The sequence below is a fragment of the Papio anubis genome, chromosome 4, assembly GCF_008728515.1.
Source record: "Papio anubis isolate 15944 chromosome 4, Panubis1.0, whole genome shotgun sequence".
NCBI classification, from domain to species: domain Eukaryota; kingdom Metazoa; phylum Chordata; class Mammalia; order Primates; family Cercopithecidae; genus Papio; species Papio anubis.
Window position 1 is genome coordinate 76784198 of NC_044979.1, and position 144179 is coordinate 76928376.

General features: G+C 40.4%; 2 protein-coding genes and 1 pseudogene across 6 annotated transcripts; 1 reads left to right on the forward strand and 2 right to left on the reverse strand.

Annotated features, from left to right (window-relative positions):
* Positions 1-7091: 7091 nt before the first annotated feature.
* On the reverse strand, positions 7092-27296 carry ASNS (asparagine synthetase (glutamine-hydrolyzing)). Of its 5 annotated transcripts, none has more exons than XM_021936006.2 (13): positions 27113-27296; positions 24677-24712; positions 23801-24072; positions 19177-19414; positions 14156-14341; positions 13795-13896; positions 13223-13350; positions 11646-11772; positions 10294-10400; positions 9523-9623; positions 8212-8293; positions 7960-8115; positions 7092-7433 (listed from the first exon to the last, which is right to left on the reverse strand). In XM_021936006.2, the coding sequence occupies exons 3-13, from the start codon at positions 24047-24049 to the stop codon at positions 7224-7226; spliced, it is 1686 nt and encodes a 561-aa protein (XP_021791698.1). In that variant the 5' UTR covers positions 24050-24072; positions 24677-24712; positions 27113-27296; the 3' UTR covers positions 7092-7223. The 5 variants fall into 5 exon arrangements, with proteins under 5 accessions (XP_021791698.1, XP_009201620.1, XP_009201619.1 ...); XM_009203356.3 differs by lacking the exon at positions 27113-27296 and adding an exon at positions 26803-27029; XM_009203355.4 differs by lacking the exon at positions 27113-27296 and adding an exon at positions 26439-26776.
* Positions 27055-86468, forward strand: LOC101022418 (annotated as a pseudogene).
* Positions 86469-118141: 31673 nt separating this feature from the next.
* LOC101022061 (zinc finger protein 655-like) lies at positions 118142-120039 on the reverse strand. The gene has a single exon (XM_021936008.2). It carries the CDS (start codon positions 119877-119879, stop codon positions 118896-118898), a length of 984 nt encoding a protein of 327 aa, XP_021791700.1. The 5' UTR covers positions 119880-120039; the 3' UTR covers positions 118142-118895.
* Between the last annotated feature and the right edge of the window lie 24140 nt (positions 120040-144179).

Consider the following 144179-nt stretch of genomic DNA (forward strand, 5'->3'; position numbering starts at 1 on the left):
GTATGACAAAGATGTGTACAAGGTCATTAGCTGGGGTTTTGGTTTTAATCTATGACCACGAAAAGTGCTAAACTACAAATTAACAGATGCACAAGATTCAGATGTTAAAACCGACAGGAAAATTATCCTGTTTGTGGGACAGTCAGTTGAGTATCATCTTGCTCCACCTTGTGGTCATTTGGGAGCATACACCTAGATAACTCCTGTGCCAAATAGATAAAGATAATTGTATCTACAACAGATAATGTCTTACATTATCCTTGGTCACAGGATAATGTAATAGTATTGCTATAAGGTTGCCTTTGGTGTGTTTAGCAAAGCTCTGAAGCTAGCAGTTCATTGAATTTGATCTGGTCAGTTGGTACAGAGCCCCAGAAACCCAGCCACTTTATGCAATAATGAATCATTCTTTTTTTTTTTTTTTTTTTTTGAGATGGAGTTTTGCTCTTTTTGCCCAGGCTGGAGTGCAATGGCATGATCTTGGCTCACCACAACCTCCGCCTCCTGGGTTCAAGCAATTCTCCTGCATCAGCCTCCAGAGTAGCTGGGATTACAGGCATGCACCACCAGGCCTGGCTAATTTTGTATTTTTAGTAGAGACGGGGTTTCTCCATATTGGTCAGGCTGGTTGCGAACTCCTAACCTCAGTTGATCCGCCCGCCTCGGCCTCCCAAAGTGCTGGGATTACAGGCGTGAGCCACCATGCCCGGCCTCAATCATTCTTTTTAACTGTGTTTTCTTCTCACTCCCTGAAATGGACCAACACACATGCTGGGTTCTTCCCTGCCCCTCCACTTTCAAACCTGCCGCTCCATAACTTCCAACATTTCCACTGCAACCACTACCTGTGAGTTCAATTCTGTGAAGCATAAAGTTAATGGATAGAGGATATAGCTTTGCTGGTAGGAACTAAAGGCACTTCTTGCACAGAAAGAAGGTCATTGTAATGGGGGCTCACCAAGTTCTATGAATCATCTGTCTACATACAAAAATTGCCTTATAATATAGAACTCTTTTCTGTGGTATCCATTATAATTGACAGGCAATATCATGGCCACAAATTGACCATCTTCTTGTTCAGTGTTTGGGCTGTTTGTACATTGTTTCTTCAACCATAAAATGGGGATGGTACCAACAGTGGTTGCCTCCCAGAATTGTCATAGAGACTGAATATGGTCGTACACCAGTGTTAGGTGCAGCGTAAGTCATCAGTACACGTTAGCTGGTATTATGTGTAAACTAAGTGCTCAATACACATTTTGTCTTTTAGCTACATTTGCATAAACTGAGACAAGTTAGGGGTTAGTAGAGTGGGTGATTATGAAAATGAGCTTATGTAGATTTTTGCTACATTCAAAAAGCAAATAACAGATTTGAGGTTGTTCACATCTTTTCTTACCTTCCAGAGTATAAAGGATCTCACTTATGTAAGAATGCACATTGTGCAGGTGTGTTTAGGCTAGGGGATCAAAGAAGAGGGAGATAAAAGGTTCACAAAAACAATACACATACAAGTTCATAGTGGCCTGTACAACAGTCATATGATGTCTACAAGTTAAAACTGCTCACTAACTACTTATAGCAAATTATTAAAACTGCTCACTAATTACTTATAGCGAATTATAGAGCTTCTGTGCTTGGATGATTTTATGAAATAAAGATGTCATCTCTTCAATTTAGCATAAAATACTTTCCCCACAGCAGTACCTTTCAGAAAAGGCATAAAATTGTCTCTAGAGAAAAATATGTGTTGTGGCTGCCACCCTGTGGTTTTGTTTTATATTGTAGCCCTCAGATAGTAAATAAATATTTTATACTGCCACAACCAATTTCTAAAATATACTGGCAATTCCTAGGTATGGTTTTCTTCCTAGTATTATTAAAAATTCACCAAGTTGCAAAGAGGACTATGAATTAATTTATTGGTATCAATTTATTGACTAGGTAGGGCCTGAAATCAGGTAAAAACTCACAAAGATCAAAATCACATCTAAGTCACAGAAGATCTAAATTATTCCACTGATGCGCACACATACATGCTCATGACAAATTTTAAAAATTAAAATGGTATCTTATGCTTAAATTTGTAGATATCCTAAATAACTTATGATCTACCCACAAAAGAGACCATATACTCCCATTAACAAGACAGAAGTAGAGAAAAAATATGGAATTACATTTTTTTCCATGTACATAATTATATTCTATAGTCTATCCCTTTGAAAAGTAACAGAGTAGGGGTTAAGCATAAGGTCTCTAAAACCCTGAAACCTGGGATCCAATATCCCACTTCTATTACGTTAGCTATGTGACCTCAGGCATGCAATGTAACACCTCTGTATGTTGCTTTCCTTATCCACAAAACATGGATGAGCTCAAAGGAACAAACTTCACAAGCTGTTGTGAAGACTGATTATACCTTTTAGAGCAGTCCTTGGCACTCAGGAAGGGTAACCAATTAATGTTAACACTCACTCTGTATAACCACAATTATAATAGTATGTGGCAAATTGGCTTTATTGCTAGAAATCAACTCTTCCCCTTCAAACTGTTCTGTTTCTCACCTGTGCTCAGATACTGGTTCTCCCAGTTCTTTCAATCTGCCTCCTTCTGCCAACACATCGATGTCTTGGCTGCTGGTGACCTCTGAAGGGTAATTTTCTGCTGGAGTTGGAGGCCCTCAAATGACTGACCGCAGGATGTCAAAATTGCTCCTGAGTAGGGTTTGCTATATTTCTTCTGTTTTATCCTTTTTAAATATGTTTTGTTGTTGCTGCAGTTATTCTATTCCTGCTGAATTATATAGTGGACAGATGGGGAGATCACTTTTTTCTTAGTTCATGAAGTACCATCTCCAGCCCTGAAATAGATTTCTACATAAGTACATCACCCAAAGATCCTAAACTCTGGGCTTGGAGTCCTTGCACAGTGGAATTCCTCAGTTGTAACCCTCCAAAGGGGGTGAATATATTTCTTTCACAGGAGAGTGAATTCAATATTTTGTTACTGAAGAGCAGATTTGGGGAGTTGCTAGTGCTCTTCTCCAGATATTTTATTTTCCTTTCTGGTACATGCTCCCTTGAAGTTAGGTGTGGCCACATGACTTATACATAACGTGAACAAAAGTGATGTGTCACTTCAGAGTGGAAGCTTTAAGTTTCAGTAACTAATTCACCACTTTATCCCCTGCCTTGCTGATGGTGGAATTATGTCAAGGTTGTGCCTCCATCAGTCTGGGTTCCAGAGTGCTTATAACCCCCTCAACAATGTGCAGAGCCCTCCATAGGCCAAGGTGGACATACAGTTTGAGAAGAGAAAAAAAAAAAAAAAAAAAAAAAACCCTTTTGTGGTAATGCACTGAAATTTTGGGATTGTTTTTTCAGTATCACCTAGCCTATGTCATTGCAGAAAAAAATTAGCCTCAGTGCAATCCCTGGGAGATTCCCTGCAATCCCGGTTCTTGCTCCCAATAAAAGTCCTTTTCCTTAGTCTCCCAACTCACACCAGAGACCCAGACTATGGTTTCAGGCTGACATTACAAGACAATATTTAGAAAAGAACAACTCAAAGGCTCTGCGGTCAACCTACCTGGCTAATTTAAGGTTCCACCACTTACTAATTAGCCAAATGAGCAATGTATTTAATATGTGTAAAATGGGGATAACAGTGTTTATCTGTTTCAGTTACCATGCCTGTGTAAGAAACCACAGAACTTAATGGTGTCAAACAGGTTTTTATTATGCTCACAGATTTGTGAATGAAGAACTTGGACAGAGCACACAGCAGGGATAACTCCTCTCTCCTTTCCATGTGTGGGCTCCTGGTAGAAGACTCAAAGATTAGCAGCTGGAACCATCTGGAGCCTCACTCCCTGACACAGCTGGCAGTTGGTGGCCGTTGTTGGCTGTCGACTGAGCCCTTTGCTAGGGCAGTCAGCCCAAACTCACATACAGCCTCTCCATGTGGCCTGGGTTTCCTTATACATCAAAAGACAGAAAGCAGAAGCTACATCACTTTTTGTGACCTGGTTTCAGAAGTCACGCAGCATCACTTCCACTGTACTCTACTAAAAGGCAATTGCAAAATCTGGCCCAGGCTCAAGGAGAGAAGAAATAGGCTGCTTCTTCAGAGGGGCAGCCAGGCTCTGGAAGAGTACACGGGACCAGGAACACTGCTATGGCCACTTTTAGAAAATAAAATCTGCCATACTTCCTAAGATTAGAATGAGCTGACACAATAAAAGTACTTAGAAAAGCTGCTAATTACATGCTTGGTATTGATTTTTCCACCACACAGTCTAGAACCACATATAACTGCCTCCCTGCCCAGCTTCCACTTTGCTTCTTCGTGGCCAGACTTTCCCTTCCTAGGCACCTCTTCCAAGGATCCTTTATCAAAGATTCTAGACCAAACTAAGGCAATTCCAAGACAGGAGGCATTCAGGAGCATGCTCTGACTCTGTGGCCTCAAGATGTTCATACCACAGTCTAACACAAGCAAATTTCCCACAAAGTATAATCCTTTGGAGACTGGGCTATCATAAGCTTAGGATTAATTCCTTTTTATATTTTTCCTTGTAAAGGACTTAAGAAACTTTCAGGCCTTATGTTAACCAAGATCATCTACCACACATGTACAATTGTCCCTTTATAGCAAAAGATCTTCAAGAAAACGTTAAAACTTTACAAGTAGATTTTAGGTGGATTTTACTTTTTTTTTTTTTAAATAGAAGTGTATCATTCTGTCAAACTATATGGTACCTTTTAGCAGATTTTAAGAGAAAGTGAAATAAACCTCTAAAGGGCAGGTCATTCACGAGAGTGCTCACATCAGACTGAAATGGCAGAATGACATCAGCTAATAATCTTTTAGTTTATGCTCAAAAGAACTGGACTATTGGTTGTTAGAGATGCTGTGTAGATTAGTGCCTCCTTGGCACTAAATTACCAATATCCAGGAAAACAGGCTTGGCCAATAAGTGAGCTAGTAAGTCATGTGCACAACAACCCAAAGGCCACCATTTCTTCAAATCTTCTACAATTTAAATTGCAAAAGAGAGAAAAAGCTAGCTTTATTCTTTGTGCCAATAACCTTCTGTAAGCCTGGGGTGTAGTTTGAAATCCAGAAAGGTGCTACCATTATAATTGACCTATAGTTTGCTGCTATGAAATTGGCTTAACTAAGTATCTTTACTATCAAACTTCTGGGTGGTAACTAAATATGCCAGATCTCAGTCACTAAAGTTAAAAATCTAGAGCCAAACCCCACTCCCTGGAAAACTGGCAGTTTGGGGTTTATGTCATACATTAATCTTGTCATGTACATTGTGTAATCATTCTCAACGAAGTTTCCCAAGTATTTTCGATGTCACTTAGCTTGGCTGTCTGAGGCTTTACCAGGAATAAATATGCCTAGAATCAAATCATTCTAGGTTTAGGCAACTTAAGCACCTACAAACACAAGATTATTATTAAAAGTCATCTACTAGGCCTGGGTACAGTGGTTGACACCTGTAGTCCCAGCAATTTGGGAGGCCAAGGTGGGTAGATCACTTGAGGCCAGAAGTTCGAGACCAGCCTGGCCAACATGGTGAAACCCCATCTCTACTAAATATACAAAAATTGACCAGACACAGTGGCACCTGCCTGTAATCCAGCTACTTGGGAGGTTGAGGCACAAGAATTGCTTGAACCCAGGAGGTCGAGGTTACAGTAAGCTGAGATCACGCCACTGCACTCCAGCCTGGGTGACAGAGCAAGACTGACTAAAACAAAACAGAACAAAACAAACAAACAAAAAAGTCATCTAGTATGAATGACATTTCCTCAGTTTCTTAGCGATATTCTTTAATCATAAAGGCCTACAGCTAGCCTAAAATACACCCTTCTTCCAACTTACCAGACAATTTTCTGCTTAATTTCCTCCATTAAGCATCCTTGTATTATCTGTACACAGGCAATTCCCTTTTCAAAAGTTTTTAAGAGCTAAATTCACCTTTATAATGTATTTTGAAATGTTGTCCCTGAACAATCAATGAGCATTCAAATGAAAATCTTCTACCTGTTCTTTGAATGTATTATTACACTTTCTCTTTCAAGTAGGTTTAGACTTTTACCAGAAATGCTTAGTTAGTTTGGTTGTTCCTCTAGAACAGCAATCAACAAACTATGGCCCACAGGCTATATCTGGCCCACCATCTGCTTTTATAAGTAACTTTTAATAGAACATAGCCATGCTCGTTTATTGTATTTATTTTTTTTTTTTTGAGACAAAGTCTCGTTCTGTCGCCCAGGCTGGAGTGCAGTGGCCGCATCTCAGCTCACTGCAAGCCCCGCCTCCCGGGTTTACGCCATTCTCCTGCCTCAGCCTCTGAGTAGCTGGGACTACAGGCGCCCGCCAACTCGCCCGGCTAGTTTTTTTGCATTTTTTAGTAGAGACGGGGTTTCACTGTGTTAGCCAGGATGGTCTCGATCTCCTGACCTTGTGATCCGCCCGTCTCGGCCTCCCAAAGTGCTGGGATTACAGGCTTGAGCCACCGCGCCCGGCCCATGCTCGTTTATTTACATATTGTCTATGTAACTGCTTTTGCACTATAATGGCAGAGCTGAACAGTCCCAAAAGAGGTCCACAAAGCCTAAAATATTTACTATCTGGTTCTTTATTAAAAACAAATAAAAAATTTTAAAAAAGCCTGACCCCTGCTCTAGGACAAGTCTCCAGAAGTGGCTTTGGCTCCACATAAAAGAGAAAAAAATGAACTACTATCTTGCAAAATACAGCTGTCATGAACGCCTATAGAAGACTCAAGTCTCAAGTCTAATTAGGCAGCTGTTAGGAATGTAGGCAGAACCAAAATAGTGTAGTCCTTTGATGACGTCCCTAAGATGAGGCAAGGACTGGAAGGAAGCCATATGGGTACAAGACGCAAATGTCATCTAAAGCAGATCTGCCAGGAGAGGGCTGTGAGTTCTTGCAGACATCAGATCCTTTTCCCTTTTCCTAGCTTACCCTCCATTTTACTGTGATACAGCAAAAAAAGTTTAGTTACCTCTTATGAAGAGACTGTATGAACATAAATGACTATAGCAATGTTTTAGATTTAGGACTTTTATTTTTTTCACACCCAAGTTAACCTGAGTTGACTCTCATTGTTCCCCTATCTACCCATAGTCCCCATACAACAACAAGAAATATTCGCTTTCACATTACAGCATAAAGACCACCTAAGCTTTGGCAGCTGACTTGTAGTGGGTCAGTGTGCGGGCAGAAGGGTCAGTGGCATTGATCCACTTGGGCATCCAGTAATGGCTCAGCCAGTCAGCCCGGCCTGGGTAATGGCGTTCAAAGATTTGACGGTAGTAATATCCTTCTTTGGTTTTAGGAGTATTGAAGGGAAATTTCTGGGCTGCATTTGCCATCATTGCATCATCAACCTGTAAGAATAAGCATATAGGAGCAAAACAGTTTTTTAAAATGGCAGGAAATGCTTGTTGACTCTGGTCTCACAAAACAGAAAACATTCAGATAAGACATGACCGTAAATTGTATGAGACCCTTTGAGTCACCCATCACTTAGAAAATGCTAAAGTATTCATAATATGGATAGCTGCAGTGCCTTTTAAAGAACACTCATCTGCATATTTTTAATACGTAGTGGCTCTGTTTTAGTCATTTGTGCCTAACAAGATCTGGCACCCAGCAGGTGCCCAAAAATCTGATAAATGAAGATCAGTGATGATAAGTAGTAAGTCTCCTCTCTTTTTCAATTCCAGATGCTACTTTATAATCCTTCATGCTACTTAATTCTTATGTAATTCCTATAAAAGAGATAAGTGTTTACAGAGACTGTGAATCTCTCTGACAGGGACAAAGCATTCAAACTAAATACAGAATGAACAGCAATGACAGCTCTGCATCCAAACTGTCACATCCCTAAAAACGTTTTTAAAGACATTATACCTGATGTTCAACGTATTCCTGTAAAATCTTAAACCAGGAATTCTTAACTGAAGTTATTCCATCACTGAAGGCTTCTTTTGGTCGCCAGAGAATCTCTTTGGGTATCAGATTGGACTCCTCAAACGTCTCTCTCAGGAGATGTTTTTCTATCCCATTCTGATATGGAAAAAAAAAAAAAAGGAGCATCAGTTAAAAATTACAAACATAATCTGATGGCAATGGACAGTTTTTATCTTGAGTTGATTTACCCACCTTTGGAGTTCTCATTTCTGGTGGCAGAGACAAGTAATAGGAAGAAAATCGATGATCTAGAAACGGGACTCTCAGTTCAAGGCTTAAAGGAGAAAAGAAGAAAATCTAAATTAAAATGGGTATTTAGTGCCTGTCAGTTTAGGTTCTGATTCAGTTTTCCCATCAATTCAACCAGATCCTAAGAAATGTTAAGGTCATACAGTCACATACCAGCCTCCTAATGACTGCTCTACACTAATGAATAAATACCAAAAAAAAAAATCTTCATTTAAAATAATATATATATATATATACCATGTCATCAAGGGAGTAAAACTAACTGAGACTATTACTTTTACCTTCCCTTCTAGGAATAGTTGAATGCATATTTCAAAAAGCAGAAAAAGTTACAAATCATGAGTGACCCAATCATTAAGAAAATACCTTGCCTGAACCTTTCTTACTCAGTGTTTTCTAGGTGAGACCATCTCTTCTAACAATTGTGATGACAATATAGTATTTTTTTTTACCACTGATTAACAATTCACATACAATATGCAATTTAAACCAGAGTCCCACTATATTTCATCAAATTCCATATCACCGGTTTCCTGAAGCCTAGTGACTCTAGTTAGGACAAGTAGAGAGGATAATAACCAGATTCAGTTCATTCCCTAAACCCATGTTTAATTATATCCTGATCTAGGTGTGATTCAGCAGAGGCAACTAAAACATTTAATGACAGTTGTTTATCCTGTACAGTAAAAGTCTTCAGTTCTTCAACATAACTCTAGACAACCAGAAATGATACCAAAGAAACCTGGCTCATTATAATGTAATCAAACCCCTTGCATCTTCACTACCCTATCCCCTCAGGGTCACTACAGCACCAAATAGGCATGGTGGGCACTCAGTACTTGTCACATGATGTTTACAATCTTTACTTCTCTTTAAAACACTTAACAGTAGCTGCTGCAGCAGCCTTCCCTCTTCCATCTTGGTTGTTCAGATGTGAGCAGAATGTTCTTACCTTTTAAAGGTGAAAACTCCAACTCAAACAACCTATGGAAGACGACTTCTCTCCATATACCACAACAACACTTTGAAATGTGGCCTAATTCTTTTGGGACAAAGTGAAGAAACAGCTTCATTTTCTCTATAAAAGTCACACTTTGTAACATATAGCCAACTATATGCAACATATAGCCAACCAGCTATTGATTTTTATTTTTTCAGGGTATTGAGCTTTTTTTTGTTTTGTTTTGGTTTTCCTTTTTTTTTTTTTTTGGTGTTTTTTTGTTTTTGTTTTACAGTAGCCTCTAAAAGTATTACCCGTGGGCAGCAGTAGTTCGATCTGCGCGGAGGACATCAAACAAATAGAGTTCCCTCAGAAGCCTCTCACTCTCCTCCTCGGCTTCTTCAGGAGAAGGAGCCTATTTCACAAACAAAAACACCAAGAGTTTTGCTTTTGGCACACAAAGCAGTTTTTCTTTCTCCCTCTCCAATCCTAAAGTTGGATAAGACAAAAAGTTAAACAAATTTAGGGAAGGGAGTAAATAACTGAACAGAGGTAAGCAGTGCTTTACAAAACATGCCTTCCTTCCTACCAAACTGCTAATATTAGAATAAAATGAACACACTGGGCAACAGTCATAATTCCACAGGATGCTAAGAAATGGCAGAAAGGTGATTCTCAAGCTTAACTAGTTTTATTTATTTATTTTTAGCTTTTTTTTTTTTTTTTAAGAGACAGGATCTTGCTCTGTCAACCAGGCAGGAGTGCAGTGGCACAATCACAGCTCACTGCAGCCTCAATCTCCTGGGTTCAGGTGATCCTCCCACCTCAGCCTCCTTAGCAGCTTGGGGGTATAAGCATGAGCCATCATACCCAGCTGTAACTAGTTTTAAAGAATAAAAATCATCTTACACATTAAAATTTCTTTCTTCCTCAAGAGATCGAAAGCAAACATTATCAGGTTCCCTTTTGTAACCTCACGAGATACTCAAAGCTATTACTGTCATACTGAAAGATGATAGAAATAGTCAAACATTTCATAGTTTTCTTAATATAGCACGAATATTCCTCCACTTCAGAGTGGTTACCTTGTGAAAATATATGTAACCCTGCGTAAGTTCATCTGATCCTTCTCCAGAGAAGATCACCACGTTATCTGTGTTCTTCCGAATATACTTGGAAATTAAATACATACCTTAAATGAGAGAGAGAAATTAACTTTAATGTCAACATAACCTTCCACCAAAAATGCCTTTGATTTGATTTTTGGAAATAACTGAAAGCGTTACTACCATACTGGACTTCCTATTAGTACACAGTAGTTTCCACAATAATGACCTTGTATTTACAAGCCATTTATATGTACTTAATCCAAAAGCACTACTGTAAAATAAAATAACCCAGAACCATTCTGTCATTTTATAAAAACAGGTTTTAAAATTCTAATGTTTTTAGAACAAGAATGTTCACCTCAAAACTATGCTAAGCTGAACAATGACTCAAATACCTAAAAATCGTGCCTTTCATAGTGGTATTATGACACAAAAATAAGAATAGCCATTTTGGTGGTTTAGTGTTAATTTTGTTAGGTACTTTCCCCCGGCCACTCCCCATTTACCAGATTTCACATAAAGCTGGGGAGACTATATAAGTTATTAAACTTGCCTCCTTGGTCCTGCACCACATCCCTCTAAACCAGTGTTTCTTCTCAGCCTTGTTTTTATTATCACCTCAGCTAGAAAGCTGAGGTGATAGCCACTTATTTTCCTAACCCCACCCCAGCCCCATGAAATCCAATACCAGAGCTATCCTGTCTATCTGCTTATTTATTGTGATGTTTTGGAGGGTCATAAACCATCGTCATACCGAAGATATTTTTGCCCTCCAAGGCAAGTCTCTCAAGGGAGGCAGTAGCATACAAAGGTTCATTAACATTGTATCAGTCTAATTTGGGGTATACTTCCAATCTCAGTAGATACATTATCTACAAAATAAAATTAATATTGTTTGCAGAGCACTGATAGCTAGTGACTGGTAAGTTGCATGATGGAATATTTACCAAAATATATGTAAAATGAGTATTTCTTATCAAAAATGCATTACCAAATAGACCTATTGCCTCACTGTATACAGACTGTAGCCTGAGAAACTCTAAGAGAAATGGGAGGCAGAGGGCAGAAAATATGTATCTGCTCCCTGGGGAAACACCAGCAGTGATACCAACAATGTGGAGGTTGAACTATGTATTTATTGTTCCCTTCACTCCAAAAGAGATTCAGAGAATTCTTAAGTGGTCTTAAATAATCAGTAACATAGGGATTTAATTTGTATTCATCCTTAAATAACATTTTTAAACTACAGCTTGAAATAAATTTTTTAAACCTTACTGTTTTTCAGTATTAGAAAAAGCTTTTTATTTAATAATATTATAATACCTTACCTACTGAAGCACGAACTGTTGTAATGTCGTAAGTTTCCAAGGAAAATATGACTTCATCCAGAGCCTGAATGCCTTCCTCAGAGTTAAAAAGGACTTCATAATGTTCACTTCCGATATGATTTGCCACCTTATTATATAAAGAAATACCCATTTATTTGTTAAAGAAAATAACTTCCCTTGAAAATCAAACAGGACGGGAGTTCACAAAGCTTTATGAATTAACAATGGTGGGAAAAAAAGAAAAATGGTTTTACAGCCCACCACATACAAGCCCCATCCAGCACTGTTTCCTCGCCTGCTTCAACTCCACCACCAGGAAGTCCGTCTCCCCTCAGCTCCTCTGGTGCCAAGGCTTCAGCCATTCTCCCAGTTGGCACCTCCCTCCCTATTTTACCTAACCCACCTCATCTCTCTCTACTCCAACATGGTCCCACACTATGCTTGGTCTTTTTTGGTCCTTCTGAAATGCCTAATTTTATATCCAGGATGTTATTTTTATATAGAATGGCCCCACCCCTCATTCTACTTTCCTTGGCTATTTTGATTCTCTCGGCATTGATCACTTTGCATTGAGACTGCGCTTTTTCTCATCCATGCTATGAAAGTTCTCCATAGTGGGAACTAGGTCTCCTGCCCACTGAATACAGACAAGCTGCCCTCTGCCCACAGTATTCTAAATACAGTACTTTTTAAAATAATAATAACAGCTAACACTCATTAAGTACTTACTACATGCTAAGTTCTATCCTACTTACTTTACATGAATTATATCATTTCACCTTAAAATTTCCCCATAGCAGACACTATTATTTTTGTTACATCAATGAGTAGAGCCAGGATTTCAAATCACAAGTCAGGTTCCAAAGCCTGCAGTGTTAGCCACGATACCATGCCTTTACATTCTTTTTACAAAAACAAATGAACAAACAAAAAACCTTTTTTTAAAATTTTTCAAGATGGCGTCTTGCTATGTTGCCCAGCCTGGATTTGAACTCCTGAGCTCAGACATCCCACCACTGCCTCCCAAGTATCTGGGACTACAGGTGTGTGCCACTGCACCTGACTTATGCCTTTACTTTCTTTCTTTTTTTTTTTTTTTTTTGAGACAAGGTCTTGCTCTATCACCCAGGCTCTATCACCCAAGAGGCTAAGACTACAGGCAGGCGCCACCAAGCCTGGCTATTTTTGCATTTTTTGTAGAGATGGAGTTTCATTATGTTGCTCAGGCTGGTTTCAAACTCCTGACCTCAAGTAATCTACCTCCCTCAGCCTCATAAAGTGCTGGGATTACAGGTGTAGGCCACCATGCCCAGATACCTTTACTTTCAAAAGAGCATAATTATCATCATAGGGTCTTTGTGAGAATTGTATGGGTCATAACCGATAAAAGTACACAGAGGACAGTGTACAACACAGTGCATATTCAACAGCCACTTCATTCTATTTTAATACATTTAATTTAAAACAATTGTCCCAGTCAATACAGCAGCAGAAGTAGAATCATCCATTATTGACTCCATTTCCATTCTAATAATAAGTCTACTCTAACTACACAAGGGACAGAGACAGCACCTTACCTTTCTAGCAGCCAGTAAATCAGGGCTGTCTTCCATGCCAATTGCAAATGTCTGGAGAGGATACTGTACTTGGGCCTCTTTCAGCTGCTTCAACAGGGTGGCAGCAACCAAGCTGGAGTCCAAGCCCCCTACATGCAAAAGAGGAAGTGGAAGTGTCCTAGTTATGTGCCTTGCATAAGACAGGGACAGAAGATGTATATTCCTGATAAACACCAAGATCATAGTTTTACCATTTAAAACCCGCAAGTTTTATAAGCTGAAATCAACTTCAGTAAGAGAAAAATATACAAACTGTGATAATAGTAGCATTTGAATTGGTTAAAAATCACTACACAGAATTCCAAACATCCACTGGCTCACTCTTAACACCAGTAACATAGCTACATTGTAACTCAGGTTGGAGTATGACTATGACTATTAAATGCAGCTTATAAAAAAATGTTTCCATCCGATAATGAAGGAAAGATTAAATCATACAGAAAATATTTTATAGTAAAAATAAAAGGGATGACTACAAATCATTTCAATTAAACACACACGAAATATAATTAGGTTTTTTTAATTGATTTCACCTGATAAAAGGCAGCCAATCCTTCTGTCTGTCATCAAACGTTTCTTTACAGCATTATTAAAAAGGATCCTGAGGTTGTTCTTCACAGTTTCTATCTCAAAACCTATAAACACAGCAAGTAAACCAAACAGCTCCAGAAAATCTTGGGCTGGATCAGTTATTGAAACGAAATACACAGTCATCAACATCTATCATGATGGTATTTACTCAATGGTGGAGTGTGCCAAATCGTAATGTGTTCCCTCCAAACAAAATAGGAAATAGGTTTTGAAACTAAAATCATTCAAATGATGGGAGAGTACAACTTATAATTGTTTTTCCCTTGGAGAAGGATGGGGAATAGGTGGATGGGTGTCTGCTACCTGGAAAGAGTTTGTCCACATTGTCATAGAGGGCATGCAGGGGTTCATCCCGACAGTGATGATATTTAACCATTTCCACAGATGCAACTTTGCCATTTGGCTTTAAATCCAAAACTTCATAGTGCCCAGGAAGAAAAGGCTCCACTTTTAAAAAGGGAGTCGTGGAATGTTTCAATGTAACAAGACCTACAAATTCAAAAAGATACCTTTATTCAAATTAGGTAACTCTTCCCAATAACTGTCACGATTAGTTAACATCCTCTACATTCCTATTTATTTTCCCTTTTTAATACAAACACATGGCCATTAAACAAGCAAAATAGGAAAAATAAATTCCTATTTTCCTAAGCCCTACCGTCTACTTACTGGAGAGATCATAATGGCATAGGGATATACTGCCAAATTACACTAACTTTTAGTAATTCAAAGAAATAGAAAAACCTCCAGTGTTCAATTTCTTCTTCTTAGATTTCTAATCAAGAAAATCTATTTTCTATACCAAAGCAAATATATACAAAAGGAAAAGACATACTTATGAAGCAAAGGGATGAACTGGAGTCCTAATGTTATATGATGATCTGGTAGTCATTTGTCATCACTGAGTTATTTTCAGAAAATGCTTGACGGTAGCAGTGGCTCAAGCACCATAATCAGCACTTTGGGAGAGGCAAAGGCAGATTGGACCACGAGGTCAGGAGATCGAGACCATCCTGGCTAACCGCGAGGTGAAAACCCCATCTCTACTAAAATACAAAAAAACAGCAGGCGAGGTGGCGGCGCTATGATCCCAAGGAGGCTGAAGCCAGGAGGAAGAATGGCGTAAACCTGGGAGGCTGAGGAGCTTGCAGTGAGCTGAGATCTGGCCACTGCACTCCAGCCTGGGCGACAGAGCGAGACTCCATCTCAAAAAAAAAGAAAAAGAAAATAGCCATGGTTCCCAGACCTTTAACAAGTACAATGATCCACTCTTAGCTACTTTAAAGTCAGATAAGAAGACATCTATCCCTTAACTAGTTGTTATACACTATATGTGAATAAAACCATATAACTTAAATTTCCTCAATAAATTCTCACAGACAGTACCCAACCTCACAACACCATGATCTTTGACACAAACATCAATGTTTTATTGTACATTGTAACAGACTATCTACATGGAATACCCGTGATTTACAATTTGAGACTGTCTACCCAGCCAGTAACCTGTGTAGCACTGAATTCAAATACCAGAAAAAAGACCCAGATTCCCTCACCAGCTAGCAGAGCTCAAGTGAGCTACGCAGCCCAGACAGGGAATGAGGAGTAATTAAAAGGTTTTAAGCAGGCAGCACTATAATCAGATGAGTTTTCAACAGGTTATTCTAAAAGCATTGAGAAAGGAAAACTATTGCAGTATTCCAGATGAGATAATTTGGTCTGGAAAAGGACAGTGTCAAGGATACAGAAAACAACAATCAAGGAATTTCAGAGGGTAAACTGGATGTGATTCTAGTTCCATATCAAGTGATCATCAGGCTCAAAGGCGGCCCAGGGGAGTAGGAGGCTGCTTTTCCCCGCTGTTCTCTTTACCAGGCTTGCCCAGCAGTCCTGGCAACTGACATACATATATATACTTGCTCTTTGCCATCTGATCACACTAGAAAGGCCTGAAAATAAGCCAGTTGCGGTATCAGTACAAACACTGACTAGCGTCCTAAGTACCCCTTTGACTGATCTCATTATCCCTGCTTTGGCCAATATTAAATCTGAAAATTAAGTAACAAAGGATTTAAAGAATGGCAAAAAGAGGCAGGGAGAGAGATTTTAGGATGTTACTACTGTGTAGGTAAGGGATAAAAAATAAATGTCTTCCTCAAGTTTACCATCAAAAAGTGCTATACATGATTTGCAAGTATGTTCTTCCAACTTGTGGGCTGTCTTTTCATTTCTTGATGGTGTCCTTTAGACGTGCAAAACTGTTTAATTTTGATGAAGTCCAATTCATCAATTTGTATTATTGTTTCTGGTCTCATATTTAAGAAAGATTTGCCAAATCCAGGGTCATGACAACTTACTTCTATGTTTGCTTCTCAGGATTTTATAGTTTTAGCCCTTACATTTATGTGGATTAGTTCAAAATGGATTCATTTGATGCATTTTTTTGTATCCATAGTTTTTGTATATGATGTTGGGTAAAGGTTCAACTCCAGGTTTTGCATATGTTTACATATCTGGTTGCCACTGTGCCAGTTTTCGAACTTCTTTCCCCACTGAATACTCTTGGCACCCTTGTCAAAAATAAGTTGATTATATATGTATGTGTTCATTTCTGACTCTCAATTCTATCCCACTCGTCTATACATCTATCCTTCTGCCAGTATTATACTGTCCTTATTACCATTGTCTTGTAGTAAGTTTTAAAATCAGTAAGTATGAGTTCTCCTACTTTGTTCCTCATTTTCAAAGGATTGTTTTGGCTATTCTTAGTCCCTTGCAATTCCATATGAATTTCAGAGCCAGCTTGTAGATTTTACAAAGAACTCATCTGGGATTCTGATAGGGATCAAGTTGAATCTGTAAATCAGTTTAGGGAGGACCGCCATCTTAATAATGTTAAGCCTTCGATTCATGATCATGGGATACTTTTCCATTTATTTAGATCTTCTCTCATTTCTTTCAACAATGTTTTATAGTTTTCAGTATACAAGTTTTACACTTCTTAAATTTATTTCTAAGTATTTTATTCTTTTTGATGCTATTATAAATGAAGTTGCTTTCTTAATTTAATTTTCAGATTGCTCATTTTAAGTATGTAGCATTCAGTTAAAGTGTGTCAAACACCATTGATTTTTGTATATTGATCTTGTATCCTGCAACCCTGATGAACAGAAGGGATTTCTACCTAGAATACATAAGAAACTATTACAATTCAGTAACAAAAAGACAAAGTAACCCAATTACAGATGTATAATTCAAGAATGGATAAACAAACTGCAGCGCATGCAAACAAATGGAATATTATTCAGCAATTTAAAAAATGAGCTATCAAGCCATGAGAAAAACATGGAAGAACCCTACATGTATACTGCTAGGTGAAAGAAGCCAGTCTGAAAAGGCTACATACTATATGATTACAACTATTATATGACATTCTGGGAAAGGCAAAGTGAAAGAGAAAGTAAAAAGATCAGTAATGACTGGGGCGGGGTTTAGGAGGAAGAGGACAGGAAGGAATCAATAAGTGGAGCACAGGAGATTATTTTAGGGCAATGAAACTGTTCTACATAATACTGTAATGGTGGGTACATGGCATTAAACATTTGTCAAATCCAAAAATCTATAAAACACAAAGAGTGAACCCTTACATAAACTATGAACTTCAGTTAATATATAAGTATCAGTTCATCAAATCTAATAAATGTAGCAGAGTAACGCAAGATGTTAAGAGTTGGGAAAACTGGGCGGGGGCACTGGAGGGGGAGCATATGTGAACTCTCTGCATTTTCCTCTCAATTTTTTATAAAACTGCTCAAAAAAAAAAAAAGTCTATTACGTTTTTCAAATAAAATGATCCCTAGCAGGAAAAAAAAATGGCAAAGGATCTGAACAAATATTTCTCCAAAGAAGATACACAAATGGCCAATAAGCATAAGATAAGATGCTGGACATCACTGTCAACAGGAAAATACAAATCAAAATCACAATGAAATACCACTTCACATACCCTAGGATGGCTAGAATTAAAAAGTCACACAGTAAGTGTTTGTGAAGATGTGGAGAAACTGAAATTTTAATACACTGCTGGAGGGAATAAAAAATAATGCAGCCATTTCGAAAAATAATCTGGTAGTTCTTCAACTGAACATAGTTATCATGTGTGCCAGCAATTCTACTCCTAGATATACACCCAAGAGAAATGTCTACACAAAATCTTGCATACCAATGTTTATAGCAGCATTATTCGTAATAGCCAAAAGGGGTAAACAATGTCCTAAATGTCCATCAACTGACAAGTGGATAAACAAAATGCAGTGTATCCATGTAATGGAGTATCATTTGGCCATAAAAAGCAAGTACTGATACATGTTACGGCATAGACAAATCTTGAAAGCACTATGCCAAGTGAAAGAATCCAGTCACAAAAGCCCATATGATATATAATCCCATTCATATGAAACATACAGAATAGGGAATCCAGAGGCAGAAAGATTGGTGATTGCTGGGGCTACAACTGTGGGGGTGCAGATAATGGATATGGAGAGATGGAATTCAAAGCTAAAGGGCACAGGAGGCAGGGTGTTGTGGTGCATGCCTATACTCCTAGCTACTAGGGAGGCTGAGGTGGGAGAATCGCTTGAGCCCAGGAGTTCAAGGCTGCACTAAGCTATGTTCAGAACACTGCACTCCAGCCTGGGCTGGGCGACTGAGCAAGACCCCATCTCTAAAAACAAAAACAAAAACAAAAAACCTAGTTGATCCTGCCAGCAAAAACTAAGCTAAAGGGCATAGGATTTGATTTTTTTTTTTTTTTTTTTTTGAGGTGGAAAAACAATTCTAAAACTGACTGGAGTGTCAGTTACCAACATCTGTGAATACACTAAAAACCACCAAACTGTATACTTCAAGTGGGTGAATTACATGGTATGTGAATTATCAACAAAGCTGTTTTAGAAATCCTATTTGCTGTGCTATAACTGCAGCAAAGTACCACAGTGCAATAATCGCAGAGTCAACCCTACCATTATAGTATGACACAGGAAAACTTAAAGCTGCACTTAGGATCAAGCTAGACGTAGAGTATATTAGCATAGCAAAAAATAAATGACTGCACTAAAGAATCATCCTTCAAGTATTACAGAATTTAAGTGCTGAAAAGGAGAGTACAACTCCTCTGTTTTTTTTAAAAAAAAGGTTAAAGACTCATAACTTAATTAGTCACTTGTAAAATTCTGGATTGCTCTCTAAGAGATTTTCAAATGTAATTTAAAAGCAAACATACAACCAAGACAATAAGGAACGTCTATAGAAAAATTTATTATTACCTTTAGCTTCTGAACATACAGCCAAAAATCCATCTTCTGTCATTGCTTTAAACAAAGGTCTGACTCCATATGTATCTCTGCCCAGGAACACTTTCTTATTGGCAGTATCCAGTAAAACAAATGCAAACACACCATCCAACATACAAATTGTTTGCTCAATTCCTCCTTTGTCATAAAGATGAAGGATTATCTCACCATCCACGTTGGTCTGGTATTCAAATTCAAAATGGCGTTGCATCTTATGAAGCAATAGCAAAACCAAAATGTTAGATTCCTTGTACATTCACTAATAATTTCTTATTGCCAAGTTGCTTCAGTATTTCTGAGCTCTATAATCCTTTCATGCACTTTGGTGATTTAGGAGAATCACAGCATTATCAAACTAGGGTTTGCTTCAACTCATAATCTGCAAATTCTGTTCAACATAAAGCTGAACCCATGAAAATTTTAGTTGCAGTCTGAGAAACAGAATATAATGGCAATGTGCCAGAATAGTAACCTATGGAGGGATGAAAATGCATATTGTATACATACTATGTATGTAATACATATATATTCAGATTGAGTCTCCCTTATCTGAAATGTTTGGAACCAGAAGTGTTGTGTTTTGGATTTTGGAATATTTGCATATATGTGAGATATCTTGGGGATGAGACCCAAGTCTAAACATGAAATTCATTTATGTTTCATATATCTTATACACATAGCCTACAGGTAATTTTATATAATATTTCAAATAATTCTGTGCATGAAACAAAGTTTGTGTACATGGAACCATCAGAAAGCAAAGGTATCACTATCTCAGCTACCATGTGGAAAATCTGTGGCTGTTTGCCATCATTGACCATCATTCCTGACTGAATTTATATGCTACTAAAGAACAATCATTTTTATACACTTACTCATACGTAAGTAAAAAATATGACCTACCATTAATACAGTAAGAAAATAATAAGTAGCATAGTAGTATCACCAGAATACCTGTATCAGTAGTTAAACAGCTGTACAAACAATGGCAGGCTTTCAGACTCCACCGACAATGCTGTGTTTTGATTAAAAGGTTACTGTACACTGTATCTTTTTTTTTCCTTTTTTAGGTGAGAAGAAATATCAGAAGCAGCTGAGCAACTAGGAAGCGGGTCCTCTGAGGTTGAGGAGGCACTTGGCCAAATGACTTTTGTAAGTGTTTCTCCAGAGTCATCTGCCTCATTAACAACGGCTTCTGTCTTGGAAGTCTCTCTTTGATTTTATAGACTGACATGACCTCTTGTTCTGTTATGAATGCAGGTAGCTCTAGCCTTTCAATATCTCTATCACACATTTTCATCATGTAATCTAAACCTTTACACTACAGTCCAATTTCTCCTATAGCTTGACTTTCTGTGTTATGTTTCTACTTTTCCTTATCATTGCTGCTCAAAGAAATATCTACAGGTCTTTTTGACATTTTCAGTATCTTAACACCACAGAGCAGAAAATAAGCAAAAATACACAATGGGTAATGCGCAGAGGTCCCATCTGTGGGGATCCTGGATCCTGCCATTGGCGTGTCCAGCTTGCACATGTGCCATTCTATTACCCTTTGTGGGCATGCTTGCACGGGGAAATCTGGGCATGTGTAGAAAAGTTATACTGCAGCTGAAGGGGGCTGAGAGGGTCTTTTTTTCCTAGGGCACGCCAAATAAACTGTGTGTTTTACACCTGCATTTTGACTGTGACATCAAAATGCACAGTAGTATCATGTCAGTGCTCAAAAAGTTTCAGATTTTGGAGCATTTCAAATTTCAGATTTTCAGATTAGGGATGCTCAACCTCTAAATATAAGTTAAGATAACAGGTTGCCTGGTTGCCATGACACTAAAAAACGTGTCTTCTGCAACTAAAAATTTTTGGTTTGAGAAGATAGTATTGGCTAAGAAGTTCCTCCAGTTCAGCTTCAAAGTCCTAGCTATAAAAATGTAAAGCAAAGGGACAAACATCATTTGGCACCATTCCATGAAAAATAAATGGCTACATCACAATAACAGATACATGATCCAAAACAAAGCTGCTGGTCCCCAGGGGTGGACAACAATGCCCAGGGCTTCCACCACTGCAGTAGCATTAAAGCTACTCCTTACTTATAGACAAAATGATGGTGGCGCTTTATTAGTCTGCATGCCCCAAAGGAACAGCAAAGGGACTGTCTGCCACTGCATGCAGAATAGGAAGGTTTGATTAGGCTACTCCCCAATTCTGACACTCTCCACCATCACTGGCAAACTATGAGGATGAAAAGTCCTGGATGTATTCCTTTTTGAACCTTGTACTCAGGTTTTTGGCTGACATTAGAGAAAGAAGAGGTTTAAATCAGGTGGAAATCCTAGATAAGCTTAAAACATGCTTTCAAATTTCAAAAAGTAAACCTATTATGTATGTGCATGACCCATAAATATGCTTCACACTCCATCCAGCTCACTCCATCATTTGTGAATCTTTTGTCTATAAGCCCTCACCAAACTGTCCAAAAATGGGCTTTGCCTCCAGTGACTGTAAAGTCACTACCTGGTCACCCCTCTCTGCTCTATCAGGGATGATCTGTAACTAGCAGGTGGGGTCTGGAAACAGTCTTCTGCTGACTGTTCTGGGCTGAACTGCCTGAAGGGTTAGTGACTATAAAGCATTCACTGATATTAGCAAGCAACAGCTTCCAAAATCTACCTTGCCCACCTCTTTGGCCTAAACTTTGCAGGTAATTTATTTAAAAGGGAGAAGGGTCCTTTGGGTAATGGATGTATCACTTCCTACTCCCCTGAAACCAAACTCCAATGCTGCATCTTAGATAAAAGCCCTCAAATCTTACCTCCTGAAGTCATGCTGTCATCTGACTTGGCTGCAGGCCCCTGATACTCCCCTGCAGGGAGAGGGCCTGCTCTTTGCTCTAGCCTTGACCCCATTTCTCCTGTTTTTCATTCAGTCTCCCTCTGCTCTCAGCACACCTCTGACTGTATTTCATTGTAGTGGTAAACTTTATTTTTACCAAAAAGGAGGTGTTGGGGGGGGATTTTTGAATACTTTATATAAGCCTAAAATACACATTCTGTTCATTAGACAGTTTGCTAGCTGCCCCAACTAAATAAGCTTCGATGCTTATGGAACAAACTTCTCTACTTTTACAAATGAAACATTTGGCTAATTCAGAATAGAAATTAATTATTTTCAAAATATTTAACTTCTTGTAACTTTTTAATGAAAAGAAACAACACTGTTCAAGTGAAGCAGGGCATTTCCTATTTCATTTAAGGGGAAAGCCAAGCTGACAATGCCATACCACCACCTAGCATTCTCACGTATGTGACACTGATTTGACTCAGAAAGAAAAAAGTTGTAATACTCTCTTCTTCCACCTCCCACTAGCAGGAAAGTCCATTCTTGCCTTTCCTTTTCACCATTTCATCTCCAATCACCGAGAAAAATGATGTCTGGTGCATAGTAGGTCCTTAATAAAGGAATAAAGAAATGTGTAAAAGGAATCTCCTGAATAACTATTTTAAAACTTTTTAAACGAGAAGACTGTTATTAAGAGTGTTCCTATGAGCAGGCAACAAACAATGACAAAAGCTTTTGTTCAGAGATAAAAATGTCCAAAATGTGATTAGGATATAAATCTCTATCAATGCATGACAGGGTATCTATCAAGAAGTCTCAAAAAACACCAAGAAACATCACAACCAAATGCATGAACCTTGAATGAAATCCAGCTCAAAACAAACAAAAACCAGCTATAAAGATATTCTTGGTAACACTTTGAGTGGCCAAGGTGGGCAGATTGCCTGAGCTCAGGAGTTCCAGACCACCCTGGGCAACATGGTGAAACCCCGTCTTTACTAAAATACAAAAAATTAGCTGGGCATGGTGGCAGGTGTCTGTAGTCCCAGCTACTTGGGAGGCTGAGGGAGGAGAATTGCTTGAACCTGGGAGGCAGAGGTTGCAGTGAGCTGAGATCGTGCCACTGCACTCCAGCCTGGGTGACAGAGTGAGACTCTGTCTCAAAAAAAAAAAATTCTTGGGACACTTAGGGAAATTTCATTTAAGAATAAACTGGATATTAGGTGGTATTATGGACTCTTAGGTTTAATAATGACATTGATGTTATGTAGAAGAATGTCCTTATTCTTAGAAGATAAATGCTTATATATTTAGGAGTGTCATAATATCTGTACTGTACTCTCAAATGATTCAGCAAAAATGTATGTGTGTGTGTGTTTGTGTGTGTGTGTGTAAAAGAAAACTCAAGCAAATATGGCAAAACATTAATGACTATTCAATCTAGGTGCTCGCTGTTCTGTTCTTTTCTATATGTTAGAAATTTGTTCAAAATGAAAAGCTGGGGAGAAGGAGAAAAAAATTCTAAGAGTCAAAGAAACTGAACTGTAATTCTCATTTTTATCACTTCTTTTGTGACCATGTCATTTCACTCACCTTTTTATTCATCAGTTCCCTATTTACATACTTAGAGCAAATGAGATAACGAACATAGAGTGCCTTGCAAAGTAAAAAGCATGATACAGAATATGTAATATCATCGTGACCAACAAACTCTTAAGTTTAATCACATCCAGACATCTGGTTTCTTTCTCCTTACCTTCTTATAGTTGTAGATTTCACCATTGTAACAGAGCCACAAATACGGATATTTCTTCACTCGAATTGGCTGCATTCCAAACAGCGGATCAACTACTGCCAATCGGTGAAATCCAAAGCAGCAGTTGGTGTATCCATTGACATTCTCAAAACGGAATGCATCTGGCCCTCTGTGTGCAATCTTCATAGCACTCAGACACTGAACAGAAAGGCAGTCGTCACTGCCAAACAGGGCCCAAATGCCACACATGGTACAATGAAGCTATAAGCTCTCTATGGAGATAAAAGCAGGTAAATCAAAAATATTCAATATCCAATCCCAGTCTGCATTAAATCTTGATTCCAGAAACATGCATAAACCACTTCAAAGACTAAAATTTAAACCATCTTTTCTATGGCGATTCCCCATTAGGTTGGCAGGCACACGGGAGTAGAGAATGATTTAATTTACTTACAGGTATTCAGAAAATATAGTGACCTCTACATTCAATGGGCTACAGCAGCTTAGCACCTAGTCAAAGCCTGCATCTCTCCCACCTTAGGATTTAGTGGTTGGCTAGAGCTGGCAGCATCTAGGCCACATCTGTCTCTGCATTCTAAGTTTGCTTCCAAGATATAGATACAAATCCAGGCTGGCTCCAGCCTAGCCAGAGATCCCAGCCCCACTCTCTCCATCCCAAAATCCCTCAAAGATCCAAGAGACTTTCCAGATTACTAGAGTCTCCTCTCAGGTTGTCTTGACAGTTAAATGCCCTCTCCTTATCTGAACTAGCTGCAGGTACAATATAATGTATACAACAGAAAATCATACTGCTGTAAGTGTAATACTAAGATACACAGCTCTTTTAAGCATTTCACCATATTACGTCTAGGTTACCTCTAAGTGATTTATTCAGATGTGATTGAAGAAAATCTAAAGGGAAAAGAAAACGATTTAATTTGATATCAGATATCCTGGCTTTATAACAAATAAAACATTTTAAGTTAATAGAAGATACAAAATGTTCACTATCAAAATGTCCCAAGTGACAAAAATGTTCTCAAATATTTCTGTCTCAAAGTTGCATTGTTCAGTAAGGAAGCAAATTAGGTGGGACATATACAGCAACAACATCCCTAATAAAAACTTGGCTCATCCCTATAAGCCAGGAAGCAAGTAAGTCATCCTCACATATGTTAATTACTTTCCAATTTCAAATTCTCAACTGTGAAATAAAGCACTGTTTTATTTGGCTGCTGCCAGCTCAAAATGACTGTTTTTATTAAAACATCTCTAACTTGAAAAATAACTATTTTGGTGGTTTTTTTTAAAAAAACTGCAAATTGCAGCAAATGCCCAGATAATTTGGGATAAACACCCTAAGGAAAAAATATATATTCAAGTTGCGTAAGTCACTTTGAGCAATCCTTTGGTGATATTTCATTTATATCTAAAAGCACCAAAGGTTTAGCTGGCTTTTCCAGAAAACCAGAACCAAATAATACATGGTTATAATGAAAATCATCTCAAGCAATTTGGAAATGAAGTACCACATGTCCTATGCTGTCCCTTCCATGCACTTGACCAAATAGCCCAAATAGCCTACAACAAATTATTTGAGATTTACTGGAAAAATTCCGTAAGATTTAAATGAGATGACTACTAATAAGCCATCTGCCTTTGACTCTATACCAGTTAAAAATGGGTTAGGAAAGTGCTTTGAAAATCAAGTGTGGTCATCAGGGAATCATTTACCTAAGTTTTCTTAACGCCGCTTAGTGAATCCCTGTATTAATCCTGCTATAATAAATACACGCTAACCACTAAACTGGAGGGGAAAGAGGGAGAACAAAGGGGCATGTAAAGTACACTTATTTTTTCTAGTAGGAAAAGTCCAATTAAAACTATAACCTATTATTTTTATTGGAATCGGTCTTATAGAAGGGCAAAGTTCCTACTACTGCAACCTGTTCTCAATATTTTTCTTATTTCTTCTTAAACTTCTAGAGCAGTGCTGTCCAATAAATATGTGAGCCACGTATGTAATGTTAAATACACTAGTAGCCCCATTAAAAGAAAAAGGTGAAATTAATTTTAAATATACTTAACTCAGTATGTCCCAAATAGTATCATTTTAACATGTATGTAATCAATATAAAAAATTATCAAGCAGATATTTTACACTGTTCTTCCTACTCCAACGACAAAATCCAGTGTATTTAACACAACACACCTCAATTAGGACTAGCCAGCATTTCAAGGGCTCAACAGCTACAGGTAGCTAGCGCCTACCGAACCGGACATGGCAGTTTCAGGGCATTTAATTTCTATTCCACTTTACGTTACTTAAAACTTCACCCTCTCACCTTACTTTTATGTTAAGATGTCAGTAAGTAACCAACTACAGACAAGTTCAAGCCCTATTTTACCTCTAATTACTCTTACAGCAATGCTATGAATCATGATTTAAAATTAAAAAAAAAAAACAAAAAAACTGCTGTTAAATTATTAGTCAAGCGCCCAGGGCAATGGACAGTAAAGAAATAATGTAGGCCAACGGCCGAGAAGAAAACTGTCCTTTTATTTAAAGCTATAACAATCATCTGAAGCCAGCCCTGTAAAATGACATCCACTGAAAAAGGCACGCTAGTTCTTCTACCTTTTTCTGTACTTGGCCGCCTGTGTCCCTAAACAGACCTCTTCTCGGCAGGGTTTGCTCAGCAAGTCACTTGTTAAGTCTTGCAGTCTACAGAGAGGGGTGGGGACTGGCAGGGGTGGCGGGGTGAGAGGGGAGGAGGAAGGTGAGGGGTCCAGGTGAGGACGGGGGCAGTTGAAGGGGAAAGCACAGACACCGAGGCGGTAATAAAGCCAGAGTCTCTTCTTCCTAGATCACGACCACGCGACGCCTGACTGCGCCCTGGCCACCAGCACGCTCCGACCAGTCCGCCGCAGGGGCCCGGACTGCGAAAATGTCCACAGGCTTCGACGCCACATAGTAAAAAAAGTACACATGTAACATTTACAGGGGCTCAGACCGCCGCTGCCTTCTCTCCGGAGCAGCCCGGCCTCCCGGTCGTGGTTCCCTCTTGATGCCTCAGGGGACCAGGACAGAGAGGTCCTTCCGCTACCTGCCAGTTGCGCAACAATCGCTAGGCGTCCGCCCCGCCCTCTCTACCGCAGGAGCCGCAGCATCAGCAGGCGCCCCCGAACTGCGTCTGCCGGGTGCCAGGCTTAAGGGCGCATCCTCCTCCCCCTCCTCCCGGAGCAGCCGCAGGGCACACGAGGAGGGTGCTGGCGCTGGGCGCACGGCGCGGAGCGAAGGGTCCAGCTCACCTGGGCGTAAGCAAGTCAAGGAGATACGGTGAGCGGGGGCCGGGCAGCGGACAGCGTGCTGGGCGGCTAGGCTGCGGGCGCTTATACCGACCTGGCTCCTGTAATGCGTGCGGGAAGTTTCATCATGCCTGCAAGGACCAACCAGCGCGCATAGGGGCGGGGCCGCGGGGTGGCCAGGGCGGAGCAGGATTGAGTGGGGCGGTGGGAGGGCGCAAGGAGGAGCTCTTTTGTTTCCAGCACATTGCGTCTCAGTGCACCTGTTTAAGGATAGCCTCAGAGATCCGTCCAGACTACCTGCTGTTCTGACAATTAGGGAGTTTTCTGTACTTGATTTGTTCTTAGGGAAATCATCACCGTTTATTTGTCGCGCTACCGTCTGATTTAGTATGCAGTGCAGAGAAAAGCTTGTTCTAAGAAATTGATGCGTGAGGCCTAAAATGTCCTTATAAAATCTATTAATAAATCGGGGCCAAGAGTGGTGGCTCACGCCTGTAATCTCAACACGTTGAGAAGCCAAGGCAAGAGGATCACTTGAAACCAGGAGTTCAAGACCAGCTTGGGAAACACAGCGAGATCACATCTCTACAAAAAATGGTGGCACACCCTTGTAGTCCCAGCAACTCAGGAGGCTGAGGCAGAGGGATAGCTTGAGCCCAGGAGTTTGAGGCTGCGGTGAGCTCCACTCCAGCCTGGGCGGCAAAGGGAGACCCCCATCTCTAAAACAATAAAATAAAATCTAAATCTGATTGATACATGAAGCCAAAATACATCAGTGGTCCTTAAACATTTTAAGTACAAAGATTCCTTTTAGAATCTCAAAAAGTATTTTGTCGCCTGCCTCCACAAGATGATTATGTGCTTTTAAGTATCTCTTTGATGAAGAAAAGACATCACGATTTAAAAGAGTATCATAACACTCTTAAATCGTATTTTGCTAATTACATCAGCACTGAAATAAATTGAGAAATAGTAAAATTATATGTGCATGACCTACTATGATCAGACTACAGTCAATGCTCGGGGAGCATGCAGGTTTGATATCCCCATACAACGCATTCCCGGCTAAATCAAAAATGCCAACAATTTAAAATCCCTAAGCGCAGAAGATGGAGTAGTCGCTTAGTAGTTACAGGCAAGAGCAAAGATGAGAGATGACTTGTTCTAAGGATCATTCTTGATGGAAAGTTTTCAGTATCAAACAGACTTTGCTGTATCCTAATTGATGTATTTTAAACCTGAGACCAATGTGGGAAAGTAATGTGGGAAAGCAATGTGGGAAAGTAGGTCTTCTATCTACATTTTACAAATCTCTCCCCCATCCTTAAGAAGGTTCTTTGTAATTCTCCCCACCCTTGAGAATGTACTTTGTGAGATCCACCAATGTACTTTGTGAGATCTGCCCGCAAACCATTGCTCCTGACTCCACCACCTATCCCAAAACCTGTAAGAACTAATGATAATCCACCACCCTTTGCTGACTCTCTTTTCGGACTCAGCCCGCCTGCACCCAGGTGAAATAAACAGCCTTGTTGCTCACACAAAGCCTGTTTGGTGGTCTCTTCACACGGATGCGTGAGACAAAAACAAAAAGTGAGTTTGGGTGCAATGGTTCACGCCTGCAATTCCAGCACTTTGGAAGGCCAAGGCAAGAGGGTGGCTTGAGGCCAGGAGTTCAAGAGTAGCCTGCTCAACATAGTGAGACCCCCCCCCCCCGCGCCATCTCTGGTCTCACACACATACACACATGCACAAATTAAATTTTATCTAAATATTTAAAAATTGTTTTAAAAGTGAAATATTTACATGGATTATGTGTATATTCATTTTGTAGAACTATAGATCTCATGGAACTGGGAACTCTTTACTCTTCCAGCAAAACATTTATTTAGCCACAAGTAAAAGAAGACCAGTGATTTAACCTGTACCCACAAAAAAGAAATAAGAAAATACTGCTAAGGCTGGGGCAGGGGTGGGAGAAAGAGATCTAAAAACGTAAAATTTTACTGAGAAGGATCACTAATTAGAATCAGAATAATTACTGTTTTAAAGCAGTTAAGAAAAGAGCACACTGAACCCAGGGAAGAACTAGATATGATTCAGAGTCGAACACACAGAACAGATGGTATCTGAGCTGATACTGATAGAATAACATTAATAAGGGCATTCACTGCCATTTATTCTCTCCTAACTGCAATGCGTTTTGTATAAGTTATTTGTACTCTTCACATCAACCATGGAAAATAATAATTATTCTTATCTTTTGACGTTAAGGAAGTGGGAAGTGGTGTAAGAAGATAAATTAACATGCCAACACCAAACAGCTCAAGTTCAATGACTCAGGAGTACCCATGTCTCCCCAAGAGGTTGCTCAGCAGGCAGACCGGGTAGAGAGAGCCCTTCGAAGAAGTGACAGTGAGACGTGAAACGTCTCAGTGTGTCTCTGAGAACAACAGAAACCAGTACGCAGACCAATTGGAAAAAGCCAAGGAAGAGGCAGGAATTTCCTCTTAAGAGAGCAAGAAAAATAAACAGAGCAGGACTGAGGGAAGCCATGGGAAATGGGCAGAATACCATGCATTAAGTGAGAAAAAACAACTTTTACTTTAGAATAGGAAAGGGGGAAGGAATGGTGGTGGTCTAGGTAAGCCTAGAAGAGGAGAAGGCAGCGGAGAAAAAATAAACAAGATGTATTAGGGTTCTCCAGAGGATCAGAACCAATAGGATACACATATATGTAAAAGGGAGTTTATTAGAGAGAATTGTCTCACACGATTACAAGGCAAAGTCCCACAATTAAACATGGATTATGTATATATTCATTTGGCTCAGTCCAAGTCGAAAAGCCTCAAAACCAGGGAAGCCAGCAGTGCAACCTTCAGTATGAGGCTGAGGGCATGACAGCCTCAGGGAAGCCGCTGTTGCAAGTCCTAGAGTCCAAAGGCGGAAGAACCTGGAGTCTGATGTCCAAAGGCAGGAGGAACGGAAGCAAGCTTACTGCACGGGAAGAAGAAAAAAAGAGGCTTCTAAGCCAGAAGCCTCAGCTAGCAAGGTTATCCCACCTTCTTCAGCCTGCTTTGTTCTAGCTGCTCTGGCAGCTGACTGGCTGGTGCCCAGCCACCTTGAGGGTAGGTCTTCCTTCCCAGTCCACCAACTCAAATGTCAGTCTCCTCTGGCAACACCCTCACAAACACACTCAGGAACAATACTCTAGGCAGCTCTCAATCCAATCAAGTTGATGCCTAATGTTAACCAACATACAAGATTTATAAGCTAAGTATGTCGATGATGATAAATAAGTGCTGTGGAGAAAAGCAGAGCAGAGAGGGGAAAAGGAATGCAGAGAAGGGTTTACAAGTTTTAGGAGAGTTCATACTTATAGGCCCCTGTTTTCCATAAAAAGCAGGAGGCTCATCTTCTGCAGGTACTGAAGGGTTTGGGATGGTGTGAGGGTGGACTTGAAAATAACAGACAAATATCAGAGTTAATGAGGGGAAAAAGAAAAGATGGATGGGCATCATGGTGGTCCAGTAAAGGAGGAAAACCAAGCATGAATGTGGACTGGCGCCGTCAGAGAGGGCAGAGCCTCCAATAACTTGGGGCAGTCTGAGAGCCAGAGTCAAGACGTCGGGGAAATGGGCCAGGTTCTGTGTTTGGCACAGTGTGTGTGGAAGAAGGATAAGAGGGCTCGGGAGGACAGGTACAGTGAGTGTGCCTCCACAGGGATGCACTTTTGGTATGTTCTATTATTGCTCAAAAATACGCAGTGCTCTTCCCTGGGAGAGGATTATGCTATATCTAGCCCATTGATGTCAGCATAGCCAGGTGACTTGCTATTGCCAATGAAACGTGAGCAGAAGTGACAGGTGTCACTTGTGAGCAGAAATTGTAAGAACCATGATGTAGCTCAACACCAACTGTTTTCCTCTGCCAGTATTCCAGGTAGGAGGAACTCCCCCAACCAAGGACCCAGAATGAAAATTATGTAGAGAAAGGTCACAACCTACCATGATCAATATGTAGCTGGAGTGTGCAAACAAACTTTTCTGGTTGTAAGTGTCTGAGACTTGGGATCATTTGTAACCGCAACATAACCCAATCTAAACTAGCTAATAGAGCTTGACTATTTTAAGCTGGAAGGGAAATAAGTAAAGCCGTAAGTGACCTAATTTTTTGAGAGCAGTAACAGGAGCTGATGATTAGAGTCTTGGTCGCAGGCTATGGGAGAGAAGTATGGGAGTGAAAGAGACAGATGAACTGGACATTTTCATGGGCGAGGAATGTATAATTTTACAGTGTTAAATAAAACAATGAATGTAAGATTTATCTAGCCCAGGTCCCTGAACACAATGTGTGTTAAATAAACAAAAGCTTTCTTCAAACAGAATTCCCCTAAGCATTTCCAGGTTGTGCCCTGTCCAGACGTAGATATGCCCTGTGCAGTCATAGATGCTGTTTATAGATTCTGAACTAGGAATCAGGAACCCTGGAGTAACAGGCCCCCAGAAAATCAGAGTCGAATTGTTAGTCCAAAAGCTTGACAAAATCCACCTTCATTGTCTTCCAACTGTATCTCTGACTTCCCTCTCCCTAGTTCATTACATCCCAGTAATATTGATCTCTTTGCTCTTCTTGAGCACGTTAAGGAGAGGTGAATGGGGTTTTCAGCTGCTGAAAGTTAGACTTGTGGCTAGAGACCAGACTAACCCCTTTTCCTTTGTGTGGAGGTTATGATTAGGATTGTCAGAGGAGAAAGTTAGGGCTTAATTTTTTCATTAAACTAATAATATATTTTGAGTATCCATTATGTTATGGGGCATGGAGCTTATTACATTCATGGTGCAGAGGAAGAGAGGAAGTTAACAGGACACATAAGTTACATATATAAATGAAGATAAGTGCTATGGAGAAAAACAGAGTAGAGGAAAAAATACCATAATGGGGCCCGGGCATTGCATTATGTAATATCATCCTATATAGTCTGCTATAGTCCAAATAGTCTGCTATCATTTGGTTTTCTCATTGGATAAGATGTTATGAACATCTCTCCGAGATGAAAAAAAACATTCTACACTGCTGTAGTGAAAGGTCCTCAGAAGGGAATCATTTTGTCATTCCTGAGGCTTGTTAGATATGACCAACCCATCCACTGCATCTCAGTCATAACTACTCTAAACAACACCCACCAAAGGGGGAAAGGACTTGCTGGAATCCAGCCATCAGTACATCCTTGCAGCAGCTGAAGACTTATTTCACTTTTACCCTAATTTGGCCATCATAACAGCACCCAGCCCAATATTCCAAAGCTTGACACCATAATGTTAAGGTTCTTACCACCATAATGGGGACCACTGTTTCCTAGGAGGTACCAAAGGGTTTCGGAGGTTGCAGATACAAATGATGCTCACTGCTATATCTGCAGTGCAGAAAGCTGAGAGCAAAAGTGGTTAGATACCAAAGCTGCCTCTATGATCTGGATGCTTCCTTTAAGAAACTGGCACCTGGTGTAGGCTGTATGCAGACTGGCCAGATCAATTGTGGGAGATCTTGAAATAACAATCATAGCTTCTGTTTATTGACAGTATTTTGGGTCACCTTTTCAAACTGATTTATTTTTGTCCACTGCTAAGTAACTGACTTAGAATCTGAACTCACAGGGTATGGCAGGGTCAACCCCACCCTCAGGAAATCCTTCAGACCAAGCGTGTCTCAGCCATCAGGCCCCAGCATAGACAGAAAAACATATCTCCCCACGGCATCTGGCTGTCGTCCAGAACATCTGATGACAGGACAAAGGTGAGGAAGACTGAGAGGAAATTATCAGAGCAAGCAAATAACAGTCTGAAATTCGGGCTTCTCTGTGAGGCTACCTCTGTCCATTTGTATCTCTGAACATAGTATATGGAGGAGTTGGTTTAGTAGTTGAATGGTGGCCCCCAAAATATATACATATGTCCCAGAACCTGTGAATGTGACTTTATTTGGAAAAAAGCATTTTTGCAGATGTAATTAAGTGAAGGACTTCAGGATGAGACCACGCTGGATTATTCAGGTGGGCCTTAAATCCAAGGACAACTGTTCTTAAAGAGACACACAGAAGGGAAACAGAGAAGGCCACATGAAGGCAAAGATTGGAGTCATGCAGTCACAAGCCAAGGAACCTCTGGAGCCACCAGAAGATGGAAAAGGCAAGGAAGGGATCTTCCCTAGATGCTTCTTAGGAAGTGTGGCTCTGCTGATACTCTAATGAGAGACTTCTGGTTTCCAGAACTTCAAGAAAATAAATTTCTGTTGTTTTAAGCCACTTGGTTTGTGGTAAAGCATTACAGCAGTCCTAGGAAACTAATATACTTGATGACTCTCTTTAGCTTGACCGCACCTTTGATGCCTACCACCAAGACAAGAAGAAGCCCAGGCAGCAGCACCACTGCCAATTCTAAATGCCTCTGCAATTGTCATGGCCTCCATTTCAGGTGCGCTCCCTGTCATATTTAAACTAAGGGATCTCTTGCACCTGCATCCTCCCAATGACCACCCAGGTTGGAGCAAACTACATAATCATTAAAGAGATTCTCCATCTTTATGGACTATTCAACCAATTATCCTCCAACCTTCCATTCCGATGGATGCCCCCACTTTGCAAGACACCATTCAAAACTATCTATGCAATTACCAGATGCCCTTCTGATACACCCCTCCAGACACCTTGGCTCTTTTACCTGCTCAGACTGTATAGAAATGGGCTACAGTGAATCAGTAAATTGCTGTTTTCCTCTTACAGAACAGCCATTTCCCTGAAAGTTATCATTTCCTCCTCCACCTTTTCTCGGGTCTCTGCTGTTTTTGACACAGTGCAGAGCCAAGCACAATGCCTGGCACGTAGAAGGCACCCAATAAATGCTTGCCAACTGAATAACTAGAGGCCAGGCAGCTTAGGAACACCCAGGAGGATATCCTAGAACCCACAAAAACTTCAGGGAGTGCTCTAAACACTTTCCCACTAGCACTGCTACCACTGGCCTCCTAATACATTTCACCACTCTCCTCAGCTTGACCCTATTTTTGATGCCTGCACCTAGTGACGGTGGCTATCCTGGCCTCCCCACAGTGGGCACATGGAGCTTGCTTCAGGCAAAGTCTTCCTGCCAAAGGGAGAGGAATTTATAAGGTGAACAAGCAAAACTTCAAGCACAACCTCTACCTTCTGGCTAGCATTCTGCCTCCTGCCTCTTTTCAGTTTTGGCCTCCCTGGTTCCATGCATTGTGTTCAGACACCCAGAACTCTTGTCTCTCAGTGTTTGGATCAGCTTCTCTACTTAATATTAGGCTCACAAGCTCTCATGCTGTGTTTTGGGAGTGTGATAGTAAGAAATATATACTTGGTCTTTGTCTTTGGTTTCCAACACAAAGCTTTAAAAAATAATAATAATTTTTAAGAGACAGGGTCTCGCCAGTGGCGTGATCATAGTTCGCTGCAGTCTTGAACTCCTGGGCCCAAGTAATCCTCCTGCCTCAGTATCCTGAGTAGCTGGAATGACAGGTACTTGCCACCATGCTGACTCCTGACAGAATTCTGAAACCCTTGGAATTTCCTGAGTGACAGGGGTGATAGGAGCATCTTTTGTTATCATAGCAAGCACCTTTCAACCATATCTGAGTTTATGCTAACAATGTGACTCTTGGAGGATAAGGACTGGTTGTCCTAGGAACCAATGAAGTGATTAGACGGTTGGAACTTTCTCCCCCACCCCTCGACCTCCTGGGAGGGGAGAGGGGCTGGAGATTGAGGTAATCAGCAATGGCCAATGATTTAATAAATCATGCCTATGTAATGAAAGCTTCATAAAACGCCTAAATGATGGGGATCAGAATGCTTCTGGATTGGTGAACACAGCCAGGGGCTGGGAGGGTGGTGCACCCAGAGAGGGCATGGAAGCTCTGTGTACCCCCATACGTTACACTATGCATCTTTTCTATTTGGCTGTTTCTGAGTCATATCCTTCAAGATAAATTGGTAATAGTAGGTAAAGTGCCTTCCTGAGTTCTGTGAGCTGTTCTAGCAAATTATCAAACATGAAGAGGGAGTCTTGGGAATCCCCAATTTGTAATCAATCAGTCAGAAGCATGGGAGGCCTGGGACGTGGGATTGGTTTCTGAAGTGAGGGCAGTCTTGTGGGACTGAGTCCTTAACCTGTGGAATTCACGCTTACTCCAGGTAGATGGTTAGAACTGAATTGAATTCTTGGACACCCAGTTGGAGTCTGGAGAGTTCAGGGAGAGAGGATCTGTGCTATGGTATCATACAGATCAAATATGGGAACCTCAGCTACATTACCTTCAAGTTATATGACCTTGAGCAAGTCCCCTCAGATTCTCAGTTTCTTCAATTGCCAAGTGGAAAAAAGGTAAGAACTATGTAGTCTTGTTTGGAGATTTAGGAATAATGTGAGGATTAGCAAACTGGCAGGGTAGTTGGAACACAATAAAATTTCAAAATACATCAGCTCCTGTTATCATTGGACTATATTCATGTTTGGCCTCCAAATTCATGGCATTTAATGAAGAAAGGAGTTCTTGCAGAACCCTGGGCAGCCTCGCTCACTCTTTCAGACCTGAAGAGGTGAACAGAATACTCCCAACTATTCCCAGATGTTTCTACAATTCTCTCTCACTGAACTGGGGATGGAAATAACAAAAGCCATTGGAAAATACTAGTTTGAAAATATTAACTTTCTTAGCACTTAATTTTATCTCTTGCAAATGTAACTTTCTAGTTTTACACAATATCAGCAGATGTAATTCAAAATGCCTTACCATAATACATCAGTCACACAACGTTGTGATGTACTATCACTGAATTGTACACTTTAAAATGGTGAACTTTATCTCAATTTAAAAAATTTGTTTAAATGTGGCTGATACAGGAGGTAAGAAGAAATTACTTAGGCAGATAGTGACGGTACGGACATAAGGTAAGGTTTTCCTTTTAATGAAAAGCAGCCCAAAATTATTTTCCTTTCTAACAAAGAGCAGCCTGTAAAATCAAGCTGCAGATGATGCTGGCAGTTGTGCCAATCAGAGCAGAGTTCATTTGCATAATAAGGTTATGTTGAGGTGGCCAGCCTTCCCCCGTCCCTGACTATGTAAACATCATACCTGATCAAAACCAATCTGTGAACCCTGTGTAAATTAGACACTGCCTCCTCAAGCCTGACTATAAAATCTGCCACTGGCTGGCCTTTCCCTCTCAGAAGTTCCCTCTCTCTCTAACTAGAGAGAGAGCTGTTTTCCTTTCTCTTTCTTTCTCTTTCTTTTGCCTATTAAACCTCCACTCCTAAACTCCTCATGTGTGTCCGTGTCCTAAATTTTCTTGGTATGAGATGATGAGCCCCAGTTATTTACCCCACATGATGTAGCTGCTGCACAGTGACTGATGTTGTCTCCAGGATCAGAATGTTGACCTGGAGTTCATTTTAAAAACAGGTTATTGAGATTCTGATTCTCTAGGTCAAGGTAGAACTTGGTCATCCATGCCTTGTAAAAACTCTCGTAGAGATTCAGATGAGCCAGAGTTGAGAACCATTGATTCATGATTTAAAATATCTCAAAATTGGGCAAACGATATGAATAGAGTAGAAATTGCACTTAAAAAAAGAAAAAGACTGTTGTTATCTGGCTAAGATGGTTGGATTCTGGGGGCATTCTTTTCTCTATCATTTCTATTATTTGAATTATGATAAAGTTTGGGTTTTCTTGTTGTTGTTTTGGGGGATTTTTGAGACAGAGTCTGACTCTTGTTTCCCAGGCTGGAGTGCAGTGGTGTGGATCCTGGCTCACAGCAGCCTCAACCTCCTGGGCTCAAGTAATTCTCTCACCTCAGCCTCCTGAGTAGCTGGGAATACAGCCACACACCACCAAGCCTGGCTTTTTTTTTTTTAAATTTAGTTTTTAGTAGAGATGGAGTTTTGCCATGTTGCCCATGCTGGGCTCATTAATACAGGGCAGATTACTCATGGGCTCAAGAAATCTGCCTGCCTTGGCCTCCCAAAGTGCTGGGATTATAGGCATGGGCCCCCATACCCAGCCTACGATAACGTTTGAGCAATGCATTTAACTATGTAAATTACACTTTTCTGTGGGTTTCTATTCATTTTGTTTTTAGCAAGAAGTATCTGTTCAGTGGTAAGGGCAAGCTTGGGAGCTATGAGGGGGGAAAACACAACATGGTCCCTATAGTACCCCCTGGATTCTCCTTAATCAGGAGAGGATGAGATGAGCTGGGGTAACATAGCAAGACCCCATCTCTACATTGAACCTCTTCCATTCAAAAGGGTCCCAACACCAAAAGCAATCCCAACAAAAGCAAGCTTTGATAAATGGGACCTAATTAAACTAAAGACCTCTGCACAGCAAAAGAAACTATCAACAGAGTAAACAGACAACCTACAGAATAGGAGAAAATATCAGCAAACTAGACATCCAACAAAGGTCTAATATCCAGAATGCATAATGAGCTCAAACAAATCAATGAGCAAAAAAACAGCCCCATTAAGAAATAGGCAAATAACATGAACAGATAATTTTTCAAAAGAAGACATTTATGTGGCCAATAAGCATATGAACAAATGCTCAACATCACTAATCATTAGAGAAATGCAAATCAAAACTACAATGAGATACCATCTCACACCAGTCACAATGGCTATTATTGTTATTATTATTATTATTTAGACAAAGTCTCACTCTGTCACCCAGGCTGGAGTGCAGTGGTGCTATCTCAGCTCACTGCAACCTCCACCTCCTGGGTTCAGGCAATTGTCATCCCTCAGCCTCCTAAGTAGCTGGGACTACAGGTGTGCGCCACCACACCTGGCTAATTTTTGTATTTTTAGTAGAGACGGAGTTTCGCCATGTTGGCCAGGCTGGTCTCGAACTACTGACCTCAAGTAACCTGCCCACCTCAGCCTCCCAAAGTGCTGGGATAACAGGCTTGTGTCCCGATGCCCAGCCACAATGGCTATTACTAAAAAGCCAGAAAACAACAGATGCTGGTGTGGCTACCCAGAAAACCGAATGCTTATACATTGTTGGTGGGAAGGTAAATTAGTTCAGCCACTGTGGAAAGCAGTTTGGTGATTTCTCAAAGAACTTATATCAGAATTACCATCTGACCCAGCAATCTCATTATTGGGTATATACCCAAAGGAATATAAATCATTCCACCGTAAAGACATAGGCACACCTATATTCATTGCAGCACTATTCACAAGAGCAAAGACATGGAATCCACCTAAATGTCCATCAATGATAGACTGTATAGAGATAATGTGGTACATATATACCATGGAATACTATACAGCCACAAAAATAATGAGATATGTCCTTTGTAGCAACATGGATCAACATAGATGTAGCCGGAGGTCATTATCCTAAGCAAACTAACACAGACAGGAACAGAAAACCAAGTACCCCATGTTCTCACTTGTAAGTGGAAGTTAAACGTTGAGTACATATGGATACAAAGAGGGGAACAATAGGCATTGGTGCCTACTTGAAGGTGGAGGGTGAGAGGAAGTTGAGAATTGAAAAACTATCTATCAGGTACTATGCTCATTACCTGGGTGATGAAATAATCTGTACACCAACCACCCCTCCATTGCAACATGCAATTTACCTATTTAACAAACCTGCACACGTGCCCCTGAACCTAAAATAAAAGTTTAAAAAATAAAGTAGTTGTGAAACTCATTAAAATAAAAAAAGGGTCCCCAAGCACAGCTCAGCATCCCTTTGTGTCCTGATGGGAGGTGGGCAGTGGGGATATGAACTTTCCGGGATGACTGAGGCTCGTCAGTGAAGCAGAGTGCTGCGAGGTCTGGAGGAGAGAGGCTATAGAGGAACAGTCAGGATGCAGCAGACAAAGCTCCAATGCTCGGTTGTCTCCAGCTTTCCCTTTGACTTCCTCCCCTCACACCACCCACCACCCACCCCACTTCCACCCCAACCCATCTTCCCCCCGACCTCCAAGTCTGCTTGTAACTGATATATGAATGTAGACTGCACAGTACCTCATTTCTGAAAGGGCTTGCTGCTTCCAGGAAGATTTCACCTAAGGCAAAATCTTACTAGATTTGCAAGCAAAGAACAAACAACCCCATTAAAAAGTGGGCAAATAACATGAACAATGACTTCAAAAACAGACATTGGTGCAGCCAACAAGCATGTGAAAAAATGTTCAACATCACCAACCATTAGAGAAATGCAAATCAAAACCACAATGAGATATCATCTCACACCGGTCAAAAGAGGTGGGGAGAAAGGGAATTGGGTGGCAGAAATAAAGGAAAGTATTAAAGCTACATCTGTGAGCCAGACAGAAAAAAAAGGACTGAATTTTAATGAAAGAAAATACGGTCTTACTAGGTTCTTCATTTCATAGGGTAGGAGAAGGAACCTCATCTCTGGCTATTTGGAGTTTGCCCAGTTTGCCGTTATGTAAAAGAAGATGCTTCTGGATTTGTTTGTATTTCTTTGAGGGATATAATTACTACTTGTTATTATCCTCCTCTACATTTCATTTCTCCCTCCTCCTTTTGATTGTAAACTCTGACTTTTCAGATCAACTCAAACACTGCCTGAGTTGTTACCACATAAATACCTGTTGAATTACTAAGTGATGAGTTGAAGTGGAAAATGTAAGAAATGTAGAATATTCTCCTTTTACTATAAAAGATTTGATGAAGCTTTTCTTGTGGTTCCCAGGAAAATACATTCTTTTTTCCTGAAGCTTCCACAGCTGATGTCCCAGCTTTTAAGACTAAAAACTGAGTTGAGGTATGAGTCTACTACTAGGCTGTGAGGTCCTACTGGCTCCTTCAAGCCATGTTAACAATGGCAGGTTAGGAGGCTAGAATATTGAGGTCTAGTCCCAGATGCATATAGTAGTATATTACTATACTGTATATTCAGGCTTCACCGGAATGCTTCTTTTTGAAGTTAATAAGACACCACAGGGAATTTTTAATTACTTTAATTGAGCTTTTTAGAATGTGGAATTTATTCCATTCCAGTTTCGAAAAGACTCTAGTGTCAGTATCCCCATCTTCCCCTACACCAATTACCTATTTCCACTCTGTCACTCATACATTACCAAAGTTTTTTATGCAGAATTAACACGACCTAGCCACAAGGTCCACAGCCAGAAAACAGATATGTCAAAGAGTATTAGTTAAAATGAAAACTTTTACATAAAAATAATCAAATCGGTATATAGTTATGCATGAGTATCTTTTTTAATGTCAAAAAAATTGAGCAGACTCATATGACAATCGTTGTGCATTTAGTTACCCATTAAGAAAAAAATGAGTGATTTTTTTTCCTTTTTTTTGAGACAGGGTCTTGCTCTGTCACCCAGGGTGGAGTGCAGTGGCATGATCTTGGCTCACTGCAGCCTTGACATCCCAGGCTCAGGTGATCCTCCCAACTCAGCTTCCCCAGTAGGTGGGACTATAGCCCTGTGCCACCATGCCCAGCTAATTTTTTGTATTTTTTAAGAGACGGGGTTTTGTCGTGTTGCCCAGGCTGGTCTCGAACTCCTGGGTTCAAGCAATCTTCCTACCTTAGTCTTTCAAAGTTCTGGGATTCCAGGTGTGGGCCACCACACCAGGTGGGATAATTTATTTTTAATTTAGTGAATGTATTTAAAATTTAGTAAAGATTTTGAAACTTGTTTTCTTCAGCCAAAGAAGTATCTACATATATCTTAAAATATAATTATTCATATATGTTCATGATATGACTGACAGGCAAGGAAGGCAAGGCCATTTATATCTATAAATCCTCTAAGAACACAAACTCTCTAAGAACACAAATGACTCTGTACGTGACAAGGGCCATGGGAGATTTTTAGGTGGAGTGGAATGATGAGATTGATTTTTTGAAAAGCTAACCTTGACAGCTGTAGGGAAAACCAACTGCAGTTGGGAACCCAGCAGCTCAGAGATCAATTAGGAAGCAGAGGAGAATGCCAGCTGTGCTGGGATGTAGAGACACCTCTGTGGTGACTTGGAGACCAGCGGAAATGATGATGGAGAGAGAAAATCCAACATGTTCTTAAGGGATGGTCTAAAGGAGAAACCTTGATAATAAATATCAGAGAAGGAGGTGTTGAAATAGGGACAACTGGAGGGTAGAAAAGGGGTTGAAATGAGGGACAAGTAATATGAATTTAGTTTAATACCTACTAAGGCAGAAGTGCCTGAGCTACATCCAGTAGGTAGTTGGATGTCACAGTCTAAAATGAAGGAGATCTGAGTTAGAGGTTTAGAAGATAATGAAATAAAGTAGTTATGTAACAACAGCTTCAAAGTCAAATAGACAATGAGTTCAATCAAAGTTCTGCCATGGGATTAGACGAAATTTGGGGCCTTACTGAGCATACCCTTCTTCATTTTAGAATGAAGATGGTAATTCTCAGAAGAGTATTTGGTATGATTTGGGGAGACAAGGCAGGTACAAAAGTTAGCAAAGTGCCTGGCATGAGTACTATAGTAAATGCTCAGTAAATGTTAGATGCTGTTACTATTACATAGGTTATTGAGTCATGAATAAAGTAGGAATTGAAGCCAGGATGGAAGCTGATAACCCTGAAGTATGTGAGACAGGAGAATCAAAGACAGGACCTTGGGGATGCCAACCCAGGAGGGACAGGCAGAGCTGGAGCAGGCAAAACAGACTAAGCACACACAGGGATGGGGGAAGGAGAATCAGAATTGCGTGATAACCTGGAAGCCAGTGAAAGAAAGAGTTGCAATGAGTAGGAGGATGGTCAGAATCATATTTAGCAGATAAGCAGCAGAAAATTAACCATTAGATCTGTCAATGAGGATGTCTTTCTTGACCTGAACAAAGAGCAATTTGAAGAAAGATAGGGTAGAGGCAGTGCACAGATACAGCATTCAGCTTTCCTATCAGTCTGAAAGCTTAATTATTAAAATAGCCATATAATTCTAAAAGAGTGAATATGATCTAGCTAAAAAACCAGGCAGGGACTAATCACTAATATTAACACAGCTGAAGTGGATCTCCTCAGGAACATTCCCCTCAGTGTGTGATCATGCTAGTATTTCTCCCATCTTAAAAAAGTAAAAACAAAACCAAACAACACAATAACAAAAAAAAAATATATCTTAACTTTACAACTCTGCAGCTCTACTTTCTCTATTCTACTTCTGCTCCATTTCTCTCTTTACCTTCACAGCAAAATGCTTCCAGTGCTTGGTCTAAATTCCCCATTTCCAATTTTTGAATATTCTCTCTTACACCTACTCCAAAATGGCTTCTCTCTGACATTCCAGCAAAACTCTTGTCAGAGTCACCAAGGACTTCCACACTGAAAAATCCAATGGCTAATTCTCAGTCCTCATCTTGGTTGCCTGATTAGCAACATTTGATACAGCTAATCACCTCTTTTCTTTAAATATTTGATTCATTTAGTTTCCAGAATGCACATTCTCTTGACTTTCCTCTTTTTTCATCAAGGCCACTCTCTGAGCCTCCTTTCCTTGTTCCCTTTTATCATCCTGACCTCTTAATATCGAAGAACCCTAGGCTCAGTCCTTAGACTTCTCCAATATATGTTTCAAATCTACACTTCTCACTCAACAATCTAATCCAGTCTTGTGACAAAAAAAAAATTATATGCTGGTAACTCCTAAATTTGTATTTTAAGCCTAGAACTTTCCAGAAACTCCAAACTACTACATCCATCTTCATTTTAAGATTTTTATTTGAAACCCCTTTTTTTAAAACTGTGCGTTTAAAAAATAAATATCAACAAAAGCAATACATCATCTCTTTTAATTTTTATTTTAGGTTTGAGGGTACATGTGAAGGTTTGTTACATGGATAAACACATGTTGTACATATTATTACATCATCATGGTATTAAGCTCAGAATCCAATAGTTATCTTTTCTGCTCCTCTCCCTCCTCCCACCCTGCCCCTTCAAGTAAACTCCAGGGTCTGTTGTTTCCTTCTTTGTGTTCATAAGTTCTTATCATTTAGCTCCCCCTTATAGGTGAGAACATGCGGTATTTGGTTTTCTGTTCCTGTGATAGTTTTCTATAGATGATAGCCTCCAGCTCCATCCATATTCCCACAAGAGACATGATCTCATTCTTTTTTAATGGTTGCATAGTATTCCATGGTGTATATGTACCACATTTTCTTTATCCAGTCTGTCGTTGATGGGCAGTTAGGTTGATTTCATGTCTTTGCTATTGTGAATAGTGCTGCAATGAACATTCCCATTCACATGTCTTTATGGTAGACTGTTTTATATTCCTCTGGGTATACACCCAGTAATGGGATTGTTGGGTCGAATTGTAATTCTGCTTTTAGCTCTCTGAGGAATCACCGTACTGCTTTCCACAATAGTTGAACTAATTTACTCTCCCACCAACAGTGTGTAAAGACTCCCTTTTCTCTGCAACCTCACCAGCATCTGTTATTTTTTTTCTTTTTAGTACCAACCATTCTGACTGGGGTGGGATGGTATCTCATTGTGGTTTTGATTTGCATTTCTCTAATGATCAGTGATATTGAGCTTTTTTTCATATGTTCATTGGCCACATGTATGTCTTCTTTTGAAAATTGACTGTTCATGTCCTTTGCCCCCACTTTTTAAGGTGGTTGCTTTTTTTTTTTTTTTTTGAGATGGAGTTTCACTCTTGTTGCCCAGGTTGGAGTGCAATGGCCCAATCTTGGCTCACTGCAACCTCTGCCTCCTGGGTTCAAGCGATTCTCCTGCCTCATCCTCCCAAGTAGCTGGGATTACAGGCATGCACCACCACACCCAGCTAATTTTTTGTAGTTTTAGTAGATAAGGGGTTTCTCCATGTTGGTCAGGCTGGTCTTGAACTCCTGACCTCAGGTGATCCGCCCACCTCGGCGTCCCAAAGTGCTGGGATTACAGGCATGAGCCACCGCGCCCAACCTTGTTTTTCTCTTATAAATGTCAGTTCCTTATAGATGCTGGATATTTGATCTATGTTGAATACATAGTTGGCAAATATTTTCTCTCATTCTGTAGGTTATTTACTTACTCTGTTGATAGTTCCTTTCACTGTGCAGAAGCTCTTAAGTTTAATTAGATCTCATTTGTAATTTTTTACTTTTGTTGTGTTTGCTTTTGGTGTTTTGTCATGAAATCTTTGCCCATTACTAGATCCAGGATGGTATTGCCTAGGTTGCCTTCCAAGGGTTTTTATAGTTTTGGGTTTTACATTTAAGTCCTTAATCCATCTTTTTAAATATTTATTTATTCTCCAACTTTTCTTTTAAGTTCAAGGGTACACGTACAGGACGTGCAGGTTTGTTACATAGGTAAATGTGTGCCATGTGGTTAATTGTACAGATCATACCATTACTTAGGTATTAAGCCCAGCATCCATAAACAATTCTTCCTGATGTTCTCCCTGCCCCTGCACTGTCAACAGGCCCTACTGTGTTGTTCCTTGCCATGTGTTCATGTATTCTTATCATTCAGCTCCCACTTATAAGTGAGAACATGTGGCCTTTGGTTTTCTGTTCCTGTGTTAGTTTGCTGTGGATAATGGTTTCCAGATCCATCCATATCCCTGCAAAGGACATGATCTCATTCCTTTTTACGACTGCGTAGTATTCCATGGTGTATATGTACAACATTTTCTTTATCCAGTCTGTCGTTGATGGACATTTAGATTGATTCCATGTCTTTGCTATTGTGAATGCTGCAATAAACATACACGTGCATGTATCTTTATAGTAGAATGATTTATATTCCTTTGGTTATATACCCAGTAATGGGATTGCTGGGTCAAATGGTATCTCTGCCTCCAGGTCTTTCAGGAATTGTCACACTGTTTTTCATGGTTGAACTAATTTATACTCCAACAGGGTAAAAGTGTTCCTTTTTCTCTGCAACTTTGCCAGCATCTTATGTTTTTCAACTTTTTAGTAAAAGCCATTCTGACTGCAGTGAGATGGTACCTCACTGTGGTTTTGATGTGCATTTCTTTAATGATCAGTGATGTTGAGCTTTTTTTATATGTTCGTTGGCTGCATGCATGTCTTCTTTTGAGAAGTGTCTGTTCATGTCCTTTGCATGCTTTTTAATGGGGTTGTTTGTTTTTCTCTTGTAAATTTAAGTTCCTTGTAGATTCTAATATCAGACGTTTGTCAGACAGATAGATTGAAAAAATTTTCTCCCATTCTGTAGGTTGTCTCTTCACTCTGTTGATAGTTTCTTTTGCTGTGCAGAAACTCTTTAGTTTAAATAGATCCCATTTGTCAATTTTTGTTTTTGTTGCAATTGCTTTTGGTGTTTTCATCATAAAATCTTTGCCCATGCCTATGTCCTGAATGGTATCACCTAGATTTTCTCCTAGAGTTTTCAGTTGTTGGTTACACATTTAGGTCTTTAATTCATTTTGAGTTGATTTTTGTATATGGTGTAAGAAAGGGGTCCAGCTTCAATCTCCTGCGTATGACTAGCCACCTATGCAAGCACCGTTTATTGAATAGGAAGTCTTTTCCCTGTTGTTGTTTTTTTGTTTGTTTGTTTTGTCAGAAAAGCAATACATGTTAACCTTTTCAGGTATGTGAGGCCCATTCCCAACATGAAAATAGCAAACAAATTGCTTACTTGAGAAGTGTTGTAATTGGGTATCCACTGATAGAAAAACTCATAATGAAATGACCTACTATGACTTTTATTGCACTTTTAAGTTTGTATTTCATTTGCCATTCTATACATCTGAAAAATCATTTTCATAGATGTATCAGTTACCTTTTTTCCGATTTATAGACAATGAGACAGCAACATTCAGATTCACCAACTCCTTGCTATATAATTCCTAAACCATTCAGGATCCATGCCTCACAAGTTGAAAAACACAACTAGATTACCAATTAATGTGTATGTATCCCCAAATGTTTATGCTTTTGTAGTGAAGCCAACTATTTAAAATTTATTTTTAAATTAACATGTAGTCCAGATGACTGATTCCTTGTTTCTCTTCATTTCGGAACATTACTCTAGGAATTCTACTTTCAAACATTAAAATTCAAAATGGGAAAAACAGAAATCATTTATTTATCCCTCCGTTTCCCTATCTGTGTTCTCTCATGATTTCCTGAAGTATCACCTGTATCTACTCAAATCCGAACTATAGTTCAAAAGGCGAAATACCTGAGGTAAAATTCAAGAATGGCCAGTGTGCCATTAAACTGCCATGATGCTTTCACTTTATGATATTTTGACCAAATATTGAACCTCTTTCTGCCTCATTTTCCTTGTGGAAAATAATAAAAGCATTATTAACATGGTCACCCAAAGACACTTCTTAGAAAAACTAAAATGGCCTTAGCAGCAAGATGCAGGACACACTTAGAGTATGGAGAGACTAGAAATAAGGAGGCTGGTTAGGAGGTGACAGATGATGGCAGTACCGGTGGGGATCTCCAGACATCTCTGGGATGAATTTTATAGGAGTTGGAGCCAAAAGGATAAGAAGAGTGAGAGAGGAGAAGGGCTCTTGGATGACTCCTCAATGTCTATCTTTGTGTGAATGATGACATAATAACAATATAAGAACTACAAGGGGAGATTTGGGAGAATGTGGATTCAGTTTTGTTCAGGCTAAAATCAAAGTTCCTGGGAAGCATCCTGGTGATGTTCTAATAGAAAGCTGAATATAAAGATCCATGCATCAAACCATCTGCCAAGATTTTTATCATCTGAGAATCAGGAGGGACAAAGACTGTATTTAAAAGCATTTTTACTGATGTCTCTAATGTGCTCCAAATGTGTGAAGACCTGGTCTCAGGTTCAAGATGGAAATCTGGGTAGGCAATATGTTGGGTGGCATATGCCAAGTTTAAGGCAACCATTTTGTAATCAGATCTAAGATAAAATCCCAGGTCTTCCAAGTTGTGACTTGAACAAGACATGCCACTTTTTTGATCCTCATGCAAAACAGGGATGCTAAAAATAACCATTAGGTTATTGTAAAATTTTAAATCAATAAAATGTATAAAGAGATAAACAGTTCCTGGCACATAATAATTGTGCAGAAATGGCAGATTTTCAGGGTCATCAGCATATTTAAAGAGTAAAAACAATCATTCTGCAAGAGCAAAAGAAGTAGAAATTAAAGGGCAGGCCTTGGAGATGACAGTATTTTAGGAGTAAGGAGAGAATGATAAGTAAGGAAAGAATGATCAACCACATATACCATGAAAGTGTAAGCACAGGAGCCAGAGTAGATTCCCATAGAGTGGTGAACTAGAAGCAATGGAGGAAAGTGTTTCAATAGTTTTAGGATAGGCCAATAGCATCAAACTGGGACCAAGAAAGAATAAAACTAAAATTTTATCATTGGACTAGAAAATGAGGAATTTGTTGGAGACTGGACAAAAACCATTTCAATAGAACTGTGAATCTCGTGAGCCTTCCAGCTTGTACCCATAGGGACAGCACCTAAGTTTGATTTCTAAACAGTCCTGGGATCAGCCATTGGTTTCAGTTTCTGACTGACTGATGTTTTGTCTAAGGGCACCACATCATGACTCTGAAATATTGTTGCATTTATCCTGAAAGAACCTTTCGTGCAAGGTGGTGTTCAGAGCACCTTAAAGAACAGAGAGCTTGGGCTTCATCAAGCTAATAGCAAATGTCAAATAAACTATTTCATGGCTTCTTATATACATGGCAGAATGTGGTCCAAGGATAGCTTTCATTATAACTCAGCTCAAGCTTTTTCAGCAACTATAGTTTTCTCTTGATTAGCCTAAAATGGTTCATTAGGGTGATCCTCAGTCTCTGACTAATGTGTACTCCTCCTTCCTTTTTATGGTACAATTTTCATAAGCAACAGAGTCTTATGGTAAATCCTGAGTCTGAGTCTCAATTTACACAATGGCTTGGTGCAGGTTTTGTTTGAATGTCAAACAACAAAAATCTTGAGAATAACAGAGGTGAACTGCAGGGCAGGGACTTTGTGAGCTCAGGGTAGGATCCTTTGATGTCTTACTTTAGGTTTTTTCTTAAATCCCCTCTGCTGCATAGGGATGCTGTGGGTAAGCTTTATCCTTGAGTTGGTTTCTGTTCAGAAAGACTTTGGTTTCTGGAGGAATTATAAAGCTAAATCTGTCTGCCTAGTTACCCTTCCCATTTCTTACAATCTTCCTATATGACCCTTTAAGATTGCAGGTCTTGTTAAATGATGCTTCATCTCAATCAATTTCCATGAGTCTTCCTCAGACCAAAATTTAAGAGGATGTCCTACTCCTGCTAGGTGCATGTAAAACTGTTATTATTTTTGGTCTATAGTAGCAATTATGGTTCTCAAATAGATCCTGTCAGAAAGTCCATGATGCCAAAGCTATTTTCATAATATAAGACATGACCTGAATTTTTCACTTTCATACACCCAAATGTACAGAGTACCAAAAGTTCGTTGACACCATTTCTGTGTCCACATTATAGCAAACCTTTAGTAAACTAGTACTTAAACAGTTTGATGTCATATCAAAAAATACTCACAATTATCTAAAAAGGCCATTAAAATACTCCTCCCTTTTTCAGCTATACATCTGCATGAGGCCAAATTATCTTCATGTATTTATCTAACACAGTATATTATAGCAGATTGGAAATAAACAGATGTGAGAATCCAGCTATCTTTTAGGCCAAACATAAAAGAGATTACAAAATTTGTAGACCATATCACTCATAACTAATTTTTATGTTTGGGAAAACATAATTATTTCTTGTAAAAATCATTATTTATGTTAAAATGTAAAGGGTTTATTATTGTTCTTTTTTTTACTTTCTTCCAGCTTTATTGAAGTATAATTAACAAATAAAAATTGTATATATTTATGGTGCACTATGTGATGTTTTCATATATGTTCACATTGTGAAATAATTACTACAGTCAAGCTAGTTAGCATATCCATCCCCTCACATGGTTAGCATTTTATGTATGTGTGTGTGTAGGAAGAATATTTAAAATCTACTCTCTTAGCAAATTTCAAGTATACAATATAGTGTTACTAACTATAGTCACCATGCTGTCCATTAGATCTCTGGAACTTTCATTCTGCATAACTAAACTTTGAACATGCTGACCAATATCCTTCCCTTTGCCTCATCCCCTAGCCTCCAGTACCACAATGCTACTCTCTGCTTCCATGAGGTTGACTTTTACATATTCCACATGTAAGTGAGATCATGTTACTGTTTATGTTTCTGTGCCTGGCTTATTTCACTTAGCATGATGTTCTCTACATTCATCTGTGTTGTTGTAAATGACAGGATTTCCTTCCTTTTTATGGCTGAATAATATTCCATTTTATGTATCCATTGACACTTAGATTGATTCTATATCTTGACAAATGTAAATAATGCTGCAGTAAACATGGGAGTGCAGATGTCTCTTTGACATACTGATTTTCTTTCAATATATGCCCAGAAGATCGATTGCTTCATCATATAGTAGTTCCATTTTTAATTTTTTGGAGGAACTTCTACACTGTTTTCCATTATGGCTATACCATATTATGTATCCACCAACAGTGTGCAAGGGTTTTCTTTTTTCTCTTCGTCCTCATCAACATTTGTTATCCTTCTTTTCTTGATACTAATTATTCTAACAGATATGAGGTGATATCTCAGTGTGGCGTTGATTTGCATTTTCCTGATGATTCGTGATTTTTAGCACTTTTATATACCCCTACTGACTACCAGCATGTCATCTTTTTAGAAATATCTATCAAGCCTTTTGCCCTTTTCAAAAATTTTTTTTCTTGTTATTAGTTGTTGGAGTTTCTATATGTTTTGGATATCAACACCTCATCAAATGTATGGTTTGCAAATAATTTCTCCTAATCTTTTCACTCTGTTCACTGTTTTCTTTGCTGTGCAGAAACTTTTTAGTTTGATGCAGTCCCATTTGTCTCTCTTTCCTGTTGTTGCTCATGCTTTTGGGGTCATATCCAAAAAATCATTTCCCAGGCCAATGTCAAAACACTTTTTTCCCTATATTTTGTCTAGTGGTTTTACAGGTTCAGACATACATTCAAATTTGTAATCCATTTTTAGTTTATTTTTGCATATGGTATGTGATAAGGGTCCAATTTCATTTTTTGAATGTGGAATCCTGTTTTCTCAGGTAGTGTGATGCCTCCAGCTTTGTTCTATTTCTTTCATCTTTCAAAAGTTTTTTTAAAATTTTAATTTTTATTTCAATAGTTTTGGGGGAACAGATGGTGTTTGGCTGCACAAAAAAGTTCTTTACTGATGATTTCTGAGATTTTGGTGCACCCATCACCTGAGCAGTGTACAGTGTACTCAATGTATAGTCTTTTATCCCTCACCCCCTTTCTAGCCTTCCCCCTAAGTCCCCAAAGTCCATTATATCATTTTTATGCCTATGCATCCTCATAGCTTAGCTCTCACTTATAAATGAGAAGATATAATGTGTGATTTTCCATTCCTGAGTTACTTCACTTAGAATAATGGTCTCCAACTCCATCCAAGTTGCTGCAAATGCCATTATTTCATTCCTTTTTATGGCTGAGTAGTATTCTGTGGTGTATATTTTCTTTATTCACTTGGTTGATGGGCATTTGGCTGGTTCCATATTTTTGCAATTGTGAATTGTGCTGCTATAAATGTGTGTGCAAGTGTCTTTTTCACATAATGACTTCTTTTCTTCTGGGAGATACCCAATATTGGGATTCCTGGATCAAACTGTTCTACTTTTAGTTATTTAAGGAATCTCCACATCCACACCAACATCTGTTATTTTTAAACTTTTTAATTATGGCCATTCTTGCAGAAGTAAGGCGGTATCTCATTGTGATCTGGATTTGCATTTCCCTGATAATTAGTGACGTTGAGCATTTTTTCATATGTTTTTTGGCCATTCGTGTACCTTCTTTTGAGAATTGTCTACTTATGTCCTTTGCCCACTTTTTTATGGGATTATTTGCTTTTTTCTTGCTGATTTGTTTGAGTTCCTTACAGATTCTGAATACTGGTCCTTTCTCAAATGCATAGTTTGTTAATACTTTTTCCCACTCTGTGGGTTGTCTGTTTACCATGTCAATTATTTCTTTGGCAGTGCAGAAGCTTTTTAGTTTAGTAAAGTCCCATCTATTTGTTTCTATTTCTGCTGCATTTGCTTTTGGGTTCTTGGTCATGAACTCTTTGCCTAAGCCAATATCTAGAAGAGTTTTTCGGTAGTTATCTTCCAGGATTTTTATGGTTTCAGGTCTTGGATTTAAGTCTTTGATCCATCTTGAGTTGATTTTTGTATAAGATGAGAGATAAGGATGTAGCTTCATTCTTTTAGATGTGGTTTGCCAATTATCCCAGCACCATTTGTTGAATATGGTGTCCTTTTCCCACTTTATGTTTTTGTTTGCCTTGTTGAGGATCAGTTGGCTTTATTTCTGGGTTCTCTATTCTGTCCCACTAGTCTATATGCCTATTTTTATGCCAGTACCATGCTGTTTTGGAAATTATGGCCTTGAAGTGTAGTTTGAAGTTGGATAATGTAATGCCTCCAGATTTGTTCTTTTGTTTAGTCTTGCTTTGGCTATGCAGGCTCTTTTTTGGTTCCATATGAATTTAGAATTATATTTTCTAGTTCTGTGCAGAATGATGAAGGTATTTTGATGGGAGTTGCATTGAATTTGTAGATTGCTTTTGGCAGTATGGTCATTTCACAATATTGACTCTACTTATCCATGAGCATGGGAGGATTTGAAAGAAATCCATGATTTCTTTCAGCAATATTTTGTAGTTTTCCTTGTAGAGATCTTTCATGTCCTTGGTTAGGTATATGCCTAAGTATTTTTTTTTTCCAGCTGTTGTAAAAGGGATTGAGTTCTTGATTCAATTCTCAGCTTGGTCACTGTTGGTATATACCAGTGCTACTGATTTGTGAACACTGGTTTTGTTTCCTGAAACTTTACTGAATTCATTTATCAGATCTAGGAGCTTTTTGGATGACTCTTCAGGGTTTTCTAGATATGCAATCATATAATCAGTGAACAGTGACAGTTTGACATTCTCTTTACCAATTTGGATGCCCTTTATTTCTTTCTCTTGTCTGATTTATCTGGCTAGTACTTCCAGCACTATGCTGAATAGAAGTAGTGAAAGTGGGCATCCTTGTCTTCTTCCAGTTCTCAGGGAAAATGCTTTCAACTCTTCCACATTCAGAATTACATTGGCTATGGGTTTGTCATAAATGACTTTTATTACATTAAGGTATGTCCCTTCTATGCCAATTTTGCTGAGGGTTTTAATCATAGAGAGAAGCTGGATTTTGTCAAATGCTTTTTCTGCATCTATTGAGATGATTCTGTGATTTTCGTTTTTAATTCTGTTTATGTGGTATATCACATTTATTGACTTGTATATGTTAAACCATCCCTGCCTCCCTGGTATGAAAATCATTTGATAATTTTTTTTTTTTAATGTTCATCAGCAATATTGGTCTGTAGTTTTCTTGTTATACCTTTTCCTGGCTTGGGTATTAGGGTGATACTGGTTTCAAGGAATCATTTAGGGAGGATTCTCTCTTTCTCTGTCTTTTGGAATAGTGTTAATAAGATTGATACGAATTCTTCTTTGAATGTCTGATAGAATTCAGTTGTGAATCCATTGCGTCCTAGACCTTTTGTCGTTGGCAATTTTAAAATTACCATTTCAATCTTGCTGCTTGTTATTGGTGTGTTCAGACTTTCTATTTCTTCCTAGTTTAATCTAGAAGTGTTGTATATTTTCAGGAATTTATCCATCTCCTCTAGGTTTTTTAGTTTATCGTATAAAGGTGTTCATAGTAGCCTTGAATGATGATCTTTTGTATTTCTGTGGTATCAGTTGTAATATCTCCTGTTTTGTTTCTAATTGAACTTATTTAGTTCTTCTCTCTTCTTTTCTTGGTTAATCTTGCTAATGGTCTATCAATTTTATTTATCTTTTCAAAGAACCAGCTTTTTGTTTCATTTATCTTTTAAATTTTTTTCTCAGTTTCATTTAGTTCTGCTGTGATCTTTGTTATTTCTTTTCTTCTGCTTGGTTTTTGTTTGATTTGTTCTTGTTTCTCTAGTTCCTTGAGGTGTGACCTTAGATTGTCTATTTGTGCTCTTTCAGGTTGTTTTATGTAGGCATTTTATGCTATGAACTTTCTCCTTAGCACAACATTTGCTGTATCCCAGAGGTTTTGTTAGGTTGTGTCACTATTATTGTTGAGTTCAAAGACTTTTTAAATTTTCATCTTGATTTCATTGTTGACCCATCTTGATTTCATTGTTGACCCAAAGGTCATTCAGGAGCAGATTATTTCATTTCCATGTATTTTATGCTCTTGAGAGTTCATCTTGGAGTTAATTTCTGATTTTATCCCACTATGGTCTGAGAGGGTACTTGATATAATTTCAATTGTCTTAGATTTATTCAGACTTGTTTTGTGGCCTATAATGTGGTCTATCTCTGAGAATGTTCCATGTTCTGGTGAAAAGAATGTATGTTCTGCATCTGTTGCATAGAATGCTTTGTAAATATTTATTAAATCCATTTTGTTGTAGAGTATAGTTTAAGTCCATTGTTTCTTTGTTGGCTTTCTGTCTTGGTGACTTGTCTAGTGCTGTCAGTGGAGTATCGAAGTCCCCCACTATTATTGTGCTGCCATCTATCTCATTTCATATGTCTAATAATAATTGTTTTCTAAATTTGGGAGCACCCATGTTAGGTGCGTATATATTTAGGATTGTAGTATTTTCCTGTTGGACTGATCCTTTTATCATTATATAATGTCCCTCTTTGTCTTTTTTTAACTGTTGTTGCTTTGAAGTCTGTTTTGTCTGATACAAGACTCACCTTTGGTTTCCATTTTCATGGTTTGGTTTCCATTTTCATGGAATTCCATTTTCATGGAATATCTTTTTCCACTCATTACCTTAAGTTTATGTGAGTCTATGTGCATTAGATGAAGACAGCAGATACTTGATTGGTAGATTTTTCTCCATTCTGCCATTCTGTATCTTTTAAGTGGGGCATTTAAGCCATTTACATTCATCATTAGTATTGTGATGTGAGGTACTCTGGTATTCATTTTTGCTACTTGTTGCCTAAATACCTTTTTTTTAAAATTGCGTTTTGTTTTCTAGGCCCTGCGAGATTTATGCTTTAAATAGGTTCTATTTTGGTATATTTTGAGGATTTCTTTCAACATTTAGAACTCCTTTTAGCATTTCTTGTAGCACTGGATTGGTAGTGGTGAATTCTCTCAGTATTTGTGTGTCTCAAAAAGACTTTATCTCTCCTTCGTTTATGAAACTTATTTTTGCTGGAGCCAAAACTCTTGGCTGACAATTATTTTGTTTGAGGAGGCTAAAGATATGACCCCAATCCCTTTTGGCTTGTAGGATTTCTGCTAAGAAATCTGTTATTCATCTGATAGGTTTTCTTTTATAGGTTACTTAATGCTTTTTGTCTCACAGCCCTTAACAATCTTTCCTTTGTTTTGACTTTATATAACCTGATTATTATGTGCCTAGGATTACTATCTTTCTGTGATGAATTTCACAGGTGTTCTTTGAGCTTCTTGTATTTGGATGTCTAGATCTCTCGCAAGGCCAGGGACATTTTCCTCAATTATTCCCTCAAATATGTTTTCCAAACTTTTAGATTTCTTTTCTTCCTCAGGATCAACAATATTCTTAGATTTGGCCATTTAACATAATTCCAAATTTCTTGGAGGCTTTGTTCATTTTTACAAAATTCCCTCTTCTTTGTTTTTGTCTAATTGAATTAATTTGAAAAGTCTTGTATTTGAGCTCTGAAGTTCTTTCTTTTACTTGTTTGATTCTATTGTTGAAACTTTCCACTGCATTTTGTCTCTGTCTTTCATTACCAGAAGAGATACATATATGTGTGTGTGTGTGTATACACACACACACACACACATATATATATCTGGAGCATTTTTCATCCATATCCTGTTTTTTTTTAAATTCATTTAAGTTAGTCTCCACCTTTCTCTGTTATCTCCTTGAGTAGCTTAATAGTCAACCTTCTGAATTCTTTGGCAATTTAGAGCTTTCTTCTTGGTTTGGATCCATTGCTAAGGAAGTAGTGTGGTCTTTTGGAGATATTATAGAACCTTGCTTTGTCATATTACCAGAATAGCTTCTTGGATTCCTTCTCGTTTGGGTAGACTATTTCTGCACAAAAGTCTGGAACTCAAGGGCTACTGTTCAGATTCTTTTGTCCCATGAAGTGGCCCCTTGGTGTGGTGTGCCCCCCTACCCCTAGGGATGGGGCTTCCTGTTAGCCAGATTGCAGTGATTCTGATTGCTCTTCTTTGTCTAGCCACCCATTTGGGCTATTGAACTCTGGGCTGGTGCTGGATAATGTCTCCAAAGAGTCCTGTGATGTGATCCATCTTCAGGTCTCCTCATCATGGATACCAGCACCTGCTCCGGTGGAGGTGGCACGGGAGTGAAGCAGACTCCGTGACAGTCCATGGTTGTAGATATTTTTAGTGTGCTGGCTTTCCCAAATACTGGTTACACTAGCAGTGAAGTTGTTACATGGACACACTCAGGACCTCTGGTTAGCCAGGATGTTGCGGGCAGTGGAATTAGCTGTTTTCTTCTTCTTCTTCCTGGGATCAGGCTTATTTTGTCATGAGTTGCTATAATGATCTGAGTTGGTCGGCCTCCAGTCAGGAGGTGGTGCTTTCAAGAGGGCAACAGCTACGATAGTAGAAGGCAGATATAAGCTTGCTCTAAGTTGACCAGGGTAAGTATCTGGGTTTCTCAGGCAATGGGAAGGGTCATAAAGCTCCCAAGAGTTTATATTTTGTGATATGCTACCAGGGCAGGTAGAGAAATACCATCAGGTGGGAGCAGGGTTAGGTGGGTCTGAGCTCAGACCCTTGAGTGGGGCTTGTTGTGGCCACTGTGGGGGATAGGGGATAGTTCTTAGGCCAATAGGGTTATGCTCCAGAGGGAATTATGGCTGCCTCCGTGGCTAGGGAAGTGGTGGAAAGGCGTTAGGGATAGGCCTTGCCCAGCTCCCACGTGTTGATGAGACTGGTATCTTTCCCACTGTGCCCTGCTAACAGCGCTAAGTTTGTCTCCAGGCAGCCTGTCCACAGGACTCAGACTTTGCCCCAGGCTATAAGCTTCCCCACTGAGAAAGCAAGCAGGGCTTTCAGGCCATGCCGCTTCCTGTCTGCCCACACTGTCTGCCTCAACTCCTGCTCTACTCTTTGAGGCAATTCCTGTTCAACCTCAGATTCTGCTCAAGAAAGCTTGCACCCAGTCAAAACTATTACAAAGTTCAGTTGGAAGCTCCTTTCACCCTGTGACCCCTCCCGAATTTTGCCAGCTGCCTTCCCCAGGATTCCCTGTGAGATATAGTCAGGGATTGCTTCTCCGGGCTCAAGCTGGAAAACGAGAGTGCCTACAAGGCTCTTCCCCCTGCTGCTTCTACTTTTATATTTTATGCTAAATCTGTTTAATCTCTAGGTAAGGTTAAGTCCTTTCCTCATGATTTGAATTTTCAGGATCTCCAGTGGGAACATGTATTCAGAGGCAGGTTTTCCCCGCTCACTCTTTGGGAATGCACGGTTTTTTGCCTGTCTCAAGGAATTTACAGCATCCTACTACTTCTTTCAAAGGATCTGTGAATTCTTTCAGTTTTCCTGGTATGGTCCTGCTGTGGTTCCTGAAGCAAAAGTCCATGGTGTGAGTCTTTATACACTGTTGTGTCTGTCCAAGTGGGTGCTGCACATCAGCCCTGTCCCCTATCCATTTCCATTTATCTCCCGGCTTTGTTCCTTTTATTCAAGATTACTTCGGCTACTCAGGGCCTTTTGGGCTTCCATGCTAATTTTAGGATTTTTTTTTTTCTATTTCTGTGGACAATATCATTAGAATTTTGGCAGATATTGAATTGAATCTGTACATTGCTTTGGGTAGTATAGACATTTTGATAATATTAATTCTTCCAATCCATGAACACAGGATGTCTTTCCATTTATTTGTATCTTCTTCAATTTTTTTTTCATCAATATTTTATAGTTTTCAATGTACAGATCTTTTGCCTCCTTGGTTAAAATTATTCTTATGTGTTTTTTGGCAGCTATTGTCATTGAAATTGCTTTCTTGATTTCTATTTTGGATAGTTCATTGTTAGTATACAGAAATGCTACTGAATTTTGTATGTTGATTTTGTGTCCTGCAGTTTTATTGAGTTTATTGGTTCTAACAGTTTTTTGATGGTGTCTTTAGGATTTTTCTGTGTATAAAATCATGTTATCTGCAAACAAAGAAAATTTTACTTCTTTCTTTTTGATTTGGATGATTTTATTTCTTTATCTTGTCTAATTGTTGTGGCTAGGACTTCCAGTACTACATATATTGTTTGTTTGTTTATTTGGAGTGGAGTCTTGCTATGTTGCACAGGCTGGACTCAAACTCCTGGGCTCAAGTGATTCTTCCATCTCAGCCACCCAAGTAGCTGGAACTACAGGGGTGCACCACCATGTTCAGCTTAGGACTATATTGAATGGAAGAGGGGAGACTGGGCAATCTTGTCTTGTTCCTAATCTTAAAGGAAAAGCTTTCAATTTGTCACTCTTGAGTATTATGTTATCTGTGAATTTGTCATATATGACCTTTGTTATGTTTAGGTAGTTTCTCTCTCTTCCTACTTTATTGGGTGTTTTTATCATGAAAGAGTGTTAAATTTTATCACATGCTTTTTTTAAATCTATTGAGATGATCACATGGTTTTTGTCCTTTATTCTGTGAATGTGGTATATTACATTTGTTAATTTATTTATATTTAAAAGTCTGCACCAGGGACAAATTCCACTTAATCATGGTGAATGACCCTTTTAATGTCCTGATGAATTTGGTTTGCTAGTATTTTCTTGAGGATTGCTGCATCTACGTTCATCAGGGATATTGGCTTGTATTTTATTTTCTTGTTGTTTTCTGATCTGACTTTAGTATTAGTATACTAACTAATATTAGTATAGTATTAGTATACTATATAATTAGTATTAGGGAACACTTGAGTTTGAAAGTGTTCCCTCCACTTCAGTTTTTTGGAAAAAATTGAGAAGGATTGACATTAATTCTTTAGGTATTTGGTATAATTCACCAGTGAAGCCATCAGGTTCTAGGCTTTTCTTTTTATTACTGATTCAATCTTTTCCCTCCTTATTGGTCTGTTCAAATTTTCTATTTATTCATGACACAGTCTTGGTGGCTGTTTATTTATTTATTCTAGGTTCTTTGATTTGTTGGTGTATAATTGTTCATAGCAGTCTCTTATGACACTATATTTTCATGGCACCTGATGTAATTTGTCTTTCATTTCTGATTTTATTTATTTGAGTCTTTTCCCGTTTTTTTCTTACTCTAGTTAAAAGATTGTTGATTTTGTTGATCTTTTCAGAAAACTTACTCTTAGTTGCATTGATCTTTTCTACTGCTTTTCTCATCTCTATTTCATTTATTTCTACTCTCATCTCTGTTATTTCCTTCCTTCTACTAACTTTGGCCTTAGTTTGCTTTTCTTTTTCTAATTCCTTGAGGTATAACAGAAAGCTATTTATTTGAAATCTTTTTTCTTTTTTGATATAGGTGTTTATTGGTGTAAACTTCTCTCTTGGAACTGCTTTTGCTGCTTTCTATAAGTTTGGTATGCTGTTGTCCATTTTCATATTTCTCAAGTTTTTTTTTTAATTTTTCTTTCAATTTCTTCTTTGATGCATTCGTTGTTAAGTAGCATGTTGTTTAATTTTCATATACTTGTGGAACTCAGTAGATGGCCTGTCCAGAATCTTTGGATGGGCTGACTGGTGAAGGGCTTTCCCTGCCAAAGTCAGTTTATAAAGACTGAAAGAGGTGCCTACTTCTTCAGTTGTGCAAATTCCAATGCAAGGCCACAGAATTATAAATAATTGGGGAAACATAACACCACCAAGGGAGCAACAAAAAATGAAGATCTATAAACTGTCTAAAGAAGAATTCAAAATAATCATTTTTAAGAAGCTCTAGGGAGTTCCACAGACTTGGTCAAGCTGTTCTAGTGTTTAGTCAGTGGGTACACGATCCTGGTACCCGGATCCATCAATTTAATTTTGGAATCTAGGTCTGTAAGTGCAAGTCTGGATCTTGAGTTTACAGTGGTTGTTCTGGTGCTGGGGTCCACTTATATGGGTCTGGAAACTGGAACCACAGGGGTATTTCAGAAGCCTGGGTCCATGGGGCTAACCTAATGTAGGGGGGAATTCTTGATCTTTTTTTTTTTTTTTTTTTTTTTTTTTTTGAGAGGGAGTCTGGCTCTGTCGCCCGGGCTGGAGTGCAGTGGCCAGATCTCAGCTCACTGCAAGCTCCGCCTCCCGGGTTCACGCCATTCTCCTGCCTCAGCCTCCCAAGTAGCTGGGACTACAGGCACCCGCCACCACGCCCGGCTAGTTTTTTTTTGTATTTTTTAGTAGAGACGGGGTTTCACCGTGTTAGCCAGGATGGTCTCGATCTCCTGACCTCGTGATCCACCCGTCTCGGCCTCCCAAAGTGCTGGGATTACAGGCTTGAGCCACCGCGCCCGGCCGGAATTCTTGATCTTGAATACACAAAGGCTTGTATAGCCCTGAGGCAGTCCTAGTGTCTGGGGTCTGGTGGGGATGTCCTGAACCTGGGTTTATAAGTGTGGGCCTGGGTTTATGAGTGTGTGTGTGCAGGTGCCAGCCCTGGTGCTGGGGTCTACTGGGGCAGGCCTGGAAACCAGATCTGTAGGGTTAGGCCTGGATCCTGCATCTGGGGTTCAGGTATGGAGCCTGAGTCCAGTGGAGCATATATCATTAATTTAAAAAGAATAGATGAATAAATATTTTTAAAATTTCTCTTTTCTAATTTCTTATATTGTAAATATTGATCAGTATCATTCATGTAAACAAAAGCTCTTTGGGGACCTAAATAATTTTCTCAGGCTCTAAAGAAGTCCTAAGATTTTTAAAAGTTTAAGAATCATTGATTTATAATTTTTTTTGTTAAATGGAGCTATAATGCTCAGAATAGGCAAATCAATAGAGACAGAAAAGAGACTAGTGATTGCCTAGGGTTGGTAGTGATGGTGGGCTGGGTGGGATTAGGAAGTAGTTACTTAAAAGGTACAGAATTTCTTTTTGATGTGATGAAAATATTTTAAGATTGTCTGTAGTGACAGTTGCACAACTCTATGAATCAAGTAAAAAGCACTGAATTGACTTTAATAGGTGGATTTTATGGTATATGAATTATATCTAAATAATATCATTAACCCAAAAAGTGAGTTATAATACTGGGGATTGTGGGAAATTTCAGCTCCTCAGCTTTTGTAACCATGACATCCTCCCACATATCTAAAAATATGTGACATCTTTAGCTTAAAGAACAAAGATAGTATGCCTTGTGGTATCTCCACCAAACTGAATGAAGATCTCAAGGTACCTCTAAGATCCTCAAGGAGATTCAGACAAATAACATTAGGACCTGGGTATGTACTGGTAAACCACTGAGCCTATACCCCAGTGGAAGGATCCTTTTTCTCTGCTTCTAATCATGTATGTCTCCTGCAAGTGTCACTGAAAGTGGTAGTCAATCATTACACCCCCTAGAAAGACCCATAAATATATAGGTATAGATATTTGGGCTAAAATCTACAAGGGAGGGGAAGGTGATGAAGAAGAAAAGCAGTTTCCATAATAAACATAACTTCTTGTCACATCCTAAAATGTAAAAGCTCAAGGTTTCCTTGCTCTACTGCTTTTCAGAATAAACACTGTGACTCCTGCATTGTGTGTTAGTGTTTTACTTTCCTAGGCAAATACTGTGAATTCTCTTTAAATCTTAAATATTTTATTGGATAATTAATATAACTTCTTTCAAATGCAGGTAGTCGCCTTTAAACAATCTTCTTCGAATTTGCCAACTTAGGACCACAAGTATGACTTACAGCAATCTGACCCATTCTCACATATCACAAAATCCCAGTGTGTCATAAGCCCCAGGATTTCCATTTATAGTACATGTTGTGATAGACCATAAATGCCTATATAAGTTAAAAAAGAAAGAAAAGGAAATAAGAATGTAAGTAATGGGAAGAATATGGGAAAATGGAAGCTAATGTGGTCTCTATTAGTTGAGTGAGTTGAAGCAGCATGTTAGAGGTTGCTCATCACATCATAATCATCATAAATGTTTACAGATTTACACAAATTTATACTGATCTATGATGTAAAACTATAACAATTTTTTGGCATATGGCAGTATAGTGTCTTGAGGAAGGGGTGCTTTTTTCTAGTTCACAAAAAGTTGCCAACATTAGTCTGCAGTGATGGAAATAGCCGTTCTTATTGGCTGACTACAGAGTACTTTCCAAAAGGTAATTAGGTTACAGAATATATACTATGAAAACCCATCATTTTGAGGTGTTAAGGAACTAGGAGTGATATTTTCTTTAGCCTCTTGCTGGTTTGTGGCCATTATCCTCCTTCCATCTTGCAATATGGTTTTCATGTACAAAAATGTTTTATTTAAAATTCTGAGGCTAGGGTCTTTTTTCACAATACAATACACAACAAGCAAAAGATTGGTTGCTCCAGAATTGGGATTGATTAGAGCAATTATAGAAGTAAAAAAGAACAAGGAAAAAAAGAAAGGTTTGGGATGAGTATCACTGATGTCACAGAATATAAGTTTAGACCAGAAAGGTTAAGGAAAAATAAATCATTAATAGAATGGAAGCATATAGAGGAATGGAAGAAAATGTGGTCTCAATGAGTTGAAGTAGATAAAGCAATGGAAGGAACAGAAGAATTGAGCACTTTCCTGCCCTAATAACTGAAACAAAAATGCTTGTGAGAAGAGAAAGATGTTTGCTTAATCTCCAGCCATGAGTTTAGCTGATAGAAGCTGAAGACAGATTTACCTATTCACAATTCTGACTAACATGAACAGAACAGGGCTAGCATTAGACTTCAAAATCTAGACTTACAAAATCACAGAAAGCCTCATGTGTCCCAAGAGTATCTGGGTACCAATGGTCCACCCCTGCACCTACTTCCCAGGGAACTAGAATCGAGAATTATTAGCAATCATGGCTGCCTATAAGTCTATGTAGAATGTCGAATAATGGCCCACCCAAAGATGTTCATCTAAATTCCCAGAATTTGTGAATATGTTATGTTACGCAGCAAGGAAAATTAGGATTGATGATAAAATTAAGGTTGCCAATCAACTGACTTTAAGATTAGAAGAGTGTCCTGGATTATCCAGATGTGCCCAATGTAATGACAAGGGTCTTTTAAGTGAGTAAGGGGGAGGTAGAGGTCAGGTGAGAAGAAGAAGAGACACTCTGCTGGCCTTCAAGATGAAAGGGGGCCAAGTAATGTGGGTAACTTGGGTAACTTCTAGAAGTTTCTAAAGGGATTCAGGGATACAGATTCTCTCCTAAAGCTTCTGAAAAGGAAAGCATTCCTGCCAACATCTTGATTTTGGAATTTCAGCAGATGCAGAAATAACAATAAATGCTAGCATTTAATAAATCTACTGTAATTCATCATTTCAAGAACATGCACTTCTCCATTTGCTAAGTGCCCAGTGGCCAACACTATCTGAAAGATGCCCAATCTGGAAATGCAGGCACCAGGTGAAAAGGTTGGTATTAACCCAGATATCTTTCAACTAAGAACTTTTCCACTACCTGGTCCTCATGGAAGAAGCAGAAAGACATTCTTTCTGTGGAGAACATCTAGAGGGAATTCTAGGTATTAGGAAGGCTGAGAGTTTTATCAAAACAAGTAAAACAACAGGAAGCAGCAAAATGGAGATGCTTACCCAGCAGACCCTACTGTGTTGGTTGATTTTTGCTATGGAATAAACAGTTGCAAAATTTTATGCAACAACATATTTGTTCTATTCGAGAGGTTTTGGGTCAATGGAGGTGACTCTGCTTTAGACTGTAGGTCTCAGTCAGCTGTATAGGGCTGGGTTTTTTTTTTTTTTTTTTTTTTTTCAGCATCTCAGTCTGTCACCCAAGCTGAAATGCAGTGATGCAATCACAGCTCATTGTAGCCTCAACATGCAGGCTCAAGCAATCCTCCTACCTCAGCCACCCTGAGTAGTTGGGACAACAGGCATGTACCACCATACAAGCAACCCTCCTACCTCAGCCACCCCAAGTAGCTGGGACTACAGACATGCACCTCCATGACTGGCTAATTTTTGTAGATTTTGTGGAGACAGGGTTTTGCCTTGTTGCCCAGGCTGGTCTTGAACTCCTGGGCTCAAGCGATTCCTCTGCCTCAGCCTCTTATAATGCTGGGATTACAGGCGTGAGATTCCATGGCCAGCCCTCTATGTAACTTTTATCCTCTTTGATCAGTAGGCTCACCATGGCATGTCCCTCAAAATGATAACAGAGAAGCAAGATGATTAACCCCACTTTGCAAGGATATTTCAAGTGGATAAAAGTGCTAAATTCTATTGCTCAAAGCAAGTCACATGGCCAAGCCCAATGTTAAGGGCTGAGGAATTTCACTCTTTCCATAAGAAAATGTGTGGATAAAGAGAGGAGTGGACAACTGAAGCTAATAATTCAATCTACTAAAAATAGTATCTGTCTTAGTCTATTTTGCACTGCTGTAACAGAACACCTGAGACTGGGTAATTTATAAAGAATGGAAATTTATTTTCTCACATTTCTAGAGGCTAGGAAGTTTAAGATCAAGGTACCAGTAGGTTATGGCCTGGTTTATCTGCTTCCAAGATGGCACCCTGAATACTGTATCCTCCAGAGGAAAGGGACAACATGTCTTCACATGAGAAGAGCAGAGGAGAGGGAAAGACAGAGAGTGAGACAGAGAGACAGAGAGCCCACTCCCATAAGCCCTTTTTTATGGTGACATTAATCCATTCATAAGGGTAGAACCCTTTTGATCAAACACTTCCCATTAGCCTCCACTTCCCAATATTGTTGTATTGGGGATTAAGTTTCCTACACATGCATTTTGGTGGGACACGTTCAAACCATAGCACTGTCCATTGGATATCTGAACCAAGTCTGCAGGGAACTTTGGTGACACAGCTATTCCCAATTAGTCTCTCTAGCTGGATATTGACTTTGACATCTACCTACAGGGAAAGGACAAGCCTAGGTGGCCAAAGGGTCTACTTTAGCCTTCCAATTTAAAATGTCTTTGGAAAAACCTGACTATGGCTTTTATTTTATTTTATTTTATTTTATTTTATTAGAGATAGGATCTTACTCTGTAGCCCAGGCTGGAGTGCAGTGGTGGGATCATGGCTCACTGCAGCCTCAAACCCTGGACTCAAGTGACCCTCACTCCTCAGCTTCCCAAGTAACTAGGACTGCAGAGATATACCATCACACTCAGCTAATTTTTAAATGTTTTTGTAGTGGCAGGGTCCTCCTGTGTTGCAAAGGCTGGTCTTGACCTCTGTTTTCAAGTAATTGTCCTGCCTTCACTTCCCAAAGTGCTGGGATTACAGCCCTGAACCACTGTGCCCAGTTGGCCTTTATTTTAGACACATTTCCTGCCACCTTTAACCTATATTGTGTCCTGAAAGTTCTTCCTAAAAGCAAGGCCATGTATTACAATCTTATTTATCAAAGAATATTTTTGTATTTATGTACTGTCCAGCTGTCTGCACTCCAATCTTCAATTCATATGCTTATTCCGTGCAGGAGGACATTATTCCAAGTAGCCCTGCTTTGCAATGCCCGAAATACTCAGACAGAAGGGACTCTTTTTGTATACCTGCTAAGACATCATAGCTTTCACACCTACCCAAGCCAAATGGCATTTTCCTGTGGCAATCACTGCCTTTGTTGCAGATTGCATTCTCCCAGAAGCAGACTTTGAGAAAGCAATTAACATAAAGGAGTTTTATTTGGGAGTACTCTTTAGATCAACACCTATGGAAGGGAAAGGGCCAGGATGGAGTAGGGAGAGGTTAGATTATAATGTGTCACTGAACATGTCATCCAACCTTATTGGAGCTCTGAAGCTGGAAGAGCCCTTAAAGTTGTCCCAAGTTGGGATTATATAGCTAGGCCTTTATGACTCTGCATCAACCAGTCATTAGTTAAGGAGTATAACGTTGGGCAAGAAAAGTCCTCAACTGAAAGCAATGAATGGAGGGCTCTCAACCAGCAGTACTCGGATATGGCTGGTGCAACACACCAGCCTATCCTATGCAAAATGGCATATTTACCCCCAATAAGTTCCTGTTATAACAGGTCCCTTGTCCCCACTTTTCCTGGAGCCACTGACAGCTAACAGCAATAAAATATCAAGAGCCACTGCTATCAGTTTGTAGCCCTGACCTAGTCTCTTCAACTCAACACTACCCTTGACACCCATCTTCTGGATAAGAATAAGCCTAGTCAGCCCAGGTCTGCCTACACTACACTTTATCTCAAATGCCCCTGGACAATCTGACTACAGTTCTATTCCAAGAATCATCTTCAACCTCATTCGCCACATTAATCCTAATTTGTCTTTTGAAATACACTTCCTGCCAAACAGTACTAGCTATCTCTAGAGATCAAAGAGATTTTCCATTTTCTCAGACTACCCACCACCTAGTTTATAACCTCAATCTCAGTGTGTATCCCTATTTTGCAGAGTACCATTGATATACTTATGCCACCCAAATCTCATCTTGAATTTTAATTCCCCAAATCCCCACATGTCAAGGGAGAGACCAGGTAAAGGTAATTGAATCATGGGGGGCAGTTCCCCCAATGCTGTTCTCCTGATGCTGTGTGAGTTCTCATGAAATCTGATGGGGCTCTTCCCCCTTAGCTCAACACTTCTTCCTGCCACCTTATGAAGAAGGTGTCTTGCTTTCCCTTCACTTTCTGCTGTGATTGTGTTTCCTGAGGCTTCCCCAGCAATGCTGAACTGTGAGTCAATTACACCTCTTTCCTTTATAAACTACTCAGTGTTGGGTAGTTCTTTATAGCAATATGAAAATGGACGAATACAACTATTCAAAGCTGTCATTGAATATCTTCTCCTGTCAAGCTCCCAACAACAACCAGAAAGAGTGAATCAGCTCTTGCCCTTTTTTCTTATATTCGAAAGACACCATGGCTGCCAGCCTCCAAAAAATAGCCTCATCTCTCAAAGTGAAAATCTTGCCTTATACCAACTCCCTGGTCTCCATTCCTTTTGGAACCTCTTGTCATAAGCCAGTGCTTAGCCCAGAGCCCAGCAAATAGAAAGCCCTAAATAAACACCTTTTGCCTGTTCCTCTGTTTTCAGCACCAGAAATACCCACCTCCTAGGGAGTATCTGGCTCTATCACCTGCAGGCTGTGTGACCAGGTGGCCTTGCCTCCCTAAGCCTCAACTCCTTTACCTGTCAAATGGAAGTAAAAGAACCACCTCCCAGGGCCATTTCAAGTGTTGGGACAATTAAAGAATTAGACACCTAGCAGAGAGACTGAATCCCACCCAAGACCTCTCTAGTGAGAAACTAACCCATCCTCTTTTGATGACCTGGCAATGCTGCCTGAAACTGATGGCTTCACTGGGAAGGGAAATCATTTTCAGTCTCTTTTTTAAAATTTCAGGATGTAGCTGAGGACCAAATTATACCATACTACTGTACAGATTTATTACTAAGGAATTTTTATTACTTTTTCCTGACTTTAACTTCTTCCCATATTAGGTCCTATCATCAAAGCCAAATACTTCTTAAGATTCTACCACATAAAAAATAGAAATGATCTTGAAAACATTTAGTATTTCAACAAATAACAAAAACCTTAATATTTTATCGATAAATAAATTTTAGCCATAACTATTATTAAGGCTTTGTCTCTTACAAAGGAGAAAGGTAAAGGCTTATAATTTCCCTATTAAGTCAGCACATAAAATGCAATTTTAACTCAAAATTCTGTTAAAAATATATTTATTGTCATAGTTTCCAGCCTTTATTGGTCCTGAGAATCACCTGTAGAGCATCTTAAACATAAAGATAACTGTTTGGGGCCATTACAAATGTAGTACTAAGAACATCTTATACAGTACCTATCTTTTGGGGCACACATGTATGCATCTCTGTGAAGTGTATATCTGAGAATAGAATTGCTAAATCAGGATATGCATGTGATTAGCTTTCATTGATATCACCAAAGAGTTTTCCAAAATGATTGTACAAATTAACACTCACACCAGTGCAGTATGAGAGTCCCCATTATTCCATATTCAATACAATTGCTTGGTATTTTACATCTTTTTAATTTTAACCACTCCAGTGGGTAATTTAATTTTTATTTCCTGAGCCATAAATTAAATTGAGCATATACTTATTGAGTATTTGCATATTTTCTCTGAGGTGTGCCAATTATTTTAAAAATTGAGCTGTGTTTTACTGGTTAATACATAGGATTCCTGTCTACATATTCATTCCCTCTCACTAGGGTACAAGTCTTTTATTTTTTATATGTGTATTGAGAATATTTTTCTTCACATATCACTCTCTTTAATGGTGACTTTTGTTAAATTTTGTTGTTCCCTAACTTTAATATACTCCAATTTATCAATTGTTAACTACATAGGTGCCCATCAACAGTTAAATGGATAAATCAATTGTGGTTTATTCAATCAATGAAATACTATAAAGCAATGAAAATGAACAAATCACAACTACTTACAACAAATATGAGTGAATCTCATACAACATTGAGGGAAGGAAGCTAGTATAGGAGTATATATTATTTTAATTTTTTTTGTTTGTTTCTAAAACAAAACTAACCCATGATGTTAGAAGTTAGGATGTTGACAACTTTCACTGGGCTGCAGTAGCTAGAAAGTGGCCCTAATGGCTCTCTTGACCTGCTGGTGAGAATCTGTTTCTGGATCTGGAAGCTAGTTACTCAGTTTTGTTCAATTGGTGAAAATCTATCTAGCTTCACATTTATGATGTATGTTTATTTCAATAAAAATTTAAACAAAATAGAGGTACATATACCTTAGCCTCAACACCTGGACATCTATGTTTCTTAGTGATTCAAATGGGCAGTCAGGGCAAGGAACTTCGATCAATATTCTGATCACAAATATGTGTGCAAATACAAGGACTGGAAGCCCCGTTTCTTGAAAAATGTCTGTGGTTTATGGGAAACATTAAAATGGTGGGATTCTGAGTTGCTTTTTTTCTCTAACATTGCAATTTGTACACTTACAATGTTGTTTTGTGCAATTGTGAAAATCCTGTGAATTACACTTCTCTGTGCTCTCATTTGTCGGTGTTGTCCATTTTCTAGGAAGAAATATTTGCTTGCATGTCTAGAAGCTGGCAAGAGGGAAGAGGGACAGAAGCTATGAGGAAGCGAGAAAATAAGTGCTGGCTTTCCTCCACCTCGTGCTACTCTGATTAGTCCCAGCACACAGCCAAGAATCCTCCTCTGACCAGATGTGGGGGCACAGTGGTGATGTACACTTGCCAGGAGGGCGAGTCCAATGTTTTTGGGGTTCTGCAAATTACTGGAGCAGAGTGTGGTCCCGAAGAACAGGAGAGACAGAGGAAGCTTCCAGCTATAGCTTTCTCCTCCACTTTTTCTCTGCCTTCTCATGCCCTGCTTGTCTGGCAATTTGAATGCAGACTAGACATTTCATCATTTGTTACAAGGACTTATGAAAAGGGATACAGACTCCAATGTTGTTGGGCAGATTCTAGTTTAGGCTAGAAGCTGGGGAGTAGGGGAGGAGACATAAGAGAAGAGGATGAGGTGTTAATGCTGTGTGTACTTTTGAGCCAGGAAAGAAATGTAATTCTGGATGATGAAGGTCTTGGCCAAAGGGATCTGTTTTTCAGAGAGACAAAGAGCCCCTGCGATATTGTGAAATATATATTTGGTATCCATCCCCTTTCCTGCCATACAACTTTTAAAATACTTTGAATCTCCAAAGTGTTTTTTGTTTGTTTGGTATGCAATTGTTGACTGATAGATTCAGGATGGGACTGGCCACTAAACAGACAAAGGCATGATCAGAGGGTTGGGACTTTCAGCCCCATTCCCCAACCTTCCAGGGAGGGGAGAGAGGCTGAAGGTCAAGTTGATCACCAGTGGCCAACAGTTTAATCAATCATGCCTATGTAATGAAGCTTCCATAAAAACCCAAAAGGGCAGAGTTCAGAAAGCTGAACACATGCAGGCTGACAGGAAGGTGAACAAGAATTTACTCATGTGCCAGGAAGATGGAACACCCCAACTCTACAGGGGCAGAAACTCCTGTGTTTGGGACCCTTGCAGACCTCACCCTATGTACCTCTTCTCTGGCTGCTTGTTTGTATCTTTTAAAATAGGCCAGGTGTTGTGGCTTCCACCTATAATCCCAGTAACACTTTGAGAGGCCAAGGTGGGAGGGTCATATGAGCCCAAGAGTTCGAGACCAGCCCAGCCAACATAGTAAGACTCTGTCTCTATGAAAAATAAAGGAAATTATCCAGGCATGGTGGCATGAGCCTGTAGTCTTAGCTATTTGGAAGGCCGAGGCAGGAGGATCACTTGAGCCCAGGAGTTTAAGGTTACAGGAGCTATGATCATACTGCTACACTCCAGCCTGGGCACATGTGCAAGATCCTGTCTTAAAAAAAAAAAAAAAAAAAAAAGGAAAATCCTTTAAAATAAACCAATAAACATAAGTAAGTGTTTCCTGAGTCTGGTGAGCCACTCTAGCAAATTAATTAAACCCAAAGAGGGGATTGTGAGAACCCCAACTTGAAGCCAGTCGGTCAGAAGTTCTAGAGGCCTGGACTTGCAACTGGTGCCTGAGAGGGAGGAGCAATGTTGAGGACTGAGCCCTTCACCTGTGGGATCTGATGTGACCTCCAGGTAGATAGCATTGGAATTGAATTGAAGGACACCCAGCTGGTGTCTGCGGCAGAATTGATTGCTTGCTTGCTAGCGGGGAGAAATATCCACATATTTTACGGTCACAGAAGGCTTCTGTGTTAATGATTATTGATGTGTGGTATGAGAGCAGAGGAAAAAACACAGTTTGAGTTTTTCCCAACAGTTCCCATCCCTAGCTACATGATGGTTGCCAGTTTTTTGCCACTATAAATCAGGGGACTTCTGTAATCATTTACGCCTCATTTAGGGAAAAATATCAAATTGTTGCATTGTTCGCTTCTGTATCTTATTTCCTCCTGCTCCCTTAAACTGTTAGTTGTTTTGAAATACAAAATCCTATGTAGTCCAAAATTAGCATTTCTACACCATAAATTGATTGTATTGAATTAGTGAATAATGAGGCAAGTTGGAAGAGCCAGAACAATTGAAGACTCTCATCACATATATGGCAAACCTCCCAAGCCTTACTTTTTGTTGCAGACAAATCAAATCCCTCCTTTCTTTTCTTCTGCTGTACCTGTCACTTCTGTAGAGCTGCTATTCCAGCTGGCCTGCCCTGTACTTGGTGATACTAGAGATCTGTAACTCACCCTAGACCACAGGTTCTCAGAGTATGGTCCCCCTGCAATATTGTCCTTAATATATGATGTGATATTTTATATATAGATAAATATATAAAAAATATATTTAGATATATATGAAACATATATGTTTAGATATATGAAATATATGAAATATATAATTTGATATTTATTATATATAGTAATATTTTCAAACATGCGGGGAGGGTGAGAGGATCACATTCCTCCCAATATCACAGAAAGTGTACAACACCCTCGTGATATTGTTCCCATGATCCAGGAGGCAAGAGGATATTACTTTCAATATCGCAGGGGGTGTACACGCCCCCAGTGATACTGTTCCTAATTTCAACGTGGGAGAGGAAGTTATTACTCCCAGTATCGCAGAGGTTATAAACACTCCCTTGATATTGTAACTAATATCCGGGTTGGGGGGACAGGATGATATTACTCCCTATATCGTGGAGGGTGTACACCCGTCTTTGATGTTGTTTGTTGATTTCTAGACAGAGAGATGATATTACAATATCGTAAACACGCGGTGTGTCCACTGTGGATCGTAATAGGCAGGGAGAGAGAGAGGGGTGATGTTGCTCCCCATATCGTGAGGGGTGCCCACCCCGCCTGTCATATTGTTTCTTATATCCAGAGGGGAGAGGATGATATTACTACCAATATTGAAGAAGTATACACGCCCCCTGTGATATTGTTCCTAATGTCCACATTGGGAGAGGATGATATTACTCCTAATATCATAGGGGCGTGCACACCCCGCCTGTGATATTATTCCTGCTTTCCAGAATAAGAGAGAATGGTATTACTCCCAAAAGTGCAGGGGTTGTCCACCCACCATGGAATATTGTTCTTAATAGCTAAAGGGAAAGAAGATAATATTACTCCTTATACTGCAGGGGGTGTGCACTCACCTGTGACATTGTTCCTAATATCCAGGGAGGGAGAGCATGATATTACTCCCAATCTTGCCATGGGTGTACACCCACCCTGTGATATTGCTCCTAATATCCAGGGGGTAGAGTATGACAGTACTCCCTATATAACAGTGGGTGTACATCCACCCGGGAATATTGCTCGTCATGTTCAGGGAAGGGGAAAATGATATTACTCCCAATATGGCACAGAGTGTACAACCCTTCCGTCATATTGTTCCTAATATCAGGAGGGGTAGAGGATGATATTACTTTCAACATTGCAGGCTGTGTACACCCAGCCTATGATATTGTTCCTAATATCCATGAAGGGAGAGAATGATATTACTCACCATATAGTAGGAGGTGTACACCCACGCTGGAATATTGTTCCTAATATCAAGGGGAGTTGGGGAGAGATTGATATTACTCTCAATATCGCAGAGGATGTACATCTCCCCTGCAATACTGTTGTTAACCTTCAAAGGAGGAGAGGAGGACATAACTCCAGATATCGAAGAAAGCGTAAACCCTCCTGTGATATTGTTCATAATATCTGGAAGGGGAGAAGAGGATATTACTCCCCGTATTACAGGGGGTGTATACCCACTCTGTGTTATTTTTCCTAATATGCAGCGGGGAGGAGGATAATAGTATTCCCAACATGGCAGGGGACATACACCCACCTGTGAGATTGTCCTTAATATTCAAAGGCAGAGGGGATGATACCACTCCCAATATCACAGAAAGTATGCAACCCCCAGTGATATTGTTCCCATCATCCAGGAGAGTAGAGGATGATATTACTTCCCACATCACAGAAGGTGTAACCGCAGGCAGTGATATTGTGCCAAATTTCAACGTGGGAGAGGATGATACAATATGACAGAGAGTATGAACAATCCTGTGATACTGTTCTTAACATGAAGGGTGGGGAAAGGATGATATTAGTCCGAATGCCGCAGAGGGTGTACACCCGTCTGGAAATAGTTCCCAATTGCAAGGGGGAGATGCTATTACTCAAAGTATTGTAAACACGCTGTGGGACCACCGTGGATCGTAATATCCGGGGGGGGAGAGGGTGGTGATATTACTCCACTCCTTGCGGGGGGTGTCCACCCCACTGTGAGGTGGGTCATAATATCCAGGGGTGAGAGGAGGGTGATATTGCTCCTCTCCTCGCTGTGGGTGTCCACCCCCCTGCAAGGTGGGTCGTAATATCTAGCGGGGGAGAGGGGGGTGATATTGCTTTGTATATATTGTTCTGTGATTAATGGACCAGTGAATAATGATTGTGAATTATTGGGATATTTACTACGAACAGTATCAAAGACGGGTGTACACCCTCTGCAATATAGGGAGGAATATCATCCTCTCCCCGCCTAGATATTAGGAACAATATCAAAGGAGCGTTTATAACCCCTGCGATATTGGGAGTAATATCATCCTCTCCCAGGTGGAAATTAGGAACAGTATCAGTGGGGTCGTGTACACCCCCTGCGATATTGAAAGGAATATCATCCTCTTCCCTCCTGGATCATGGGAACAACATCACTGGGGGGTGTACACTTTCTGTGACATTGGGAGTAACATCATCTTCTGTGCCTTGGAATATTGAGGACAATCTCATGGGAGGGGCGTGTACATCTTCTGCAATATTGGGAATAATATCCTCTCTCCCCCTGCATATTAGCAAAGATATCACAGAGTGGGTGTTCACCTCCTGCGATATGCGGATTAATACCATCCTCTCCCCTTCCGGATATCAGGAATAGTATCACACGGGGGTGTACAATGTCTGCCATACTGGGAGTAATATCAACCTCTCAGCCTTGGAATATTAAGAAGAACATCACGGGGTGGACATACACCCCCTGCCATATTGGGAGTAATATCAGCCTCTCCCCTCCATGGATATTAGGAACAATATCCTAGGCTGGGTGTACACCTCCTGCTCTACGGGGAGTAATATCATCCTCTCCCTTCCAGGATATTAATAACAATATCACAAGGCGGGTGAACACAGCCTGCAATACTGGAATTATTATCATCCTCTCCCCCTCTGGATACTAGGAACAATACCGCAGAAGAGCTGTACCCTCCCTGCGATATTGGGAGTAATATCATACGCTTCTTCCGTGAATATTAAGAGCAATATCACCGGGTGGCTGTCCATTCATTGCTATGTTGGGGGTCATGTCATATTCTACCCCCCGAGATATTAGCATCAGTGTCACAGGGTGAGTGTACACCTACTGCGATATTAAAACTAAAATCGTGCTCTCCGTCCCTGGATAATAGGAATAACATAACAGGTAGGTGTACACCCCCTGTGACATTACGAGTAATAATATGATTAATTATTAAACATCAAGGATCAATTTTAATAATTATCAATGACACTATTAATAGGATCCATTATTAATTATGGATAATTATTTTAAATATGATTATGCACGCTTAAAATTAATTATTAATATTAATGTCATTTAACAATATTATTAGTTCTTAATATTAATTATTATTTTATTACCAACATCACTTAGTATTTAAGTAACATTAATTGCTGATATCATTATTTTATTAATAGCTATTGCTATTAATTATTAATACTAATCATTAGCATTTTTAACCAGTATTAATTTTTACTATCTTTATTTTGATTACTAATATTAATGATTATTAATTTTATTATATTTATTAATATTAATAATTAATAGACTTGTTCCTGATATCCAGAGGGGAGAGGATGATATTACTCCCAATATCTCAGAAAGTGTGCACCCCTCCATAATGTTATTCCTAATAGCCAGGAGGTAGAAAATGACATTATTGAAACTATTGCAGTGGGTGTACATCCCTTCAGTCATCTTGTTCCTTATATCCTGGTGGGAGAGGACGATACGACTCCCAATATCGCAGGGGGCATAGACCTCCCCGTGATATTGTCCCTAATATCCAAAGGTGGAGAGGATGATATTTCTTCCGATTTCGCAGGGGGTGTACACCACCCCTATGATATGTTTCCTAATATCCAGGGGGCGAGAGGATGATATTAGTCTCAATATTGCAGGAGGTGTACACTCCCTAGTGATATTGTTCCTAATATCCAGGGACGGAAAGGACGATATCACTTCCAATAGAGCAGGGGGTGTGCACGCCTTCTGTGACATTGTTCCTAATAGCCAGCGGGGGAGAGGAAGATATTACCCCCAATATCGCAGGGGGTATACACCCCCTTGTGATATTGTTCCTTATATCCTGGGAGGGAGACGATGATACTAGTGGCAATATCGCAGGGGGTGTACACACCCACTGTGATATTGTTCCGAATATCCAGAGGGGGAGAAAATGATATGACTCCCAATATCACAGGGGGTGTACATCCTCCTGTGATATTGTTTCTTATATTCAGGGGGAGAGGATGATATTACTCCCAATATCGCAGGGGTTGTACACACCTCCTGCAATATTGTTCCTAACATCCTGAAGGGGAGAGCATATTACTCTCAATATCGCAGGGGGTGTACACCTCCTTTGTAATATTGTTCTTAATATCCATGATGGGAGAGGATGATATGACTCCCAATATAGCAAGAAGTGTACAGCCGCCTGTGATATAGTTCCTAACATCTAGATGGGGAGAGGATGATATTACTGCCCATATCGCACGAGTTATAAAACCCCTTCGATATTTTGCCTACAATCCTGAGGGGAGAGGATGATATTACTCCCAATATCGAAGAAGGTGTACACCGCCTCGTGACACTATGCCCAATATCCACATTGGGAGATGATGACATTACGCCCAATATCGCAGGGGATGTAAATAGACCCTGAGATATTGTTCCTTATATCAAGAGGGGGAGAAGATGCTATTCCTCCCAATAACACAGGGGCTGTGGCTGTACACCCCTCATGTGATACTGTTCTTAATATCCTAGGGAAGAGAGGATGATACTACACCCAATATCGCAGGGGGTGTACACCCACCCAGTGATATTGTTCTTAATGTACTCCACCTCCCACCACCAGGGATATCGTTCCCAATATCCAAGGGAAGAGAGGATGACATTATTCCCAATATAGCAGGGGAGTGTGCAAACCCCCGGTGATGTTGTTCCTAGTATACAAAGGTAGAGACGATGATATTACTGGCCATATTGCAGGGGGTGTACATGCTTCTGTGATATTGCTTTTGATATTCAGTGGGGGAGAGGATTACATTAATCCCAATATCGCAGAAGGTGTACAGACCCCTGTGATGTAGTTCCTACTGTACAGGGAAAAGAGAAGAATATTGCTCTCAATAACGCAGGAGGTGTAACCACCCAGCCCCCCATCTATTGTTCCTAATATGCAGCAGAGTGAAGGCTCATAGTACTCCCAATATCCCAGAAGGTGCACACACACCTGTGATATAATTCCTAATATCCAGCAGGAAAGAGGCTGATTTTACTTTCGATATCGCAGTGGGTGTACACCGCCCCCAACTCCAGGGTATCCTTCCTAATATCCAGGCAGGAAGAAGATGACATAGCTGACAATATCGAAGGGGGTGGACACCTCTTCTGTGATATGGTTCCTGATATTCAGGGGGTGAGTGGATGATTACTCCCAATAAAGTAGGAACTGTAAAGCCACCCTGGGATTTTGTCCTTAATAACCACAGGGGAGAGGTGATATTACTACCAATATTGCAAGGGGTGTACACCCCTCCTGTGATATTGTTTCTGATATCTAGGAAAGGAGAAGATGGCATTACTACCAATATGGAAGAGATGTACAGCCCCTATGGGATATTGTTCTAAAGATACAGGTTGAAAGATTATGACATTCCATACAATATAACAAGGGGTGTACACCCGCCTGTGATATGAATTGTAAAACCTAGAAGAGAGAATGACATTGCTTCCAAAAATACATGGGGTGTACACCCACCCTGTGATATTGTTCCTGTCATCTAAAGGAAGAGATGATGATACTACTCTCACTACCGGTGAAGGTACACACCCCCCTGTGATATTGTTCCTCATAACTTGTGGGGGAGAGCATGATATTACTTCCAATGTGACAGTGACTTGACACCCAGTCTGTGATATTGCTCCTAGTTTCCAGTAGGTAAAGCATGATGTTCCTGCCAAGAGAGTAGTGAGTGTACAGCTGCCCTGTGATATGTCTCCGAATATTCAGGGAAACACAGGACGACTTTAGCCCAAATCTCCCAAAAAGTGTACACCCATGGTGTGATATGGTTCCTTATAGCCGGAGGTGCAGAGGATGGTATTCCTTCTCCTATCGCAGGCTGTGTACACACAACCTGTGAAATTGTTCCTAATATCCTGAACAAAAGAGACTGCTAATAATGGACACGCATTGCGGGGTGGAGTAATTATTATGATCCACATCATAATGGGGAGTAATAGCAACCCCCTCTCTCCCCCTTGCTGTTAGGATCCACATCGCAGGGGGGTGAGGCACCCTCCATGATATGGGGAGTAATAGCATCCCCCTCTCTCCCCCAGCCTTATAGAAGGAGGCTGGCCCTATATAAGTGCCCCCCAATGCCATCGCAGGCTTTAATGTATTCACTTAAAGTTTTTTCCTCATTTAGATCTGCCTTTCCCTTAATAGGTCTAATTGCTGCCTGACATTCTGTATTAGCATTTTCATGAGCAAGCAGCTGAACGATCACTTTCTTGGCATGAGAATCAGAAATAGCCTTTTGAGCTGCATCCTGCAAACGGGCGATAGAATCTGGAAAAGGCTCCCTTGGACCTTGTTGAACTGTGTGAAAAGGATAAGCAGTAGCAGGGTCGTGAATTTTTTCCCAGGCTCTTAGGCATGTAGTTCTGAGCTGATCAACAGCCTTATCACCCATTACCATCTGTTGATTTAGAGTACCCCATGCCTGTCCGATTCCAAGCAATTATCAGATGTGATATTAATGGGACATTGGGCTTGAGCATTTCTGCGTGCCTGATTTGTTGCTTCATCCGTCCACCAGGTTTTAAATTGGAGAAATTCAGAGGGGTCTGGGCGGATCGGGCTAATGCCTCCCAGTCCATAGGTATTCAACGTCTGTTATAAGTCATACATTGTAACAAGGAATGAACATAAGGAGAATTTGGCCCATCTTGTCCAATTGCTTGCTTTAAGTCTTTTAATATTTTAAAAGGAAATGGCTCCCAGCATGCTTGAGCAAGTTCTCCGGGCGCCTCAGCTGGCGAAATAATTACCAGAAACTGCCAAGCATTCAAATCCCCCATTTCTTGTACCTGGCGAATGGATGCCTGGATTGTCCCTGTGCCATAATTTGTATCTGGACAGGCTCACAGCATTCCTTTACCATAATTAACAGGTGGGCAAGCCTGGATCATTCCCTCATCGTAATTGGCTTTTGGACAAGCCTGAAGCTTCCCTTCACCATAGTTACTGGCGGGGCCTGCAACAAAGGGAGCCACAAGGTGCGTCTCAGGCTCCCATTCCAAAAATTCCTAAGGCTGGCCTGGGGGTGGCCATTCCAGACCTTCCCCTAAAGGCGCAGTAGGTGGCACTGTTCCTTTTATAAGTTTTTGGAGATTAGCGTACATACCTTCCCGTTTCTCGCCCTTTTTAAAACTAAACTGTCATGGTTCACTTTGCTGATAATTAGACTCCTGATTATTCAACTTTCCTATGTCATCCTGAAACTCCTCCTTCTCCTCCTCAGTGTGGAAGGGCTCCAGTGCTGTTTTAATTGCCGACCACACAGACTAAGCCGAGACGGGAATATCGTGGCCCTCTTGTTGTGCTCGTTTTAAGTGTGCTCGTTTTAAGTCTGATCCGACCTTGTCCCAATCTTTCACATTCATGGTTCCATATTCCGGGAACCAAGGAGAATACTTATTTACCAGATGGAACAAAGATGTGAGATTTTGGGTACTCACAATTACCCCTCCGTGATGCAGTAACTGCTGCACAAGGCCTAAGTAATTAGCGAACTTACTCTCAGCCTGACCCAGATTTTCCCGAGGTTTCCCTGGAATTCTCCGAGTACCCCACTTACCCTAGAGCTTGAAGTGAAAACCTACTCGGGGGTCCTTTGTCGGTCGTCCTCCGCTTTCCACGCTCTGGTGTTCCTTCACTGGATTATTTGCAGAGATTACCGGAGCCCTGTGTTGGGCACCAGAGACCAGCCTGGGCAACCGAGGGAGACCCCCGTTTCTACCAAAAAAAAAAAAAAAAAATAGCCAGGTGTGGTGTCGTGCACCTGTAATCCCAGCTACTCCATGAGAAATCAGACAAAACCTGGCACCAGAGACTGTTTTCTTCTAAAATGCTTTCTCCAAAATATTTTTAAAACAAAAGGGGAAAATTGGAAAGGAAAATATTTTGGGTCCCCCAAATCACTAAGATAAAGGGAAAAGTCAATCTGGGAACTGCTTAGGGCAAACCTGCCTCCCATTCTATTCAAAGTCATCCACTGCTCACTGAGAAGAATGCTTGTCTTATTGCCTCCTTTGGAAAGGCTCATGCAAATTCACAAGAATGCAACCGTTCCTCTCTCACCTACCTATGACCTGGAAGCCCCTTCCTGGCTTCGGGTTGACCCAGTTTTGCTTCAGGTTGTACCTGATCAAACCAGTGTTCATCTTACATATGTTGATTGATGTCTCCTGTCTCCCTATAATGTATAAAACTGTCAGATACAGTCAGTTTCTCTTCCAAGGTTTGGCATGTTAACGTTCTTGTTTTTTGTTCTCGAACTCAACTTTCTTGTTCTCCATTCCTCCTTGCCCTTAGTTAACCTTCCCATCAGTTCTAATCAATAAACAACCTTCCCATCAGTTCTAATCAAATACCTGCTCTGCACCCATTTCTCCCTTCGAAACCACATGTCCCACCGTTGTAACTCACATCCCCCTTCCCCCTTCGTTATTTGAGAAAATATTCACCAATACCAACCGGGTCAGTTTAGAGCTTGAGGTCCGACCCCAGCCCATGCCAGAGGTAGGGATTGCGTTAGGAATAAAAACCCCTGCTTTCCTTTGTTCCGTGTGCTCTTGCCATTGTGATTGATGCAAGCAGCACGCTTCTGCAGAAGTAAATTGCGTTGCCGAGAAAACTTTCGCTTCAGTGCTGGTTTCGCTTTGCAGCACCGAGCATTTATCTCCAACAAAACCAAGCTGTGCTCTGAGCACCTTGGGCAACTGTCATCAGGACATCCTGAGGCTGTGTCATGCACAAACATCCCCAACCTTGGCAAAATAAACTTTCTAAGTACTCTTATCCCCAAATGCTCAGGGAGACTGATTTGAATAATCATAAAACTCTGAGGCTGCACTCCAGCCTGGGCGACAGAGCAAGACTCTGTTTCAGAAAAATAAAATAAAATAAAATAAAAAACTCCGGTCTCCGGCACAGCCGACTCTGCGTGAATTACTCTTTCTCTATTGCTATTCCCCCTTCTTGAGAAATCGGCTCTGTCTAGGTAGCGGGCAAGGTGAACCCACTGGGCAGTTACAGAATTGTCACTATATTGCTTGCAATTACACAAATAGCTATAACCTTGTATACAGGGTTAAATGCGAACGTCCTCCTTGCATGGTCAGATCCCAGCGCAGGAAGGACGCACCCCCTACAAACCGCTAGGCCAAAACGGTGGTTCTGGCCTCATCCAGCCTCACGTGAGATCGCAATCTCCTGTCACTCAGGGCCTGAGGGGGTGGGGCCTGAAGCCGCCTACAGTCAGGGGCGCTGGGGTGGGGACCATTCAATCAGGCGCGCCGCCGGAAAGGAGAGGGCGGCTTCCGGAATCTGGCTGGCGGGCGCTTTGTCTCGCCTTCGCCACAGTAGGCTCTTTGTTAGTCTCCGCTGCTGCTGCTTGGCTCTGGGAGGCCCAGGTGGCTCTGCAGCAGCCTCTGCCACCCTGTGACCTGCGGGTATTGGGACATGCCTAGCTGACGCCAGGACACCCAGGAAGCCGAGGAATGGTGAGTGGACTGCGCCTAGCTTCCCGAAGTGGGGAAGAGGGCTGGTTGAAACCTGCTGGAACCAGCCATCTGCTGCGGAACCTGCGGACCCAGCCGCCGCGGCCCAGCAGGACCTCAGTCCCCTTCTGTGCAGGGCCGAGCGGGGCGGGCAGCCGGACCCCTGCATCCTGTCTGTACCTGTGGGCACCACTTCCGCTGGCCGGAGCCCTCTCGGGAACCCCGCGCCTCCCCCACCCAGGTAGTGCGGTGACCACGGGAGGGTGATCTGGGAGAGCCCCGACTCGGTGTGCGGGGTTCCAGCGTGGAGGAGCTGTGGTTCATGGAGCTTCCAGTGCCACCTTTCTCCCCCTAAAATTAACCTGAGGCTTTGTTAAAACGTTAAACGGTGTGTTTAAGCAAACGGCGATTCATAAACCAGGTACCGCAGTAATGGTTTGTGGTTTTTGGTCCACAGGAGGGGCATAAATGAGAGGCTTTGATAAGGTTAATGAGGAAGCAAACCATACATATATACATATATATGTATATATTTTATGTATGTGTATGTGTGTGTGTGTGTGTATAGATATATATTTTTTGAGACGGAGTCTCGCCCTGTCGCCAGGCTGGAGTGCAATGGTGCAGTCTCAGCTCACTGCAACCTCTGACTCCCAGGTTCAAGCGATTCTCCTGCCTCAGCCTCCCAAGTAGCTGGGCTTATTGGCGCCCACCACCACGTCCAGCTAATTTTTGTATTTTTAGTAGAGACAGGGCTTCGCCATGTTGGCTAGGTTGGTTTCGAACTCCTGGCCTTAATTGATCGCCCGCCTCGGCCTCCTAAAGCGCAGGGATTACAGGCGTGAGCCACTTTGGCCAAAATATTTTTCTGTTTCCAAACATTTTACATGAGAGGAAAGCGGAGAATAAATCATCTGACACTCTACTGTAAAAAAAATCTTTGTGCCTCTCTTCATCTTTCCTAAGTGTACATATTACCAAAATGTCTTTAGGTTGAGGTCCCCCCGTGAAAACTTTACAGGGTGTTGTGTCCTCAGCCACCCTCCTGTCTTTTCCTAGTCCTGGCATTTTAGAACTGTCTGGGGATGACCCAGGATACCCACAGTGGCCATGTCTATTGGAGGGTCTAGTGAGTATCAGCCCCGGGATCATCTCATCCCCAAGGGCAGCCTGAGGTAGGGGGTAGAGCCTCTCGGGGGAGCAGCTGGATGCTCTTGGCCTTAGAGGAATCTCCTGGTATAGTTTCATCTAAAATGGTGACCCCTTAGGGTCACTAAAATTTTAGGACATTAAAATTAATGAATAATACAATGTAATGTCATTAAAGTTAGGTCATTAAAATTGTTCCTCCAGCCCGAGTTTTTATTCCTCTGAGACATGTTGATGGTCTGCCAATTGGATGCTGATACCGAGAGGAAAAGGCAGAAATGATTTCTGCTCTCTAGATTGTCTCAGACTTGTGAAGAGAGAAAAACTGTCCCAAAGGACAAGGAAAACCCACCCCAGAGAGATGTGCAAGAACCTGAATATTAAAATGCACTTAAGGCACACAGGAGGACAAGGAGCAGTGCCAGAGCCTTCTAGGTGGTAACAGTACTTTACTGAACAGGTTGGGTGTCCCGAGGGATAGAATGGCCTGCCGTGACACTTAGAAAGGCCTGTGTTGGAGTCAGCATTGCCTTTCCCTGAGTTTGTTACCTTGAAAAGGTTTGTCCACTTATTTGAGTTTCAGTTTTTCATTGACTGTAAGATACATTTTGTCAGTACAGCTTGAAAGATAAAAATACTGTTTCCAAAGAGGCAAGGTAAAATGATGTATTTTATTTGCTAAAAATTCATATTTATTTCTTCCCCAGAGTGAGTGTAGTAAGTTTTAAAGGTCTGTTGTTTTTAAGAGTAATTTCAAATGGAATTGTAGGACTTAGCTTTGTAAATGCTACTGGTGAAATAAAAGTGTGATAGATAAATTGATGATTTACAAAGATTCACCAAAATGTCAGTTCCCCTCTTATAGCATGGTGAAGAATTTATGACAGTGGACACATCTGTATCCTCTCATCTGGATATCTGAGCATTTTTTTGGTGTTGTTTTTTGGTTTTTTTGGAGACGCTGTCTTGCTCTGTAGCCCGGCTGGAGTGCAGTGGTGCCATCTCTGCTTACTGCAACCTCCGCCTCCCGGGTTCAAGTGATTCTCCTGTGTCAGCCTCCCGAGTAACTGGGATTATAGGCACCCACCACCACACCCAGCTAATTTTTGTATTTTCAGTAAACACGGGGTTTTAGGCCTGGCACGGTGGCTCATGCCTGTAATCCTTGCACTTTGGGAGGCCAAGGTGGGCGGATCACGAGGTCAGGAGTTCCACAGCAGCCTGGCCAACATGGTGAAACCCTGTCTCTACTAAAAATACAAAAAAATTAGCTGAGTGTGGTGGCAAGCACCTGTAATCCCAGCTACTCGGGAGGCTGAGGCAAGAGAATTGTTTGAACTGGGAGGTGGAGGTTGCAGTGAGCCAAGATCTTGCCACTGCACCCCAGCCCAAGCGACAATGCGAGACTCCGTCTCAAAAAACAAACAAACAACAAAAAGACGAGATTTTGCCATGTTGGCCAGGCTGGTCTCAACCTCCTGACTTCAGGTGATCGCCCGCCTCAGCCTCCCAAGGTGCTGGGATTACAGGCGTGAGCCACCACGCCCAGCCCACTCTATTTTCTTTTTATTCCCTAAATTTTAATATGTTTGAGTTTGTCTGTTCCTTTATCACTTTTTTCTTACATAAAAAAAATTCTGCCTAATCCTTCGTAAAAGAAAAAAAATCTTCCTGTGACTTCTGAAAGTGTTCTGGTTTTATCTTTCATATTTGAATATATAATAAGTTGATTATGGTTCATGGAATAGAGAAGAATGCAATGCATTTTCCCAAGTAGATGCCAGCCTGGTTTGCCTCATATTTTAAAGTGCATATGATTTCTTTTTCTATTCTACAGTGCCTACTCTATCATTCATCAACTTTCCATATAAATGCTGGGTCATTAAGACTTTTTTTTCTCTTGGTCTGTTTGATCATCTCTCTGCTAATACTGTGCTGTCCTGAATATTTTCATTTGAAAATCTTAGAAGTACATAAGACAAGCCATCACTCTTTTTTTAGGTGACTAAAAATCCTTAGACATTTGTCATTTTTTTTACATATGAAAAAGTAGTTTTTCTTGCCTAAAACAACCTGATTTGGGAATTTATGTGATTTCACAGGAATAGCATCTGGAAGTGGTGACATTCATGTCATTTTAAAAAACAGGTGTCATATTTCCTCTTATTCCTTTCTGCCTTGACATTGTGCAATAGAAATTTTAAAAATTGTTGTATTAGTATTGTTAAATATCAGCTATTGGTTTTATTTACTACTCAATTAAATTTAATAAGCCTACTCTCTCAGTGTAATCACATGGAATGGGCTCAACTCCCCAGTTAACAAGTGACAGCACATGTAAAATATTGTCTACCAGGGAAACTCATTGAACACTTAGTGTTCAGACTGTGATTTGGTGTCTAGTTCCGTAAGCACCACTGCAGTGACACAAAATAATAGACCTTCAGCAGAAAAAGTTTTGGCAAATATATTGCATAAGCCATTTAGATGCAGTGAGTCATTCTTATTACTTGGGTTGGTGGAATCCCTTTCAAAATGTAATTTACTAATACAAACAAAGATTGAACTTTGTGAGCAGGCATTTTTAAGGGTAAGTAATCTCAGGACTGATAATATTAACTCACTTATGCACATCAGGTAGGACTTTATTATGACAGCTACTAGAAATGTACAAAGTGAAGTTAAAAGGTAACTCCTAGCAGCACATCTTACTCCCTGGATTCTCTAATGAGATGGGTGTTTCTACTTTGCTGTTGCCTTTTTGAATAGTTCAGTTCTAGCATTAGTACTGCTGTGTGGGAGGGAGTATGTGTGAACAGAGTAAGAGTTGTGACAATCAAGTCATAGAATAAATGCTTGGAAATTTTAGAATCATGTAAACAGCTTATGAATTGAGTATAGATTCCCAGTGCTGTCAGTCTCACCCATCCTTCTATCCACATGTGTGGAATGTTTTAGGACTCCATGGCTTTTGAGGATGTGGCTGTGAACTTTACCCAAGAGGAATGGACTTTGCTAGATTCTTCTCAGAAGAATCTTTGTAGAGAAGTGATGCAGGAAACCTGCAGGAACCTGGCTTCTGTAGGTAAGAATGACAACACATTTCACTTAATGACAGAAGTATTTCCCTATCATCAGTGCTATTTGTGATTTGGAATGTGTCAAGGGAATGATTTGGTGAATAAATCAGGCATGGGCACCGTGTACAATAAACATTAAATCTAGTAATGTTTCTATAGTTTGTAATAATTCATGATAATTTTATGGGTCTGCATTTTAGGAAACAAATGAAAAGACCAGAATATTGAAGATCACTTCGAAAAACCTGGGAAAGATATAAGATAATTTGCACTGAGAAGAGGAAGTAAAGTCCTCTGAAGGAATCTTAGTATGTCATGAACTTAAAAACAAGCAATCAAAGCAAATAAGAATCACTTGAAATTTATTTCTTTTTAGCAAAATGTCACCCAAAATGTAACGTACTTCAGTGTAGCAGTCAGTGTTTGGAAAACGGTTTACTTGAAAATAGTACTACAAAATTGTGTATATGAATGTTACTATTTTGGTCATAGCCATGCAGGTGGTAGCTGTGTTTTCAGTAGTAAGCCATTTACTTTCAAATAATTCAGTCATGACAAAAAAAAAAAAAAGAAAAGCATTTTCCCTGGTATTGGTAGTAGTGTAAGTCCAAGACCTATTAATAAGTAGAAAGTTATTAAACCAACCAATAATAATGTGCTTGTCATTTTTTTACAGAAATCATATGTTACAGAGACTGTGTGAAAGCAAAGAAGGTAGTCAGTATGGACAAGTTGTCAGCCAAATTCCAAATCTTGATCTGAATGAGAACATTTCTACTGGATTAAAGCAATGTGAATGCAGTATTTGTGGAAAAGTCTTTGTACGTCATTCCCTTCTTAACAGGCACATCCTAGCTCACTCAGGATACAAACCATATGGAGAGAAGCAATATAAATGTGAACAGTGTGGGAAATTCTTCGTTTTTGTTCCAGGTGCTAGAAGACACATGATAATGCACAGTAGAAATCCAGCTTATAAATGTACAATATGTGGGAAAGCTTTTTATTTTCTCAATTCAGTTGAAAGACATCAGAGAACTCACACAGGAGAAAAACCCTATAAATGTAAACAATGTGGTAAAGCGTTCACTGTTTCCGGTTCTTGTCTAATACATGAACGAACTCACACTGGACAGAAACCCTACAAATGTAAGGAATGTGGGAAAACATTCAGATTTTCTTGTTCTTTTAAGACGCATGAAAGGATTCACGCTGGAGAAAGACCCTATAAATGTACCACATGTGATAAAGCCTTCAGCTGTTCCACTTCCCTTCATTACCATGGAAGCATTCATACTGGAGAGAGACCCTATGAATGTAAACAATGGGGCAAAGCCTTTAGTCGTTTGAGTTCCCTTTGTAACCATAGAAGTACTCATACTGGAGAGAAACTCTATGAATGTAAACAATGTGACCAAGCCTTCAGTCGCCTCAGTTCCCTTCACCTCCATGAAAGAATTCATACTGGAGAAAAACCCTATGAATGTAAGAGATGAGGTAACGCCTACACTCGTTCCAGTGACCCTACTCGCCATGAAAGAAGTCATGATATAGAGGCTGGGTGTGGTGACTCAGCCTATAATCCCAGCACTTTAGGAGGCCAAGGTGTGTGTATTGCTTGAGCCCAGGAGTTCATAACCAGCCTGGATTAAAACAATGTGAAACAACCTGGGCAACATGGTGAAACCCTGTCTCTACAAAAAATAAAATAATGCCAGGTGTGGTGGCTCACGCCAGCTACTGGGGAGGCTGAGGCAGGAGAATGGCGTGAACCCGGGAGGCAGAGCTTGCAGTGAGCCGAGATCGCACCACTGCACTCCAGCCTGGGCGACAGAGCGAGACTTCGTCTCAAAAAAAAAAAAAAAAAAAAAGAAAATAATTAACTGGGCATGGTGGTACGTTTCAGTTGTCTTAGTTCTTTTTCAAGGACATAAAAAGCCACGGGGGGTTGGGGGGAAGCCCTGTGCATGCGGATCACGAGGTCAGGAGATCAAGACCATCGTGGCCAACTAGAGAAATCTCGTCTCTCCTAAAAATACAAAAATTAGCTGGGTGTGGTAGCGTATGCTTGTAATCCTAGCTACTCAGGAGGCTGAAGCAGGAGAATCACTTGAACCCATGAGGTGGAGGTTGCACTGAACCGAGATTGTGCCACTGCACTCCAGCCTGGTGACAGAGTGAGACTCCATCTCAATAAATAAATAAATAAATAAAGCCCCTTGAATGTAAGAAATGTGGTGAGACATTTACTCTTTCCCATTCCCTCATAAACATGAAAGAGCTCACACTGCAGAGAAACCTTAAGAATGTAGGAAATGTGGTCAAGCCTTGAGATTTTCCTGTTTTTGAAGATTTGGGAGGACTCAGAGTGGAGAAAAGCCTTTTGAATTTAAATTTGTGGTAAGGCCTTCAGTTGTGTTAGTTCCATTTGAAGACATCAGCTCACTCCTGAGAAAAACCCTATGAATGTCCAGAATGTGGGAATGTTTCATTTCTCTCATACCCACTCAAGGACATAGGAAAATGCACACTGTGGCTGGCTGGACCTTGTAAATACAAGAACGTGCACAGGATTAAAACTCTAATAGTTTAGAAACTGCAAGAATATTTTCAGTTTTAACATTTACTTGAAAAATCATGTGAAAACTCCCACTGGAAAGAAGTTCTATAAGTGAAGCTTTTCTAATTTGGAAAGCCTGATGCAAATTAATTATCGTGCAGTGCTTGAAAAAAATGTATGAAATGTTACACAAGTTATAAGTATATTGTTTGTATCAGTGGCGCATTCTTAAAGAGTCTTGAGTATGCATTTCACCTTGTTTTGCAGGGAAACCTTGAGGTGAGAGTTCTGTAAATGCTCTTTAAGCAGTAGTACTTGAATTTCATAGATAACGATATTTTCTTAAGTTTGTTGGTAGAAGTTTTATCTATTCATTTGATAATGTGCTGGATTCATGGTTGAATTTTGATGTTTTTCTAATATGTAGGTAAGTTTATTTTTTTTTTAATTTCATTTTTTTTTTTTTTTTGAGGTGGAGTCTCACTCTGTTGCCCAGGCTGGAGTGCAGTGGTACGATCTCGGCTCACTGCAACCTCCGCCTCCTGGGTTTAAGCGATTCTCCTGCCTCAGCCTCCCGAGTAGCTGGGACTACAGGCGCCCACCACTATGTCCAGCTAATTCTTTGTATTTTTAGTAGAGACAGGGTTTCGCCATGTTGGCTAGACTGGTCTTGAACTCCTGTCCTCATGATTTGCCCGCCTCGGCCTCCCAACGTGCTGGGATTACAGGCATGAGCCACTGCGCCCAGCCAGGTAAGTTTCATTTGTATGTATTGTCCTGTGATTAATGGACCAGTGAATAATGATTGTGAATTGTTGGGATTGTCTTACTAGCCTCATTTGGCAAATTTTGATTATTCCTTGTCCATTATACACATTCCACCTTTTTTATTAAAGGAAAAACTACTCTTGATGTAAAGATGTTTATTTTTTGCTAATAATGAGTTGGTATTAATTCCTAAGTACATAAAGTTTACCATAGAGTATCATCTCATGAGTTCTTTGCATTTGTTGCCCTTTATTCTTTATTATTTCTGTCTGTTATTTGGATTGTTCATTTTGAATGAAGGAGAGAGACCTGTGATAGGACAATATGTTGTAACCAATCTGAGGGAGGAAGCATTCAGTCTCTCAGTCACATATGATAGCATTGTGCTTTTCGTTGATGCCTTTGGTGTTGTAGTAGATAGTATTACACCATTATGGTATGATAGTTTATATATTGTATTTTACAGTATTACAGTCTTACCAGTCAGTGTCACATGATTCAATTCCCTACCAGCCAACAGACAAACCAATCACATACTCCTCTAGGAGCAAAGGAACATCCTCGGCCGGGCATGGTGGCTCACACCTGTGATCCCAGCACCAGCACTTAGGGAGGCCGAGGCGGGTGGAACACAAGGTCAGGAGATCGAGACCATCCTTGCTAACACGGTGAAACACCATCTCTACTAAATATACAAAAAATTAACCGGGCGTGGTGGTGGGCGCCTGTAGTCCCAGCTTCTAGGGAGGCTGAGGCAGGAGAATGGCGTGAACCCGGGAGACGGAGCTTGCAGTGAGCCAAGATCACACTACTGCACTCCAGCAAGGGTGACAGAGCGAGATTATGTCTTAAAAAAAAAAAAGGAACATCCTCACTTTTAATGCTATACCACTCTCTGCTCCCAAGTTAATCCCTGTTTGGGCCTGTGGGAGCTTACACCATCCTCCTATATGTAATTAATAACTGATGTCTGGTTTATCTGTTTAGTAATAGATGTTATGTGTTTAACGGTGCCAGTAAACGTAGGGTGCTCCTTCCTTCCTCACTGGTAGGGTGCATGAGACGCTATTGAAACAATTGGCAACACAAATGGAATGGACCAGCCCTCATGCAGGATACCTGCTCAACTTGACCTACCTGCTGTCGGCTGACGGTTCCGTAACACATCAGCAGTCACCTGGGTCAGAACCGTGAGCTGATGATGGGCCTTCCCTTTGGTCTTTGTGGTCTTCACGTGTTGCCATCTTCTTCCACACTAAAATGCTCTCATCTCCTAGACATGAATGTTTAATTGCACCCCAGCATGACATTTGGCCTGTGCTTAGCAGGCAGTTTTGAGGCCCTGGCTTATTAATGCACAAAAGCACAGCACAGAAGCCAACACTTAAGTCCTAATTAGCAAGAATCAGGCTGTATCTCTGTAGTCCCTGCATCTACTCTGGTCACCATCTCTGTATGCTTTGGGCATCCATGTGAACATTATTAATTCTTGTACACTCCAAGACAATAGTTATTATGTAGGCAGAAGTAGTGGCCTTGTTTGTTTCTTGTGCTACTGCTCCCCTTGCTGCTGTCCCATACACCCTCCTGATGAGGTGTACATCATGGTTCAGGCACTGATGAGTAAAGAAAGTAGAAAGAAAGAGTTTGATAGCCCCTACTGAAGCATATGAAGAAACGTCTCAGCTGCTTTCATTGAAAAATTCCTAGTCATTGTGTGGGCTTTTCTTATCACTGCTGCTTATCAGCATGTCAAAAGTCTAATCTTCGGACTGCAAGTCTTGACGGCCTTAGACATAATGGCCTTACTGCATGTGGAGCCAACCCCAGGAAGATGGAGTGGCACTCTCTGGAGGATTAGGTGGTCTCCTCCAATGTGGGTTGATGGGCTCCTGAACTCTTTCCTTTAACCATGCAGAGAGTCTACACTGCCAGTGATCATGTGCCGCAACTCTATAGATGTAGAAACTCAAAATATTCAAAATATTCTGAAACAGTTTCCATTGAAAGGAAAGAGAAAAGCAGTCAGGTGCCATGCTGCGGTCAAGAGAACTAGTAGATGGCTCACAAGAACACTGTCGCTACTGTCTGTGCCTCTGTCACAACAGACATCCTGATCCTTCAGTTGTAAGGGTACAGGGCCATTTTCCTCCCTTTCTTACTGGTAGTTCTCAAGATAACTGTATGATATGCTGGGAATGCAATATCCTGATAATCAGGTGACATTGGTCAGAACAGCCCAGGTTCTGTTATAGTCCCTGCTCGAAACAGAATGGACTTTAACGCTTGTGTCCAGCAAACCACATCTTGGGAGACAACCCAAGGTGGGCTGCTTTCTGGGCTCCCTCAGTTGTAGTGCAAATGAAGCATTTACAGTCAAAACTCCATCCATCTGCTCTGGGTAGCTTTCCTGATCTTGTGGTAGCGGTTCATATTGAATCCTAGACTTCTGTTGTCTTTTGTTTGCTATTTGTAAGTAATAAATTCACTTCATGGAATTTATGTATGAATGTGTTTGGTCTCATTGTAGTCAGAAAAGTTGGTAGCCATTGCACAGTGAACCCGCTTCATAATTGGTGAAAACACCTATGGCCCCCTTGTGCCACAGCAAGGAGGTTAATTCAGCCAAACATAAACTTCATGTTCGTAAAACCCTGTAGCACAATTATTACCATGTGGGAGGCCTTTAACAATGGTGATGCTGATTTGAAGAACTCTGAAGGAATAAATTTACACAAATGGGTTGGGTACATGGGAGTCCCTCCTAACTGAAAGCAACCATTACTCCCCTTCGCCTAAAAAGAGTGGAGAGGCCAGGTGCGGTGGCTCAGGCCTGTAATCTGAGCACTTTGGGAGGCCGAGGTGGGCAGATCACAAGGTCAGGGGTTCAAGACCAGCCTGACCAACATGGGGAAATCACATCTCTACTAAAAATATGGAAATTAGCCGGGCGTGGTGGCGGGCACCTGTAATCCCAGCTACTTGGGAAGCTGAGGCAGGAGAATCGCTTGAACCTGGGAGGCGGAGGTTGCAGTGAGTCGAGACCATGCCACTGCACTCCAGCCTGGGTGACAGGGCAAGACTCCATCTCAGGAAAAAAGGAAAAAAGTGGGTAAGAACTGAAACAGGTTTAAAATTTCACCTAATTGGAAATGCAAAGTTTACAAAAATAATATTTAAAATTAAAGGTTAAATGAGTGCTCATTGAATTTTATGCCTCCACAAAATAGGTTGTGAATTAACTTCAACATTTGTTGAAAGCCACCAAAGTTGGGAAGCCTCCGTGTCTGAAATTCACATGTGGCTCAAATAAGAATTATACCTGGGGATACCCCAAAGTTTAAATATGGTATCCCCTATGATATTATGAGGAATTACTGTACATAAAACAGGTTGTCCTCCTTTAACTCTGAAAATCATATTATCTTGCCTAAATTCTCCATAACGCATCGCTCTGCAGTATCCTATAGTGGACATAGGTTTCCTGACCAATGAGCACTAAACTTAAGTGTATGTGACTCACCTATGTTCTTATCAAAATGAAAATCCCCGAATCCCACCAGTTAGAATAACATGAGAGAATGTCAGATTTTTGGAATATAGAAGTTTTCTGTAAGGTTATTAGGTATCAATTCCATTTTATTAATAGATATAAATATATTTAGATTACCTATTTCTCCTATGTTTTAGTATTAATAGATTGTGTCTTTTAATTCATCCAGTTGGTCTCAGTTACCAAGTTTGTGGGTTATGGAGATTGTAATATTCTTTATTATTTTCTCATCCATGGGCTCTCTAATATAAACGCCTCTTTTAATTCTTATTAGGTTGGTGCAAAAGTAATTGTGGTTTTGGACCATGAATTTTAAATTTTTATAACTAGGCTGCAACATATCTTTATTGATCAAACTAGAACCCATTACAATGGGCTGGGCGCAGTGGCTCACACCTGTAATCCCAGCACTTTGGGAGGCTGAGGCGGGCGGATCAGGATGTCAGGAGTTTGAGACCAGCCTGACCAACATGGTGAAATCCAGTCTCTACTAAAAATACAAAAATCAGCTGGGCGTGGTGGCATGTGCCTGTAATCCCAGCTACTCAAGAGGCTGAGGCAGGAGAATCTCTTGAACCCAGGAGGCAGGGGTTGCAGTGAGCCGAGATTTCACCTTTGCACTCTGGCCTGGGCAAAAGAGTGAGACTCTGTCTAAAAAAAAAAAAGAAACCATTACAATGAACACATTTTTGCCAATGAGAAATAAACTTGTTTATTCCACGTTTTCAGGGTTCGATGAACTCTTGGAAAGCATTTTCTGCATCCTGCTGGTTGTGTAAGTGTTTTCCCTGCAAAAAGTTGTCAAGATGCTTAAAGAAGTGATAGTTGGTTGGCGAGAGGTCAGATGAATATGGCAGATGAGGCAAAACTTCATAGCCCAGTCTATTCAACTTTTGAAGCCCTGGTTGTATGACATGTGGTCAGGCGTTGTGGAGAACTGGGCCCTTCCTGTTGACCAGTGCCGGCTCCAGGTGCTGCAGTTTTCCATGCATCTCATCGATTAGCTTGGCATACTTCTCAGATGTAATGATTTCACCAGGATTCAAAAACTGTAGTGGATCAGAAGACTGGCAGCTGACCACCAAACAGTGACCATGACCTTTTTTTTGGTGCAAGTTAGACTTTGGGAAGTGGTTTGGAGCTTCTTCTCAGTCCAACCACTCAGCTGGCTGTTGTATGAAATCCACTTTTCGTGGCATGTCACAATCTGATCAAGAAATGGTTCATTGTTGTTTCATAGAACAAGAGAAGATGACACTTCAAAAGGATGATTTTTAAAATATTTGGTCAGCTCATGAGGCACCCACTTATCAAGCTTTTTCAACTTTCCAATTGGCTTCAAATGCCGGATGACCATAGAATGGTCGACATTCAGTTCTTCGTCAACTTCTCGTGTAGCTGTAAGAGGATCGAAATCAGCGGTTGTTCTCAATTGGTCGTTATCAACTTCCGGTGGCTGCCCACTATGCTCCTCATCTTCAAGGCTCTCACCTTCTTTGCAAAACTTCTTGAACCACTGCACTGTACCTTAATTAGCAGTTCCTGGACCAAATGTGTTGATGTTGTGAGTTGTCTCCCCTGCTCTAGGACCCATTTTGAACTCGAATAAGAAAGTTGCTTGAATTTGCTTTTTGTCTGACATCATTTCCATAGTGTAAAATAAATAATAAGTCATTAGAAAAAAAAAGTCAAAAAAGTCAAAAAAAAAAAAAAAGGCAAGAAATTCCCATTAAAATGATGTATAACATAACCACATTTATTTAAGATATTTAAGAGGGTATTCCAGTATCAAACAGCAAATTCCAAGAATGCAAAAACTGCCATTACTTTTGTACTCACCTTATAGTAATTTGTGTGATTTCTTTTTTTCTTTGTTAGCCTGGCTTGATAGTTACCAATTTTGTTGATCTTTTTGAAGAAACAGCTATTGTTCTATTGAGTTCTTCTGTTGATTTTGTGTTTTCAGTGCCATTGACTTGTCATCTTGTTTTTATTTCTTTTGAGTGAATTTGGTTTATAATGTTCTTTTTTCTTTTCTTTTCTTTTTTTTTTTTTGAGTCTCGCTCTGTCGCCCAGGCAACCTCACTCTGTCACACAAGATCAGGAGATCGAGACCATCCTGGCTAACACGGTGAAACCCCATCTCTACTAAAAATACAAAACATTAGCCGGGCGTGGTGGCAGGCGCCTGTAGTCCCAGCTACTCGGGAGGCTGAGGCAGGAGAATGGCATGAACCCGGGAGGTGGAGCTTGCAGTGAGCCGAGATCTCGCCAACGCACTCCCTCCAGCCTGGGTGACAGAGTGAGACTCCATCTCAAAAAAAAAAAAAAAGAAAAAAAAACAATGAGCCATAGTAGGGAGAATGAGGCGGGCGGATCATGAGGTCAGGAGTTGAAGACCAGCCTGGCCAACATGGTGAAATCCCGTCTCTATAAAAAATACAAAAATTAGCCAGGGCTCCTCACCTGCTCTGTGGCTCCGGCTCTGATCAGCTCACTGGGTGACTCTGACAGCTTCCTCCCCAAAGCTTGGGTCCTAATCTGTGGGAATGAGGTGTCCCAGGCCCCCTGCAGGCAGGAACCCACCCCCAGCTCCTCTGGTGGGACCTCCTGGGCTTTCTTATCTACTGGCTTGTGAGACCCGGTTGGCCAAACTTGGTGTCCTATTTTTATTTTGTCCTTTTTCTTAGTGTATGTTTTCTGTAACTACTGCTGTGTAGAACTTCTATATGAGTTTTAGGTAGAGAATCTTGCCCACCCAGAGGTCCCCCACCCCAGAGAGCCTCTGCTTCGGTCCCCCTGGGCTGGTCCTGCCTGTGCTCCGCTTGGTATGAATGTTGAGTGTGATGGATCCACACGGCGCTTGACCCTGCATCTCCTTCCTTCTTGTAGCTGAGGCCAATTCTGTTCTCTCTTTCTCCACCTGAACTGCACTTAAAGCCAAGATGAAGGATGAGAAGTGGTTGCTACGAAGGACCCTCCTGCAGCGAATCTGCTGTGAGGAGGCTGCACTGGCCCAGCCTGTCATTTCCTTCTCTAAGCTCATTCCAGAGGTCGGCAAGGGGCAGCCTGTCCCTGCCTGCTCCTGTGGTCCGTGAATCAAGAACGGATTTTACATTTCCAAGAACGGATTTTACATTTCCAAGTGGTTGAACAAATAAAAAAAATAACACTTCATGACACTGAGAAGTTTCCATGTCCATAAGTAAAGTTTTATGGGGGTGCAGTCATGCCCATCTCTTCACAGGCCACCTGCAGAAGGCTGCTGTCCTGCAGCCATGGCAGAGTTGCATCCTTGAGGCAAAGATCAGTTGGCAAAGCTGAAAATACTGACTCCTGGCTCTTTAGGGAAACAGTTTCCAGTCCCTGGTTTAAGGGCTGTGTGGCAGGACCCCAGGATCTTGGTCAGATTGTTTCTCACTCAGGGCCTGCTGTGGTCTTCGCTAGTATGTCTGCAAAGTCTTGGTGCTATGGTGCCTCTCATGGGGGCATTGAGCCCTGTCATGCTAGATTTCAGGGTGTCTGCCTCATGGTCATCTGTCTCACCAACAGAGACCCTGTGGCCAGATTCAAACTGGCAGGAACAGTTGGTCTTTGGTAGCAGGGATACCTTAGAGCTGAGCTGCCACCCACCCTGAGGTGGTCTCATGACACCCACTGTCTGGGTCAAGGATGGGGCAGGGCTGGTGTCCTGAACTGCGCTGCGATGTGGATCCTAATAGCCAGGCGGGGAGAGGGGGTTGCTATTACTCCCCATATCGTGGGGGGTGCCTCACCCCCTTGCGATGTGGATCGTAATAGCCAATGACTCACCCCTGCAATGTGTGTCCATTATTAGCAGTCTCTTTTGTTCAGGATATTAGGAACATTTTCACAGGTTGTGTGTACACAGCCTGCAATAGGAGAAGGAATACCATCCTCTGCACCTCCGGATATTAGGAACCATATCACACAATGGGAGTACACTTTTTGGGAGATTTGGAGTAATGTCGTCCTGTGTTTCCCTGAATATTCAGAGAAATATCACAGGGCGGCTGTACACTCACTACTCTCTTGGCAGGAACATCATGCTTTACCTACTGGAAATTAGGAGCAATATCACAGACTGGGTGTCAAGCCACTGTCATATTGAAAGTACTATCATGCTCTACCCCACAAGTTATGAGGAACAGTATCACAGGGGGGTGTGTACCTTCTCCAGTAGTGAGAGTAGTATCATCATCTCTTCCTTTAGATGACAGGAACAATATCACAGGGTGGGTGTACGCCCCGTGTATTTTTGGAAGCAATGTCATTCTCTCTTCTAGGTTTTACGATTCATATCACAGGCGGGGTGTACACCCCTTGTTATATTGGATGGAATGTCATAATCTTTCAACCTGTATCTTTAGAACAATATCCCATGGGGGCTGTCCATCCCTTCAATATTGGTAGTAATACCATCTTCTCCTTTCCTAGATATCAAAAACAATATCACAGGAGAGGTGTACACCCCTTGCAATATTGGTAGTAATATCACCTCTCCCCTGTGGTTATTAAGGACAAAATCCCAGGGTGGTTTTACGGTTCCTACTTTATTAGCAGTAATATCATCCACTCACCCCCTGGATATCAGGAACCATATCACAGAAGAGGTGTCCACCCCCTTTGATATTGTCAGCCATGTCATCTTCTTCCCGCCTGGATATTAGGAACGATACCCCGGGGTTGGGGGCGGTGTACACCCACTGCGATATCGAAAGTAAAATCAGCCTCTTTCCCGCTGGATATTAGGAACTATATCACAGGTGTGTGTGCACCTTCTGGGATATTGGAGGTACTATCAGCCTCCACCCCACTGCATATTAGGAACAATAGATGGGGGGCAGAGTGGTTACACCCCCTGCGATATTGAGAACAATATTCTTCTCTTTCCCCTGTACAGTAGGAACTACATCACAGGGGTCTGTATACCTTCTGCGATATTGGGATTAATGTTATCCTCTCTCCCACTGAATGTCAAAAGCAATATCACAGAAGGGTGTACACCCCCTGCGATATGGCCAGTAATATCATCGTCTCTACCTTTGGATACTAGGAACATCACAGAGGGTGTGTACACTCCCCTGCGATATTGGGCATAATGTCATCCTCTCTTCCCCTGTATATTAGGAACGATATCCCTGGTGGTGGGAGGTGGAGTACATTAAGAACAATTTCACTGGGTGGGTGTACACCCCCTGCGATATTGGGTGTAGTATCATCCTCTCTTCCCTAGAATATTAAGAACAATATCACAGGAGGGGTGTACAGCCATAGCCGCTGCGTTATTGGAAGTAATAGCATCTTCTCCCCCTCTCTATATAAGGAACAATATCCCAGGGTGGGTTTACATACCCTGCAATATTGAGCATAATGTCATCGTCTCCCAACGTGGATATTGGGCATAGTGTCACAGGGGGGTGTACATCTTCTTCGATATTGGGAGTAGTATCATCCTCTCCCCTCAGGATTGTAGGCAAAATATGGAAGGGGTTTTACAACTCGTGCAATATGGGCAGTAATATCATCCTCTCCCCACCTAGATGTTAGGAACTATATCACAGGCGGCTGTACACTTCTTGCTATATTGGGAGTCATATCATCCTCTTCCATCATGGATATTAAGAACAACATTACAAAGGAGGTGTACACCCCCTGCGATATTGAGAGTAATACTATGCTCTCCCCTTCTGGATATTAGGAACAATATCACAGGAGGTGTGTACAACCCCTGCGATATTGGGAGTAATATCATCCTCTTCCCCTGAATATAAGAAACAATATCACAGGAGGATGTACACCCCCTGTGATATTGGGAGTCATATCATTTTCTCCCCCTCTGGATATTTGGAACAATATCACAGTGGGTGTGTACACCCCCTGAGATATTGCCACTAGTATCATCATCTCCCTCCCAGGATATAAGGAACAAGATGACCAAAGGGATGTACACCCACTGCGACAGTTTCAATAATGTCATCCTCTACCCCTGGCTATTAGGAATAACGTCATAGAGGGGTGTACACTTTCTGTGGTATTGGGAGTAATATCATCCTCTCCCCCCCGGATATCAAGAACAAGTCTATTAATTATTAATATTAATAAATATAATAAAAATTAATAGTAATCATCGATATTAATAATCACAATAAAGATAGTAAAAATTAACACTGATTTAAAATGTTAATGATTAGTTTTAATAATTAATAGTATTATCGCTATTAATAATAAAATAATGATATCAGCAATTAATGTTACTTAAATCAATACTAAGTGATATTTGTAATAAAATAATTAATATTAAGAACTAATAATATTGTTAAATGACATTAATATTAATAACTAATTTTTGCATGCATAATCATATATTTAAAATAATTATCCATAATGAATAATGATATCCTATTAATTGATAGTATTAATGATAATTATTAAAATTGATTCTTGGTGTTTAATAATTAATCATATTATTGCTCCAAATTCCACAGGGAGTGTACACCTACCTGTGATGTTGTTCCTATGATCCAGGGACGGAGAGCATGATTTTAGTTTTAATATTGCAGAAGGTGTACACTCACCCTGTGACACTGATCCTAATATCCAGGTGGGTGGAGTATGACATGACTCCCAACATAGCAATGAATGGACAGCCACCTGGTGATATTGCTCTTAATATTCACGGAAGAAGCTTATGCTATTACTCCCAATATCGCAGGGAGGGTACAGTTCTTCTGTGATATTGTTCCTAGTATCCGGAAGGGGAGAGGATGATAATAATTCCAGTATCACAGGCTGTGTTCATCTGCCCTGTGATATTGTTATTAATATCCTGGAAGGGAGGGGATGATATTACTCCCCGTAGAGCAGGAGACGTGCAGCCAGCCTGTGATATTGTTCCTAATATCCATGGAGGGGAGACGCTGATATTACTCCCAATATGGCAGGGGGTGTACATCCACCCTGTGATGTTCTTCTTAATATTCCAAGGCTGAGAGGTTGACATCCGGAAGGGGAGAGGATGGTATCAATCCCCATAACGCAGGAGGTGAACACCCGCTCTGTGATATCTTTCCTAATATGCAGGGGGAGAGAGGATAATATTATTCCCAATATTGCAGAAGATGTACACACACCCCGTGATATTGTCCTTAATATTCCAAGGCACAGAAGATGATGTTACTCCCAATATCACAGAAAGTGTACACCCCCCAGTGATGTTGTTCCCATGATCCAGGAGGGAAGAGGATGATATTCCTTTCAATATCGCAGGGGGTGTACACGACCCCACTGATACTGTTCCTAATTTCCACCTGTGAGAGGATGATATTACTCCCAATATCGCAGGAGTTATAAACACTCCTTTGATATTGTTCCTAATATCCAGGCGGGGAGAGGATGATATTCCTCCCTATATTGCAGAGGGTGTACACCCGTCTTTGATACTGTTCGTAATGTCTACAGGGGGAGATGGTATTATTCACAAAACCATAAACACGCTATGTGTCCACCGTGGATCCTAATATGCAGGGAGGGATATTACTCCCCAAGTCACGGGGGGTGTCCACCCCGCCTATCACATTGTTTCTTATACCCAGGGAGGAGACGATGATATCGCTACCAATATCGAAGAAGTGTACACGCCCCCTGTGATATGGTTCCTAATATCCACGTTGGAAGAGGATGATATTACTCTCAATATCACAGGGGTTGTCCATCCCGCCTGTGATATTTTTCATACTATCCAGAATAAGAGAGAAGGATATTACTCCCAATAGTGCAGGGGTTGTCCCACCCACCATGTGATATTGTTCTCAAGAGCTAAAGGAAGAGAACGTAATATTATTCTTTGTACTGTAGGGGGTGTACACCCAACTGTGATATAGTGAGGCACCCCCCGCGATACTGGGAGTAATATCATCCTCTCTCCCCGTAAATGGTAGGAAAAATATCAAAGAAGATGTGTACATCACTTGTGATATTGAGAGTAATGTAATGCTCCCCTCACCTGGATATGAGAAATAATATCATGGGGGTAGTGGGGGGTGTACACCACCTACGATATTGGGAGTAATATTATTTTCTGCCCCCATGGATATTAATAACAATATCACAAGGGCAGTGTACACCATCTGCGATAATGGGAGTAATGTCATCCTCACTCCCCGTAGATATTAGGAACAATACCACAGGCGGATTATACACCCGCTGCAACATTGGGAGTAATATCATCCTTTCCCCCCTAGATATTAGGAACAATATCTCTTGGGAGGAGTACAGCCCATTCCATTTTGGGAGTAATATCAATTTCTTCGTTGCTGGAAATAAGAAACAATATACCAGAGGTGGTGTACACACCCTGTGATATTCTGTGATATTGCCAGTAATATGGACTCCCCCCTTCCTGGATATTAGGAACAATAACAAAAAGGGGTGTGTACAGCGATATTGGGATTAATATCAGGCTCTCTCCCCTGGATATTAGGAACAATATCAAAGAAAGGATGTCCACCCCTTGCGATGTTGACAGTAATATCATCCTCTCCCTCCCTGGATTTTAAGAACAATACCACAGAGTTGGTGTACACTCACTGCGATACTGGGAGTAATGTCATCCTCTTCCCCCTGGATATTAAAAACAGTATCACAGAGGTGGTGTACACCCCCCGTGATATGACCAGTAATACCATTGTCTCCCCCACTGGATATTAGGAACAATATCCCAGGGTGGGTGTACACCTCCTGCGGTATTAGGAGTAGTATCATTCCCTCTTCTTCTGGATATTAGGAATAATATCACAGGTAGGGTGTACAACTCCTGCTATATTGGTGGTAATATCATCGTCTCCCAACCTGGATATTCAAAACAAAATAACAGGGGGTTTGTACACCCCCTGCGATATTGGTAGTAATATCATTCTCTCCCCCACTTGATATTACAAAACAATATCCCAAGAGGGATGTACACCCTCTGAGACACGAAGAGTATTATCATCCTCTCCCCAACTAAATATGAGAAACAATGTTGGGGGCGGTGTACATCCCTTACGATATTGGGGGTAATATCCTCTCCCTCCCAGGATATTAGAAACAATATCAAAGGGGTCATGTACACCCCCTGTGATATTGGGAGTAATATCATTCTAATCCCCTCTGGATATTAGGAACGATATTATGGAGGGGGTGTACACCCTCTGCCATATTGTGAGTCATATCATTTCTCTTCCCCTGGATATTAGGAACAATATCACAGGGGGTGTGTCCCCTGTGATACTGAAATTAATATCCTCCTCTCCCCCACTGACTATCAAAAACAATCTCACAGCGGTGTTGTCCACCCCTGTGATATGGACAGTAATATCCTTGTCTGCCCCTGCTAAATATTAAGAATAGTATCACAAGAGGGGTGTATAACCCCCTGTGATATTGGGAGTAATATCATCTTCTCTACATTTGGATATTAGGAACAATATCCCAGGGGGAGAGAAAAAGTCTTCGATATCTGGAGTAATAACATCCCTTCCCTTCTGGACATTAAGAACAATATCACTGGATGGGTGTATAGCCCCTGAGATATTGGGAGTAATATCATCCTCTCCACCTCTCGATATTAGGAACAATATCCCAAGGTGGGTGTACATCCCCTGCAATATTGGGCGTAATATCATGGTCTGCCAACGTGGATATTGGGAACAATGTCACAGGGGGGTGTACACCTTCTTCCATGTTGGGAGTAATGTCATCCTCTCCCCATGGATTGTAGGAGAAATATCGAAAGGGTTTTACCACTTGTGTGATATTAGGAGTAGTATCATCCTCTCCCCACCTAGATATTAGGATATGTATCACAGGAGGCTGTACACTTCTTGCGATATTGGGAGTAATATCATCCTCTCCCATCATGGATATTAAGAACAATATCACAGGGAAAGTGTATGCTCTCCCCTTCTGGATATTAGGAAAAATATCACAGGAGGTGTGTACAACCCCTGCGATATTAGGAGTAATGCCATCTTTTCCCGCCTGAATATAAGAAACAATATCACAGGAAGATGTACACCCCCTGAGATATTGGGGGTAATATCATTCTCTCCCACTCTGAATCTTCAGAACAATATAACGGGGGTGGGCAGGCGTGTATACCCCAGCGATATCGGGAGTAATATCTTCCTCTCCACTGCTGGCTCTTAGGAACAATGTCACAGAGGTGGTGTACCCACCCCGGTATACTGGGAGTAATATCATCCTCTCCGTCCCTGGATATTAGGAACAATATCACTAAGGAGTGTACACCTCCTGTGATACTGAGACTAATATCATCCTCTCGCCCCCTGGATATTAGGAACAATATCACAGGGGTGACGTACACCTCCTGCGAATTTGGGAGAAATATCATCCTCTCCACCATTGGATATTAGAGACAATATCACAGGAGGGGTCTACGCCCCCTGCAATATTGGGAGTAATATCATCCTCTTCCCCCGTGGATATTAGGAACAATATCACAGAAGGGATGCATATCCACTGCGATACTTTGAGTAATGTTATCCTCTACCTGCTGGCTATTAGGAACAACACAAGTGGTGTATGCCGTCTGTGATATTGGGAGTTATATCATCGTCTGCCCCCTGATATCAGGAACAATCATATTTATTAATGTTAATAATTAAAACTAATGTCAATTGTTAATATAAATAAAATGATACTAATTAATATTAATCATTAATATCAGTAATTAAAGTGATCACAATAAAATTAATGTGAATTATTGGTATTAATAATAGTGATTAATATTAATGTTGAAAATAGCAACACTAAATAAAATATTAGCAATTAATGTTGATTAATAACAAATGTTATTATTAATTAATAATTAATACCATTATGTTAGAAGTCTGGATTAGTTACTATTAATAATTAATATTCATATTTAATGATTAATAATATTATCACTATTATTACTTCTAATACTGCACGGGGTCTACACCCAACTGTGATATTGTTCCTAATAGTCAGGGAGGGAGAGCACGATGTTAGTTTCAATATCGCAGTAGGTGTACACCCACCCTGTGATATTGATTCTAACATCCATGGGTCAGAGCATGACATTACTCCCAATAGAGCAGGGGGTGTACAGCCACCCGGTGATATTGCTCCTAATATTCACAAAAGAAGAGAATGATACTACTCCCAATATCGCAGGGAGTGTACACCTCTTCTGTGATATTGTTCCTAGTATCCAGAGGGGGAGAGGATAATAAAAGTTCAAGTATCACAGGATGTGTACACCTACCCTGTGATATTGTTCCTAATATCCAGGAAGGGAGAGGATGATATTACTCCCCACATAGCAGGAGGTGTACACCCACCCTGGGATATTGTTCCTAATGTACGTGGAGGAGAGAGGCTTATATTACTACCCATATCACAGGGGGTGTACATCCACTCTGTGATACTGTTCTTAATATTCAAAGACCGAGAGGTTGATATTATTCCCAGTATCGTAGAAAGTGTACAGCCCTGTGTGATATTGTTCCTAATATCCAGAAGGGGAGAAGATGATATTACTCCCTATATCACATGAGGTGTACAGCCACTCTGTGATTTTTTTTTAATATGCATGGGGGGAGAGGATAATATTCCCAATATCGCAGGGAGTGTACATGCCCCGTGTGATATTGTCCTTAATACATGATGTGATATTTTATATATAGGTAAATACATTAAAAATATATTTAGATATATATGAAATACATAAAATACATTTAGATATATATGAAATATATAAAATATATAATGTGATATTTAATACATATAGTAATATTTTCTAATATACGGGGGGGTGAGAGTATCACATTCCTCCCAATATCACAGAAAGTGTACACTCCCCCTGGTGATATTGTTCCCATGATCCAGGAGGCAAGAGGATATTACTTTCAATATCGCAGGGGGTGTACACGTCCCCAGTGATACTGTTCCTAATTTCAACGTGGGAGAGGATGTTATTACTCCCAGTATCACAGAGGTTATAAACACTCCTTTGCTATTGTAACTAATATCGGGGGGGGACAGAATGATATTACTCCCTATATTGCAGAGGGTGTACACCCGTCTTTGACATTGTTTGTTAATTTCTAGACGGAGAGATGATATTACAATATCGTAAACACGCGGTGTGTCCACTGTGGATCGTAATAGGCAGGGAGAGGGAGAGGGGTGATGTTGCTCCCCATATCATGAGGGGTGCCCACCCCGCCTGTCATATTGATTCTTATATCCAGAGGGGAGAGGATGATATTACTACCAATATTGAAGAAGTGTACACGTCCCCTGTGATATTGTTCCTAATGTCCACATTGGGAGAGGATGATATTACTCCCAATATCATAGGGAGGTGCACACCCCACCTGTGATATTATTCCTGCTTTCCAGAATAAGAGAGAATGGTATTACTCTCAAAAGTGCAGGGGTTGTCCACCTACCATGGGATATTGTTCTTAATAACTAAGGGGAAAGAAGATAATATTACTCCTTATACTGCAGGGGGTGTGCACCCACCTGTGACATTTTTCCTAATATCCAGGGAGGGAGAACATGATATTACTCCCAATCTTGCTATGGGTGTACACCCACCCTGTGACATTGCTCCTAATATCCAGGGGGTAGAGTATGACAGTACTCCCAATATAACAGTGGGTGTACATCCACCCGGGAATATTACTCGTCATATTCAGGGAAGGAGAAAATGATATTACTCCCAATATGGCACAGAGTGTACAACCCTTCCGTCATATTGTTCCTAATATCAGGAGGGGTAGAGGATGATATTACTTTCAACGTTGCAGGCTGTATACACCCAGTCTGTGATATTGTTCCTAATATCCATGAAGGGAGAGAATATATTACTCACCATATAGTAGGAGGTGTACACTCAGGCTGGAATATTGTTCCTAATATCAAGAGGGGTTGGGGAGAGGTTGATATTACTCTCAATATCGCAGGGGGTGTACATCTCCCCTGCGATACTGCTGTTAACCTTCAAAGGAGGAGAGGAGGACATAACTCCAGATATCGAAAAAAGTGTAAACTCTTCTGTGATATTGTTCCTAATATCCGGAAGGGGAGAAGAGGATATTACTCCCCGTATTACAGGGGGTATACATCCACTCTGTGTTATTTTTCCTAGTATGCAGGGGGGAAGAGGATAATAGTATTCCCAACATGGCAGGGGATGTACACCCACCTGTGAGATTGTCCTTAATATTCAAAGGCAGAGGGGATGATACTACTCCCAATATTGCAGAAAGTGTACAAACCCCCGTGATATTGTTCCCATGATCCAGGAGAGTAGAGGATGATATTACTTTTCATATCACAGAAGGTGTAACCACAGGCAGTGATATTGTGCCAAATTTCAACATGGGAGAGGATGATATGACATACAGTATGACAGAGAGTGTGAACAATCCTGTGATATTGTTCTTAACATGAAAGGTGGGGAGAGGATGATATTAGTCCGAATGCCACAGAGGGTGTACACCCGTCTGGAAATAGTTCGCAATTGCGAGAGGGGGAGATGCTATTACTCAAAGTATCGTAAACACACTGTGGGACCACCGTGGATCGTAATATCCAGGTAGGGAGAGGGTGGTGATATTACTCCCCGCCTCGTGGGGGGTGTCCACAACCCCGGATATTACGACGGCGTACACCACTTGTGTTTTTCCTAATAGCCAGCGGGTAGAGGATGACATTACTCAAAGTATCGCAGTGGGTGTACATCCACTACAATATTCGCAGGAGGTGTAGTGAGGATGTACCCCCTCTGTTATATGGTTCATAACATACAAGAGGGGAAATGACGGTGCTTCCAATATCGCAGCGGGTGTACCCCCTCTGTGGTATGTTTCATAATACAAAAGTGGGGAGAAGACGTTACTCCCAATATTGTAGGTGGTGCACCCCCTTTGTGATGCAGTTCGTAATATCCAAGACAGGAGATGAGGTTACTCCCAATATCGCAGAGGGTGTGCTCCCTCTGTGATACAGTTTGTAATATCCAAGGAGGGAGATGATGTTACTCCCAATATTGCAGAAGGTGTACACCCTCTGTGATATGGTTAATGATATCCAAAAAGGGCAATAACGTTACTCCAAATATCGCAGGTTGTGTATCCCCTCTGTGATATGATTCGTAACATCCAATAGAGGAGATGGCGTTACTCCCAATATCTAAGGAAGTGTACACACTCTGTGATATGGTTCGTAATATCCAAGGGTGGAAATGACGTTCACCCAATATTGCACAGGGTGGACCCCTTCTGTGATATTGTTCATAATATGCAAGGGGGGAGATGATGTTTCTCCCAACATTTCAGGGGGTGGACTTCCTCTGTCATATTGTTCACAATATTCAAGAAGGGAGATGATGTTACACCCAATATCAAAGGGGGTGTACCCCATCTATGATTTTGTTCATAATATCCAAGGGGGAGATGGTGTTACTACCAATATCACGTAGGGTGTACACCCCCCGTGATATTGTTAGTAAAATCCAAAAGAAGACATGATGTTGCTCCCAATATAGCGAAGGTGTACCCTCTCTGTGTTATTGTTCGTAATATCCAAGGGGGGAAATTTTGTTACTCCCAATATCATAGAGGGTGTATCCTCTCTGTAATATTGTTCATGATATCCAAGGGGGAAATGATGTTACCCCCAATATTGCAGGGGTTAGAATCCTCTGTGATATTGTTCATAATATTCAAAAGAAGATATGATGTTACTACCAATATCGCAGAGGGAGTATACCCCCTCTGTGATATTGTTCATAATATCAAAGAGGGGAGATCATGTTACCCCCAATATCACAAGGGGTGTACGCCCTCTGTTATATTGTTTGTAATATCTAAGGAAGGAGATGAGGTTATGCCCAGTATCACAGAGGGTGTACCCACTCTGTGATATTGTTCATAATATCCAAATAAGGAGATGATGTTACTCCCAATATAGCAGGCAGTATACCCCCTCTGTAATATTGTTCATAATATTCAAGGGGGGAGATTGTGTTTCCCCCCATAAAACAGTGAAGGTGTACTACAATAATTGGATATTATTGGTAATATCCAATGCAGCTGATGATGTTACTCTCCATATTGCAGGGGTGGGGGTAGCCCCTCTGTTATATTTTTCGTAATGTCTAAGGGGGAAGATGATGTTACTCCCAATGTGGCAGGGATGTACCCCCTCTGTGATATTGTTTGTAATATTCGGGGGGGAGACTATGTTACTCTCAATATCGCAGGGGGTGTACCCACTCTGTGATATTGTTCATAATATTTAAGGGGGGAGATAAAGTTACTTCGAATATCGCAGGAAGTGTACCCCCTCTATGATACTGTTTATGATATCCAAAGTAGGAGATGATATTACTCCCAATATCGCAAAGGGTGTACTCCCTCTGTGATATTGTTCATAATATCCAAGGGGGGAGATGATATTACTGCCAGTATCGTAAACATCCTGTGTGTACACCCTCTGTTATATTATTTGTAATATCCAAGTGGAGAGAGGATGATATTACTCTCAATATCGCAAGAAGTATACATCCCGTATGATATTGTTCATAATTTCCAGGGGGGAGAGGATGATATTACCCCCAATATCGCAGGAGGTGCACACCCCCTGTGATATTGTTTGTAATACCCAGGGGGGAAAGGGATGATATTACCCCCAATATCGCAGAAAGTATACACTTCCTGTGATAATGTTCATAATATCGGGTGGGGGGGCGGTTATAATGTTACTCCCAATATCACCGTGGATGTTCACCCTCCTGTGATGTTGTTTGTAAAATCCAGAAAGGGAGAGGATGATATTACCCCCAATATTACAGGGGGTGTACACTGCAATATCATTCATAATATCCAAAAAAAGAGGATGATATTACCCCCAATATCGCAGGCGGTGTACCTCCCCCCTGGGATATTTTTCATAATATCCGTGGAGGGAGAGGATAATATTACTCCCAGTATGGCAGGGGGTGTACAGCACGTTGTGATATTGTTCGTAATATCTGGGGGAGAGAGGATATTACCCCCAATATGGCAGAGGGCGTACACCCCCTGTGATATTATTCCTAATATACAGGGGGGAGAGGATTATATTACCCACAATACCACAGTGGTGTACAGGCCCCTGTGATATTGTTTGTAATATTTAGTGGAGGAGAGGATGACATTACCCACTATATCGCAGGGGGTGTACACCCTTCTTTTATATTGTTCATAATATCCAGGGGTAGAGAGGATGATATGATCCCCAATATTACAGGGGGTGTACACCCTCCTGTGATACTGTTCGTAATATTCGGCGGGGAGAGGATGATATTACCCCCAATATGGAAGGGGATGTACAACCCCCTGTGATATTGTTTGTAATGTCCAGGGGGGTAGAGGATTATATTACCTCCAATATCCCATGGGGGGTACAATCCCCTGTGATGTTGTTCGTGATATTTTGGAAAAGAGAGGATGATATTATCCTCAATATCGCAGGAGATGTGCAATCCCCTGTGATATTGTTCATAATATTCGGGGCGGGGGGAGACAATATTACCTTCAATATCACAGATTGTATACACCTCCTGTGTTATAGTTCATAATATACAGGAAAATAGAAGATTATATTACCCCCAATATTACAGGGAATGTACACCACCCTGTGTTATTGTTTGTAATATCCAGGGGAGGAGAGGATGATATTACCTTTAATTTTACAGACGGTGTACACCCTCCGTAATTTTATTCATAGTAACGAAAAGGGAATATACTATTACTCCGAATATCGCAGGGAATGTACACCCTCTGTATTGTTATTCATAATAACCAAGGGGAGAGACGATATTATTCCTTATATCGCAGGGGGTGTACACGCTTTTTGGTATTATTTCTAATATCCAGTGGGGGGACATGATATTACTTCTAATCTCACAGAGGGTGTACACTTTCCGTGATATTATTCGTAATATCCAAGGCAGGACATTATATTACTCCTAATATGGCAGGGGGGTACTTACTCCGTGGTATTATTCATAATATCCAAGGGGGAACATGCTATTACACCTGATATCGCAGGGGTTGTACACCCTTCGTGGTATTATTTGTAATATCCAAGGGGAAACATGATATTCCTTTGTGGAGGGTGTCCACTCTCCATGATATTATTTGTAATATCTAAGGGGAGAGGTAATATTACTTCACATGGTGTGCACATTCTCCATGACATTATTTGTAATATTCAAGGGGGGACATGATGTTACTTCCAATAGTGCAGGGAGTGTGCATCCTTCATGGTATTATTCGTAATATCTAAGGGGAGACATGATATTACTCCTAATGTTGCAGAAGGTGTACAACCTCCGTGGTGTTATTTGAAATATCCAAGGGGGGGCATGATATTACTTATAATATTGCAGGGCGTGGTCACCCTCCGTGGTATTATACATAATAGAAAAAGGGAGGGAAGATATTACTCCTAATGTCGCAGTGAATGTACACCCTCCGTGATATTATTCTTAATATCCAAGGGGAGAGATTATATCACTCCTAATATAGTAAATACCCTGTGTGTACACCCATTCTTCATAATATCCAAGGTGGTAGATGGTATTACTCCTAATATCATAAACACACTGTGTGCACACACTCTGTGATATTCTTCGTAACATCCAAGGGGAGAGATTATGTTAATTCTAATATCGTAAACACCCAGCGTGTACACCTTCTGTAATATTCTTCATAATATCCAAGGTGAGAGATGATGTTACACTTAATATCACCGGGAGTACATCCCCTGTGAGATTCTTCGAAATATCCAAGGGAAGAGATGATGTTATTCCTAGTATCACAGAAGGTGTACACCCTCTGTGAAATTATTTGCAATATCCAAGTGGGGAGATTGTGTTACTCCTAATTTCACAAGGCATGTACACCCTCTGTGAAATTCTTCGCAATATCCAAGAGGGAAGATGATGTTACTCCTAATATCACAGAAACTGTACACCCGCTGTGTACACCCGCTGTGATATTCTTCATAATATCACATAAAATTTCCTGGGGAGTGTACACCCTCTGTGATACTTTTTGTAATATCCAAGGGGGTAGATAATGCTACTTCTAATATCGCAGAGGGTGTACACCCTCTGTGATATTCTTCGTAATATCGCAGGAAAGAAATGGTGTTACTCCTAAAATCGCACAAAGTGTACCCCCCCGTGATATTTTTCCTAACATCCCGGGGGGAGATGATGTTACTCCTAATATCGCAGGGGGTGTACCCCTTCTGTGATATTCTTTGTAATATCCCAACGGGGAGATAATTTTACACTTAACATTGCAGGGTGTGTACACCCTCTGGGATATTCTTTTTAATATCCCAGGACAGATAATGTTACTCCTAATATTGCAGTGGTTGTACACCCTCTGTGATATTCTTTGTAATATCTCGGGGGAGATGATATTACTTCTAATATCGCTAGGGATGCAAACCCTCTGTGAGATTCTACATAGTATCAAAGCGGAAAGGAGATGATATTAATCCTAATAATATCTCAGGTGTGCCGCGCCTCTGTGAGATTCTTCATAATATCCCTGGGGGGGAAGAGATGACATTACTTGTAATAATATCGCAAGGGTTGTACCCCCTCTACGAGATTCTTCATAATATCCCAATGGGGAGGAGATGATATTACTCCTAAAAATATCGCGGGGCGTGCCCCCTCTGCGAGATTATTTGTAATATCCCAGGGGGAGGGGATAATATTACTCTTAATAATATCGCAGGGCGTGTACCCCCACTGCGAGATTTTTCCTAATATCCTGGGGGGAGATGACATTACTCCTTATAATATCCCAGGGTGATTTACCTTCACTGTGAGATTCTTCGTAATATCCCAGAAGGGAGATGATATTATTCTTAATATCCCAGTGGCGAGATGATATTACTTATAACATTGTAAACATCCTGTGTATACACCCTCTGTGATATTCTTCAAAATATCCAAGAAGGGAGATGATGTTACTCTTAATAACGCAGGGGGTGTACACCCTCTGTGATATTCTTTGTGATATCCAAAAGTGGAGATAATGTTACTCCTAATATCGCAGGGGGTTTAAACTTCTGTGATATTCTTCCTAATATCCAAGGCGGGAGATGATGTTAATCCTAATATAGCAGGGTTGTACACCCTCTGTGAAATTCTTCGTATGATATGAGCGGCGAGATGATGTTACTCCTAATATCGCAGGGGGTGTACACCCTCTGTGACATTCTTTGTAATATCCAAGGGAGGAGATGATGTTACTACTAATATAGCAGAAAGTGTACACCCTTTGTGATAGTCTCGGTAATATCCAATGGGGAAAAATGATTAATTTCGCAGGGAGTGTACATCCTCTGTGATATTTTTCATAATATCCAAGAGGGTAGACGATGTTACTCCTAATATCGCAGGGGGTGTACACCCTCTGTGATATTCTTTGCCATATCCCAGGGAAGAAATGATGTTACTCCTTATATTGCATAAGATGTACACTCTCCGTGATACTTTTCGCAATATCCCAGGGGGCAATGATGCTACTTCTAATATTGCAGGGGGTGTACACCCTCTGTGATATTCTTTGTAATATCCAAGAGGGGAGAGAACGTTACTCCTAATATCGTAGAGTGTGTACACCCTCTGTGATATTCTTCCTAATATCCCAGGAAGAGATGATGTTACTTCTAATATCACAAGGGGTGTACACCCTCTGTAATATTCTTGGTAATATCCCAGAGGGGAGATGATATTACTTCTAATATCGCTGGGGGTGTACACCCTCTGTGATATTCTTTGTAACTCCCCAGCGGGGAGATAATTTTACTTCTAATATCACAGGGGGTGTACACCCTCTGCGAGATTCTTCATAATATCCCAGGAGAAAAATGATGTTACTCATAATAATATTGCGGGGGATGTACTCCCTCTGCGATATTCTTCGTACTATCCCATGGGGAAGATGACATTACTCCTAATAATATCGCAGGGGGTGTATCCCTCTGCGAGATTTTTCGTAATATCCCAAGGGCGAGGAGATGATATTACTACTAATAATATCGCAGGGCATGTACCCCCTCTGTGAGATTCTTCATAATATCCCAGGGAGAAAATGACATTACTCCTAATAATATCGCAAGTGCTGTACCGCCTCTGTGATATTCTTCCTAATATCCCAGGAAGAGATCATGTTGCTCCTAATATCGCAGGGGGTGTACACCCTCTGTAATATTCTTGCTAATATCCCAGTGGGGAGATGACTTTACTTCTAATATCGCTGGCAGTGTACACCCTCTGTAATATTCTTTGTAACATCCCAGTGGGGAGATGATATTACTTCTAATATCTCAGGGAGTGTATACCCTCTGTGATATTCTTCGTAATATCCCAGGAGAAAGATGATATAACTACTAATAATATCGCAGGGGGGTGGGTACCCCTCTGTGAGATTCTTTTAATATCCCAGGGAGAAGGTGACATTACTCCTAATAATACAGCAGGGGCTGTACCCTCTCTGCGAGATTCTTCGTAATATCCCGGTGGGGAGATGACATTACTTCTTATAATATTGCTGGGGGTGTACCTTCTCTGTGAGATTCTTCGTAATATCCCAGAAGGGAGATGATATTACACCTAATAACTTCGAAGGGAACGTACACCCACTGTGGTATTATTCTTAAAATCCAATTACTTATATTGGATTATAATAATGTATTACTTATAATATTGTAAGCACTCGGTGTTTACAATATAATATATATAAGTAATATATATTACTTATAATATATACTCATATAAGTAATATATATTACTTATAATATAATATATACTTATATAAGTAATATATTCACAGAGGGTGTACACCTTTTGTGAGATTATTCGTAATATTCAATGGGGGAGAGAGTATTACTTCGCAGGGTGTGTACACGCTCCGTGATATTATTCGTAATAACCAAGGGGGAAAATGACATTACTTCGCAGATATTACTTATAATATTGTAAACACCTTGTGTGTACACCCTCTGTGATATTCTTCATAATATCCAAGGTGGGGGGTGAAGTTACTTCTAATATCGCAGGAAATGGACACCCCCTCTGTGACACTCTTCAAAATATCCAAAGGGGGAGATGATGTTACTCTTAATATCACACGGAGTGTACACCCTCTGTGTTATTCTTCATAATATCCAAAATTGGAGATGATGATACTTCTAATATCGCAAGGAGTTTACACCCTCTGTGATATTCTTCGTAATATCTGGGGCGGAGGGAAATGATGTTACTCCTAATATTGCAGAGAGTGTACACCTTCTGTGATACTCTTCGAAATATCCAAGGGGAGAGATGATGTTACTCCCAGTTTTACAGGAGGTGTACACCCTCTGTGACATTTTTCATCATATTCAAGGGGGGAGATTATGTTACTCCTAATATCGCAGGAAATGTACACCCTGTGTGATATTCTTCATAATATCCAAGGGGGGAGATGATGTTACTCCTAATATCGCAGGGGATGTACACTCTCCGTGATATTCTTCATAATATCCCAGGGAAGAAATTATGTTACACCTTATATCGCATAAAGTGTACACTCTGTGTGATATTTATCATAGGGGAGATAATGTTACTCCTAACATCGCTAGGGGTGTACACCTCTGTGATATTCTTTGTAACATCCCAGGGGGCAGATGATATTACTTCTAATATCTCAGGGGGTATACACCCTCTGTGATATTCTTTGTAATATCCCAGGGAGGAAATGATATTACTCCTAATAATATCTCAGGGAGTGTACCCCCTCTGCGAGATTCTTTGTAATATCCCAGATGGGAGAAAATGATATTATTCCTAATAATACTGCAGGGGGGTTATCCCCTTTATGAATTTCTTTGTAATTTCCAACGGGGGAGATGATATTACTCTTAACAATATCACAGCGGTGTACTCCCTCTGTGAGATTCTTCGCAGTATCCCAGGGGAGAGATGACATTATTCATAATAATATCACAGGGGTGTACCCCCTCTGCGAGATTCTTCATAATATCCCAGGGGGGAGGAGATGATATTACTCCTAATAATATCGCCGGGTGTGTACCCCCTCTGTGAGATTCTTCATAATATCCCAGAAGGGACATGATATTACTCCTAATAATATCGCAGGTGGTGTACACCCTCTGTGATATTATTTGCAATATCTCAGGGGGAGATGATATTATAATAATGTAAACACCCTGTGTGTACACCTTCTGTGATATTCTTCATAATATCCAAGGCAGGTGATTATATTACTCCTAATATCTCAGGGGTGTACACCCTCTGTGATATTATTCATAACATTTAAGGAGGGAGATGATGTTACTCCTAATATCACAAGGGGTGTACATCCTCTGTGATATTATTCGTAATATCCAAAGGGGGAAATGATACTACTGCTAATATCGTAAACACCCTGTGTGTACACCCTCTGTGATATAATTCATAATATCCAAGGGGAAAAATGATATTATTACTACTATCGCAGTGGGTGTAGACCCTCTGTGATATAATTCGCAATGATGTCCAAGAAAAAAGATGATATTTCTTCTAATATCACAGTGGGCATACATCCTCAGTGATATTTTTCGTAATGATTTTCAAGAAAGGAGATGACATTACTTCTAACATTGCAGTGAATGTACACTCTTTGCGATATTATTCGTAACGATGTCCAAGGGAGGAGAAGACATTACTCCTAATGCCTCAGTGTGCATACACCCTTCGTGATACAATTCATAATCATGTTCAAGGCAGGAGATTACATTACTCCCAATATCTCAGTAGGCTTATAATATCGCAGTGGGCGTACACCCTCTGTGATATTATTCGTAATAAAGTCCAAGAGAGGAGATGACATTACCCCTAATATCGCAATGGGCGTACACCCTCTGTGATATTATTGGTAGTAATGTCCAAGGGAGGAGAAGACATTACTCCTAATACCTCAGTGGGCGTACACCCTCTGTGATATTATTCTTAATGATGTCCAAGGGAGGAGATGACATTACTCCTGGCGTCGCAGTGGGTGTACACCCTCTGTGACATTATTCATAATATCCAAAAAAGGAGATGATATTACTTCTAATATCACAGTGGATGTACACCCTCTGTGATATTATTTGTAATATGCAAGGAAGGAGGTGATATTACTTCTAATATCCTACACACCCTGTGTGTACACCCTCTGTGATTATATTTGTAATATCCAAGGGAGGAGATTATATTACTCCTAATGTCTCAGTGGTTGTACATCCTTTGTGATATTATTCATAATATCCAAGGAAGGAGATATTACTCCTAATATAGTAGTGGGTGTACACCTTTTGTGATATTATTCATAATATCCAAGGGAGGAGATGATATTACTCCCAATATTGAAGGGGATGTACACTTTCTGTGATACTCTTTGTAATATCCAAAAGAGGAGATGATATACTCTTAATATCATAGTGGGTGTATACCCTCTGTGATAATATTCATAACATCCAATGGAGGAGAGGAATTACTCCTAATAACGCAGGGAGTGTACACCCTCTGTGATACTATCTGTAATATGCAACAGAGGAGATGATATTACCTCTAATATCACAAGGGGTTTACACCCTCTGTGATACTATTCAGAATATCCACGGGAAGGGATGATGTTACTTCTAATATCGCACAGGGTGTACACCCTCTGTAATACTATTATTCGTAATATTTAAGGGAGGAGATGATGTTACTCCTAATATAGCACAGGGTGTACACCCTTCGTCGTACTATTATTTGTAATATCTCAGAAAGGAGATGATGTTACTGCTAATATCGTAGAGGGTGTACACCCTCTGTGATACTATTATTCATAATATTTAGAAAAGGAAATGATGTTGCTCCTAATATTGAACAGGGTGTACATTCTCTGTGATACTATTATTTGTAACGTACAAGGAAAGATATAATGTTACTCCTAATATCGCATGGTACGTACACTCTTTGTGATGCTATTATTCGTAATATCCATAGGAGGAAATCATGTTACTTCTAATATCACATGGGGTGTACACCCTCTGTGATACTATTATTTGCAATATCCAAGGGAGGAGATAATGTTACTCTTAATATTGTACAGGTACACCCTCTGTGATGCTATTGTTCGTAATATGCAAGGGAGTAGATGATGTTACTTGTAATATCCCATGTAATGTACACCCTCGGTGATACTATTATTCATAATATCCAAGGAAAGAGATTATATTCCTTCTAATGTCACATAAGGTATACATTTTCAGTGCTACTATTATTCATAATATCCAAAAAAGAAGATGAAATTATTTCTAATATCACAGGAGGTGTACACCCTTAGTGACATTATTCGTAATATCCATGGCGGATGATGACATTGCCCCTAACATCAGCGTGGGTGGTCACCCTTTGTGACATTATTCATAATATTCATGAGAGATAATTATATTACCACAAATATCCCCATGGGTGGACATTATGTGACATTATGTCACATAATGAGGTGACAATATGCCACCTCTGTGACATTATTTGTAATATACAAAGGAGATGATGATATTGGCCCCTAATATCCCCGTGGGTGGACACCCTCTGTGACACTTTTTGTAAAGGAGGATTATAGAGTGAGCAATGTATTTTTATATATTTGTTGATGGTCCCTAGCGAATATTATAACATCTGAACTACGAAAGCCTGGATTGACAACTAGAATTTTAAATAACACTTGTCTTACTCACAAAGTGTTATAAAGCTTAAGATGGAAAAATACAAAATGCTTTGACATTACCTAAAGAAGCATGAGCTCTTGTTAGGTATATGATGGTGGCCCTGAACTTGAGCCAACATCTATAATCCCTTTTATCAATCAAAAAGCCATGTTCTTTTATATGGCCTGTAGACTATTAAAATACAAAAATGTGATAATGGATAAACAACTAACACAAAACCCTCATACTTCAAATACTGTCCTGGATTGATGAGGGAAGACTGGTTGGTGTGGGGGATGGGGGAGAATTCAAACATTTATCTGCAATTCTAAAGGTTAAAATTTTACCAGGAACAGACCTGCCACTCTCTTGAAATATTGTCTCTGAGATTAACGTAAGAACAGCATCATCTCTGTTGAAAGGCTACATTCCCTTACGATGCTGGGGTTTTTTTGTATGTTTTTGTGTTCTGTTGTGTTGTGTTGTGTTGTTTTGAGATGGAGTCTTGGCCAGGCTGGAGTGCAGTGGTGATCTCGGCTCACTGCAACCTCCACCTGCAGGGATCAAGCAATTCTCCTGCCTCAGCCTCCTGAGTAGCTGAGACTACAGGCATGTGCCACCACGCCCGGCTAATTTTTGTATTTTTAGTAGAGATGGGGTTTCACCATGTTGGCCAGAATGGTCTCCATCTCCTGACCTCGTGATCCAACCATCTCGTCCTCCCAAAGTGCTGGGATTACAGATGTGAGCCACCACACTCAGCCTGTGTATGTTCTTATGTTTACCCTACCAAAGGAGACCTGAGCATTTTGCTGGCCTTAGAGGTATATAAAAGAACTCTAAGCTTAGGCAAGCAGAATAGGCACTGAATGTATGTAGTGAGGTTACCAGGAGTCTTGTTGGGTCCCTGATGTCTTATCATCTCTCTTTGCAGGCTGTGGATGCATACAAGGCAACCAAAATCTTGGGCATCATTTGAAAATGTTTGGCTGCCTGCTAAAAACTCAGGATAGAGAACACTTACTTATATTCATACTTATATTGGACTGGATATATTTTAAATCCAATTCTTTTTTTAAAAAGATGCTTCACTTTAGGAAATAAGACATCAGACCAGCAACATCAACTAGATGTGGAATACTCGCTGGTGAAATGCTTAAAACTAGGAATCTTTTAAATCTTCTAAAGGTGCTTAAGGGAATGGAGAAGTCAATAAACAGGCATCCAAGTGTCATGGCTGTAAAGCAATAATATAGGGTCCCTAGGAAAGAATAGGCCTAAGAGTCAGTTTTGGAGAGAACTTGGGCCAAGAACAGCAGAAAAAGCTAAATGAGCTACTTATGTTGATGTGTTTTAATACTGGTGCATTAGCAGTATCTTATGGAAATTGTGAACACTAACATCCAATTTCAAGAAAAATAAAAATGTTCATAGGGCATATTAAAATAAAAACAGCTTAAATGAGTTCTATTAATAAAATAGGCCCGGCACAGTGACTCACACCTGCAACCCCAGCACTTTGGGAGGACAAGGTCACAAGACAGCTTGAGGTCAGGAGTTCAAGACCAGCCTGGGCAACAAAGTGAGACCCCATCTCTGTTCTTTTTAATATCAAAATTATTATAATAAAAAAGTAAAAATGAACATACCTACTTAGAACACATATTAAATAAAGGAATGCCATGAGAAAATGGCACTGCATTTACCAAGTCACCCCTAGATTCTTGTGCAATGATAAAGATTGGGACTATGTATTAACAATTTCATAACTAAATAATCAACAATTTTCTTTCCATTATTTTGAGGCTGGGTAAAGCCTGAAATGTGGGTGTCAAGTTTTCCATTTGCATTACATCAAATTCTTGTCTACTATGGATATTCTGATATGACAAAGACTAGTTAAACTCCCATTGAACGATTTGCCATTTACTACACTCAAATAACTTCTCTTAGATATAGATTCTTTGATGTTGAATGAACATTGGGTTATGACTGAATCTCCTCATGCACATACACGTTTGTTACATTTATAATCTTTTTGCATGGAATGAATTTGATACTAACCAAGGTAGTTTCTTTGTCTGATGGCTTTTTTACATTCATTGCAGTAATGGAATTTTATTCCCATATGAATTCTCCAAATGTGACTAAGGCATGAAAATATTAATAGCATGAAAATTGAATTATCTGATGCTGAGTAACGGTTGAGCTATGACTGAAGGCTTTACCACATGTAGTACGTACATGATTTCTCCCTGGTGTGAACCTCGGATGTTGAATGAAGCCTGAATTGGACTAAATGTCTTTTCACCCTCATTATGTTCATGAGTCCTCTTTGGTATGAATGCTCTGACATTGAACGAAGTGTGCTCTCTGACTGGAGTTCTTTTCCCGTACATCACAATCAAAGACTTTCTGTCTGGTGAGGACTTCTTGTTGCAGGATAAGTTCTGAGCTATGACTGAAACTGCCCTCATACTCATTACATTCATATGATTTCTCTTTCCTATGCATTATTTGGTGGTGAATAAAGCATGAGGTTTGACTGAAAGCTTTTCCATGTTCATAACATTCATGCAGTTTCATTCTTGTGTGAATTATTTGATGCTGAATAAGATGTGAATTCAATCTGAAGTTTTTTCCACATTCATTATATGTGTAGGGCTTTTCTCTGAAATGAATTCCTTGTTTAATATAGGCCAACCCATATTCATCATACTTATAGGATTTCTCTTCATGGTGGACCCTCTGATGTTCAAGCAGGTATGAAGTATGGCAGAAGTCACTGCCACATATAGTACACTTACAGGGCATCTCTTTGTGAATTTTCTGATGTTGAGTAAGGTAGACACTATGACTGAAGACTCTTTCACAACTGCTACATTTGTAAGCTTTGGCTCTGGTGTGAATTTTCTTGTGTTGAATTATGCCTGAGCTTGGACTACAGGATTTGTCAGATGCTTCACAGGATTTATCAGGTGCTTCACATTTGTAAGGTTTTTCTCTAGTGTGTATTCTTTTATGTTGACTAAGACTTGAGCTCTGACTGAAATACTTTTCACATTCTTTACATTTGTGGAGCTTCTCTCTAGTAGGGATTCTCTGATGTCTAGTAAGGGCTGAGCTCTGATGGAAAACTTTCTCACATACATCACATTTATAGGATTTCTCAGTGTTAGGGATGCTGTCCCATTTATTAAGGAGGGAGAGATCCATTAAGCTTTCCTCACATTTACTACCCTGAAAATCCTGTGTTAGATTTATGTGTTCATGTTTACCAGAGGCTGAATTCTGGTTGAAGCTCATGTCATTCTTATCATTATCATCAGTATTCTGTATTCTAAGAACTTTCTGATCTGCATCATTAGTAGAGTCCAGACTGAAGCTTTTTTCAGGTTTATTACATTCATTGTTCTTCTCACTGGTGAAGGTTTCTTTGCTGATTGCTATTTGCCTAAACTTTCCAGGTAAAGAAATTTCCTTAGAATTTCCTGAAGCCCTTCTGATCTGTCCTCAGACTTACACACTTCTCTAGTCTCTAACTTAGGTAATATTGTGTTTGACTCTTCCTACTATCACTTTGTATGAATGTACTTCTGAAATTTTCTCCTTAGGAATTGACAGCTTGTTCTCTTCTCTGGTCTCTCCATCTCATATAATATATAAATATAAAATACAAATGTAATCTGTACCCTGTGCTTAGGAAAAGAAAACTCAGATGAGAAAACTAAACAATGTAATATCTACAAGGACAAGAAAAGTTTATTTACTCTGAAAAACAGGCACAAAATCTCAACAGCAGAAGTAGGGGCATGAACAGGAGCAGTGAGGTAAAAGAGTAGACACGTTCAGCAGAGTAAGAAGACAACAGTTAAGGAGATAATAGGGAAACAGTTTGAAAGAATTTTAGATAAGCAACTTGACTGGGGGCCCAGTACAACATGTGCACAGGTCCTAAACAAATGGAAAGGGTCAACCTAACTGAAGGAAAAAGGAAATAACTCTCCATGCCAGGACACACACACAGAACTCTTCATTCTGAGTGCCAAAGCAGCTACAACTTGGCTCAACAGTTGAACTTTACTTCCCTGCTAATTCCATCTGATTGATTCTGCCTTCCTCACCTGAGCAGTCATCTCTTAAGACTTCTCTAGTCTTAGCTTCCAGATCAAAGACCTATAGATCCTGTTCCAGCTGGGAAAGCCCATTGGGCTTGGAAATTGGAAATCCTGATCATAGAGAAGGAAATGGGATGTGGTAATGTATCCCCACATGCTACAGCAGCCACTTTTTCTTTTAACTAATGTCAAGAGAGAGAGAAGGTAAACTCTGAGAAGACATTAATTAGGAAGGCCTGGAGAGTGAAGAGGGCAAAGATCTTCTACAAGGAGCTCAGATTTGGGCTCTAGAAAGATGTGTGTTAAGGGGCAAGTTGATGGCTTGGGAGCAGGAGGATTAATTTAAACATTATTTGAACAACAGAATGTGTGCATGGGTTTGTCTTCACGGAAGTTATCCTTATCAGTCTCCATCTGTTACCTAAAGATCAATCTTTGGATTAGAGCTGGTATACAAGCATCAAAATGGAGGTCATCAAAATATAATTCTGCTGTACTAGAGAAAGGTGAAACTCAAGCAGCTGCTGCATGGTTAGCTAACCTGTAGCAAAAGAATCAGCGAAAACTTAATAAATATTCTAAGAACTAATCTCAAGAAACAAATTGTTTCAGTGCACATAAGAAAACAAAGAATAATATGACACATTCTTACCCATTAGGAGTGTAGCATTTATTCAATAAACATTTATGGAGTGCCTCCTTTATGCAAAGTATGCAGGGGATAAAGAGGGCAAGCAAGGTCCCTTCCCTTAAGGACCTCAAGGACCTCACACTCTACACAGAAACAGCTCTAAACAACTAACTACAATAAAATGTGGATAGAGGAAAGTGCAATCAAAGTGCATCTTCACATAAAACGGTCTTTCTATGGCTTGCATAATGGAATGCTTGGATCTAAATCTCTTTTAAAGCTAAAGCAATAGGCAGTCTGCTTCCGAGGAGATAGAATTTTAATACTATTAGCATCAAAGGGAAGTTTTTATACGTGTCCAGCCAAGGAAGCTTCTAATAGCACACATACAGGTCTAGCTCAAGCCCCTCATCTCCAAAAACCTTTCTCTCCATTTACTGAATGTCTACAAAATTTGTTAGTTGTTCCTCTTATCCTGACATGTCACATATAATAGTGTTTACATAGGTTTTTTGCTTTGTGTTTTGTTTTTTGTGATAGAGTTTCTTCACTCTGTCGTCCAGGCTGGAGTGCAGTGGCACGATCTCAGCTCACTGCAACCTTTGCCTTTTGGGTTCAAGCGATTACTCTGCCTCAGCCTCCTGAGTAGCTGGGATTACAGGTGTGCACCACCGCGCCCAGCTAATTTTTGTATTTTTAGTAGAGACGGGGTTTCACCATGTTGGCCAGGCTGGTCCTGAATTCCTGACCTCAGGTTATCCACCTGCCTGGACCTCCCAAAGTGCTGGGATTACAGGCATGAGCCACTGCACCCGGCCCTTTACATAGATTTTTAAAGTGGTTTCAGGTATTATCATTCATACTTGATTTATAAACTCTTTGACAGAAGGGACCATGTATCTTGTATCTTACACTTCTTTTGATTCATTTACTTAACACCTACTTATTGAGTGCCAACTCTGTGCCCAAGTATCAATGTATTAACAGCTACCCAATTTTGTAAAAAGGGCACTGGGGCTGGAAAATATGAAGAACAGCTCCCCCAAAGATTCCACGTGAGAGCCTATGAGCAAGGATATAAGAACACACAGAAGAAAGGTATTTTAAACCCCCTGCAGTACTGGGATTAATATCATCCTCTCCCCCCTGGATATTTAATCCTTATAACCACCTCTGAGATGTGTGCTAAAGAATTCACACTTGGCTGAGTGCAGTGGTTTATGCCTGTAATCCCAGTACGTTGAGAGGCCGAGGCGGGCAGATCACCTAAGGTCAGGACTTTGAGACCAGCCTGGCCAACATGGTGAAACCCCATCTCTACTAAAATACAAAAATTAGCTGGGCGTGGTGGTGCATGCCTGTAGTCCCAGCTACTCGGGAGGCTGAGGCAGGAGAATTGCTTGAACCTGGAGGTAGAGGTTGCAGTGAGTCAAGATCGCGCCACTGCACTCCAGCCTGGTGACAGAGTGAGACTTCCTCTCAGAAAAAAAAAAAAAAAAAAAAGGAAAAGAGAAAGAAAGTATCCACACTTTACTGGTGATTAAACTGAAAAGCAAAGAGGTCCAAGTAACCTGTCCAAGCCCAAGCAGCTAGTAAATGGAGGAGCGAGAATTTGAACGCTGGCATTCAGAACACAGAGCCAGAGCTCCTTGCCACATTGTCATACTGCCTTCCTCCTTATTACAGAGGTGCACTTGTAGCCATTTCATTAAAAATGTAATAAATGAATGTTCATTGCAGGGCTCTGATAGCTCCTCATTCCTTCCAAAGTAGTAAACCAGGCATAAATGATAAGATGAGATACATAACTTAGAAACGTTTACATAAATTTCTACGTATTAGAAATTTAGCACACAAAATGGTACACATTATGCAAGAATACAAGCAAAAAGATGTTAAACATTTGAGAACGGTTATGTATGGAGCTTTGTAAATAAACAGGGATAGACAAAACAAGAGAGGCCGCCCAACATTGCATGGACATATAATGATAATGTGCCATGAACTGAAAAATATAATTATTTGGCACTCAGCACCTGAGGTCTTAGCACCTGGGCCCATGTCTCCAGAGGTGAAGAGCAGAGTCAGGTGCCTCCCTCCTCCCGCACAGAGGTCTCCCACCATTCTAACCCCACAGGGCTTGAGGGGGGATGAGATTTAAATTTATATGAAAATACTTATAAATATTTTAAATTATTTCTTTCTGTTGCTTTATTTATCACACAAAAATATGAATACTTAATCATTTTTAGGTGAGGCTAGTGCAAAAAAATGGACCTTCCAATCAAAACTCCATAAATAAAAATTTTAAATGCTATCTTGGTTCTCATCCTTTGCAATGATTCTTAAATATATCTCTATATATTAGGAATCTGCAGCTCTGCAGTGTGGCCCAGGCATCTGATAGTGGGTGTATGTACAAGTGTGTGTGTGTGTGTGTGTGTGTGTGTGTATTTCTGTCATTGCTTTTTTAAAAACTCAATTGATTGAATTTTTTAAGAGATAGGGTCTCACTATGTTACTCAGGATAGTCTCGAACTCCTGAACTCAAGTGATCCTCTTCCCTCTGTCTCTGGAGTAGCTGGGACAACAGATATGCACCATCATGCCCAGCTTGCCATTGTTTTTTTGTTTGTTTGTTGTTGTTTCCTTCCTTGTTTCCTTCCTCTCTCTTTTCTTTCTTTCTTTCTTTCTCTCTTTCTTTCTTTCTTCTCTTTCTTTCTTTCTTTCTTTCTTTCTTTCTTTCTTTCTTTCTTTCTTCTTTCTTTCTTTCCCTTCTTTTTTCTTTCTTTCTTTGAGAGAAGACTCTTGTTCTGTTACCCAGACTGGACTGCAGTGGCATGTTCATGGCTCACTGCAGCCTAAATCTCCTGGACTCCAGAGATCTTCTCACCTCAGCCTCCTGAGTAGCTAGGACTATAGGCACATGCTACCACAGCCAGCTAAGTTTAAAACTTTTTGTAGAAACTGAATGTTGCCATGTGGCCCAGGCTGATCTGAAACTCCTGGCCTCAAGTGATCCTCCTGCCTCAGCCTTCCAAAGTGCTGAGATTACAGGCATGAGCCACCATGCCTGGCTGCCATTGCTTTTTTAACAGCTTTATTGACATATAATTCACATACTGTACAATTTATTCATTCAAAGTGTACAAATCGACAGTTTTTAGTATATTCACAGAATTTTGCAACCATCACTACAATTAAATTTTAACACATTTTCAGCACTCTGAAAAAGAAACCAATACATTTTAAGAGTCACTCCTCATTCTCCAGTCTCACACCTGAACCACAGTCCCAGGCAATCTACTTTATGTCTCTTTAGAGTGACTCACTTTCTGGACATTTTAACCTATTTTCTGTATCTTTGAATTGGCCTATTCTGGACACTTTATATAGATAGAACAATACAATATGTAGCCTTTTGTGATTGGATTCTTTCACTTGACATAATATTTTGAAGTTTCAACCATGTTGTAGCATGTGTCAGTATTTCATTCCTTTTTAAAATATATACTTTAAGTTCTGGGATACATGTGCAGAATGTGCAGATTTGTTACATAGGTATACACATGCCATGGTGGTTTGCTGCACCCGTCAACCTGTCATCTGCATTAGGTATTTCTCCTAATGCTATCCCTCCCCTAGACCCCCACTGCCAGACAGGCCCTGGTGTGTGATGTTCCCCTCCCTGTGTCCATGTGTTGTCATTGTTCAACTCCCAATTATGAGTGAGAACACGTAGTATTTGGTTTTCTGTTCCTGTGTTAGTTTGCTGAGAATGGTTTCTGGTTTCATCCATGCCCCCGCAAAGGACGTGAACTCATCCTTTGTTATGGCTGCATAGTATTCCATGGTGTATATGTGCCACATTTTCTTTATCCAGTCCATCATTGATGGGCATTTGGGTTGGTTCCAAGTCTTTGCTATTGTGAACAGTGTGCAGTAAACATACATGTGCATGTGTCTTTATACTAGAATGATTTATAATCCTTTGGGTATATACCCAGTAATGGGATTGCTAGGTCAAATTGTATTTCTGATTCTAGATCCTTGAGAAATTGCCACACTGTCTTCCACGATGGTTGAACTAATTTACACTCCACCAGCACTGTAAAAGCATTCCTATTTCTTCATATCCTCTCCAGCATCTGTTGTTTCCTGACTTTTTAATGGTCACCATTCTAACTGGTATGTGATGGTATCTCATTGTGGTTTTAATTTGCATTTCTCTAATGACCAGTGATGATGAACTTTTCTTCGTATGTTTTTTTGGCCACACAAATGTCTTCTTTTGAGAAGTGTCTGTTCATATTGTTTACCCACTTTTGGATAGGGTTGTTTTTTTTCTTGTAAATTTGTTAAAGTTCCTGTAGATTCTGGATATTAGCCCTTTGTCAGATGGATAGGTTGCAAAATTTTTCTCCCATTGTGTAGGTTGCCTATTCACTCTGATAATAGTTTCTTTTGCTGTGCAGAAGCTCTTTAGTTTAATTAGATCCCATTTGCCAATTTTGGCTTTTGTTGCCATTGCTTTTGGTGTTTCAGACACGAAGACTTTGCCCATGCCTATGTCCTGAATGGTATTGTCTAGGTTTTCTTCTAGGGTTTTTATGGTTTTAGGTCTTATGATTAAGTCTTTAATCCATCTTGAGTTAATTTTTGTGTAAGGTGTAAAGAAGGGGTCCAGTTTCAGTTTTCTGCATATGGCTAGCCAGTTTTCCCAGCAGCATTTATGAAATAGGATATCCTTTCCCCATTGTTTGTTTTTGTCAGGTTTGTCAAAGATCTGATGGTTGTAGATATGTGGCATTATTTCTGAGGTCTCAGTTCTGTTCCATTGGTCTATATATCTGTTTCGGTACCAGTACCATGCTGTTTTGGTTACTGTAGTCTTATAGCATAGTTTGAAGTCAGGTAGCATGATGTCTCCAGCTTTGTTCTTTTTCCTTAGGATTGTCTTGGCTATACAGGCTCTGTTTTGGTTGCATATGAACTTTAAAGTAGTTTTTTCCAATTCTGTGAAGAAAGTCAATGATAGCTTGATGGGGATAGCACTGAATCTATAAATTACCTTGGACATTATGACCATCCACGATAATGATTCTTCCTATCCATGAGCATGGAATGTTTTTCCATTTGTTTGTGTCCTCTCTTATTTCGCTGAGCACTGGTTTGTAGTTCTCCTTGAAGAGGTCCTTCACATCCCTTGGAAGTTGGATTTCTCAGTATTTTATTCTCTTTGTAGCAATTGTGAAGGGGAGTTCACTCATGATTTGCCCCTCTGTTTGTCTATTATTGGTGTATAGGAATGCTTGTGATTTTTGCACATTGATTTTTATATCTTGAGAGTTTGCTGAAGTTGCTTATCAGCTTAAGGAGGTTTGGGATTGAGACGATCGGATTTTCTGAATATACTATCATGTTATCTGCAAACAGAGACAATTTGACTTCCTCTCTTCCTATTTGAATACCCTTTATTTCTTTCTCTTGCCTGATTGCCCTGGCCAGCACTTCCAATAGTATGTTCAATAGGAGTAGTGAGACATCCTTGTCTTGTGCCGATTTTCAGTGGGAATGCTTCCAGCTTTTGCCCATTCAGTATGATATTGGCTGTGGTTTTGTCATAAGTAACATTATTTTGAGATACATTCCATCAATACCGAGCGTATTGAGAGTTTTTAGCATGAAGATGTGTTGAATTTTATTAAATATCTTTTCTGCATCTATTGAGATAACCATGTGGTTTTTGTCATTGGTTCTGTTTATGTGATGGATTACATTTATTGATTTGTGTATGTTGAACTAGCCTTGCATTCTAGGGATGAAGCTGACTTGATCATGGTGGGTAAGCTTTTTGATATGCTGCTGGATTCAGTTTGCCAGTATTTTATTGAGGATTTTCACATCAATGTTCATCAGGAATATTGGCCTGAAATTCTTTTTTGTTGTGTCTCTGCCAGGTTTGGGTATCAGGATGATGCTGGCCTCATAAAATGAGTTAGGAAGCAGTCCCTCTTTTTCTGTTGTTTGGAATAGTTTCAGAAGGAATGGTACTAGCTCCTCTCTGTATCTCTGGTAGAATTTGTCTGTGAATCTGTCTGGTCCTGGGCTTTTTTTGTTGGTAGGCTATTAATTACTGCCTCAATATCAGAACTTGTTATTGGTCTATTCAGAGATTTGACTTCTTCCTTGTTTAGTCTTGAGAGGGTGTATATGTGCAGTTTCCTCTAGATTTATATGTATGTGTCCATTATATGTATATGTCCATTTCCTCTAGATTTCCTACTTTATTTGCATAAAGGTGTTTATAGTATTCTCTGATGGTAGTTTGTATTTCTGTGGGATCAGTGGTGAGATCCCTTTTATTATTTTTTATTGTGTCTATTTGATTCTTGTCTCTTTTCTTCTTCATTAGTTTTGCTAGCAGTCTATCAATTTTGTTGATCTTTTCAAAAAACCAGCTCCTGGATTCACTAATTTTTTAAGGATTTTTCATGTCTCTATCTTCTTCAGTGCTGCTCTGATCTTAGTTATTTTTGGTCTTCTGCTAGCTTTTGAACTTGTTTGCTCTTTGCAAAAGAACAAAATTTGTTGTTTTAATTGTTATGCTAGGGTGTCGATTTTAGATCTTTCCCACTTTCTCCTGTGGGCATTTAGTGCTATAAATTTTCCTCTAAACACTGCTTTATCTGTGTCCCAGATATTCTGGTATGTTGTGTCTTTGTTCTCATAGGTGTCAAAGAACTTATTTATTTCCACCTTAATTTCATTATTTATCCAGTAGTCATTCAGGAGCAGGTTGTTCAGTTTCCATGTAGTTGTGTGGTTTTGAGTGAGTTTCTTAATCCTGAGTTCTAATTTGATTGTACTGTGATCTGAGAGACTGTTATGATTTCCTTTCTTTTGTGTTTGCTGAGGATCTTTTACTTCCAATTATGTGGTCGATTTTAGCATAAGTGCAATGTGGTACTGAGAAGAATGTATATTCTGTTGATTTGGGGTGGAGAGTTTTGTAGAGAACTCGCTTTGTGAATCTGAATGCTCCTGTATTGAGTGCATATATATTTAGTATAGTTAGCTCTTCTTGTTACATTGATCCCTTTACCACCATGTAATGCCCTTCTTTATCTTTTTTGATCTTTGTTGGTTTAAAGTCTGTTTTATTAGAGACTAGGATGGCAATCCTTGCCTTTTTCCCATTCCATTTGCTTGGTAAATATTCCTCCATCCCTTTATTTTCAGGCCATGTGTGCCCTTGCACATGAGATGGGTCTCCTGAATACAGCATACTGATGGGTCTTGACTCGTTATCCAATTTTCCAGTTTGTGTCTTCTAATTGGGGCATTTAGCCCATTTACATTTAAGGTTAATATTGTTATGTGTGAATATGATCCTGTCATTATGATGTTAGCTGGTTATTTTGCCCGTTAGTTGATGCAGCTTCTTCCTAGTGTCAGTGGTCCTTACAATTTGGTATGTTTTTGCAGCGGCTGGTACCGGTTTTTCCTTTCCATGTTTACTGTTTCCTTCAGGAGCTCTTGTAAGGCAGGCCTGGTGGTGACAACATCTCTCAGCATTTGCTTATTTGTAAAGGATTTTATTTCTCCTTCACTTATGAAGCTTAGTTTGGCTGGATATGAAATTCTGGGTTGAAAATTATTTTCTTTAAGAATGTTGAATATTGGCCCCCCACTCTCTTCTGGCTTATAGGGTTTCTGCAGAGAGATCTGCTGTTAGTTTGATGGGCTTCCCTTTGTGGGTAACACGACCTTTCTGTGTGGTTGCCCTTAACATTTTTTCCTTCATTTCAACCTTGATGAATCTGAGGATTATGTGTCTTGGGGTTGCTCTTCTCAAGGAGTATTTTTGTGGTGTCCTCTGTATTTCCTGAATTTGAATGTTGGCCTGTCTTGCTAGGTTGGGGAAGTTCTGGATAATATCCTGAAGAGTGTTTTCCAACTTGGTTCCATTCTCCCAATCACTTTCGTGTATGCCAATCAAATGTAGGTTTGGTCTTTTCATACAGTCCCATATTTCTTGGACACTTCATTCATTCCTTTTCATTTTTTTTCTTTCTAATCTTGTCTTCATGCTTTATTTCATTAAGTTGATCTTCAATGTCTGATATCCTTTCTTCTACTTGATTGATTCAGCTATTGATACTTGTTTATGCTTCATGAAGTTCTCATGCTGTGTTTTTCAGCTCCATCAGGTCATTTATGTCCTTCTCCAAACTGGTTATTCTAGTTAGCAATTCTTCTATCCTTTTTTCAAGATTCTTAGCTTCCTTGCATTAGGTTAGAACATGCCCCTTTAGCTCAGAGGGGTTTGTTATTACCCAACTTCTGAAGCATACTTCTGTCAATTCATCAAACTCATTCTCCATCCAGTTTACTTCCCTTGCTGGCAAGGAGTTGTGATCCTTTGGAGGAGAAGAGGCATTCTGGTTTTTGGAATATTCAGCTTTTTACACTGATTTTTCCTCATCTTCATGGATTTATCTACCATTGGTCTTTGATGCTAGTGACCTTTGGATGGGGTTTTTGTGTCCAAGTTCTTGTTGATGTTGATGCTATTCCTTTCTGTTAGTTTTCCTTCTAACAGTCAGGCCCTACTGCTGCAGGTCTGCTAGAGTTTGCTGGAGGTCCACTCCAGACACCCTTTGCCTGGGTATCACCAGCAGAGGCTCAGAACAGCAAATATTGCTGCCTGTTCCTTCCTCTGGAAGCTTCGTCCCAGAGGGGCACCTGCCGGATGCCAGCCAGAGCTCTACTGTATGAGGTGTCTGTCTACTCCTGTAGGGAGATGTCTCCCATTCAGGAGGCATGGGGGTCAGGGACCCACTTGAGGAGGCAGTCTGTCCCTCAGCAGAATTTGAGCACTGTGCTGGGAGATGCACTGCTCTCTTCAGAGCCGGCGGGCAGGAATGTTTAAGTCTGCTGCAGCTGTGCCCACAGCCACCCCTTCCCCCAGGTGCTCTGTCCCAGGGAGATGGGAGTTTTATCTATAAGCCTTTGACTGGGGCTACTGCCTTTCTTTCAGTGATGCCCTGCCCAGAAAGGAGGAATTTAGAGAGGTATTCTGACTACAGCGGCTTTGCCGAGCTGCAGTGGGCTCCGCCCAGTTTGAACTTCCCAGCAGTTTTGTTTACACTGTGAGAGGAAAACCACCTACACACCCCTTCCCGCACCAAGCTGGAGCATCCCAGGTCAACTGCAGACTGCTGTGCTGGCAGCGAGAATTTCAAGCCAGTGGATCTTAGTTTGCTGGGCTCCATGGGGGTAGGATCCACTGAGCTAGACCACTTGGCTCCCTAGCTTCAGCCCTTTTTCCAGGGAAGAGAATGGTTCTGTCTCACTGGTGTTCCAGGCCCCACTGGGGTATGAAAAAAACTCCTGCAGCTAGCTCGGTGTCTGCCCAAAGGGCCGCCCAGTTTTGTGCTTGAAACCCAGGGTCCTTGTCTTGTAGGCAGGCACCTGAGGGAATCTCCTGGTCTGTGGGTTGTGAAGACAGTGTAAAAAGCATAGTATCTGGGCCTGAATGCACCATTCCACATGGCATAGTCCCTCATGGCTGCCCTTGGATAGGGGAGGGAGTTCCTGGACCCCTTATACTTCCCAGGTGAGGTGATGGCCCATCCTGCTTCTGCTTACCCTCCATGAGCTGCACCTACTGTCTAACCAGTCCCAATGAGATAAGCTGGGTACCTCAGTTAGAAATGCAGAAATGTCATCTGTGTTGATCTCGTATGGAGCTGCAGACCGGAGCTATTCCTATTTGGCTATCTTGCCAGCCCCCTCCTTCCTTTTTAAGACTAAATGATATTTCATTGTATGTAGATGCTAATTTTGCTTATCCATTTATCTATTGACAGGCACATGCTACTTTTTGATGATTATGAATAATACTACTATGAACATTTATGTATAAGTTTTGTGTGAATGCATATTTTTGTTTTTTCTTGGCTACATACCTAGGAAAATAATTTCTGGGTCATGTGGGAGCTCTACATTTAACTTTTTGAGGAGTTTAAGCATCTACATACTTAAAACTCCCTGGAAGGACAAGGACCTGGCTCTCTGACTCCCCAGGCTGTCTCTTGAAAGGGCCACACTCCAGGTCAGGTTTTTGAGAAGTTACTTTAATGTTTTACGAAAAGAGAGGTGTCTTCACTTTGACTTTTTAATGAAAAGATTCATCATAATGATTATTATCTCCCTTTCATCATACCTCTCTCCTTAGCTCTATATACTTTAAGAATGACATTATTTACCTTTTTAAGTAAGTAGGTCACATAGCACAGTTATGAGTACATGCTATAGAGGCAGGCTTCCTGGTTCACATGCTGCCTTCCCTATTTACCAGCTGTATAATTTTGGCCATGTTACTTAACAGTTCCTCATCTATAAAAATGATATGATGACAATATGATACTACTTCCTTAGGGTCATTGTGGAAATTAAATTAATTAATACCTGTGAAGTCCATAGAATGGTACCTGGCATAGTCTAAATATTCTATCTATGTTCATTTTTATTATCCCACTACCAACATTCCATAATGTTTGTCATATAGACAGTGCTCCATGAATATCTGCTGAATGACAAGAGGGCTTAGCTAGAGCAAGACTCATCACATGTAAAGTATTAATAGAATGAACCAGTCCTTCCCATTTGTTCCTAGAGAAACTAATCACTCCTTCCTGGTGATTAGCACTTAGAACATCCAATAGAGCTGACATCTTGGCCTTGGAATATTGTGGCTGTGCTCAGATCTGTGGCTCACAAACAGCTACAAGCTCTTCTTCACCTTTTTGTAACTGACACCCAGCACAGGAGCCAAGCACTAAGCAGGTTTGCAAATATTCAATGCAACACCTTATTGGTACTTGATTGGCAATAAGACCAGTCTTAAATAAAATCTGTATGTATATTAGCCAGAAGCCAAGACCACCAAGTTTTATGTGCAGTTTTATAATTAGCTAATAGTATGACATTTGACCATTTAGCTACCCTCTTTTGTGTTTTCCTAAGGTATAACACTGGGCCAAATGAAAATGGGATTTGTTTGGTTCAAAAATGGTCACAAATCAGCTATTTTATATGATTCAAGCTGATACTTCCAGCCCTCAAGTTCTATGCCCTAAGCAAGTAGTTCTCAAAAGACTCCTGTAGTTGAGGAAGAAAAAATACTCCTCATAACAGACTCATACAACATAATGTACACCCAAGCATGAGTGTACTTAATAAGCATGGGTGACTTTGAAGCACAGCACTAAAGGAAGGGAAATAAGTATTTATTAACAGTCAGGACCACAATCCCATTTAAATTTCAAACAACTTTTAGAAATAGGTATCTCTCCGCATTACAAATGAAAGAAACAGATGCCAAATGAATCACTTGTAAATGATACAGAAGTATTAAGTGTGGATCCAGGACTCCCACCTACCCCCAAGTCGATCTGAATATAGAGCCTATGTTTTCCCCACCATGATCCTCTGCTTTCACTGAGGAAGCCTAACCTACACAGAACGGCCCTGGAAAGAATGACTAAAGGATAAGCAACTAAAAACAGAATGGAAAATAATTCATATACCCTAATTTTACTGCAGGATGCAACTACAATTTTATTTCAGTTGTACCATTTATTATGAAATACCTCTTCTTGACTTCATCTCCAACCCTGACATTGAAGTCTCGATGATAACATTAAAAAATCTCTTAGCTATATCTTTAAGGTTTCGGAATAAAATCTTCCTCTACATGACAAGAGGCAGCAAAGGTTAAGAGCCTACTCTGATTTCTGCTTCTTGGTGATCATATAACTTTGTACAAGTTACTTGGCCTCCTCTTGTCTCAGCTTCTCACATCTGGAAAAATTAAGAAAATATCAGTAACTATTATGGAATTTTAAAACACACCTTCCTTTTCTTACAGAAAAAAAAAGAGGAGCTAAAAAATTATATTTCTGGGTTTTTGTTTGTTTGTTTGTTTTTTGTCTGTTTGTTTTTTGTCCATTCTTGGTTAAAAAGGAATCAGCTAAGGAAACTTGAAGGCAAAAGAGTGAAGTAGAAACTACAGATACTTTATTGATAAACAGTTGATGTAAATGTCTTCTTTTGAGCAGGTGATGAAATGGAAGTGGTTAAGTAAAGGCAAAACTGGCCAGGCATGGCGGCTCATGCCTGTAATCTAAGCCCTTTGAGAGGCCGAGGTGGGTAGATCATCTGAGCCCAGGAGTTCCAGACCAGCCTGGGCTACATGGCAAAACCCTATCTATACAAAAAATACAAAAATTAGCCAGGTGTGGTGGTGTGCACCTGTGGTCCCAGCTACTTGGGAGGCTGAAGTGGGAAGATTGTGTGAGCTGAGAAGTCGAGGCTGCAGTGAGCTGAGATTGCACCATTTTACTCCGGCTTGGGTGACAGAATGAGACCCTGTCTCAAAAACAACAACAATAAACAAACCTAATATGGTATGAATACATTTAACTATGTAACTCTCTGTATAAATCACGGCAGTTTTCCTCTTCTGTGATTTCCTTCTTTTCACTATAAAAAAAATGAGGACTCTTCTGTTGTCGAACTTTGCTAAATCATATTAATGAAATGTATGTCAGTTAAGGCATGATTTTTTCTTTTTCTTTTCTTTCTTTGTTCTCCAAAACGCCATCACAAGAGAGAACAATTTCGTTTTTTTGAGATAACGACTAAGATTAATATGGTCCCTTTTATATAAGCTAATATGACAAATTGTTTTTAATTTTTAAACAAAATTATTATTTTTTAGAGACAGGGTCTCACTCTATCACCCAGGCTGGAGTGCAATGACAGTATTACTGCTCACTGCAGCCTTGACTTCCCAGGCTCAAGGGATCCTCCTGCCTCAGCCTCCTGAGTAGCTGGGACTATAGGTGCACACCACCACACCTGGCTAATTTTTTATTTTTTTGTAGAGACAGGGTCTCACCATGTTGTCCAGGCTGGTCTGGAACTCCTGGGCTCAAGGGATCCGCCCACCTCAGCCTCCCAAAGTGCTGGGATTATAGGTGTGAGCCACTGTGCCCAGTCTATAATATTTTAAATTGTAAAATTAAAGCATTAATAACAGTTTCTAAACCTGAATCTAACATGTGGCTTTATGTCCTGACAACTCCACATGATGTTATGATGATTAAAGGAGTAAATTCATGAAAAACACTTAGGACAGTGTCTGGCACAAGCTAAGTGTTCAGGAAATTATTATTATTATTGCATCTTAATGGTCTCAAGCTATTATCTTTCACCCAACATATTTACTGTAAAATAGAATTTGGCCCTGGCAATCAAGTACCACATACATGGTATAACTAATCTCGAATATTTAAATTTCTATGTTTCATTAAGGTAATCTTGGCCCATAGAGTCTAACTAGATCAATGGTTTACAATCATTGAAGGAAAAAAAAAATGAAGCCCATAACGTAGAAACATTTCACAGGACTCCATGCGATGTAAATTGTATAAATTGTATTTTGATTTATCCCCTAGCTGAAAAAAATACATAAAGATTAAACGCTACCATAAATCCTCTAATGCTTTGAAATTAATTTGTATTTTGTTTATGACAACATATATTTTAAAATTCATAGTTGAGCCATATTCATTCACACGACAGTTAAGCTTGTAGGATATACAGATTCACTGGCGTTTTAATAGCTTAATGGGCTCCTGAGAAGCCATGGCTAGCCATTAGGAATAATGAGTTAAAAGGGTCAACAAAACCTTTTCTGCAAAGGGCCAGAGAGTAAATATATTAGACTCTGCTGGTCATGTATGTCTTTGTTGAAACAACTCAATTTTGCCATTGTAGCAGTGGCAACATGTAAACAAATGGGTGTAGCTGTGTTCCAATAAGACTTCACTTTCAAAAGCCTCAGCCCACACTGAAGGTGGGGAGGTTATGCAAAGGTGTAAATACCAGGCAGCAGGGATCACAGGGAGCCCTCGTAGAGGCTGCTGGCCACATAGCCCAATGCTCATAATCCCCAAAGTGTATTTGGAGGAACATGAATTGTTGATGTATTTGGGAATTTTTTTTAAAGCTGAATTTTATATTTAAACTATATTTTTAAAATTTTACACAGGAGCTTCAATCAAGCTGTGTAATAAGTATATGGGAGTCCTTTATATTATTCTCTATAATTTATTTGTTTGTAATATATCAAAACAAAAATGCCTTAAAAATATACAGTAAAATAATCAAACACATTCCTAGAGTTGTTTTTATGAAACAATCTGTTTATATAGTTTGTCTATGTACTGGTTTATGTTTTATATCTTGCCATAATTTTAACATATGTTTAAGATATAAATGTTTATATAATAGTAAGTTTCTCTCATAGACCATCTCTCTTCTGCTTACCACATTTCCTTTAACACCCTAATTACAATGACTCGGAGATCCTACCTGAAAAATTAGCAGGATGCCCCCACATCCTAGCTTTTCTCTCCACAAATATCCAGGAAAGCCCCAGCTTTGCTTATACATGTCCTTGAGTCAGATCTCATTGCCACCTACTGATGTGATATAATTTGGGTGCGTGTCTCCTCCAGATCTCATGTTTAAATGTGACCTCCAGTGTTGGAGATGAGCCTAGTGAGAGGTGTTTGGGTCATGGGGGCAGATCTTTCATCAATGGCTTGGTGCCATCCCAATGGTAATGAGTGAGCTCTCATTCTGGCAGTTCACATGAGAGCTGGTTGTTTAAAGGAGACTGGGACCTCCTCCTCCCTCTCTTGCTCCCTCTCTCCTGCCATATGATATGTCCACTTTCCCTTTGCCTTCCACTATGAATGGAAGCTTCCTGAGGTGCTCCCTAATCAGATGCTGGTATCATGCTTCTTATACAGAACTATGAGCCAAATAAACATCTTTTCTTTGTAAATTACCCAGCCTCAGGCATTCCTTTATAGCACTGCAAAGTAGACTAACACATGATGCTCATTTTTTTTAAGCCTACAAACAGTAAGAAGATTCCCCTCTCTTTCTCAGTGGACGTAAAGTAGTGAATCTGCATAAATGTATCAGTCCTGTAACTCAACTCCTTCTGGAGTGGACTTCCCTAGACCCAGAGAGTGAGTCCTGCCTAGCCTACACGGCCTGAAGTTGGAGATCTCTTCCAATTCAGGTAATATTCTGCTTTCTGTATGCCTGATCTCTACATATATCTTACAATGATTTTTAACTCAAATGAGGAAACAGGAAATTATTCATTACAATCTCCTAAAACTACAACAGGTGTTATAAAACTTCCGACTATAAACAGGCAGACAGCAAAAAATGTACACGGGCACAAAAGGTAAATTTGAGTGAGAAAAAGCTGAAAAATGAAAGCCTCACTATGAAACAAAACAGCACTGAAGAGTCTCCAAAGAGAGAGTGACTGGAGAGAGACTGATGTGCGAGAGTAGAGTGGGGATCAGATTATAATGAGTATCTTTCCCACACTAAGGAATTTGGAGCTTTTTTGATAGGCAATAAAGAGTCACATATAACAGCTATATTTAAATTGTTCATAGGTGATGGAGCTGCAGGTAATTCTTTTCTTCTTCCTTTTTGTATTTTACTTTTTCTTTTTCTTTCTTTTTTTTTTTTTTTTTTTTTTGAGACAGTCTCACTCTGTTGTTCAGGCTGGAGTGCAGTGGCGTGATCCCAGCTCACTGCAAACTCCATCTCCCGGGTTCAAGCAATTCTCCTGCCTCAGCCTCCTGAGTAGCTGGGATTATAGGCGCATACCACCATGCCCAGCTAATTTTTGTATTTTTAGTAGAGACGGGGTTTCACCATTTTGGCCAGGCTGGTCTCGAACTCCTGACCTCATGATCTGCCCACCTCAACCGCCCAAAGTGCTGGGATTACAGGCGTGAGCCACTGTTCCCGGCCTTAATTTTTCTTTATTGGAAAAGAAAGAAAATCTATATTTTTAAGGCCACCAGCCAGTGCACTTAGTAAAGAAGGAGGATGTATATTGCTTTTGCCGTTTCCTGTTAGCCTGACATTTGCAACTATATTGACTCTGCTGGGGTCACTTTCTCTAATTTGCGGATGATTTTTTTCTTTCTCAACTGCCTGGAGGATATGTATGGGTCCATGACTCTGGACCACATAAGATTGTGAAGATTACACCTGTCAAGGGTGCCCAGTCAAGGAAGAAGAGTGACTGAATTCAGCCTATGCTCTGCCTGAAAGCCCTATGCTCTGTGTGGGCCTTAGTCCACCTAGAGGAAGGGGTACCTTTTAAAAGTACACACAAAGGCACATCATGGGCTAGCAGCAGCACTGCCTGGCCCCAGGTGAGCTAGCAGTGCCAGATGCCTCCAGAATAGACTGGAAGGCCTTCTGTCCCTCTATTATGTCAAAACTGCAACTGGAACTACTTTGTCTAAGGAAAGGAGAGAGAAACCATAGGAAAAGGCCATAGGAGAATGGTGACTGGAAAAACAAAAAACAAAAAACTGCAAAGAATATAAGAGATATGAATGAAGCAGATGCAATGAAACAACAGGTTTAATTTCAGCCTTAAGTTTATTATATTAAGCGAATGGAATAGAATCCCCATTGAGTAAACACGAATACAAAGGGTTTATTGAGAAGATACAGAGGAATTGCACAGAGCCAAAAGCCCACCCTGGCTTCACAAGACGGAAAACTAGAGTGAGGTTCAAGGAGGTTTTGCCCCTTCATTTCTCCGGAGTCACACAGCCTCTCCTCTCCTCACCTCTGTATTGTCTGTTGTACTTTTCAGCCTCTCTCTAAAGACAAGTTTTTCTCACTCTAAAGCTCGGGGCAAAAAATGGCTCCTCGATCTCGACTTTATGGGACCATTCTATTCATGCATTCACTATTCTCTGACCACAATGTCTATAGATTTGGATCAAATTTCCAAGAGATGACAGAGCAAATTCCTATTTTACTCACTTGCAGATTCAAAATTAACACAGATATGATTTGTAAAGAGAGTATTTCTACCAACCTTGACCAGGACAGTAGATTTCTATATCGTGTTCTACAGATCAGCCCATAGTTGTGTTGAAGTCAAATAAAATATGGAGACTAATCTCTAAATTTAAAACATTTTATTCGGGAAGCAAAGATTGGATTGAGCACACACCCACAGACTGGGTGGCCTTTAGTATGTCTGAAGCACAAAGAGAAGGTTGGAGGCTTTTACAAAAAGGACAAATGTTACATATTATTTTGAAAGTAATTTCATTGGCACTAGTAAGGTTTTGAATAGCTGGCAAGCTCTGACTGGTGAATGATGGTGGTGGCTAAAACTAGTTGTAGAGTTACAGCAGGCTGTTTCTGTAGCTATTAGACTAAAACTGGTTCATGTTAAAAGAGGCAGTTTCAGCAGCCAGGTTTGCAGAGAATTACATTCTTGGAGCAATATGATAGGCCCTGAGTGCATTTTCCCCCTGGCTCCTCAACTCTGATTTAGTTGAGTATAACAAGAATGACCCAATTTGTGTGATCAGCTTTCACAGCTGGTTCCCAATCATTGAGTCACAAAGTAAGAAATAAGACAAGATGTAAGCAATTTTATGAAAATCTCCCCACAATGTGATGAATTTATTGATGATCATCAACAGTGAAATAACCATGCATAAAACTCCCTGTATATAAATTATGGAACTGACAGACATAGGCATGTGACTTATCAAAGAATAAAATGTGTCCTTTTCAGATAGAGTGCCTGGGGGATTAATGAGTTCAAAACTTAGGAAGATGGATTATTCTCTCTTGTTAAACAAAATGAGACGATATTTATGGGTTAATATTTGTACATATACCATCAGAGATGGCTTTGAACAGTCATGGAGTCTGAAAGCTTTATTTAGCAAAAATTGTATAAGAACCCTGTTAGAATACTAAAGCTACAAAATTCAGAGCAGGTAATCTTGATTTATAAGTGTAGGAAAAATAAGTCTTTCAAATGTCAGATAGAGTCTGGAGTTTTCTGCAATGAAGTCATAAATTTTGCTATTTTTATAGGTCGACATGAACACTCAATTCCTCTTCAGGAAGTTAAGTGACTTAAAGATTATATAAAAGCTAAGAAGACAAGCCAGCTAAGCATGTTCACGACAGGGCTTTTTGAAACTGGACCGATTGATCATAATGGTGTGAGTTTCAAGCCCCTTCATAGCTTTCCTATGGCTCACTCTGTGCATCTCCCAAATGACAAAAACAAGGCAAACCCACAGAGTATTAGTTTACATCATATGCAAAAAACACAAAGTCCAGAGTGTAGAAAATGGAAGAAGAAAAATGAAATCAATGAAGGTGAATGTCATTAAAGTTAACACTATATGCATGGAACTTTGATCTGGCACAGTTTTTTGCCACATTTTATTTAAAAGATTTTAATTTTATTTAAAAGATTTTAATTTATGCATCCCTTTCCACATCTAGGTTATGGATTCTGACAGGTATAAGACTGTCTCGTGTTCAATCTCTCTATCCTTAGCAACTAGTGATATACCTAACACAGAAAAAGCACTCAACACATTTGATGAATGAATGTGATTATTCTGTTGACAAAATGGTAATAATCTCTTGACTATAAAAAAAAGTCATTCTAAAAATCATCGTCTCGGGGACTAAAAGATTTTGGGGGTCGATTTACTGTTGTTCCTCTGTGTTTAAACACAGCAGGCCCTCCCAGGTATCCTATTGCATCTGGTCCACAAGATCTAGTTGCAGAGATAAATGATTCTAGGAAATTTCCCTGGCATACTCCCCACTTATACCAGATCCACTACTTTTGCTTCCATCCTCCATTTCTCTGAATGCAGGGCGGAGTACCTCTGATTTTGATCAATGCTTTGGGCTCCTTCAGGTTCGGCGACTGATAGACGTTCTCTTCTGTTTCATGAAACCTCTGCCTCCCATCTGACTCTTGTCCCAGCTTGCTTCACAATGATTATGATTGTATTAGGCTCCATAAATACCACCATGATAATCAAATCAACTCTCACAGAGGGCTAACTGATAATGGCAATGAATACAGCATGAATTCGATGAAGACACCTGGCATTACTTGGGTAAATGATACTCATTAGTGGTTCTCTGCCTTGGCTGTTCATGGGAAATACCTGGGAAAATCTAAAAATATTGATGCCTACCCCCATAGATTTTAACATGATTGGCTTGCAGGAGGCCTGGCATTAGAACTTTTTAAAAATTTCCAGCTGATTCTTACACAAAGTTTTCAAATCACTGCTTTAGGCTGAAAAGCTAACTGGTGCAATTTTTTCCATATTGCAGAGAATAGACATTATTAAATGAAAATGAAACAATGTCTTAGCTTTGTGTTCTATATTCTTGTCTGTGTATACCGTAAGATTTATCTAAATATTGCTAGGTGAATGTAGGTTGGCTGAGATGACATGTTCAAAATTTCCCTGAAGTAAAATGAGATATGTTGGGTGGAAAGCTTTGAGACATGTTAAAAAACCAAAAAATTGAAAATGTTAATGCCGTAAGGATCGATTCTTCCCTCTAAAGTGAGAACCAGGGGAGAATGTTCTCCTCCACTTCCTATCTTAACTGAAGGCCGAAAGCTGTCTGTCCCCACTCCCACCCCATAGGATCAAGAAGAACTGGCATTCCCTGACTGTCCCTTCCTACTTGCAGGTCATTTGCCCAGGCATTGGCTATTTTGAGAGCTGTCTGTCTGAAGACATAGGGAACTTAGCTGTTAATGGAGGGACAAATGCCAGCCCTGGGAGCTGACTCATGCCTAAAATATGCAGAGGGAGCCCAAGGGAATGCAGGCTTCCTTTCTCAGCTATTTGTCTTTAACCAGCTGATGGGGAAGCTCCCTTGATACAGGCAACTGAGAAATAGTGCTGACTCACTTCTGTTTCCAAGACTCAAGAGATAAGGGCATAGCACAGCCCTGGGTGCTGGCATCTTCAATTTTAACTCCTGTTTGCCATTTCTCCCTCTCCCTAGACCGTAAGTGCCTGCTTATATGTTGTGCCGAAAGTAAAGCTTCAATTTCGAGGAGAAAAGGAGGGTTTATTGCATTTAACAAAAATGGCAAACAATACTGTAAAAATTGCATACCATATACAACTTAAATGAACTACACATGGTGTATTTGGCTTCTTTCATTAGACCTCATTATTACGGTTGTCTTCGATGACTCCATTGATAGTGATCCTCCCCTTGGACAGTCTTGGTTTGAGGCCTGTCTGAGGGCAGAGCTGGGAGGAGAGTGGTCACTAACTGTTCACAGCTTGCACCATCCCTAACATGAGATTCCAAATGGATTTTGCCACAGCCCCGTTCTTACAGACCCCTCAGGCTGTGGCAGTGTCATTTAAGACACCTGGCTCTTCTCCAGAGACACATTTGAACAGACATTGCAATCACTTTGCTGGCAGAAGAAAGAGGAGATAGGATAGTCCATTAGTGGCTAGAGCTGCAATTTGAACAGAGTCAGAGACAGGCAAAAGAAGCAGGTAGCCCATGGGCAGGCAGCGAAAGCTGACATTCTCTATGAACAGGACTGTGTCACAGGAGAGCTCACAGCAGGGCTTCTGTGGATTAAAGAGGAGGGTTAGAGATAAACAGCAGACTCCTCAGTATCTTGAACAGCAGGCCCCAGCTTGCCTTGTATATGGAGACAGCGATGAATGGGTCTCCTTGGCAACGGAGGCATGCATGCTCAGCAGGACTACCAGGCAGGCATCTGCAAGCCTGCAATGAGTGTTGGCGTCCCTGCCCTCTTCTTGTTAATGCTCATGTCATCTAAGTATACCGCCCTTTTACTCCTCTTCATTGCAGTTATCTATTGTCTTCAGATCACTGTCCATCATTGGGTAGAAATCTTCTCCACCACAAATCCTGAGAGATTTCAACCTCTATTTAGATAGCCAGTGAGCAATATTGCTTTGTAATTCCTGAATCTCCTTTGCTGCATTGCATTTCAGCCTCCTAATCCAAGGAGCTGATCTTGGATCTTAATATCCTCCAAATGCCCCAATTCAGAAATCCTAACTCCAATTGTCTAGTGTCAGATCATCCCCTATCCTTTCTGCTGTCTCTACCTTCAAACCGTCTATTCACAGAGACTCCTAATTCCTTGACTTGTTCTTTCATTAAGGTCTAATAGGATCCTCTTAGCCTCTTTTATTCCATTACACTGCCCAGACCCCTTCGTTCCAAATTACTACCTCACCAGAAAGATCAAAACCTATGATCAATGTTACAACCTACCTTCTCTGATTCTAAACTCTGGTGTTCCTGTTGCAAGTGCACACTGGCACAAAGTTACTATACAGTTCATTTGTGCTTTTCAATCTCAGCCTAGCCCTGAGCAATTTGTCAACCTTCCTATTTGTCTTTCACCAGGTTTTTCATCCCACTTCTCAATGGCTCTCAGTTGACCACTCCATCTCATACTTTATTCACAAAATTGGCAGTGTCAGCACAACGTCCTACATCATCCTCTTCATACGCACTACTAAGTTGCCTGCCTCCTCTGCCGAAGTCTCAGAGGGCAAGTTCTTCCCGCCCTCACCACCACTGGGGACCTACTCCCTCCTGCTCCCTCTGGAATTGGCTTCATCAATCTTTTTCTTGTTTTCCTTTAACTTCAACTTCACCTTTTCCACTGAGTCCTCCTCTAGTATCTACAGACCTGCTCCTGTTCCTCTCAACCTAACATTTTATCCCTTGTACAAATATACCTCATCTGGGGTTTAGCAAACTATGGCCCACAAGAAGCCTATCTTTGTAAATAAAGTTTTACAAATCATACCCTTCTTGAAACTCTAGGGAAAGAACTCAAATTCAAACTCCAAGAGAAACCAGGAAAGCTGTGTCAATTAATGAAGAAAGCCACATTAAGATAAGAACATTGGCTTAACATACTAAAGCCTGCAGGGAACTGGAGAGCATGTACCCCATAGCAATAGGGCAGCCCCTTGGCCCCTATGAAGGACTGCCTTCTAGCCTTAAAAACAAAATTTCCAGTGTTTCCAATGAAGCTAGAAATGCAGATTTTTTGAGATACCTCTCAATTCTTAACTGTTGGCAACTATTTTTTTTTTAATATTGTAAACACTGGTGAGGAAAACAAAATGAAACTTTGGGCCAACTTGGTCTAAAGGCTGTGAATGAGCCCCCACTGGATTCCATGGCTGAATTTTCTTGGTTTTCTTTGGGAATATTTGGTTTTTGCGCTGGTGGTTCTTTGTAAGCCAACCTCCCTCTGCCTACTCAGGTGTTCATCCCCAGCCCATGAGTCTTCTCTTACTACACAGTCTTTCTGAGTGACGTCCTAAGTCTATATCTCACACTTTTACCTATGCTTTTGTTTCTGACTTCCATTTGCAATTCCCGCTATAGCTGGAAATCTTACAAACACTTCAAAGTCCACATCAGCCCTCCCATCACCCCTAACCTCTACCCTTCGCTAAGCCAACACCTACACATAATTTAAGACTCAGCTTCCCTGAAACCAAGCTTCCCTCCTCTCCATTTTTTTCTCAGGATTGGGATACCTCTCCCATGTCCTCAGAATATTTTTATAACTATACTTTCTACAAAGTATTATAATGATCTGCCTTGGTATCTGTCTTACCTACCTACAATGTGACATGTCAATGAGCATGGACTGTGTCTCATTAATCTTTGTAATCCCAGCTTCTAGCGTAGTGCTGGCATATAGTAGGTTCCTATTAAATGCTGGGCAAATTAATAAGCAAACAAATCAGAGAAAAATGCACTAAAAAACAAAATTGTCATATGTCCACAGAACACATTTCCTAGTGTTATTTTTACTTATGGTCTCTGTTACAT

Coding starts and splice junctions, on each gene's coding strand:
- ASNS (XM_021936006.2), bottom strand. CDS start 24,049: ATGTGTGGCATTTGGGCCCTGTTTGGCAGTGACGACTGCCTTTCTGTT. Junction 14,342..19,176: donor TGTATGTTCAGAAGCTAAAG/GTAATAATAAAT, acceptor TTGAATTTGTAG/GTCTTGTTACATTGAAACAT. Junction 13,897..14,155: donor TGTGGACAAACTCTTTCCAG/GTAGCAGACACC, acceptor CTGTGTTTATAG/GTTTTGAGATAGAAACTGTG.
- LOC101022061 (XM_021936008.2), bottom strand. CDS start 119,879: ATGAGCTTCAACCAGAATTCAGCCTCTGGTAAACATGAACACATAAAT.